The sequence below is a fragment of the Trichosurus vulpecula genome, chromosome 3 (assembly GCF_011100635.1).
Source record: "Trichosurus vulpecula isolate mTriVul1 chromosome 3, mTriVul1.pri, whole genome shotgun sequence".
NCBI lineage: Eukaryota > Metazoa > Chordata > Mammalia > Diprotodontia > Phalangeridae > Trichosurus > Trichosurus vulpecula.
The window spans coordinates 327,522,747-327,666,925 of NC_050575.1; the positions used below are offsets into that span (position 1 = coordinate 327,522,747).

At 38.8% G+C, this 144,179-nt stretch overlaps 1 protein-coding gene and 1 pseudogene across 1 annotated transcript; one reads left to right on the forward strand and one right to left on the reverse strand.

Moving 5' to 3' along the window:
• Window positions 1-908: 908 nt before the first annotated feature.
• REL (REL proto-oncogene, NF-kB subunit) lies at window positions 909-59,649 on the reverse strand. The gene is made up of 10 exons (XM_036748737.1): window positions 59,533-59,649; window positions 48,429-48,571; window positions 44,572-44,726; window positions 39,992-40,083; window positions 26,502-26,642; window positions 9,587-9,691; window positions 9,275-9,487; window positions 6,068-6,136; window positions 5,855-5,923; window positions 909-4,523 (listed from the first exon to the last, which is right to left on the reverse strand). The coding sequence occupies exons 1-10, from the start codon at window positions 59,540-59,542 to the stop codon at window positions 3,754-3,756; spliced, it is 1,767 nt and encodes a 588-aa protein (XP_036604632.1). The 5' UTR covers window positions 59,543-59,649; the 3' UTR covers window positions 909-3,753.
• On the forward strand, window positions 59,541-63,977 carry LOC118842555 (annotated as a pseudogene).
• Window positions 63,978-144,179: the final 80,202 nt, after the last annotated feature.

Consider the following 144,179-nt stretch of genomic DNA (forward strand, 5'->3'; position numbering starts at 1 on the left):
GGAAATATGCAATAAAAATTTAAAAAACAGTCATGCCCTTTGACTTAATTACATTGTTGAGAATATACCCGGAAAGAGTTTGTTTTTATGAAAGATGGGCTCAAAGATTTTTATACGAACATTATTTTAATTTCAGAAGACTGGAAAAATCTAGAATTCCTATGACAGAAGAATGGTTCAATAAATTGTGGCACATTAATATAATAGAGTTCTATAATACAGGTAAGATCAATGAGTATGAGGAATGCAAAAAAAAAAACTTGAAAGATCTTTATGAAGTGATGCAAACAAAAAAAAAGGAAACAAGTGGAAATAAGTGGAAAGGTGAATGAGAACATATGGACTTAGAGGAAGTAACTTGAAAGTTAGAGTCTTTTATATGCTGAAATGGAAGTCATGAAGAACATTTAGTTGGAATTGAAGTGTGATAATTTCTTAATATTTTGTTAAACTTGCCAAAGTCATGAGTAATTCAATGCTGAAAGATTGGAGGATGCTGGTTAATTTAATTTTCTGCTTATCTGAGGTTTGATCAGAAAAGCATTTCAAACTTTGTAAAAAAGAATCAGAAATGGCAAATACTTTAATAAGTACAAAACTAGACAATTTTTCTCCTTATTGACATATAACAGCTTTCATTTTGACTATTCTTATTCATGATCATTGATGAAAATTTAAGAGTAGAATATTGGCTTAAATATGTGCCAAATCTGTTATCTTATGATTTTTCTCTTTATTCCAAAAGCCTAAGAATAGAAAAAAGTTGATTAAGGTTTACAGTTGTATTCTCAGCAAGGGACAGTTTCCATCTGTCTATTAACATCAAAACTAGTCCTTAAAATTTCTTCCCCCGCCCCGCCCCAATTTATAGTGTATATCTAAAAAATCAGAAATTTCTAGGAAATCAATCAAAAAGCATTTATTAAGTGCCTGTATCAGGCACTCTGCTACGTGCAACAGATATAAAGACAAAAATGAGTCAGTCATGCCCTCCGGGAGCTTACATTCTAATCGAGAAACAACATGTTCACATATAAGCATAAATACAAGGCAATTTAGGGTTCAATGAGGAGGCACTTGAAGCTGTTAAGCCAGTTAAATTTTCAAATTACATAAAGGAACAAGGAATAAATTCAGTTGGTAAGAAAATACTTTTGAATCGTTGGTGGATTTGTTGCCCTTGAAGTATATGGGATTGCATTCCCACCTTAAGCCCAAGTAAGTACATAAGGGAAGCCTAAGAATGCTGGTGGAACTGGAATAATAATCTAATTAGGGACCACATAGGGCAGAGTACAGTGGTCATGAGAACTGGGGACTAAGGAAAGAACATGTCCTGCAGCTCTTGAAGGTAATTCATGCATAATAGTCTGAACAACCTGAGGCTGAAGGGAGAACGAGCCTCCAAGCTCTTCCTTCGACCTTGTCTACGGACCCTTTGGGGAAGCTGAATACGTGGAAGCTCTCTAGGGAGATCAGCACATCCTGCAATGGTAGAGATGAACCCTTCACGGGACAAGAGGGTGGTAGTAGAGCATCAGATTCCTCTCAACCAAGGAGAACAAATTATCTCCTTCAACCAAATGATTTATTAAGCCGTGGCCCCTGCAACACCAGTAAAGAGTGGGCCAATAGTTCTACCTTCCTCTTGCCTTTTGAGCCTTACATTCAAGGAAGCCTTACATAAATGTAGGCTGGTTGATCACCCTGGCATTAGAGCCAGGACATACTTTTGTACTGGAAGAAGCTCTCATAGGATAACTGGGCTGGGATTTATTAATAGGACAACTGCAAAGTACTTGATGTGACCTGGTAGGAATCTGGTGCTCTTCTAAGTTGCTTAGTCTATACTTATTTGTTTTGGAGGGGGGAAGGCAGGGCAATTGGGGTTAAATGACTTGCCCAAGGTCACACAGCTAGTAAGTGTGTCAAGTGTCTGAGGCTGGATTTGAACTCAGGTCCTCCTGACTCCAGGGCGGTGCTCCACTCACCGCACCACATAGCTGCCCCTGTTGCTTAGTCTATAAACTGGCCCTATGTAGATTATGAGATCCCTAATGGAACATTATAGTTGGGAACTATCAAAAGAAAAAACAGGACAAGACAGCTCAATAAATACTAATTGAGCTTACATGTTGTTCTATATGCCAGCATTTCTTAAATTGTTAAGAAATCAAGTCTTGAAAAAATAATCACCATTTTGGCCTATCTACTCTATTGCACTATTCATATATATGTATACACACATATATGTACATGTGAATATATATATATTCACAAAATGTATTACTGAGACTACTTGCTACAGAAGTTTCTGGGGAACTGTCCAAATCATCAATTAAATAAAGGAAATGTGATAAAACCATTACGACATTTTAGAAAAATAACTGCAAATACTCTAGCCAGTGCTACAGATGATATTTTAACTATACATTCACGTGATTTGGTCTTTCACATCAGCCTCCTTTAAGTGGTTTTGTTAGCAATTACACTGTTTAAAGTGTATTTGTGTCCTCCACCAACTAAAATGCCAATTTGGGAAGTTTCCAAAAAGCAAAAACTTAAAATTGGATACTATAAAATTCCAGGGTGCATCTCGGCCTACCATGGATGTCACTGACAATGAGATAAAGGTTTCATACTCCAAATACAAAAAACAGCTCCCAAATTACAACAGCAAAATCTGCCATATTAGAAGAGCAAAACAAAAACTGGGGTCTTTTTCTATGGGACAGTGGATTTGGTTCTGGGCTTGGCAAACATTTATTAAGCGCCTATTGTTATCATCACCTAGACATTGTGCTATGTCCTGAGGATACAATGCCAAAACTATTCTTTGTGCTCAAGGAGCTTACATTCTTCTGGTCAGTCAGTGTCAACTTCTGATTTAAGACTCACTTTGGGTGAGATGAAGTTATTTCACTTTTAATTATATAACAATCATTAACTTAATCAAATGAAAAATGGGGAGAAAAAGGATGTGGGGAAAAATAAGATGATAGGGAAGGTCTCCAAATCATTCCCAAAGGTGAGAGAAGCGATGGATAAATGCCTCTACCCTAATAGCAAATCTAATTCAGCTTCTTTGAAGGAGCAGAGAGCTGTTACAGAGACACTCAACAATTACAAAGACACAGCTTTATCCAATGAAGAGCCAGGCATGAAACAAGTGTAATTTCTTGGGAACTTGCTACCTATTCCAGGTGATCCCAATGCTCTATCTATTTTTCTTTCGGGTCCAGGCTTTATTAACAACCAGGAATTCTACACATTATACCAAAAAGCCATAGGAGACCCCTTAGGGGTCACCTACTGCCTATAATAATGCTGAAAATGTTTTTTTCAATGACATGGTCATTACAGTATCTATGTAAAATTTGCTTGAAAGCAAATCTGAATCCATTCATTAAAAAGCATAGGTATGTATAAAGTCATTACAGTAAAATGTTTCTAAAATATAGTTTGTGAGGCTTATTTGCTTGTGTACTGGAGCCTGGATATAAGCACCCTCTTCAAGTAGTTCCTTCAGTAAAACCAATGCCAAAGGTGAAACTTTGTTGTAAGGAATACTTTGGGCACTTCCATGGCAACCTCCTCTGGACAGGAGCCACCAAAGACACCAAATTCACACTATAGGAGACTTATAGCAAGGCTCCAGTGCATAAGATGAGTACAAAACAATGTTTCTTAAGATTCAAAACAGAATCTTAAACTGACTACAAATATGAATAAAGGATACAAACTCCATTTTAATTAGACAAGTTCTGCATTAAACAAGTCTAAAGTGGCTTCAAAGGAATTAAAATGATCTTCACTTTGCATATTATCATTAACATAACACTGACTGTTAGGCAAAAAACTTGGGTTGTTTGAATTAGGATTGCCTGATGATTTTGATTCACTTACTGTACTGTTCTCTAGACAACTGAAATCTACTGGCTCAAATACATCTGACTGTGAAACAAAGAGAGTAGGACTGGCGCTGGGGCCTGCTGTGGATACCCTGGTAGAAGACGGTGGATGGAGTGGCCTCCTGTAGTCTCTTGGGTTTAACCCTGAGTTATATGATGAACTTTCAAGGTTCATGCTCCCATAGTGCACATCAGTCTCCATCATGCTGTCGTTGCCAGATATTGGAATATTCATAGGACGATTCTGCAACATGCTGGTATTAACACTAAAAAGGTCAGCCTGTGACAGGGACTGAGTTCCAATTCCATTTGTACCATTGTTAAAAAGACAAGGATCAGAAGTATCTAGGCTACCTGGAACAGCTATTTCCAGGTATGACCGGCTATTTTGTGAACCAGAGGGAAGGGCCCCTGTTGAAAAGCCATTTGATGAATGTGTATTAATTGAGTTTACTGATGTAGGAAGAGTTCCTGATGGCCAGCTTGAAGAAGGATAAGGTACCATTGAAGGTAAAGTTGAAGTCGGATGTGACATTGCATTTGAACTTGACACAAGTGGTGAAGAAAAGTAAGGTGGGACTTGATGCATAGTTCCTGGAGTTCTTTGCATTTCTGTTACAGGTACAAATTAAAAAAAAAAAAAAAGATTTTTTTAAAGTAATTTTTATTTTAAAAATATTTAAAAATTAAGATTTTTTAAAGCATTTTAACATACAATTATAAATAAACCTAAAATAAAAATTCATAATATTATATTATGTAAAAAATATAATTCACATACATCAATAAACTTACGTACAAATTAGCCAAAATCGCTTCAGGTAAAACTATTCTATTAATCTTTGAATACCTTTGTTTACATTGAATTTAAACAAATGATTTTGTAAGAATATATAGTAAGTATCACCATGTGATCTCATTTAGGACATTATAAAAATCTAGCTTTTGAAGCCCCTGTGAGAAAACTAGGCATATTTCATTAGAGTGGAACCACTATTAATTAGAATCCAAATAACCAGAAATGTTTTATCAAGAGGCAGCAGGAAAAAGTGGATGAATCATGACACTTGGTGTTGAGAGGCCTAGACTTAAATTCTGCCTTAGTTGTGTGATCATGGGGTAAATCATGTGTGGGGGGGGGGGGGGGTGAGAGAGAGACAGAGAAAAGGGCCCGGGAGGGAGGGAGGGAGGGACAGAAGGAAGTTTGGATTCAGTCAAAGGGCCGCACTTGAGGACCTAGGGGGCCCCATGTGGCCTCCAGGCTGCAGGTTCCCCATCCCTGATTAGGCAGTCTTTGAATTACTGTGGCCAAAAAAATAATTATTCTCAGGCCAACTTATGCTTTATACTTAGGCAGACGAGTCCTTGGATGTCTAATAGAGCCCAGAACCAGAGTGTGATAAGACCCAGCAGATCTTGTGCCCCATTGGCATAGCTTATGAAAATACAAGATCACTTCCACACCATCATGAGGCATTAGGAGGACTTCAGGAGAGACCCAAACATAAAAGAGATTATGTTCAAAGTATTATATTTAGTAAAATATGGAAGTAAACCAATATATTTTTAAAAACTTTCAAGAAAGCTTGAAACAAAAGGGGATTTTCTGATTAAGTTTTAGTTAACCAGAAATTCAATTACAAGAACATCTTTCTCTCCAGACATTCCAGTTAATTATATATTTACTCTAAGACTTCATTTATTCTCTAGAAAATGACAGTCATGTAAATATGGAGAACAAAATCACAGTTTCAAATACTGTTTTGTTTTGTACAAACACCAACGCATTTCAATATGTCATGGCATATGTATTTTAAATTTGTGGGCAAAAGTCAAATGAGCAATTTTTTCTACATTAAGAGTGGTGGAAGCCTACAGAAAGCATACTGGTCTTTCTGATTCCCATATCTGTACAGAAGGTCAAATGCTACAGAAATAAATACCTTTTTTGATGATTCTTCCTTCTCCAGTTGTTCGGGGAGGGACAGCTTTCGGTCTTTCTGGAAAAGTAACTATAATTTTTAAAACTTCAGTTAATATCATTTTGAAATTTACATTTAAAAATCAAATGAATTTAAAATACTAAAGAAGTTTTTAAAAATCTGTCATTTAATTTTGAAAATTTGGTAAAATGTTTAAAAGTAAAAAATCCTTACCACAATTTCGCAACAGCTTCTGGAAATCTAAAGTTGTTTTTTGTTTCTTTGATTTATTTCCATATGGATCTGGTTAGGGAGGAAGGAGGGAAATGCATTAATCTCACAATTATGCTTCTACCCTCTCTAAAACAAATGAGGCTGTTTAATCATAAATATATTGAAAGTATGATTTAAATCAACGCACACAGGAAAGAGGGAAGAAAAAGGAAACAAGCATTTATTAAGCACCAGGCACTGTGCTAAGCACTCTTCAAATATCTCATTTGATTCTCTCAACAATCCTGTGAGGTAGGTGCTATCATTATCCCCATTTTACAGTTGAGGAGACTGAGGCAGATGAGGACTGAGTGATTTGCATAGCTAGTAAGTGTCTGAGGCGGGTTTTGAGCTCAGGTTTTCCTGACTCCAGGTGAAGCACTCTATCCACTGCACCACCCAGCTGCCCCTAGGAGTGACTTAATAACTACTGATGCATTAAATTACTGTCAACACAAGATTCTCTCTTAATTGTGAAACGTGTTCATTTCTTCTGTAGCATTTGTGAGGGAAAAGAAGATTTAAAGTTGATATCAGAAAAAAAAATTCACATACGGTATTCTAAAATCTGTCATTTGTAAAATCAAGAAGTTGATATCATTTGAATCTTAATGGAGTGTCAAAAGGCTCTTTCTTCATACATGCACAGAAATGTTTCTGTCAATCTGACCCAGACTTATTTGTTTCAAAGGGTTTAGAGTAAGTCTTGGTAAGAAAATGGCATGAATTACTTCCCAAAATTATTCCAACTTTTGAAAACTATGTTATGCTTTAAACGTATGAATTACTTACCAACTAATCTAAATGCAAAATGATTGCTGGGGGGTGAGGTATTTGCTAGAGAATTGAACTTAGATGAAAATATAAGCTTCCTTTTTCACATGAGAAAGTAGTTAAGTACTTTTCTCACATTAGCTAAGTAAGAAAATCTTTATCAATAAAAGGGTAAAGATAGTCATTTAATCAGTGCAAGGGAAAATAAGAATAAGATACTTTTATTAATGGTGATTAATTCATAAATGCATATATACAAAGAAACTCAAGTGAAAGAAAAAAGGATATTTTATTAAGTACTTAAAATGTTTATTCTGCTTCTCAATCAGAATTCTGTTCCCAGGGTCAATATAGAGAACTAAAGAGCTTAGGATTAATCAGCTAATTAATCAAGAAACATTAAATGTCTCTTACTCAATTAGTATGAACAAAGAATCATAAAAAACGCTATACCTGTGGCAGCAAATAACTGCTACTGATTTAATGAATGTTTATTTCAAAAAGTAAAACAATTTACAGTGATCTTACGTGCCTCACAAGGCTGGTGGGAGGATGACAGAATCCTATGTTCAGAGCAAGAAGGGACCTCAGAACTCATGTGGTCCAATCTCCTCATTTTACAAGCTCTATAAGGTTGAAGGGACTTGCCCAAAGTGGGCACTGGTGGTAGAACTGGAATTTTGAGTTCAGGTTTTCTGACTCCCAAAACCAACAGCTCTTTCCACTACACTAAGAAAATAACAGTGTATATGAAAATGTTTTTTAAAATAAAGTATTGAAATTTTATATCCAAACACATAATACAGATAAATGTCATATGCAGATAGACATGTATATGTGTGTATATCTACACATATACATGAGTACATATATATATATAAAGAACTAGCACTTTTAACTTTCTAATCAACTTTAAAAAAAAAGGAACTGCAAAAATTTGCCTTATATCTGACATTCTCAACTTAAGTAAAAATGAAAGCCATAGATTATTTTCAGCAAAACCCTTTTTAGGACCTTATTAACTCCTACTAATTCTCTTAATTCACTTCCCTGTCTTCTATTTCCACTCCCTCTGCAAATTCCCCATCCTCCATGACCTATCTGACTGGCTCAAAGGCTTTCACAATGACCTAGGTGTGACCTCCACCAGAGGTGTAACCAGGTACAGGTAATCAAGAATTCACACTAGAGAGAAATCCTTTCTATGTAATTAATGTGGGAAAGGCTGCATCTGGAGGACAAACCTTACTAGGTATCAGAGAATTTGTACTGGAGAAAAGCCCTTTACATGTAATAAATATGGAAAAGCTTGTAGCCAAAGGCCAAATCTTACTACCCTTCAGAAATCTCCTATCAGTGAGAAACCCTTTCAATGTGATGGCTCTGGGAAAGCTTTTGTTGAAAATGAAGCACTCCAAAGCTCTCACACAATTCAGACTGCTTATAATGAATGTGGGAAGATGTGTGGTGCATCGGAAAGTAAGACAGAGGACCTATGTTCCTTTCTTGACCCTGACCCTTATCTCTTTATCTCTCTGACCTTCAACAAGTCATATGGGTTCTCCCAGCCTCAGATTCATCATCTGTAAAATGGGAGGGGGTGGGGGGAAGGGTTGGATGTGATGGCCTCTAAATCTCTGATCTCCTGATCCCTGTGAACCTCAGTTTTCTCATCTGTAAAACGGAGATCATCATACATGAACCTGTAGAGCTTAGGATTATAAATGGAAATAAAAATCTCAGGATTGTTTTTAGGTTCAAACCAAATGATGTATGTCAAGTGCTTTGCAAATCTTAAAGCGCTTTACGAATCTCAGCCATTATCACCACTAAAGCATAGAATCTCATCCAACTTCCTGTTTGCTGGCCCTGTCCTGTTCTTTGCCCTCCCATGCCCCAGCTCACGGGGACTTTAATCTCCCCGTGCTTCTCCCTAGAATGCTAGTTCTACCTCCCTGTACAAGGTCAAACTCAAAGGCCATCTCTTCCATGAAGGCTTCCCCGGTTCTGCCTATTCCCTCCTCACTCCTCTCCACGGTGACCCACAGTACTCTGTGCCTCTCCTATACTCTTTCTACCTTCTAGTTGTAATTCTTTGTGCCTATGCCTACTCTTCCCACCACAGCATGGAAGCTCCCATGAGAGCAAGGCCACAGCAGCCAAGAGTACAGCCACATTTATAATGTAATATTTATAATATTTAGCAGTCACACAGTTGTAGAATGAATGATGATTTGCAAAGGAAAGTAAATAAAAAATATAATTGGCAGTACTTCCAAAAAGAAAAGTATAAACTTATGGACACATAACTGAAACCCAGATTTGAATCAATAATAAAGAAAATCATAAAACTATCTTTTATGCAATAAAACTTTTCTTGTGATAAAGTGGTACCTTTTTCATCTGGCAGATATCGAAAGTCCATGGATTCACTCACTTCCTGGTCTGAAGGTCTTCGGAGCTGCATTTTTACTGTTACCGGCTCTGTTATGGCTTTGTAAAATGGTGGAGTTCTGAATACAATGGCTACTTGGCGATGTACATCTGCCTGTGAAAAGCTCCCTTTAGCTTCCCAATCATTCAACACAAATCGAACTTCTATATCATCTAGAAAATGAGCAGAAATATTTAACGGTAGAGGATTAAAATGTAAAATGTGTACAGTTATATGAAATAAATTCAGTAAAAGAACTCAAACAGGAATACCTTTCTGAACTTTGTCACAGAGTAGGAATATCTCATCCCCTCCTCTGACACTTCCACAATTCTTATTTACACGACAAATCCTTAATTCTGCAGTATTAGGAGCTCCTAGAAATAAATAGAGAAAAAGCTGAATGAGTATTTCAACAACGTCTTCTATTATTCAAGAATAAAAGCGTGGTGAGTAATAATAATAATAATGATTGTGAACATTTACATAGCACTTATTATGCGCCAGTTGATGGGGAAAGGACCCAGACCCCTGAGAGCCGCTGAACTTTCCCACACTGGCATCTCTCCTGAGTCATCAGGCCCATCCCGGTCTACCTAGACACTCAATAATCCTTTCAACTGCCCTTTACTCCTTTCACTGTCTGCACCTGGCCCACCCTAGGCCATTTACCACTCTTAATCTCATCCACATCTTCTCACTGGCTTTTCTTATATATAAGGATCAGTCTTAGCTGATTTGTTAGGAATCTTGCCCACCTTACTGGTGTTATAATAAAACCTCGATACTTTGACTGAAAGAAGGCTTGAGTGGTCAAATTCTTTCGAGGCAGACCCCTGTACCTTTGCATTTCAGGGTCCCCAGCACCCCAAAGTGCAACACCAGGCACTGTACTAAGTGCTTCATAATTTATTATCTCATTTGATCCAAACAATTCTGAGAGGTGGGTGCTATTATCATCCCACAGATGAGGCAACTGAGGCAGACAGACATTAAGTGACTTGCCCAAGGTAATACAACTAGCCAGTGTTTGAGGCTGGATTCGAATTCAGGTTTTCTTGACTCCAGGCCCTACACTCTATCCACTACATCACCTAGCTGCCCACCAATAGGACAGTAGTTGAACATCAGATAAATAGAATCATACCTTTTAAACAATGCTAAAAGCATTAATGATTACATCTGTCTCTCCTTCCTTATATCCACTCCAACAATTCAGGGCACTCCCCTAGTTCAATAGGGCAGCAAAGCTGCCGCAATACCCTCCTAACTGGACTCCTCCAGATTCTCCCCCTTTCCAATCGCTTTCCATGCTGCCACCAGCTGCTGCTGCTTCATCCTCCTCCCTCCTCAGAGCCATCAGTACCATGCTTAGTTTCCACTCTGTGAATATCCCACCTCCCTCAGAATAAGGTGATCCCCTAAAATCTCATCACCCCTGCAGCCTGACTCTGCTTCTGCACCCTGCTGGCTCTCAGTTCCCCCCAGCTGCCTCTCCCCTCTGAGTAGAGGGTGGTGCAATAAGTTCCTCCCAAAGTGTTCTTTTACTGAGGGCTCAGAACTTTCCAGAGAACTCTCCATTTTCCATTAGTGGTTCTGCTTGATTTCCGACACAAACATCATGCGCTTGCCCCAGGTGCCCTCTGGCTCCCCCTTCCCTTTCAGCTTCCTCTTGTGTGTGGTCTTCTCCCCTTGTAAGGTAGGACTATCATTCTTTTTATAATTTGTATTGCCAGAGCTTAGCATATAGTGCCTGGCACACAGGAGTCGCTTAAAAAACATTTAATGAATTGAACTGAAAATTAACATAACTGATATTTATATACCACTTATAAGATTTTACAAAATACTTTACATATATTATTTCATTTGTTCATTGCAATAACCCTATAAGATAAGCACTATAGGTAATTTTATGCCCATTTTATGGATGATGAGACTGAGTTTTAGAGGGATTAAGTGACTTGTCCATGGTCACACAGATAATTGTCAAAAACTGATTCAAATCTAGGTCTTGTCTACCTCCTAGCTGAGTGCTTTTCCCACAATACTGCCTTATGCTAGAAGTTACCCTATTACTACATGATTCCACTATGGGAAACCCTTCAAGGTCTCCTCATTGCCTGCCCAACTATCTGACTTGGCAAGAAAGATCTAGCCAATCAAGCTTGCTTACTGTTGCCCCAAAACACCTTTGATGTTTTATTGCTGTTGTTTGTTCCATTTCTTCCACTGGGACTGCCTCCTCCCACCTCTTCATCCAGAAACTCTACTTTCCTTTGAAGCCAGGAGTTCTTTTCTGCTCCCTTAGTGGTCAGTACACTCATATGGAACCTATGCCTTATATCACTGATATCTGTATGCGCATCTCCCCTGTCAGACATAAATTCCCACAGAATGAGACCTAGTCTTGCAGAGTTTGAGGTGGTAGAGTTGGCAAATATATTTTTTGTTTAATCTTGCACAACCATTATAAGTATTCAAATATACAAGCAATAACAAGAAAGTACAAATCAAAAGCCTCGAAACAACAAAGCTATGCAAAAAAATTGTAAACTACTGTCTGTACTCCTACTTCCGGACTATTTAAAGAGAACAAAAGCTTAACCTTAACAAGATAGTAACTAAGTCATCCAATGTATGGAATGTGCTTATGTTTCATGTGGTATGTGCATAGTTAGTGAACAGACTCTGGGATTTCTTTATTCTGCAAGTCTGCCATATTTCTTCTTTAGATTGACAATTTATTATAACACAGTTATATTTATAAACCATAATTCTTTCAACCATTCCCCAACAGCTGGACATGAAGTTTGCTTCCAGGTTTTTCCAGGCTGTTACAAACAGTGCTACTAGCAATCTTCTCATACAGTTTTCATCCCCTCTAGTGCCCTCTGCAACAAACTTTTACTACTTAATAAACATTAGCTGAATGAAGGATTATTGACTATATGAATGGATGGATAGATAGATGGATGGATGAATAGAATAATGAACAGTGATTATGGTTTTAAAACTGTATTAACAGCCACAGGAAACATAGGCCCAAGTCATATTTATATTACTGGCTTCGTATTCATACTTAGAGTCAAACATATCCGATGACTTTCAATACGAGTATTTTAACATTTCACAGTCTTTTACTAGGAGAAATTTACAAAACCAGAAATAAACTGATATTGAGAGAAATGATCATATCCAAGCAAAATAGTAATTCCCCATCTATTTTGAATAGAAAACATGGACAGAGTAACTGAAGAAAATAAACATTTCTTTAAGAAGAAATAATGTTCAGGAAAAGAAGCAAAAATACAATTTAGAAAAGCTGTATATTTTATTACTTATACTTGTTACCATAAATACTGACCATTTAATCTGGCTTTAGGGGAAAACAAGTAGCAAGCTAATGAGTCATCACCTATTATGTATCTTTTTCAACTAGTTGTTAACCTGACATTATGTGTTTTGATTCCAAAAGCTAACCAAAGGATCTTATGAGTTGGAAGGGACCTTGGAAATAATGTAGTCCAGTATCTCACTCAATGCAGGAATTCCTTCGATAGCATCTCCCAGGGGCACCTCTGCTTCAACGTATCCCATTGTAGCTGTTCCAGTTGTGTCCAACTCTTTGTGACTCTATTTGGGGTTTTCTTGATGGAGATACTGGAGGGGTTTGCCATTTTCTCCTCCAGCTCATTTTACAGATGAGGAACTGAGGCCACCAGTGTTGTGACTTGCCCAGGGTCACACAGCTAGTAAGTATCCAAGAATACAGTGAGCTCATTATTTCATAAGGCATCCCATTTCATTTTTAAATTGCTGATTGTTTTAACATTATTCCCTATTGCTGAGCTGCAATTCTGCCCTGTGATTTCTATCCACCAATCCTAGTTGATATGATTATAGATCATATATTAGGTAAAAGGGATCTAGAAATAACCAAGGTCAAACCCTCAATTTACAGGTAAAGGAAACTGAGGCCCAAAGAGATTAAGTGCCCAAGGACATAACAGCTAGCAAGCAGAAGTCATAATTTAAACTCAGGTCCTCGCCCCAAATCCAGTGCCTTTTCTACTATACTGTAAGATGACAGTTACTTTCTTCCAAGAATCTTTTCATATCCACAGCCCACACAAAGTCTTCCTTATTGGTCAGAATGTCAGTAAGACAAATGAAGGATGTATCAGATGTTCTGCTGCTGCAGTGTTAAGTTTTCCTGTAAATTTTCAGAGTCTGAAGTCCTCCACATCTTATCTCTGTGTCTGTTTTGTAATGAAAGTTCAGAAAATATCCACCACATTATCCATCCAAGTAAGCAGCCTGAAGTATTCTCCCAGAAACATCACTTCCGTTACTCTCTCCTTTTATGTCGCTATTTCAATGGATTCATGATCTCAGTGTGAGTACTCCTTCCATCAAAGCGCCATGGCCCATCTATGCTTTCGTAACTGGTGAGATTCCTATCTACATCTTTCCTAACATTCCCAACAGACTCCCAATGCTCAGGAGGTTTTCCTGTTGCTGTTTTTAAACATTTAAACACTTGTGTGGACACACAGTACAATGGTCAAACTGTCCACCTATTACCTCTTCTTTTCGTTACATAACCAGTCCTCCTTTTCTAAACATACATATCTTAGATGGTGCTTTTTGTACCCCTTCTCGAATACAAGTGACATGAGATAGCCTATTTACACCCACCATGTGTCTTTTTCCATTGCCCTTTAGGTCATCTGCGACTCTGAGTTTTCTGAGACTGTGGTTTTTTATGCATTCATACAAAATCAACAGGAAAATACTGATGTTAAAAAGGGGGGAGGAGGACTTCTAGTGGTTAGCAGCTCCCCTACTCAATCCAGTCTAATGTCCACTTCCTATTCACTTCTGGGCCCACGTTTAATTACATGGCACAATATGAACAGTGAGCAGTGTGCCACAGAAGATAGAAAGCTGGCCTGGGAGTCAGGAAGACCATGGTTCAAGTCCCACCTCTGACACATACAGATTGTGGAATCCTTAACAAGTCATTTAACCTCAATGATCCCAGCAACTCTCTAAGACCCCATATTGTAGAACAGGTGCAGATCACCACAGATAGAGGAAGTTCTTCCCCAGGAGCTCTCTATACTGATGAAATCATAGTTCTCTTTATTAAAAAAATGTGTAGACAATACATATTTTTATCCACTCTGTTTTTCAAATGAGGTTTGCAAAACACTTTTTTCACAACCACCCCAGGAAGTGCACAAAAAAGAATTCAAACCCAATTCTCTTGAATATTGTTGATATAGTTTATCAAGATTTCTGGAAAGCATTTGACAAGGTCTCTTCCACTAACCTTATAGGCATGATGGAGATATGTGGGTCAGATTGGTGGGCATGGAACTATTTGGCTGGACCAAAAGAAGAGAAAAACCAATATAGTATATGCTTCTTGAGATGGTGTCAACCTAGCACATAGTAACTGTTTAACCAAAACTTGGTGAATTGCCTAGAATTGGCTAAGGTAGTCATGGTACCACTCTTCTCTGGTCAGAACATATGTTAAGAATTATGTTCAGTTTGGGATGCCATATTTTAGTAAGGATGTTAATATACCAGAAACTGACCAGAAGAAAGCAACAAGGAGTGGAGGGCCATAAGATCATACCATAAGAAGGATCAATTGAAGGAACTGGAGATCTTTAATTTAGACAAGAGAAAGCTTTTGAGGGGGCATGCTCACTATCAAGCATTTGGTGGGCTGTCACCTGGAAAAAGAATCAGACTTGTTCTTTATGTCTCCAGAGAGCAGAATTAGAACAAAAGGGTAAATATTACAAATTTTGGTTTGATGTAAGGAAAAAACTTCTTAACGATTAGAGACACTTGGAAAGAACTACAATACAAAGAGGCAGTTTTGTCTCTGCCCTCATAACTGCCTATCTTGTATCACATATAATACAAATACACTATAGTTATAACCTGACTGTGCCTTTTTAGGTATCTAGTAGAAGCTATTCTAGTAGATATTCTACTATTCTAGTAGAAGCTATTTCTGCAACTTGCAGGGATATAGTTCAGTTTCTACCACTTCATTACATAATTTGCATCAATCAATAAATGTGGGTTCCTTAAAGATAACCTTTCTGAAGTTTCTAGTAGCAATGACATAAACTGTTCTCATAAACTTCTCCATTTCTAGTAACAAATCTGCATGGCTTGAGTTATTTGTTCAAGGCTCCTTTGCTGCCATATTATCTGTTGAATTATCAATCTATCAGTCAATAGTTTTTTTTACTAAGCTCCTACTAGACGCATGTACAAAGAATGAAACATCTACTTGAAATGAGCTTATATACGAACAAGGACACAAGTATATATAAAAATATAGACGGTACAAATATAAAGTTAATAAATACATATATACACAAAAAGTAGTCAAATACAAAGCACTCTGGGAGGGAATGAAGTGGGGAGTTGGGTAGGGTGGATCAGGAAAGGCTTCATGCTAAAGAATTCATGCAGATGTTGCCCATGGAGCTGTGTTTGGTCCCACTCTTAGTTATGAGTCACTTCGAAGGATCAATCTGGAGATAAGCCACCATGGGTTATATCTCACAAATCCAGTGGCATATAACTGCTATCAGCTTTTACATTTTCTTTGGGAGGTGAGGTCCAATTCAGCTTTGACTTCAGGATGCCAGTAAATCTCTTAACATAATCAGTCACAGCCTTCTCTTTGATATTTTTATGTTGAATGTGTCACTTTATCATTACTACTAGTAATTTAAATTAAATAATAATAACTAATAATAAAACTTAAACTCCTAAGCCACGTATTCAAAGCTACAATGTACCTCCCAAGCCTTATTTACATTACTCCCCTCCACATGCTCTATATGAGAGCCAAACTAGACTATGGGCTATTTCCTAAACTCGACATGCCATCTGCATCTTCTATGTATTCAGCAAGGTGCTCCTTATGCCTGAATATACTCCCCTCATACTTTTAGCCTCTTAGAATGTTCTATCTTTATTTCGTTTGTCTTTTGTTTTTTGGAGGGGGAAAGGCAGAGCAATTAGGGTTAAGCGACAAAGCTAGCAAGTATGTCAAGTGTCTGAGGCCATATTTGAACTCAGGTCCTCCTGACTCCAGGGCTGGTGCTCTACTCACTGTGCCACCTAGCTGCCCCAGAATGTTCTATCTTTAAGTCTCAGTTCAGTTGCTATCAACTGTGTGAAGTTTAATTTGTCCTTCCCCTCCAACTGATGTCTTCTTGAGATGTTCACAAAGCCTTCTGTCCAGGTTTATGCTCTGCCCTATTCTGTATTAGATTTACATGTGTACATTTTGTATTCTGCTCTCCTACAGCAGAATGTAAGTGCCTTGAGGGCAGGGATGGTGTATTGTTTTAATCTTTGTATTCTTAGCACTAACATATGCCTTGCATATATACTAAGCGCTTGAACAGTGGTTGAATTGAAGTGACTTCAACTAGAACAATGACAAAAACACCAACTCATATGATGAGTCTTCCAGAACTTCAAAGTTATTTTGCTTAGCACATAGTAGGTGTTTAATAAATAATTGATTAATTAATTAAAGATACATTCAAGTTTTTTTTTCTTCTGGCTATATCATTTGTTCCTAAATGATCAGTGGAAAGAAATACCATTGGTAGGCTGGTGAATCTTGGGATAATTTCCATCACACTTCAGATACTCATTCTAGTATGATGACATACCTCCCTATTAGCCATGTTAGGCATAGAGATGGCCAACTCTGTCTATCAAGTAATCACCCACCATCAATAAACAATATTATGCTTGCATTTTATAGCTTGGCAAATAGTTTTTGACAATTGCAATGGCTAAAAAATTTATCATGTGGCTAAACTGAGGATGAGTTGTTCTGAATTTAGGCAGACTGGTCCTCAAACATGTAATTCTCCATGGGCCTATGTTCAACCATTTCCAAAATGGTAGAAACCTGCCAGAACTTTTACTGTGATGGCAAAGCTTTCAAGAACCCAGGATCACTTCTACTTGTGATGAGGCATCTGATTAGAATTTATATTTTGTTGAAGAATTTTTATTTTTTTGATATAAATAATAGAAGTAATGTTTATTGTTGATTGGGAGATAAAACCAATATAATTTTTAAATGACAATTTTATCTAACTAATCTATTTGTTTAATATCATCCCAATTAAATTACTAAAAAATTATTTTACTGAGTTAGAAAAAAAATTATAACAAAGAATAAAAGGTCAGGAACTTCAAAGAAATCAGGGGGAAAAAAGGATGTAAAGGATGTAGATTCAGCAGTATCAGACCTTAGACTATATTAAAAGGTGAAAGCACTGTTGAAGTATAAAAAGGATAATTTCGATTATTTTAAATTAAAATTTTCTTGTATAAATAAAATCTATGTAGCCAAGAATAGAAAGAATGCAGAAAATTGGGGGAAAAAACTCTCGTAGACAATCTCTCAGATGGGTTGAATATTGCTGTGGTATAGGAAATGATGAGCTAGCTGGTTGATTTAGAAAAATATGGAAAGCCTTGGACTTATGAAGGAAGATGCCATCTACCATCAGAGATACAGATGATAGGAGGAAATAAGCACATTATGGTCTTACATATATCTGTATGAGTGTATATGTGTATATATGTGTATGTTTATAGATGTGTGTGTGTGTATATGTATATATGCACACTTAATTGTAGCCTTCTTTGTGTGGTGGGGGGGAGGGAAGGGAAAAAATAAAGTTAGAAGGTGCACAGCAGAGAACAAAGAAAACCAACAAGGACGCAATGAAAAGCTGGGCAACTCTAAAAACTATAGAATTTTATTATATAGGTTTTCTTGAGATGGAAATTTATTGTTTTATATTGAATCCTCTCTTATAGTCTGCTGTGTGAATGGCAATGCTTTTTTTTTCCTTTTCTCATTTTGTACTTAAGTTTAAAATTTTAAAAATGTACAAAAAAAGAATTTTTACTTTTTATTTGTGGACCACAAAAGAACTAATTCTTCCTTTAACAAATTCTTATGACTCAAGAGCTATACGCTTTTTATCTGAATGTTCTGGGAAGAGTTGAGTCATCAGTTCCAAAATTACATCCTCCGCCTACTCAAGCATATAAAATTATCACTTTGCTTATTTACTTGTTTGACATAAAAGTTTAAATTTTGGTTTAGAAGAGAGAATAATCTATAGAAAATATTTGACATACAAAATTTTCACACATATCAACTCAGAAGAATATAAATCTCAAAGTCTTTTATTAATATTCTAAGAAAGATAATATCAAATTTTCACTAAATTTCATTTTATTTGAACAATACTGAATGTTATAAGCATTATGAATTTTATTTTTAGGGCCAGTAGCCATTAAAATTATGGACAGAATAATTGTTTTAAAAGCAGGTAGAATTTTCTCTTCAGGGCAAATTCAATTTCTAGCTCATCAAGAGAACTGACAGAACTAGAAATTTACTTTTCTAAAAGAGATCAATATAATCGATCACAAACACATATTCAACTTACACATGCCTCCAAAACATACAAAACTTTAAATAGTATAGGTATGATAACAGGGTCTCACTTTTTGGCACATATATAATAAACTACAAATATATTCCTTCAAAATGAACCACAAGGTGAATGCCAAAATTTGTATGTTATATTAAAGTTTCTTTTATCAAAAACTGCTTGAAATGAATGTGCCATTAGTTGAGGTTTAGTAGTCTTCTTTAATTAAAAATACTCATTAAGGTGTTATTTGTCATGCAAAATCTAATCAACTTTTTAAAGGTAGTCCCAATTTATTTCATTTTACAAAAATTATATAAACTTATTTATATGCCTGTGGATGCCATTAAGTTGTCATTGGAACCTATCTATATCAATTTTAAAAGTGGAGAGCAAAATACAGAAGTAAATTAGAATTAGAAAGCCAAAGAAAATATGAACCCTTTTGCAAATAACATACTAACATAGGGTGCTAGAAAATTTTTCTAATTCGCTGTGTACTATGCTTGTCCCATGTGAATGAAAATTTTAATAGAAATAATTGGCAATTGGCAATTTGTGTGAAGTAGTATTTTATATGGAGAATCTTCTTTGTAGAGCCATTCCCTACTAATATTTGATTCTTAATTCAACCTTTCTTGTTGCAAATAAATTCTATGTAAAACCAATGTGTGTATTAGTAGGCCTCGAATGTTGTAACCAAAAGGTACCAAATAACCCGTCTTCCTGTAACCAAAAGTTCATTTCCTACTCCTTTCTTTTCATACTAAATCAAAAACATGTGCTGACTGTCACCAGATTTACTACTTCATTTCCAACATCAAAATTATAACTGATTGTTCCTTTTTCTTCCTGTGTTAATGTGTATAAGTTCCTGTATTATTTGGTATACGATATGTAAATTTTTTAAAAACAAAAACTTATCTTTGCCATTAAATTAATCTTTCTACTTTCCACAATCTTTAGTTCAAATTCTAGTCATCAAAGGAATTTAAAAAGAACCAGGAATAATTTTTTGTAAAGGAGATCAAAACAGTTTATCGTACATACCAATTTACAAATGAAAGGAAAAAAAACTATGAAACATATATTCTTTTACAAAAGGATCTCTGCTTAGTCTACCTTTGGGGAATAACTTGAATCAAAAGCATGAAAGGGGTGACTCTGGCTGACTAAAACTCAAAATCAGTAACACAACTAAACTTGTGGTTGTAGGCAGATAACATATTTATTTATGTCATAGATGAAGTGTAATGGAGGAAGACTCTACATACCCAAAGTCACCCACATAAAAACCCAGACTAAGATAAAATAAAGCTGAACTTCCCCCACAATACGTATGTATTTCTCTTGCTTAGGAAGTGATGACATCAATTCAAATGTGTATTTAATGAAGATAAGATATTTTCATATGTTAAGTTCATAATAAACTATTTAGATTTCTTATATATTACATGCCATAATAAGAATTATATAAGATCTGAACATGGATTGTTCACTTATTTTTATTCAGTGCTTACAACTAAGTTTTAACCCAATGAAATTATCCTAAGAAATTATGGAAAAATCTCTCATTTTATTTTACTTATACAAATTCTTTTTTTAAAGCAAACCTATAAATGAATCATGTATTTTCATCATCACTGACCTACTAAATTGCTTTTGAATTCCTTAATATTGAAGTTTAAGCACAGCATGATTAGAAACTTATTAAAACAATACAAAAAACAGATTTTTTTTCTAATGTAATAGGTATGTCAAATATAAAAAAGCAAGACACAGTTGAAATCAAAATATTATTATTTCTTAACTAATGACAACATTTACTTAAGTTGGTATAGCAGGCATATCCATCTTTCAATGTCTTCAGAGGATCTAAGGGTTAAAATGATTACAGCTATGTGCAAGAGACCTTTCAAGAATATGGGCCAAGAGTGAGAGTGACAGACGAAGATATCTGGATGACAGGCATGATTTATCTCAAGTCACCTACAGATGGCTTAAACATGTCACAATGACCATGAATACTGATTCTGTCATTCTTGTAGTGCTAATATGACCTCAACATATGATCATTTTTCAGTCTAAATCCACTTCACCAATCGTCACATAGATTCAGCCTTCAAGTCACTTTCATCTCATCTACTGAAATCAAAATACAAACCCCTCTTTTTGTTTTGTAAAGCCTTTCATAATCTGGCTACAGGCTCTCTTACCATGTTTATTTCTTATTGCTCTTTTTTATGTATCTATGGTCCAATCAAAGTGCCCTACTTGCTCCTCCCTGAACACAAAATCCCAACCCCCATCACTGCCTCTATACAGGGTACCCTTCCCCTTCCCCCCATTCTAGGACTACACCACTTACCTCCCATAGGAAGCCTTATCCTGATACCCTCAGCTACCAGGATTATCCATTCTGGAAATTTCTTTGTCTCTACTTTGAACGTATTTTGCCTTAATTTTTCTATGTCTTTGTTGTCTTGCCCCTCCCCAAAGAATGTAATAGACTTGAGGACAGGGACTGTCTCATTTTTGTCTTTTTATCATCAAATCTTAGCATAGTGTCTAGGCCCCAGGTACTTAACAAATGTAGAATGAATCTTCTACTGACATCCAAGTCTGTCTCCCACCTTCTCCAATGATTTTCTCCATCAGAACCCCCTGGTGACTTCAACATTCATAATGACAATTTTTTCTAACATTCATCAACCCCCTTAACTCCCATGACATCAGCCTAAATGTCTCACAGTGGCGGTAAGCACTTGAGATACATCATCACCTGTACATCCACCTCTTCTTCAAGTTCATATATCCTGAAGATTTTCTCTCTGATTACAATCTCCTGTCCTCCCACTCCTTCCACTGTCTCTCTCCTCCTGAGCCTGCTCAGACTATTCTGCTATCATCTTCTTTCCTTAAGAGCCTTCACCTAACAGCTAACCATTTTAATATGGTCCTATTCTTCACTTTGAATCTCTTTCCCCCTTGTCCTTGTCCAACAGTGGTTGCTACCCTATTCCAATCCTAAATCATCCAACCATTTATCTTTTCTCCTTATTTCCAATCCACCAACGCTGCTGGAGGAAATCACAAAACTAAGCTGACTGGGTCCAAACAAATTTATGTGATTTAACCTCGAATAGGCACTTACTGTTACAGAACAAACCTTTTTAGATTGTTTTAGAATCCATTTAGATTTAGATGCCAGGGGCAGCTAGGTGGCACAGGGGATACAGAACTAAGTCTGAAGTCAGGAAGACCTGAGTTCATATCTGGACTCAGACACTAGGTGTATGAACCTGGGCAAGTCACTTAACCTCTGTCTACCTCAATTTCTTCAACTGTAAAATGAGGAGAATAATACCACCTACCTCCCTTATGAGAATCAAATAAGATATTTGTAAAGAACTTAGTGCAGTACCTGGCATGTAGTAAGTGCTTAATAAATGCTTATTTCTTCCTTTCATTCAATTCTTTGGGTCACCTTCCCTACAGTATGTACTCTAAACCTTGCCCTCAAGTCCCCACATCCTCTTTCTCTAAGCAAATTGCTTCTTACTTGGGCTTATTTGATATTTTCATTTCCCAGATTTCTGCCCTGGTGCCTCACTGTCCTCTTTGGTCACTCTCACCTGGCTCACTATTTTGGGGAGACTCCAACCAAGCTTCACTTTAGACCTTGCTCCCTGGTCATCTTCTTAACTCTGCCAGCAGCCTTCTTGCCATATGCATACTCTCCCCACTCTGCTATCCCCTCCAGTTCTAGTACCATACTAAAACCAACTCTCGTCATCCTTACAACAACATTTTGGACCAAAGTGGCACAGGACTCCAGCCACTACTACCTTACGTTATGTGTTCTATCCTATTAGAACATAAAGCCCTTGAGGTCAGAGATAAATGTTTATCCCCAGCACTTAGCAAAATATCTGGCACATAAGTAGCCTTCGATAAATACTTTTTCATTCATTCATTTGCATATCATCCAATGTATGTCAACAAGCATCTATCAGGTGCATACTATGTGCTCAACGCTAGGCATACAAAGAAAGTAACATCCCACCAAGATGGCTCTGGAGGAGAAAGTGAGGCTGGTGACCTTGCACAGCTCTCCCTCACTCAAATCAAAGTCAAATGCAAGTCATGTCATCATTTCCCTGATGCTATCGTCTTCTTTGAAAACAAAGGACAAACACAACAAGGCATACAAAGGTGACGAAACAGTCCCTGACTTCAAGGAACTCACATTTTAATGCGGGGGGGGGGGGACAATATACAAATGACAATATACAAACAAGATATGTTCAGGGTAAAGCCAATTTGTTGGAGGAGCCCTCAGAGGCTGCCAGTCCAGAACCTGCCTCCCAATCTCAAACTTTCTTTATGGTTCTCCTGCGTTCAAGTCTCAACTAACAAGGTGTCCCTTCTCCTCACCAAAATCAACCCCTTTCCATGCCCCCTCCCCTCTATAGCTCCTTCCCTGCTGACAATAAAGTTCAGATCTTCCCTATAAAAAGAGCAGTCTACATCCCCTGCAATCCACTAAGAGGACTCTCTCAGATTACTGCTGAAGCTGCAATCACCAATGACTTCTTAACTGCCAACACTTCTTCTTTACTCCTCTTCTGCAGCATCTGACATTGTTCCTTGCCCTCTCTCCTTTTTGAGTACTGTTTATCCTCAAACAGCTTCCTCCTGACCTTCCTCCACCTCAGGTTCCTTGTTGTTAGGTCATGTGCTCCTCCAGGGCTGCGACTTCAATGATCACCTCTAGACAGAGAACTCCTAAACTGATCCATCTTCCCCATCTTTCTCCACTGGCAGGACGTCTTTACCTGGATGTCTGGCAGGCAATCAACCCATTTACCATCAGCCCGCACTCCTCCCAACTTCCCTAACTCTGCTGATGTCACCACACTTCCCATTATACAATTTTCAAACTTGACTCCTCTGTTTCTTCCCTTCCCATCTCTCCCCAGGGCGAAGCAGTTTCCAAGTTCGATCAGCTCTCTCTCCACAACCTCCCTTGCATCTGCCCCTTCCTCTCCACCTAAGGCCACCACCTTGCCTCCAATCTCTCCCTTCTTTAATCTATGCTTCACACGTTTGCCAAAATAATATTCCTAATGCATATATCTGACCATGTTTTTATATAATTCCTCTGGATTCCATTTATATCTAGAATAAAATATGTCTTCACCCTGGATTTAAAGCTCTTCACAATCTGGCTCCAACCAGGCCTTTTCTAGCCATACTTCTTACACTATATTCTAGCTAACTGAGCTAGTTATTATTCTCCTTTCTTTCCATGAATCCAAGTGGGTTGCTGATCCTTGCCAAGAATAAACTTCTTCCACTCTTCCTGTAGAAATCAACAAATCTGATGAAATTCAACAAACATTATTAAATGCCAATGAGGTGCACGGTACTGTGTTACAGGCTAGGGAGACAAAGATAAAAAAGAAACACATAGTCCTGCCCTCAAGGAGCTCACACAATTAGAATTTAAGTAGAATCCTTCTCTTCTTTTAAGGGTTAGGTCAAGTACGGTCTCTACTATTATTCTCTTCCCAGGTAAAGTTGCTCTCCCTCCTCAAATTTTCCTAGATCACTTTCAGTCTTTCCTTTGCCCCATTATATTTTACCTTGTCTTCATAATTATTTGTGCACTTAGTACACACCCCCTACTGTAAGGCTAGGGCCATGTTGTGTTTCCATTGTGTTTGAAGCAAACCAATTAGTAGCAAATGTTTGTTAAATTGCATTGAATCTCCATTTTATTAGTACATAACTGATATTTCAATGGATCTGTGATCTCATAATGATGGTTACTTCCTCAACCACAAAGATTACAACTCATCTACACCTTCTTATCTTGTGTGTCTGATCTCTCTCCCCATAAATGCACCACAGAGGATCTACCCCAAAGGGTAGACATCACTCTCTAAGTCTATTATTGTTTCAAGGATACCAATGCAGAGCTGTCCCTCTGTTATCCTTCACTCTATAAGACCAACCCACTTCTTTTTCTGATTATCTACTTGCTGAATGAAATAATCCTTCAGGGTCATTACCAACACACTTTATTGTTTTGTACCTACATTCTAAGGACACTGACAAGCAGTGTGTCTACTATAGGTGAAGGGCAGCTAGGTGGTGCAGTGGATGGAACGCCAGGCCTGGAATCAGGAAGACCCACCCTCCTGAATTCAAATCTGGCCTTAGACACTTACTAGCTGTGTGATCCTGAGCAACTTATTTAACCCTGTTTGCCTCAGTTTCCTCATTTGTAAAATGAGCTGGAGAAGAAATGGCAAACCATTCCAGTAACTTTGCTAAAAAAAAAAAACCCAAATGTAGTCACAGAGAGTCAAACACAATTGAAAAACTACTCAACGACATTACAAGTAATGGGTCTTGAATTTATGTTATAGGAGGTTCAGTTAGAGCAAGGGTTCTTAACCTGGGATCCATGAACTTGATTGACTTGGTTTTTTAAATATACCTTTTGATAACTGCATTTCAATGCAATTAATTTCCTTTGTAATCCTATGTATTTTATTTTATGCATTTAAAAGCATTATACTGAGGAGTCCATAGGCTTATCCAGACTGCCAAAGTAGTTCATGTCATAAAAAAAGGTAACAGCCCCAGAGTTAAAGGAACTGGGGACTTTTAATCTGTAGAAGAGAAGGCTCAGGGGGAACATGATAGCTGTTTCCAAGTACCTGAAGAACAGTCAAGTGGAAGTGTGATAGATTTGTCCTGCTTAGAACAAGAGGGCAGAACGAAGAATGGCAGGTGAAAACTCCAGGTGCAAAGGTAAATAGGCTTGATCTAAGAAAAACAATCTTCGACCTAGGACTAGAAGGGACACTGATTTTTATAAATAAGAAAACCAAGACACAGAGATGGGAAGAGACTTGTCTGTGGCTTCCTAGGCACTAAGGACAAAGGGAAGAATTGGTGCCCACATCCTCTGGCTCTGGACGCAGTGAAGTGGGCTATCCAAGGGGACATGAGTCCCTCCTTACTCAGAGTTCTCCAGGAAAGGCTGGATGGTTGGATGCCAACTGTTAAGAATGTCACCAAAGGGATCATTCAACCATTGTTTAGACCAGACAGCCTCCAAGATCCCCTCCAAACTCGTTTTTTTTGGAGGGGGGAAGGCAGGGCAATTGGGGTTAAGTGACCTGTGCAAGGTCACATAGCTAGTAAGTGTGTCAAGTGTCTGAGGCCAGATTTGAACTCAGGTCCTCCTGACTCCAGGGCTGGTACTCTACTCACATAGAAAGGATCATTAAATATCATGACAGGTAATCAATGAAGATTATAGAAACTTATTTCCTAAAGAACTTCAAAACCACAACAGATCCCCGTCTGTCTGAGATGGAATAGGTAGAAATAACTGTTAGCTTCCAGAGCATCCTCAGAGTTCTTAGTAACACCAAACAATGCCCCATTTCCAGCAGATGAAGCAAAAGATGCAGCTAAAAATAATCAATTGATTTCTGCTTCCTAACCATTAATAAAAGTCTAATTTGGTGTAACACATATATCTATCCAGCATTAATTAAAATTATGAAAATTTCACTACAATTCCAAATTAAGCTTCAAGAAAACAAGCTGAGGCTATAATACAAGATAGAAAATAAGTACTTACGATTATCATAAATTGGGTTGGACACAACAGGAGGAAGAGCTGATGTTAAATTGCCATGTTCATCAAGAAGGAAAACTTGAAAACAGAGTCTTACCACATTGAGATCACAGTCTTCAATGTTGAGTAGCTGTTGTTCTGGAACTGTATAATAAAATTATTTTAAGGAGATTTAAATAATCATGAAGATTTTTTAAAAGCACATTCTTCCCTCCCGTAATTCCATCCAACTAACTTGAAAAGAGGTTAGACAAATATGTTCTTTAAAAAAGTGAATGGCACATTTTTTCTTCTATAATACACCATTTTTCTGGCCCTGACCAATTATTTATCATTCAAATATTTCTAATCATAGGCACTATGCTAGGCATTTTATAAAAGTGGAAAAACAGAAACTGAACCTTCCCCTTCTTGAAAGAACATTAGAGGAGAATAAAAAAATTGACACTGGTAATATAAATGATGCTGAACAAATGGAATGTACAGTATACTGTGATGTAATGGTAGATTTAGAATCAGGGGACTTGTGTCTGAATCTTGCTTCTTAAAACTCTATGACAACCTTGGGTGAATTACTTAAAAATTTGATAAAGTAATTCACTTTAAAGTGTTAGTAATACAATTAAAAAAAAACCCTAACTAAAAAGGTGGCAAAGCATCTTAAGATGAATCTGTGATCAGAGGACACGGGTTTAAATCCTATCTCTGACACTATGTGACCTTGGGCATATCACTTAACATATCTGGGTCTCAGCTTCCTTGTCCTTAAAATGAAGGGGTTTAGTTCTTTTTCAGTTCTAAATCTATGATCCTGTGAATAGATAATTATATTGTACGTAGAGAATTAAGAAGAAACTTAGCTGTAATACAAGATAAAAATAGCTAACATTTATATAGCGCCATCTATGTGTCTGGCACTGTGCTAAGTGCTTTACAAATATTATCTCACTTGATTCTCACAACGACCCTGGAAGGTAGGTGCTATTATCATCTCCATCTTACAGCTGAGGACACTGAGGCAAACAAAAGCCAAGTGACTGGCTTGAGGTTACATGGAACATATAAGAATTAAAAGCACTGTGTTTTGGGAGGTAATTTGCAGATATTTAAAGAAGCCATACTTAGTTTATACATATAAGGAAAACTCACCAACATTTTTAGTATAAAATTTTATGTACAAATAAAAATTAAGACAAAAAAATTTCTAGAGTCAAAAAGTTTTATGCTAACATTTTTGTAGATTTGCAGAAATAGAAAAATCTTGATAATGACTTAAATATTTATTTAATTTATATTTGAAAGAAACCCAGTTCCTATTAGAAATATATTTCTGTCCTTTTTTTTTCACCCTGTAATGGCAACCAAAGTGGGACTTTGAGCTGTTTTTTCTTTTGGAGTGCTTCTCAGCACTAAGACAATCAAGTGCCTTTAATTGAGTCATTGATTGAATCAAGAGTCTTTGATGACCTGCTTAAGTCACAAGAAAGTCTAAGTCACATGAGTTTGAGTCCCATGGTTATGACGCCCTCTGACCCTGAAGAAGCGTATATATACTCGGAGGTTAGCATTTTGCCTTGAGGGCTCACTCGTTGGAAGAGTGTTCCTGTGATTTCATCAGACAAGATTCTCTGTGTAGCTGTTAAGGAGGCCCCCCCACCCCCACTTTGAAAACCCAGATGTTGGTGCTTCTCTCTCTGGTAAGTATGTATGTATTGCTACGGACAGACAGAAGCCCTGTCTGCTGATTTGTGTCATTTGCTCTGTTTACATAATTTCTGCTTGTGTTTTTTCTGAAGTTCAGGGTGCTAACTTTTCCCCCTGAACTAAGTGAATGATATATGTATGTTTAATTAAAGAGAGATTGTAAACCCCTTAAAGTTGCTTTTCCTTTTCCTTAGAAAAGTAGGCCAAAGAATCTGTGCTAGCAGGCCTCCTGTGTGTCGGTGTTATTGGCCTTACACCTCCACAGCAGCCGCTAGCAACACTGTTTCTACATACCCTTATAGCAACCTAATATCATTTAATTACTAAAATTCTGACTTTTATATTTCTTGATCCTGAAATAAGTTCTCACACTATTCACATTCACTGTCTAGAAGAGTACTGAAACTGAAAGGATACACACAGAAATATGTTCATATATAAATCCCTAAACCTAACACTAAAAGACAAATTTCCTAGCTTTGTACATTGCAGTACTTATTAAAATAACTGGGATTTTTTTTTTTGGATTAAGGTTTTCATGGATGTGATATTCAGCAAAATAACATGTACAAATTTCTTTTATCATCCCTAACTTTTCATCAGATTTAGCACTATACTATAGTATAGTTGTCAAGACTAGCATCTGGAACATGCTGCAACATGTAGCACATCTGAACACCTAAAGGTCAAACAAGATCAATATTTGCATCATAGTGGTGTACTCTGCCCCCTCAATATGTGGCTGCCAAAATGCATATTCGTTAAAACATTTTTAACAGTGATGTAACATAATGATGTGTAGAAGATGTAAATGATTTCAAATAACTTTTAAATTAAAAATACTGAATGATAAAGATTACCTGGCATAAGATAAGATACCTGTGTAAGTGTACCTATATATGCAAAAATCACTCAAGATAATGGTATATTTGATATAAATTTATGACAATATAAACACATCTAATCTTTCCACAAAAATTAATAAATGTTAATCATCCACAGTTTATTGACTTATTCTTAAATTCGACCTCAAAATCTGAATAAAAAGTTAGATGCCCAAGACCTCTATCCCTTTTTCTACCTTTTTACTTTATAGGGGGCTTAATACTAGTTAATCATCCTAATTAGAGAGTGAAAAATTAAGTGGCTTTTGTTCTTTACAAGAAATCATGCTATGAAGCTTAGTACTTGATAACTCTTCATACTAATACTATCTTTCCAGCTCCGCTGCCCTTTTCACGTTGCTAGGCTGTAATCAAAATGTGGAAGCTTCTTTTCTTTCTACACCAAGCTGGCAGCAAGTGAACCACCAATCTCACAGCCTAGCACCATAAGTTTAATGAAGCATGACTTTTAACACTTTAACGCTTTTAGTATTCCCCTGCTCCAAAATCTTCAATGGCCACCCTCTGCACATATGACAAAGTCCAAACTCCTTATCATGGCTTTACACAATGAAATTCCAAGCTGCCTTTTTAAACTGCTTTCTCACTATTCTACAAAATTAATCAATCAACAAGCTTTTATGAGAGGCTTACTATTTGTCAGGCCTTGTACCACTAACAATACAAATGAAAATAAACTATTTCCTGCCCTCAGGGAGCTTATATTCTATGGGGGAGACTAAATGTACATAAATAGGTATAAACAGATATATAAAATACGCTGTAGGTCACCAAAGAGGAGAAGGTACTAGCAGCACAAGGTGCTAGAAAAGGGTTTCTGTAGGTGTCTTTGAGCTATCTTAAAGGAAACCAGGATCGTAAGAAGCCAAAGTGAGAAGAGGAAACATTCCAAGCATTAGAGAGGCTGCCAGTGCAAAGAAGAGAGATGGAACATCATGTGTGGAAAACAGCAAACAGGGGCAGGGATGGCTGAATTGTAGAGTTTGTAAAGGGGAGTAGTGTTTAAAGAGACTGGAAAGATAGATAGGGGCTAGATTGTGACAAGCTCTAAATGATAAACAAGAGGAGTTTATCTTTGATCCTAGAGATAACGGGGAGCCACTGGAGTATACTGAGGGAAAGAGGGATGTCATTAACCTCATGTTCAAGTCAGACTTCTTAGTGCCTGAAGCAGGTCTTAAACATTCTTGCCTATGATGCCTATGAGCTCTACTTCTCTCCACCTTTCCAAATATCATTCACATTTAAAGGACCCGTTCAAGACCACCTCCTCTGTAAGCCATTCTTGACCCCTCCCCAATCCAATGTGCTCTCTCCTTCTGTATTTCTATTGCTACCACTTTCTGTACCATTTATCACATACTGCTCTATTTTTAATTCTCAATTATGATGATCATCTCTCCAACTAAATAATACACCCCCTAAGGGTAGGATTACCTTTTTTTCTAGCTCTCATAATGAAAAATGACCTTGTATATATTTTATATACATTTAAACAAGTATGGTTGTTTTCCTAATAGACCATCACTCCTTGAGGGCAGGAGCCATTTCATTTCTGGCTTTGTATTCCCAATGCCTGGCACATGGCATTTAATAACTGTATACTGGCTGACTGCCTAGCCAAAGTGTCTTGGACATAGCAGGCATTTAATTCTATTTCTGGACCTGACCTGTGATTACACAGGTTTAAGAAACTCCCTGGTGAAGAAACTTCCTCTTCCAAAGCAGATCAGCATCTATGCTGCAACTTACAGTCTTAGAGACGTTCTCAACTAGTACTCATAAATTCACAATGCACAAAAAAATAACTTAAAGGAATATGAGGCTCCAGAGGATTATTAAATATATTTGACAGCCTTATACCAAAAAGGGACATGATTGAAGAATAGCTAGTAGAGGCTTTCAGGAAGAATTTAGTATAAACACAAAAGGCAAGTGATTTTTTGAATATGACTTAAAGGTTATATTTCTGGAAAAAGAGGGCAAAAGAGTTGTGTGGCTTAGGCAACAATATTAAGGATATTATATAACAATCCCAAGCATGAATTATTTTCAATAAATTTTTACTGATATTACTTCATCTGGCTTCCCCCCCTACAATCCTCTTTCTGCCCTGATTCTTTTATAGCCCATCATTTAAAAAACAATTTTTAAAAGAAGGAAAAAGAGGTAAAAGAGAGGAAACATTTCAGCAAAACCGATCAACACAAAATCTAACATCAGACGCAATGTTCCACCACCACCTCAGCAAAGAAGCAACAGCCGCGGGGGAAAGTGGAGAGGGGTCTTCCCATATCTCTTCTCTGGAGCCGAGCTTATTCTTCATAATTTCTCAACATTCATTTTCAATTGTTTTGTGGTTATTGTCTTTCCTATTTATATCATTGCTGTCACGGTGTATATTGTTTTCCTGGCCCTGCTTATTTTTACTTCCCCTTTTTTACTTCATGTCTTCTCTTTATTCATCATCTCTATCATTTCTTGCAGCACAGTAATAATTCTCAATCAACTGATAGACATCTACTTTGTTTCCAAAAAAGTGCTGCAATAAATATTTTTGGCATATATAGGACCTTTTTATTGTGTAAAATAACTCAAAATAATGGTATATTTGATATAAATTTATGACATAACCATAACCAATTCAATTTTTCCACAAAATTAGAGAAATATTGATGATCCACAGCTTATTGACTTACATATTAACAATAATATGAAAAAGTCAGTCAACAAACAGTTGTCAAGTTCCTACTAGGTGCCAAGCACGCGAACAAATATATCAAGCTATATACAGGAAAAATAGGAGATAATTAAGAGGAAAGGTGCTGGAATTAGGAAGAGTTGGAGAAAGTTTCCTTTAGAAGATGAGATTTTGGTTAGGACTTAAAGGAAGTCAGTAGTTGGAGTGGAGGAGGGAGAGCATTCCAGGCACAGGAGACAGAGAGATAAAATGAAATTCCCTTGAGAACTCTGTTCATATCCACTGATCACTTCTCTATCAGGGAATGGTTTTCAGTCACATATTTCTGTTAGTTGTCTGTACATCTTATGTACAAAACCCCAAGAGCTAAGCATGAATTATTTAAGAGACCATAAAGAAGAGGAAAGGAATTCTTGCCAAAAAGAAATAGTAAAACAGGTAGGTTATATAATATAAAACAGACAAGTTTAGACTAGAAGAATGTTTATGTGGGCGTATGTATATGTGTATATATCCATATCTACATAGATACATACATATAAAAATGTTATATGTGTATACACACATATGTATATGTTATATACGTACATTGGTGTATATGTGTGTAAAACTTGTTGCAACACATTAAGTTTATACAGTATAATAACAAAGTATTAAAAATTAGTTCCATAACAATATAATGGAAGTTCGGCCTCTCACACTTGGGTTTCTCTGAGCTTTCGGTTCCCTCACCTGTAAAATGTCTCACAGGTTTACATGGACAGGCTTTGTAAAACAGAGTATCGGTATAAGTTACCTCCTATGAGAAGTCTTCTCTAATAGTTATTAAGTACTTTTTAGGAGCAAGACACAATGTTAGACCCTAGGAATACAACAGTCCTTGTACCATCTGTCTACTGGGGCCATGCCACAAGCACACGGATAGGCATGATGGGAACAAAGAGGTGAGAACACTTAGAGGAAAGCTTCACAGAAAGAAGCACCCGAAGACTTCAAAGAAGTCTTGAAAGGAGGCAACAGGGGAGTTCATTCAACACATGGCCCATGACTGGCACAAATCCTGGGAGTCGGAGCTTCCGTGCTGAATTTGGGAGACTATGAGTAGTTCAATCTGACTACATCCCCAGGTTGCACAAAAATGAAATGTGAAACGAAGCTGGAAATACGACAGACAGGCCTTCACCTGTCCTGTGCAGCGGCAGCAGGGCCTGGAGTCATGAAGTCCTGAGTTCAAATTCAGATACTTCCTAGTGGAGTGACCCTGGATGAGTCTTTTAACTTCCACCTGCCTCAGTTTCCTCATCTGTAAAATGAGGACAATAACAGCACCTACCTCTCAGAGTTGTTGTAAGGATCAATGAAATATTAATTATAAAGTGTTTAACACAGTGCCTGGCACAAAGTATGAGCTGTATAAATGTTAATTATCACCATCATCATCATCATTCCAACGCCTTCATTTTATAGATGAGGTAATGGAAGCCCAGAGGAGCTCAGGGCCAAAGGTCATACAAAGAACAGGGATTCACACCCAGCACTCTTTCCACTGTACCTCTCATCTTAACCAAGAGGAAGGGCTTGTCTGGATCTTGGTCTGCAGTCAGAAGCTGTACTCCCTGGCAAGTTAAGGCCAGACCGTGAAGGACATGCCAGCACTAGGCTAAGGAGTTTGTGTTTTATTCTGCAGATCAGAGGGCAGCAACGAAGGTGGTTGCCAGGAGTCACACTGATCCCTACTCAACTCCCTCCTTGGGTAGACAGAGGGTAGGGTCCGTGATTGGTTTAACCTTCTTCAATAATTTCCAGCCTTTTAAAACTTTCACATTCTTTATTCGATAAATTTGCACTAATTTGAATGACTTAAAAGTTGTAGTTGCCACACAAGCCAAATACCACATCCCTTTTTTCTGTCAGTATTTAGTTTTCACCTATTTTGTTATCAGACCTTATAAATGTATTAAAGCAATCTATAAACTATTATGAAAGAGGAAGCGTGCATCCAGCCAATTCCTCTTAAACTATTTTTAAATTCTATTTCATACTTGATTGACAGAATATGATGTAACATTTATGTTCTCCTTTTTGAAATTAAAAGCTTAAAACATGTCTTTAGAACCCCAATAATATAGAAATTCTTTACTCACAAACAAACATGATACACATATAGTGACAGATTGTAGGAAGGAAAGAAATTAACTTTTTATAATGCACTACTATGGCAGACTTTTTGAAATTGAAAATGTAAATTTAAAACCAATGAAAATATTCCCTAGCTCTATAGACATAAACTTGTTAAAATTTTAAGAATGCTAAATATCATTAGTGTGAAACAAGTCAGATAGAAGGGGTACACTGGTACATTTGTAAGCCATTTTATAAACACTGTAAGAAAAAAAGGAAAGTTTAATTATAATTCAGTTTCTTCTTACAGACTATATATGACACTAACCTCTTGAGGATGGGAGGGAAGAAGGGGAAGGGACCCAGGGGCAGAGAGTCCAAGGGGAAAGAGAAGAAGACAATGGCCCAAGAGCAGAAGGTATGGTGTACAGACTTCCACAAAGTGACCTGGAGGCAAGATAAGGTAAGTAGTCATCTAGGGGAGGAGGGTAAAAGGGAGTGAGACAAGGACCTAGAAACAGAGTCCAAAGTTACAGTGGAAGGAAGATGAAGGTGATAGAGCAGAGGGTAAAGTGTGGAGATGACCAGGAAGTGGTGTGATTTAATAAAAGCTTGTTGATTGATATTTATGTCAATTTGGAGAGAAACTTCTGAATTAACAGTGCCAACCTGCCTAAAATTAAAGCTCTGGTTTTTTTATATGAACTGCTGAAACAATATAAACATTAACTTACTTGATCAAAGTCTAAAATGAAATTTAAAATTGACCTAATTGGTTGACTGAAATTAAGAACTGATTAGCAGCATTTTTTTCCCACAAAATCATGGAAATTTCCCTAACAAAGTAAAACAAAACAAACAAGGATGTTTTGTTTCTAGGTTCATATTCTTCAATGCTTAAAGGATCTATGATTTAATATGTATAGGTATTTCCAACAATGCAGATAGAATCACAACCCCTCTATGCTTTAGTAGAGAGATGATCTTAATGAATTGCTATGACCAAAAAAAATAATAATAACCTATGGCCAACTTGGTGATCTGCCTCTCTGAATGTAATTAGACTGGTCTAAGATAATAGGTATACCATCCACTGCCAGGACCACATTCAAATTCTTTCTGGCTTGGTAGGATGGGATGAACCCAGGGTTACCCCCACACAATAAGAACGCAAAGGAAGACTTTAGTTTAAAAATGTAAAATAAAATTACTGGCCAGCATATTGTATTCCAAACCATAAACATTCTATTTTCTCTTTTCCATAAACAAGGTTACCAAGCCATCCTGCACTGCTCTACAGCCCATTACTGGGGGAGGGAAATATAATTTAGCCCACAGCTACAACAGTAGTCTTGTGGTTTTGGTTGTTGTTTTTTTTTGTACAGGTTAATTTGGTAAGGTAAAAGGCTCTAATCTCTGGTGACCAGGCACGGGGATACAGATCACTTACCTCGCTAGACTTTTCTCCTTGTCACATGCCAAGGTGATACAATTAACTTCAAAAACTAAATTATAAAAGAAAAGGCTTATACACCCTTATGACAAAGCCACTGCCTTGCATACATGGAAAACAGAAAGACGAAACATAAGATAGAAATGTAAATTCCACAGTGTCAAAGACTATGTTAGGCCAATGTTACATATTCCTATCCCATGTGCAGTGTCAATGTGTCCTTTGAGAACTTAACAAAGAGAGGTATTAGGACAGTGAATGGAATCCAGTCACTGAATATTTACAAATATTGACTGCAAGTTGACTTTATATACTTAAGATGAAGCAACTTTCAACAATAAGACAGTATTATCATGTATGTTCATTTTCCATATACTATACTGAACAGTGGATTCTAATTAAAGTAGAGAAGGGATTTAAATCAAAGATCTCAAACACCAAACTTTAATTTTGGACCACCAAATTTGCAATCCTTAGTTATCCAGGGTATCATAACATTTTACATGAAACCCCGAGCTATGCAGCCATTATGGGTATCGATTAACAGGACCCCATTCCAAATCTAAAACAATTATGACAAGGAAAAAGTGGACTGGCCTTAACGCATGCTAGATGCCATAATTCATACAAGAATGATTGATCCTGTGGTTTTGTTTTGGGTTTTGCACAAAAGGTTTGACTCTCAGTAGGCTGGCTAATATAATGAAGCATCATTAGTCCATACAAAACAATCTATAAAGCATGAGGCTACAGCGAAAACAGAAATGCACCTGTACTTGTTTATTTCCAGACTACTATCTCTATAATACAAAATATGTATCAAATTTTTGAAAAGGATCTGCAGAATACTATTTATCTTGACCAAACTACAAAAAAATTACAGTCACTTATATGACTTTGCCAGAAAGGCTACTTGAATCTATTTGTTGAGCCGATTCAGTTTTGTCCGATTTTGCAACCCCATTTGGGGTTTTCTTGGCAAAGATACTAGAGTTGTTTGCCATTTCCTTCTCCAGCTCATTTTACAGACGAGAAACTACAGCAAATAAGGTTAAATGACTTGCCCGGTGTCACACAGCTTAGTAAGTCTCAGGTCCTCCTGACTCCAGGACCAGCGCTTTATCCACTGTGATACCAAGCTGCCCATTTATTTAAGAATATACAAACAGAAGAACCATTTCTTGTCTTACCAATTGCTATAGATATAAAGCTTCCTAATTATAGAATTTGCACTACTGATTAGAGAAATGCACTAAAACAACTCTGAGGTACCACCTCATACCCATCAGATTGGCTAATATCACAAACAAGGAAATGATAAATGTTGGAGGGGATGTGGGAAAACTGGGACACCAATACACTGTTGGTGGAGTTGTGAACTGATCCAACCATTCTGGAGGACAATCTGGAACTATGCCCAAAGGGTTCTAAAACTAGGCATACCCTTTGATCCAGCGATACCACTGCTAGGTCTATATTCCAAGGAGATTTTTTAAAAGGGCGGAAAGGACCTATTTGTATAAATATATTTATAGCAGCTCTTTTTGTGGTGGCTAAGAATTGGAAATTGAGGCGATGCTCATCATTTGGGGAATGGCTGAACAAGTTGTGGTATATGATTGTGATAGAATATTACCATTCTATAAGAAATGACAAGCAGGATGGTTTCAGAAAAACCTGGGAAGACTTACATGAACTGATGAAAAGTGAAATGAGCAGAACCAGGACAATGTTGTGCACAGTAACAGCAATAATGTACGATGAAGAACTATGAATGACCTAGCTATTCTCAGCAATACAATGATCCAAGACAATTCCAAAGGACTCATGATGAAACATGCTGTCCACCTCCAGCGAAAAAACTGATATTGTACGAATATAGACTGAAGCCATCTTTCTTTCTTTCTTTCTTCCTTTCATTCTCTATTTTTGTTTGAGTCTTCTTGTATAAAATGACTAATATGGAAATATTTTACATGATTGCACATGTATAACCTATACCAGATTGTTTGTCATCTCAGGGACAGGGGAGGGAGGGAAAAGTAGAATCTGGAGCTCAAAACTTCAAAAAACTGTAAAAAAATTGTTTTTACATGTAATTGGGGAAAAAATAAAATATTTCTTAAAAAGAGAGAAACTGAACTAATGAATGCCATCTGTGTCTTGAAGATACCAAAAACATTTTTAAAAAAACAACCTCACCTACAAGAGATATAAAATTGCTCAAATGATCAAGAAGGGAAATAAGCTCAACATGAAAATGAGTTTAAGGTTTGTTTGTGGTTCTGAAAAATTCAGAACTTTAAGATTTCAAATAAACATCTTAATCTCTTATTTTAAGTTTTATAAAAAAATCACATGATAATCTTTACCACTACCATAAAGCTCCCATCGGAATATGGAATGAAGCCAACATGGAAAAAGGTAGGCAAAACAGTGTGACTTCTCTGAGATATGATCTGTTTAATGAATTTTCCCCCAAAACTCAGTTTTTCACTTAAACTAAAACAATTATCTAAAGTGTCATCCAGTTTGAAAAACCACTCAGTGACACATCTAGATGTCTATACTACCTACACGAGGATAGTTCTGTCTTCATACTGCAATTTCAATCCTGTATATCTTGCTGTGACTGTGAGCAAATCAGTTAGCCTCTCTAGATCTCAATCTCCTTAGCTGTAAAAGGCTCATCTCAGCTCTGTGATGCTATGATTCATATTCAGAAGAAACATCCTCCCTCCCAGAAAGAAGACTGGCTTCCCATCCCAATTTGTCTCTGTCACCAGCAGTTTCCCTAGGCACTTAGGCTCAAAACACTGGAATCATCACCAACTTAGCTTTCTCCTCCATTAATCAATCAAAAATTTATTTATCATATATTATGAGCACAAAACTCTGCTAAGTATTATGAGGGATGCAAAGAATTAAGACCACTTATAATCTAGATAAGACAAATATGTGAAATTTTAAATCACAAAAATTCAACAACAATAAAAGAAAGGTTAGATGTGATTATCTGGCAAATGAGTTATATAATAAGTGCTGTGAATTCGGAGGAAGAAGAGATCGCAGTAAGTCTAGGAAAGCTTTATGGAGGAGGCAGATCTTGAGTGAAGCTTTGATAATTAATGAGAATTCCCAGGCAGGAAAACATATGGAGTGAAAGCACAATGTTTCAGAGAAGTAAATGGGGTGGAGGAGTGGTGGGGGCAGGGTGGGGGAGGGAATTGGAAGCAAGTGGTCATGGTGTTGAATACCAAGCTGAGAAAGTCACACTTTATTCTAAAGGCAGGGGGAAACCATGAGCAGAAAAGCAATATGATAAAAGTGTTGAAGAAGCTTAGAAGCTTAGTCTGGTGGCAAGGAACAGGGTATTTTGAAGGAGAGACTAAAGTACAGAAACTAGTCAGGAGGTCATCAGGTGTAAGTTTCTGAACTAGAGGGGCTCTGCGGAAGGGAGGCTGGCAGAAGACGATGTGGAGGATGAGTAACCAGGACCTAGCAAATGGTACCCCAACCACACAGGTCTCAGTATCACTTCATGCTGCCACCATTGCCCTCACCCAGACCCCCATTCCTAGATTGCTCATTACAAGGTTCTGAGAGGACTCCCTTGCCTCCAGCTTCTCCTCACTCCAGCCATTCCGCATGCTACTCCCTGACTTATTTTTGCCCAAAAACCACTTTTGTCATGCTATTTTCATAGTTAAAAATATTTCATCTTTCCTTACTTTCTACTGCACCAAATCTAAATTCATATTCTAGACTTTCAAGATCTGGTCCCTCATTACTGGCTCAAACCTTATTTTCTACTCTTCTCCAACACATTCTCTCCATTCAAAACAGAATGATCTTGTCCAGGGGTGGGGAACTTGTGGCCTCGAGGACACATGTGGCCCTCTAGGTCCTCAAGTGTGGCCCTTTGACTGAATCCAAACTTCACAGAACACATCCCCTTAATAAAAGGATTTGGTCTGTAAAACTTTGATTCAGTCAAAAGGCCACACCCAAGGACCTAGAAGGCCATATGTGGCCTCAAGGCTGCAGGTTCCCCACCCCTGACTCTTGTCACTGTAAAACACAGTGCTCATTCCTGCCTGAACTTTGTTCATGGTATTTTCCTGGCCTGGAAGGCTTACCCCACCCCCTCTTCTCTGCTATCTATCTAAATCCAACTAGTGCTTACAGGGTCACTTCAAATCTCATCTCTACCAAGAACCCCTTACCAACTAATCCAGATCTCACAAATCTACTTCTTCTATGGATTCCTATAATACTTCTGGTCAATAATATGAAATTTAACTACTGATTAAGATATCTCATATCATTTGCTATTAATTCATATGTTAGTCTTGTCTCTCCATTAAGACTGTATGCTTTTTAAGGGCACAAAGGTATGTTTCTATCCATAACAATACTCACTTTCTAAAACTTTTTCTCTGATTGTGAACCTTGGAAGTTCCAGAAAATGGTAGAGAAAATAGGGAAAAGGAATTTGGTTCATCTTACCAAAATTATTATAATACTCATACATTTCTATGAAGAATTTTGCAAAACAATGGCTGTCAGACCAATCATGTCATCAACTAGCCTTGTAAAATACACTCACCGTTGAAAGGGTTAATTTCTGCTGAAATTCGTGAAATAATAGCTTCTTTAACTTCTTTTTTCTTTACACATCGAATCCCCAAATTCTGAAAACTAGAACAGAGCAAAAAAAAGAACTATCAAGTAAACGATTTTTTAAATCACAAAAACAAGAATGATGTCCTATGACCTACTGAGCACTACTAAAATTACTCACTTTAATACTAACAGATGGCAATCCAAAAGTGACAGAAAGCAAAAGGGAAGTAATGTTAAGTTTCTAAAGTATACATTAAAAGGAAAAAGAAATAGAATGTACATTTTTACACAAGATATTTTTAATTATATTCTCACAATATGTCCATGTCAAATTTACCAACCTAGAAAACAAAGTGTAATCACTAAGATCAGAAGACTAAAAATCACAAAAAGTGACTAATAGGCACTTGCAAAGGATGTGAATAGTTGATATCATGTCACTTTAGAATGTGTGGTCCTAGACAACAGTGAAACATTATTTGTTGTACATAGTACTTCATTATCAACAACATTATTTATTATCAATATGGGAGTAACATCATTCAGAAGAATCAATGGGAAATTAAGAGATTTTGATACTTAAAATTAAAGATTTACAAAGTTTCAAAATGTCACATTTATGGAAAAGTTCTGAATAACTATCAACACTACTCATTTGCATGTGACTAGTAAAGATCACCGCCAGGGGACTCCCCCACCACCACCAGCAGTCATACATAGTCCCACATGGAAAAACCATTACATCATTAAAGTTTGGTGGATGTGAACAAGGAAGCAAAGCTCTGCTATAATAATATTACTGTTCCTTCAAATTTTATTTAGCAATTCAAGCAAGCTTTTCTTATGGGCCCTCTCAACTACCACTAATCTTTTCCTCCAAATACTCTCAGAAAACAACCCAATTCATATACACTTAGCTTTGCTTAATTTGCACCTGAAATTACTCTGAAGTTCCATTTATCTGTCTCTTTAATGAAGCTGTGTTTTCTGTAAAAGATTCCACTTTGTTGAAATTCCTGAAATAATATCACTTTTTCCTCAAGAGTATCCCTAGCTTTATCCAGAGATTCTAAGGCTGTCTTTCAAATTTTTCTACAGGAAAGGGCTCTTCAGTGAAATACTGATTTGAAAACAAAATCAAGTAATTTCTAAATATATTATTTAATTAGACTTCACCATTTTTCATATAATTTTAGACCAGTAAAGATTGTAACATCATAGGTCAGAACATATCTAGTCTGACCCCCTCTTTCAGAGATGAAGAATTGAGACTCAGAACTTAAGTAATTTGTTAAGGTCCAAATTTCTCTAACCCATCTAGTTAGTGGCAGAATTCGAATTTTGTTCTGACTTTCACTCCAGTGTTCTTTCCACTAGACTACACTGCCTCTCTATATATCCTTCGAGGTAAATACACATTCAGATTTTATGATTATCCAAAGTAAAATGATCTCATTTTCCCCCTCAAAAAATAAAGGTACACCACTAGTATTACTGACATTGAACAAGTTTTTTTTATGGGTTCACAAAAATCAGTTGAAAATCCTAAGCACTGTATTAGTAATATACATTAAAATTTTTTCTTTTTCATCTCAGGAATGGAAGAAAAAAGGCAGTCTGGTCAGCTTAGCATTCCAATAACAAATACTACAAATCCAGGAGACAGTAACGTTAAGGGGAACAGGTTTTGCTCATGACTCAGATTCTCTTTAGCTCTTTTTCCATTTGTAGCTTACCCTAAGCCAAGAAATATGGGATATGAAATGAAATGATGCCCAAACGACTACAAATCCACAAAGTATTTATAACTAATAATAAATTACAAAGTATAAACACATTATATCCTTTACGCAGATAAACAGTTGATGTGTTATGGCTAATATGTATCCAAAGCCAAAAATGACAAATTAGTAAATTTGTAAATTACAGTGCTACTTCTACTGCCAATTGTAATATTTATTTGCTTGAAAATAGTCTGCTGCCCCTTATTAGAGTCATAAATGCCCATCAGAAATATCAGTGCACATTACTTACACATCTTACTTTTATGGTCACAGAAACATATTCATGGATGGAGAAAACAAATGCCTCCCGGTAAACACAATTTCAAAGACACCAGGCCAGTTTCCTGGTCTTCTAAAAAATACCAATTTGTTTGAACAAAAAAAAATTTTACTTTGAAAGCTTTTATTCCAGTGAATATGCAAATTCTTCCACTCTATTTCCTCTTCCTCCTCTTCCCAGCCTACCCTCACAAACATTTTAAGTAATTGTTGTTATTAAACCTTATGAAGAATGGATTTCACATACTTTCCTAAGAACAGGTTCTAACTGGGAGTGGAGGGGCTGGGCAGGAGAGATGAAGGAGAAAGGAAAATGAAGATGCTAAGGACTAGAGGAAGAGGGGCGTGGAGGCGAAAGAAGAGCACGTAACTGAAAGGCTGAAGGCACCAAAGACGCTAGCTACATTCATCATTTTCAACAATGTTAGCCACAGTGAACATTTTTACAAGGCACAAACTCTCACATAAGCCCCTAACGGATTATACTTCATAAAAGGAGTACAGACAGGACTCTGATTCTTGAATTTGCTAAATGTGTTATCCTGAATGGATTTTAACTTTTAATAGGTTATTTTGATAATAATTACATAATTAGAGATTCTAAAGGGCATTAAACTAAATAATACATCTACTAACCAAAAGTCATTTAAAAAGACATTTTTCTATCAGTTAACATTTTTAGGTGTCGCATATAAATGTCTACAGTAAATACTACTCTTTCACCAATTATCTACTACAATCAGTTTAATTTTTAGTACTCTGATTTCTATAGGTGAACAATTTATTTTCAAAGGTAAATCTATGGATTATAAGAAACAAGGCTTTAAACTATGATTAACAAAATGAAAAGAATAATCTTGGAGGATTAAGGGAGAAAAATTAGAAAGGATTGGGGAGGTGAAGGAGAAGGTAAAGGGAGAAAGGGGTATGATAAGAAAAAAGGCACATTCACAAAAGAAAGCAAATAATCATTTTTGAAGTAATTAACATCTAAAAAGTATTTTAATGTTGTACAAATATTAAAAAAGAGAAAGGACAATCCGTAAGTATGAAAAGATATTCAGTGGAATATTCACTACTAGAGCTAAATACTATTTTAATACTTTTAAAGATTCATAATTTCAATGGTATTTTCATCAATGTATATCAAAATCACTTCATGCTTTGATAAACTCACTTACTGAAATTCTCTAAGCAAAAATAAAATTAAGTGATTTACTCATTATCACAAAGTCTATGCCAATGGAGTTCAAGCTGTGGCACACCACACCATAAACTGGAAAAACTTCAAGTCAAGGTTAAGTTATTTAACAACAGTTTATTTCAGTAGAAAATTTAGGATCTTAACCTAAGTTTCCAGTATAGTGTTAACTCTGCCAAGAACAGCTGTTTAAGTGGGCAAAAATTCTGTATTAAAAGAAACTGAAACTAGAATTCAATCATGATAGAAAGATGTGACTTGTTAACTGTTTCTTCAAAACTTGCAAATCTTTAAATTTTTTGCTTTAAATCTTTACCAGGGGTCCTCTGCCTCCACCAACACTAATCTCTATCCTCTATTATTCCAGTAGTTGGTCTTTCAAGATGTGCAATGGACAAAAATTTCATTATCCTGTGACCAACCTAGTAATGGGATTATGATTAAGTTGTGACATTTCACAATTTATTTAGTCCAGTTGTCATCACAGGGCCTACACTATTTTTTTAAACATATGAGAGAAATCAATGGGTAAATGGAACAAAAATATAACAAGGTAAATGACAGTTCACATCGAATACTAATCAACTTAAGGAAAAAAAGATAGCAGGTCAATTCATTTTGTAAAACTCCCATTTACATACAAAATTTTCAAGTTATATGGTCTGTTTGAAGATTCCAAAACAAATTTAAGTCTCAAGAAAGTCCTTGAAATAATCTGTAAGTATATAATCTTCTAGTTCTTCAAAATAAGTAATGTTTACAGACTTAGAAATTTAAACCTATTTCAAGGAAAGGAAAGTCAAACCAAATATCCAGGTGTAAAAACAGGTTAAACATTCCGAAAGTATGTATAATTCCTAGTAATTTTAAGATGTAACATTTTAAGTGCCAAGCAATCAATCAATAGGGGAGGGAAGAGGGAGGAGGAGAATGCAGGGCAAAGATGATCAACTGACCAAAATGTCAACACTGAGAAATCTAGTATATACTGTCAGCCACAAAAAAAGCATCTGATCATACTAATCACTACTGTTACATTCACTTCACCCCTTCCAGAAGATCTATGGTGGCTAATTCAGCTACTGCAGAAGGAAAAAGTAGTTACAATACTACGGGTGGGAAAGGAAATGATGCCTATCAGTCAACGAGCATAGTATGAAAACCTGAACCCACAGTTTAAGAAGCGCTGAAGGGGTCCCACAGAGAAGAGTTGTTTTCTAACCCTCTTCTTGCTCCTGAAGGCTCTGGTACATTGTATTTCACACAAATGCCAGCTCAAGGAAGAGAACGATCACTTACATCAGAGCTCTGCGTTCCTGACCAAACTCGGCTTCGTAGTAGCCATCTCTACAGTCTTTTCCAACTAGATCATGGGGATGTGGTTTGTATGGCTCATTTTTTGTTACCAGAGTTATTCTCACTTTTCCTTTTCCTTTCCCATAGCAATTCATTATCTGAAAAAGGGAAGAAATTTCAAGAAGTAAAATGAAACTATGCATCATGAACAGCTGATCTATTCACTAATGACCTCACCCCTCACCCCCAAATAGTTTTATTCACACACCATATTCAAACATTGCATAAATGGAATTGGATAGAGATTTCTATAATGTATTTGGTTGGAAGAATTAACCTTTTCTTAGCCTTGGGCTCTTGCTTCTAATGTCACCTGACCCATGGTTTTTTAGTTTCTTTACTTTTAAAAATGAGTAAAACAATGCACATTTAAAATTACTATTACATAAAATTAGGAGAAACTCAAATGTAAATTACAGAATAAATTATCATTGCCTAAATGTACATATAAAATAAGGCACATTGATTACAATATAGCACATTTACTGTGATACCAAAAAAATTTCTTTAACTTGTATATTTATATCACATTACAATCAATTTCAATTTAAAAAAAAACCAACTACCATTTAAACACAGCTAAAATTAATCATTCATCATCTTGGTTTGGGAAAATATTTATGATAGACTGCATTCACTGAGTGCTAAGTGTTGACCATTATTAGGATAAAGAAGTTACCAGGATGTCAAAACAAGTAAGTTTTACTAGAACTGTTTAGAGAAAATATGACTTGAATGGAGATTCAGTAACAGGGTGAAGCACAGTTTGGTGGAGGGAAGGAAAGAAGATTTTAGACCAGAGGAAATGATTCCTATTTAGAGCAGTGGCTCAAACTTTTTGGTCTCAGAACCACTTTACACTCTTAAAAATTACTGAGGACCTCTTCTTATTATTATGAAACTATTATTATGAAAATCATTTTGATCTTGCGGGCTCCCCCCAAAGAGACTTGAAGTTCCTTGGACTCTCAAGACAATACTTAGGGAACCATTGATTTAGAGGAAGGGATAGGTAAAACAGAGGAGTACAAACCGGGGTAGAACAAAGTAAGGGGCATTTAGTAATGCAAGAGGGAATCCATGGTAACCTCAAAACTGCACTTATGAATTTAACTTCAATTTGAAAAGCAATTGGAAAATACTGCAGGGACTTGATAATGGGGATGGCCTGATCCCAATGACATGAGAAGAGAGCTAGCCAAGAGGTTGTTCTAGTTATGTTCCTAAGTTCAATTATGAAGTCTTAATGCCTGTATGTAGGTGGAGGGCAAAGGATGAAAGATGTTTGGAGAGGACTGGGGGAAACAGTAACATTCCTGAGGGTAATAAGAAGTTGAAAAGAGGTAAGAACTTGGTTATTTATGGTAATGGGCTCTATTTTTAAAATACATTTTTATACTTTTTGATGGCAATATGACATCAAAGAGATGGTGAGAAATTTGAGATTAAATAAAGAACTAAATATTAGGGCTAAAAATGTCAACACGAAAATCATTAGTGAATAGCTATTAACTAAAGACAGGAAAGTAGAGCTCCCCCAAAATAAAGTAGAAAAAAATCAAAAACCCTTTGGGCATCTCCATAATGTATGGGCTAAGGAAGAAAGGGAGTCTTTGAAGGAAAAATCTGAGAGATGAAAAAAAAAAACCAGAAAAGCATAGTATCCTGATATTAAGATCAGAATATTTCAAGAACATTTCATATTTTAAAGTATTTAACTTTATTAACATTTTCCTTTTTTATATTGAGCTAGAGAACTCTGATAACCAAAACTCTAGCATTATTTTTAAAAGGGAAACCTGCCTAAAATTGGGAGAACCTGAATTCTGTGGCTTTAACAAGTTTCTCTAAGCTATATAAGCCTGAATAGAAATAGCAAGTTATTTCATTATTAAAAATGACTTGAAATGTTCAGATTTCAAGATGAAAGGTACTATGTAACTGAAAATAACAAGTTTACATCTACCTGCCAAAAAAACTTTAAGCTTTGCTGAACTTCATTTGGCATTTTATGGTAACAATCTCTCTCTTTAAAACTAGTAGAATCCTATCGTGTCATAAGAAATGCTGAAAAGGATGATTTCAGAGGAATGTGGAAAGCAGAGAGAAGGGAGTAGAATCAGAGCAATTTATACAATGACATAATAATGACAACTTCAAAACACTTAAGAGCTCTGATCACCTTAATGACCAACCATGATTCCAGGGGACCAATAATAAATGCCACTACTCACCTGACAAGAGTGAACTGATTCAAAGTACATCAGACATACATTATTAGACATGGACAATGAGAACTGATTTAGCCAAGCATACAGCTTTGTAACAAGGGGTTTTCTTTTCAACGGGAGAAACAGAGAAGGAAAGAAAATTAATGTTTGTTGGCTGCGGGAAAAAAAGATGTCCATCAACAGGGGAATGGCTAAATAAATTGTGGTGCGTGAACACAACAGAATATGACTGTCCTGTAAGAAGCTATGCTGCTAAAGAATTCTGGAAATCGTGAGAAGATTTATATAAACTAATGGAAAGTGAAGAAAACGGAACCAGAATATACACAATGACTACAACAATACAAATGAAAAGAATGGGAGCAAAAAATGCAAAGGAACACTTTGACAATAAATAAGCTTGGTCTCAGAAGAGATAGGAGGGTGCGCTTCTTTCCTTCATTTGCATAGATGGGCAACTATGAAGTTGGGACAAAGCACATAATGTCAGACTTGATCGATCTATTGGTTAGTTTTGATGAACTGTTTTTTTACCCCCTCTTTTCTACTCTGTTATAAAGGGGAGAGATATATTAGGAAGGAAAGGTGATAAAGAAATATATCAATAAAAGTTAAAAGAAAAATAGTTTGAATATTTAAAAATTGTGTTAGAAAAAAGACATCATGGTCTAGTGGTTAGAAAGCTGGCCTTGGAACCAGGAAGACCTGGGTTCAAGTTCCACCTCTCAAACAAACTGGCTACATGCTCTGGGTAAGCCATTTAACCTTTGCAGTAGTCTGGGCAATTCTTTAAGATTATAATTTTCAGAGAAGATGTCAATCTGTGTTGATAGAGAGATTTTTCTCACCTAGAAGTTCCCTAAACCAATGAAATTACAGATCTGGCTCTTATCACCTTTTGCTATATTAAGATTTTACTGTATAAAATTACCCACTTGAATAATCACTTTAAGTCAAGAATTTGATCCTTTTTCTGTTCTCGATTGGTATGAAACAAATTGAACATGTATAAAGTAATAATATTTCCAATCAGCAAGTGCAGGCATAAGGTCAGGGATAGACATTGTGGGCAGGGTAAAAAAAATGAAAGGATGTTGTTCCTCTCCCTTCTCCTGCACCTTGATTCCAGGAGAAGAGAACGGGAATCATGGCTGGGGTAGGTGCTAATATTTTTTAGCTGTAGAGAAGCTCTGAGCCCAAGGGGCAGAAGGATGCCTTCTCTCTATGCTCTACAAAAAGGGTCATAATCCACAAACTAGTTTAGTATGAATTACCTTACCATATTACATTTTTGATAAAAACAATTCATGTACTACACCATGTCATAGTCTGTCTACAAGGAAACCTTGAGAAAACATTCCTGAACATTTATTCACTTGGTATACATTATCAAAAACCAAACTCCCACTCAAAAAGAACGATATCTGATATCTTAAGCATACAGTAGCTAAAAAAGTTGCAAAAAGAAAATTATTGGTGACCATACAGAAAATGTACCTCTTGTAAAACTGTGATGCCATACTACGAAGCCCACCTGATTGTGTGAAAAAGAAAATGGTGGTCTATTACCTGTATAGATGGGTATGTTCGATTATTGTCTGTACTGTGTTCTCCTGGAATGCTCCCTGCTGACCGTCCTTCACATTTATAACGAAAACGCATGCCCCTTTGCCTGGGTTGTTCAATTATTTCTACATATGGTTCATGACCACCTAAAATTAAAACAAAAAATAGGTGAGGCTACGGTAGCGACAGCATCAGATTTTTAACAATATTTTTCAATAGACAAATGTAGATTTGTTTTCTTTACAAGTAAACTACAGAGTTGAAATTCAATAGATTGTGATATTGGGAGGGGAAAGAGTGGGGAAAGGAGGTTTGTTTTTTTTTTAAATAAAATCAAGCTTTCACACAATGGCAACCCGAGATATTTAAAAAAAAATAGATGGTAGTATCAATTTGTCCCTAGAGATCTCAAAACTTTGTGCTGTCATCAACTATGATATCACCACTTCTGAGTTTTCTAAATGAGCATCAGTGGTTCCCCCAAGATTCTCACAGGAGCGTTAAGAAGAGAGCAGTATTTGAGTGTTTTTAGTGTCAGCTCCAAAAACAAGGCAGTTACATTTGGAAATATTTTATTTAATTAGATTTATCAGTTGCTGTGAACTAATATTTTATAAAAACATACAGAGAAAATGATACCAAATTTTTCCTAGCACTTCAAATTCTTCTAGACAAATGAAGGATAGATTTGACACAAAACTTAAAATTCCACTAAAATTTTTAAGTAATATAGGAAAACTAGATATAATAAGCAGACTTAGCAAGACTTTAGGGGGAAATCAATCCACTAAGATTACAAGCCAAATGGATTTTTCAATAAGATTACTAAAAATGCTTTACTATGTTACAATGTAGGAAAAATAAATACACATACACATATACATATATATATATATGCAATTTTGTTCTTTTTTTGTATCAAACAGCTTCTTACCAAAAAAAATTGATCAAGAATACTGATTCTGCTTTAAAAGTAGGTGGCCATTTTCAAGTCTTCCCTTTAACTCTCCAAACATACTCTACCACCCTCATACTCTACCCCTGCCTCAGCCTATGAAAGTCTGAAATTTAAATATTTGAATTCAATAAGTATTAAGACTTACTATGTGCAAGGTATAATGGTATCACCAATAAACTAAAACAAAAAATAAGTAAGCACCATAAAAAGAGCACTGAATCTGAAGTCTGAGGATCTGGGTTTGATTTCAGTTGTATGTACTACCTGGATAATCTTGAGCCTTATTGGGGCTTCAGTTTCCTCAGGTATAAAATGAAGGAGGAACTGAGGACCCTTCCAGCTCTAAATATAACCCTAGGATGTGGCCCTTCCCTCAAAGAGTTTACATTCTTCTGGAAGAATAGACTATGTACACAGAGAAGGATCCTAAAGAGGGATCATGAAAGGCTTCTTCATTCCTCATAGGCTCAGGGTTGGGAACTAGTATTCTCTTTTAAGGTTTTGGCATCTGTTAAAATGCAAGGACCACTGAGAGAAACAGTAAATGACATTATTAATAGTTAGGAGAAAGAAAGGCAACATTTAATTTGCCTTAAGAATACACAGTAGTACTGTAATTTTATTAAGAAATGAACAGAATTTATGGCTAAAATGATGACTGTTACAGAGTAGAACTTTAGCTTCCTATTGTGAATTTTCATAAATTTGCATGCATTTTATTTTACTGACTGTAAGTCAGGTTTTCCTGGGCCTTATTGGTATTCTTGGTAAGGGGTTAGTGCTTCAACAGGTTATATCATTATTTATTTGTACCCCACGAGCACATGAATAAATGATTTTTAAAGACTTAACATTATGAAGAGAGGCCAAGTGGTACAGTTTTGAGACTGACAAAAAACAGCTGTGCGAAGTCACTTAACTTGGCAGTGTTCCTCCCCCCACCCAACTCTTTAAGACAATAAATTACAGCAGGAAGGAGTTTCCACATTGAGAAACCAAAGGTAAAGAAGCAAAATATCCAGAACAAAACACAATGAAACAATCTCAGCAAGCACATTTAAAGCAGTATTTCCATTTACTGAATTCAGGTAGCTTCGGGGGTGTGTGTGTGTGTGTGTGTGTGTGTGTGTGTGTGTGTGTGTGTGTGTGTGTATGTGTGTGTGTGTCTGTCTGTCTGTCTGTCTGTCTCCTGGCCCTCCAATACCCATTTCTCTCCTTGGTGGAGCTGCCTCCTCCTCCCTAACCCTCAATTTGTCTTCATACTCCCCTCTTCACATGATGAAAACTTATGGTCGAGGATAAATCTGATAAACTCATTCACAATAAGTTATAATAAGGAAACCTAACCATTTACTTTTAACCCTATCATTAGATGGGCCTTTTCCACCCAGACATCTTTAACTAGGTAGTGGGTAGGATTTATTTGACCTTTAGTCTGACCATATACATTTTGCTGATCTTATCAATGAATAAAGAAGAAAGTGGGGTTTTTTGGGGGGGGGCGGTTTATAGATTGGATCTATGATTTCATCACTGTAGGGAACTCCTGGTGTGGAAACTCCATCTGTGTAACTTGTCTATAACTTACTGTCTTAGTGAACTGCTTGGGGGCACTGAGAGGTAGTGTCACTTGCCTGTGGTCACATGGCTAGCCTGTGTCAGAGTGGGAAATTTAGAGGGCATCCAATTTGAGAGGAGCAAAAGCTTGCGCTTAATATTCCTTCAGTAGAGCAGAAGGAGGTGAGGGGAGTTCAGTTACAGGGAGCTGAAAGAGTACTGCAGCCTGCTTGTGTCCATAAAGAAATCCCTAACTTGCCATGCCCCACCCTTAATCTCCCTTCTTGGGATTTCCCCTTCTGGCTCTCCTTTACAGGAAGAAGAGCCTCTCTCCTGCCTCCTTCTACAAACAGGGCCACATTCCCCCAGCACAGGAGAAAAATTCCAGTGCCACCTTCCCCATCACTTGTGTGGGAAGTAACCTAGCCGGGTCTTCCCTAGTGGAGCAGAAAGAAATCCGAAATCACTCAAAAAATCCAGATGAAATATGTTATCCTTCCAAAATGGAGGCTTTATACCTCTCAAGGCACTGTAGTAATTTTCTCTCACTACTGAATTTGTCTGAATTACTGCTCTATTCTTTTACCACATTGAATTACTAAGTTGATTTGAGGGTACATTTCTTGGTGCCTGCTCCAGGCAGCAGTTACTCTGGGGCCAAAACTGCAGGTTTATTTTGAATTTCTCTGTGCTTTAGGTGTATCCATAAAATGAGGAAGCTGGATTAAATAATATCCAGGATCATACCTTTAACATTCAAAGGTTATCATTCTTCCTCTAATGCTGATGTCTGAGTCTGTGGAGGACATTAGAGGAACTAAACCTGTGATTAATGACTTTCTTCACTTAGATAAAAGGAAATTTAATGTTTTATATGAGACTGTCCACATTCTCATATTTTTACCTCCCACCCTTGTCCTGATTCCTTTATTTCTATTTCCCCATACGGAGATATGTTTATCTCTTTATAGAAACAAGTTTTTTTTAAATTGCCTAGATACAAATCATTGGCTATAAGAAACAAAACAGTAACATGCACCAGCTATTTCTCCAGTTAATTAAAATACTTTGTATTTTCAAAGCACTTTTCTTTCAAAGAGTGAAAAGAAGGATACTAAAATATATCCATCTGTGGAACAGAGAAAATGAATACCAACCATACGCCAGTGAATGACAGGAAAAATGAAATTTTTAACCAAGAATATTACTAGAGAATCACAGAATCTTAGAGTTGAAGGGAAAATGAGGATCCTTTAGTCTAACCTTCCCTCTTAGAAAAAAGTCAAATGCCTGGCTATGGAAAAGACTAGTTCACCTTTAATAATGGTTCTAAGTAGGACTTTTACTATTGCATTCTCCTATAAGAATTATACTACAGTTCAAGATGACACTTAAATTATAGCAAACATCATGCAAATAGGCAGATAATTAATAGGCATCATTGGCAGTGCCTTCTTCATAAACTCTGAAGAATACAATCAAAAATATTAATTTTAATTGATATTGATTTTTTAAGTATACAAAAACCCTAAACTGAAAAAAAATATGCAATATCATACTAATGAAAAATTTCCCAATTATCTACATTCATAACTTTGGAACCACTTTTGATTCCTCTATCCAATTGAATTCAATATAATATTCCAACATTCAAATCAGCCACTACTAAGTACTGTTGATTCCATCACTAAAGTATTTTTTGTAGTAACCCCCTACTCTCACTCTCCTAGTTTAAGCACTCGTGTTGAATTTAATTGCCAGGACTACTGAAACTGAGGTAGCTAGATGGCTCAGTGATAGAGCACTGGGCCTGGAGTCAGGAAACTCAAAGACTTCAAATCCAGCCTCAGACACTTAATAGCTGCATGACTGTTTGGCCTTAATACACTGGAGAAGAAAATGGCAAACTACTCCAGTATCTTTGCCAAGAAATCCCATGAACAGTATGAACAGTATGGTCCATGAGGCCACAAGGAGTTGGATATGACTGAACAACAACTGAAATAGCCTAAATAGATCTCCCTCTGTCCCATTTCCATCCCACCACAATGTATCCCACACTCTATTCCCAGACTGGTCTTGCTAATGTTCTGAGTCTGACTACCTTAAAACCAAAGAACTCCACTAATTAGACCCAAACCCATATGGTCAATCTGATTTAACAACAGCTTCCCTCCTCAGGTACTTTATACTCCAACTAAACTGTACTACTGATTTAGTGCAAAACTGAACCACTAAATGAGTCCTATGTTTTCCCGTTCTATGTTCATGCTGTCTCCTGTATCTGTAGTTCCCTTCTCATTCATCTCTACCCGTCTTCTACCAATCCTTCCATGCTCAGCTCAAATACTACCTTGTCCATGAAGTCTTCCCTAACTTCCCCTTCATCTAGTCTCATATCACTTTGCACCTCTCTCACAAATGAATCACATTCTAACTTGCACTACATACTTTACCCTGACCTGAGGACTATAAACTCTGAGAAGTGGAACACCTACTGATCTTTGCATCTCCTCCAGCACCATCCGCAGCTCACCGTATACAGGAGACGCTTACTAAATGTTTGTTGAATAAATGATTAACATTAGTAATACAGTAAGCCATATCATATGCTACCCCCAGCGCTAACTGCCCCATTAGCTATGACTGCAAACTACAATAGTGATACCCAGCACATCCGTGTTTTACAGCTTTCAAAGCACTCTCACACAAATCTACTCCCCTCACAAGACTCCTGTGTGTTCCCTCCCAGGACAGGTTTTATTTCCCCCGCCCCAGTTTAAAGATTAGGAAGCTATGGTTCAGAAATGAGTTTCTGATTTGCCCAAGGTTGTATAGTAGTAACAGTAGTAAGTAATAGTAGTAGTAGTAGTAGTAGTGGTAGTAGTAGTGGTAGTAGTAGTAGTAGTTCACCTAGAATCCACATATTCTGACTCCTAATTCACTGTTCCTTTCTCTTACTCAGAAAGAACAAGAGGTCTCTGTAAGTATTTGTTCCACCAATTTCTTCAACACTGCTCACCACTCCTTCTCATGCCTTCTCATCTTGTGCCACTATTGTTCATGTTTTACCATAAATCCTCCATAAGGGATCCACCTAGAACATTTCCTCTTATTAATTCCTCCAGTACTTGGTCAATTTGCTTATGGCAGCCAGAAAGAACTCAAGGTCATTTTCATGCTCCAATGAATCACTATAGTAGGGCTTTAGGAGAGGACTTTCTAACACACAAAAAAATCTTCCTTTATACATAAAATATAAATTAGGACTCACATAATGCAGAATTGAGGTTCTAGAATCATCAAATTTTTTTAAAAGCTAGAATTAAAAATTGTTTCAGGAACAATGCTTACTGATAAGCTAAGTAAAACAGAATCTAATCCAAGTGTAACTAATGTTAAAAGCTTTAAAAGACGAAGCGTCTTGGTAGACGTAAGACTCAATTCAGTTCCTGTACAGAACTTCGAACGTAAAGGAGAGAAAGCAGCAAAGCAGAGCTCTAGAGGATGTAGTACACCTGACTGAGAGAGGGCAGAAGAAAATACCTACGACTCAAGTGTACAGATGGAGCTTACCACCCTGCTTTCCCACTTATCCTACACATGAAATTTAGAGAATGGTGGAAAGGTAGGTTCTATTTCCCCTAAGACCTGGGAGCCAGTTTATTTCATAAAGACCAGTTGCCTCTTCTGGACATAAAAACTACCTTCCTCTCTCAGTTCCTTCTATAAATATGAAGCACATGCAATAGCATTATGCTAACTACTGAAGGACATAAAAATATAAATAATTCCTTAAGAACCTTAAAGTTTCCCACAATCTGAGAGGGATGATAAAAATAAAACAAATTAGAACATGATAAGTGGACAAATTAAAATACAATAAAGAACTACAAAGTGCTAAGAGATCAAATGAAGGAGAGAGGATAATCATATTAGGGAGGAGGGAGAAAGATCAGAGAAGACTTTATGAAAAAGATGGCTTTTAAACTGGACCTGGTAAGATTTCAACAGGTAGAATAGGACAGAGGAGGGAACTGCAAGCAGAGAGAACACTCTGAGCAAACACATGGAGTCAGGGAAATCCCTGGATAAGTTCAAGGGATGGCAAGTAATCCACTTTGACTACAATGCAGTAGATTGTTATTTCTGTATTACTCTGTACCTACAAGAAGCTATTCCTTTCCAGTGTGAGCCACCATCATCTGGAGATAAAGGACCTGGATCCAAATCCCAGCTCTGCCACTTATTAGCTATGTGACCCTGAACAAATCATTTGCCATCCTGGGCCTCCATTTCCTCAAATGTAAAACAAGAGGACAGGGCTGCACTATCAAGGCCTCTATGGTCCTCGATCTGAATCACCTTAATTCCCTTTGTTCATTCTTAGTTTCCATGTACTTTCCATACTGATCAATTTCTGAAACAATATTCCAATATGCTTTCTTCATCCCTTTCAAATTACTCTTTAAACTAACTTATGCTACGAGGAGTCTCTCCTGAGACATCCTCTCTAAGGTATCTTTGTACCTTACCTACAACCGCTTTCCACATTTCTCAGCTACAATAAGTAATCCTGTTGAAACTTTAGACTACATATGGTGTAGCAAAGTGTTTACAAAAATAATTTCCTCATGCATTTTCTATTAATATGTGACAAGAAAGAATTCCAAGAGGAAGAAAAATATTAATAAAAGAAAGGTAAGACTCCGTAGCTAGATGGAAAAAAGAAAAAAAATCATTCAGCTAATTATCAGAAAATAGCACTTCCAATATGCTTTTTTGTTCTCTACAATGAATATGAAATTACAAAAGAGCTAAATTTCTATTAGATATATTAGCTAACATAACAACAAAACAACTTACTTTCCTTGTATTTCACTGAAGTTCATAAATAAACAGGAACACTGATTGCCCAACTATATACATAGCTCAGACAGGTTTGGGAACATTTTTCTTCATACTTCCTACTCTAATTAACTGTGATGTCAACAGATTTGAAAGGAAGCTTTAAAATCCTTATTTAAGCTAGTCTAATGGAATCTAAGGGCTACACAATCCTAACCATTTGTTTTAACTATCTAGAAAAGCCTAAACTTCAGAGTAATTTGCAAATGTCATCAATTTTTCTACTTCCTCCAGAAATCTTACAAATTATGATCTATGGTATTTTTATGTTATCTGAAGCATATATATTGCTTCCATGTCAAAGTCAGTAAAAGATGAAGTATTAAAATCTGAGAAAGTAGTATTAACCACTCTGTTACTCTAATAAAATACTTTGTAAGGTTTTTTGTTATGGCAATGTTGATAGACTCCAACCACATGATAATAAACTCTAATCAATTAAGCAAAGCTTTCTGTCAACAAACTTATGATTTACCAAAGATACACAGGACAATCAAATGTTCAAATAAAGGTATAAAAGCTTTCACCAATGATAACAGCACCTACCTCCCAAGGTAGTTCTGAGGATCAAATGAGATAATAATTGTAAGGCTCTTAATAAAGTGCCTGGCACATTTGTTGTTCTTTTGTTTCAGTTGTGTCTGGCTCCTTGTGACTCCATTTGGGGTTTCCTTGGCAAAGTTACTGGAGTGGCTTGCCATTTCCTTCTCTGGCTCATTTTAAAGATGAGGAAACTGAGGCAAACAGGGTTAAGTGACTTGCCCAGGGTCCCACAGCTAGGAAGTGTGTGAGGCTAGATTTGAACTCAAGAAGATTAGTTTGACACCAGGCCCTATCAGGCCCCCATCAGGCTCTATCCACTGTGCCACCTAGCTGCATTTATTTTGTTCTCTATAGAGATCAAATCTGTATAACAAATGTTTTCTCTGGTACCTGTCAGAATCACTCTAATGAAATCTCTAATTACTGTACTGTTGATTCTGTAGGAAGGAAGGCTGAGGAGTGCTATATAAGTGTTAGCTATCATCGTGAGGGCAGCTAGAGATCGAGTGCTGGGCGTAGAGTCAGAAAGACTCATCTTCCTGAATTCAAATCTGCCCTCAGAAACTTACTAGCTGTGTGACTCTGGGCAAGTCACTTAACCTTGTTTGCCTCAGTTTCCTCATCTGCAAAATGAGCTGGAGAAGGAAATGGCAAACTTCAGTATCACTTCCAAGAAAACCCCAAAATGGGGTCGCAAAGAACTGAACACAACTGAAAACAACTGAACAACAATTATTATCATTATAAAGGCCAGAACAAGACAGCAGATTTTTCCTTTCAAACTACTGCTTCATGGATAGGAATCAAATTATAATACACTTAAAAGGACATTTTCTTTGTTCACTCATTTGTTTTTAAAACATTAGGTTACATTTAATTTTTAAAATATTTCTGTAGAAATCCTTTTCTAGTTATTATTTAGGAGAAAGAAAGAAAACCACCCTTAGTTTTGAATTCCTTTAAATCATCCTATCATAATCAGTATATTGTTACAGTAATTTTTTTATAGTAAGGAACCGTCATATCAGTCAACAGAGGTTACAAATTCACTAAGGGAACTATTTTACCATCATTTTCATAAAAATGTGGGGTGTTAAATACATTGCATACAAATGTGGTTAATTTTGTGTTGCCCATTTAAAAAGTATCACATGGTTGACAAATTCACACTTCCTGAAAAGGTTGGTTAAATTTCCAGCATGCTGCCTATTTTATTTGTGAAATACATCTTCGATATTCTTACAGATCTTTTTTTAGCTAATCAGAAATTTGACAACTAAAAGTTAGTTTTTTCAGGCTAGTCATCCAAATTGGTTTTAATATTATTAACCCAATTATATGGCATTTTAGGGTCAATGATGTGGGTAAAGGGAAAGTTTTAATATTTTAAACCATACACGTAATTCTCACACTAAAACCACAAACACAGCCGAAAGCATGTCATTTGAAACAACCTTACTTACTTCCTTTTCAACTTACAATGGCTGCAATGACATTGTTCTGTTTAAAAAGAAAAAAAAATCCTTTCTGCTTTCTACTTCCTCTTCTACACTCTAAAACAGGGGTGGGAGACCTTTTTCTATTGAAGGTTACAGACCATAAAAGTAAAAAAAAAAAAATCCTATATTTTAGTGGAGTTTAAGTGCTTGATGGGTTGTTTTTTGTTTGTTTGAGAGAGGGGACAAAGAAGTTGAAATATAAAATGTTTTAAAATTCATCAAGAAAAGTAACACATAATTTTTCAATACTTCAATTTTAATATTCAGCTGGGAAAACAAGGGGAATAGAGAGAGAACTAAAGGAAAAAAACACAGGAGAGAGACAGATACAAGAAAGTTCAATGTTTGCCAAAGCCATGAGACATAAAGTTCTGACTCATTTACTAATCTCAAAGCAATCAAATGGAGCTCACAGATGTGATGCAGACTGAAATCCATCTAATCCTGACCATCCTGAATAACTCTTCAATATCCTCTCAGAACTTCATCATGAGGGTCCCACCCATGGGAGGAAGGAAGATAAGGACTTCTTCCCTTTCTCCGGACCCTTAAAAAAGACAACTTTCTACCTTGGCAACAAAAAAAAGAAGTGAACACTGCCAGAACCGGTTATTTTAAAAATGTATTTATTTCTAAGCACGCTTTAAATTCCCATTTTTCTCCTCATTTTTAATAGAAAAACCTTAGCTTAATTTGGGGGAAAGTGGGATGTAACTATTTCATTTCATACATTTAAAAAAATGATGCTTTCTTAACACTACCATCTCATGTCTTTTCAAGGTATTACTAACAGAGACTTTAGAGCATCATGTTGTTCTTCACAATTGTTGGCATAAATGGGATCATCCTTGATCCTTTTTCTTCAGATACGGCGAATACAGACCAAAGAAGAGTCCCCCAGGGCCTGGAGATTTTCAACTCCACTTTTAAAACATAATACCATCATTCCGATGGGAAAAAAAAAGGATTTTTAATTATGAAAGCTCTGGTGCATGCTTCACCGCATCCATGCAATAGCAAAGAATCTAGAGGAAATTGCCAGACCATAGGGTGGACCCCCTGGGGAAGATTCAAGAGAGACCATGCGTGGGATGAGAAGGTCTGAACCGGCTGAGGTCTACACCAGCTGAGAAGTACCTGTCTGAGATCTCTCAAACCCACTTAAGGATCCAAGAATTATCATTACTTGGGACAACCGCTACTGACAAAAGTAACGATGACGCTTTACATTCTGGTAGCGCCTCAAGGTAGGACAAGGCTGGACAGGTAAGTAAAAGGTCCTGCCTTCCCTCGAACACTATCCCCAATCTATCGTGCATCCAGCTCGTTTGTACAGAGTTGTTTGCAGGCTGTCTCCCCCACTAGACTGTGAGCTGCTGGAGAGCCCGGGCCGGCTTTTACGGTTCTTTGCATCCCCAGCGCCTGGCATGTAATAGGCGCTTAATACTGACTGACTGCCAAATCACCTTTGTTTTCACTTCGCGCTTTCCCCCAAGGTCCCCTCCTCCTCCCCGGGTTCCGGGAGTCGCTGCTCGGGAGGTAAGGGGGAATCCCGGGTAACTCCCCCAAACTTTTGCAGCAGATCCCCTTCCCATCCCCGGGAGCCCGGACCTATCCAGGGCCGACCCCTGGGGACACTCACCGGCCGCCATGGCTCCGCTCCGCGCGCCGGGCTCCCTCGCAGCGCTCGCCGGGCAGGGCAGGGCAGGGCAGCTCAGGGCCGGGCCGGGCAGCGCGTCTCCTCTGTCAGCACTCTCCGGGGGCCAGCCTAGTCAGCCGAGTCTCAAGCAGCGAGGACCCCCTTCCTCCGGGGCCCCGCCCCCAGGTCCCGCCCCCTCCCCGCCCGCGCCGACGTCCGCGTCTGAGGCGGGCATCCTCCTCCCCCTGCAAGAGTGGGGTGGGGGCGGGGCGGAGCCGAGGGAAGGGTCGGGAGCCACGGGAAGGGAGGGGGATTTCCCGGAATATGACGCAAGGCGCTCTCCGAGGTGGCGGGTGGGGGCGTGCAGCGCGCGCTCAGTCCCCCTCCCCCGAGTACCGGCGCCCCGCCTCCTACGGCCCTAGACGCCGGTGATTGGGTACCCTTGGAGGCCGGGGGCGTGGTCTGGCAGTGAAGGCCGCGGAGGGGTGGAGCTGGGGGAGAAGAGGAGGAGGAGAGAAAACCATACTGAGCTTGTTTAAGCCCGGCGGCTCCTGAAGAAATCCCCCTCCTCCAGTTTCTTCCGCGAGTTTTTTTTTTTTTTTTAAAGAACAGGAGGGGGCGGGAGGGTGAGGTGCGCAAGAAGAGGGAGACGCACACGCACGCGCTACATTCTATACACGCTCGAGCTTGCGGTCCTGCCCCCCACACCTCGTCCCTCACCCTCCACCCAGCCCCGCACGCCCCCCGTTGTGCCCCCGGCCCCCGGATCTGGGGGTGTCTTAGCTCTGTGGGAGCGGCGGTGAGAATCGCTTAGCGAAGCCCCTTTGGGTTTCTGGTGAGACTCGCCCGCCTTCCTGGATGATAGGAGCCCGGGGTTTTCAAAATGTGGTTCCCCTTTTTCCCGCTTTCGCAAATGCAAATCACAGCCCCCGCCGCGGGCTCTTGTTCGGGTTCACCCCTTGGGGAAGCGCAGGACCCGCGTCACTATCGCATTTATTAATTTGTAGCGAATTTATTTGCATACGTAGAACGCTTTATCACCCTATTTTTACGCCCACGGAAATAACTACGTACAGTATTATTTATTATATGTAATTTATGCAACATATTGGAAGTAATTCATAATTCTGTTACGTGCAATATGTTACACATATATGCAATACATAATGTGTAATTACATGTAATTTGTGTAATATGTTTGTTAGTGGTGTCTCCCTTTTCTCCCAGTTACTCAATTTCAAAACCTTCCCTGGTTTCTACAGATATCAAATGTCTCCCTCAATTAATTTCATAGCTCTTTATATTCCTATTTTATTCTCTATTATTTGAGTAGAGAATAATAATAATAATAAAGCCCTCCTGACCAAAGAACTCAATCCTTTAGAGTCTCTCCAACTCTCTAGGACTACTGAATTGCAGGGGCCTGCTCTGTTTTGGTAGAGGAAGTTCCTCATTGGGTACTCCCCTCACAAATTAAATTAGTGGTTTGTGCATCGTCATCACCACTGATCACAGCCTTTAAGGTCTGCAAAACGATTGACATACATTATCTCATGTGATATTTACATCAACTCTGTAAGGTGTAAGATCTATGATTCCAACCTGTGCCCTTTCCAAGACCTGCACTTTTTTTTTTCTGACACCATATTTATGTACATATGCTCATAGAATAGACCTAAGGCTGGAAGGAATCTTAGGAGTCGAGACCAGTCTTAGCTGATGTGCCACATTCTGCAAGAAGACTTTCCTAGTCCTTATTCTTAGTGCCTTCCCTCTGATATTATCTCCAATTCATTTTGTATAAACCTTGTTTGTACTCAGTAGGTTTTATGTAGTCTCCCCCATTCAAGTGAGGTCCTTGAGGTCAGAGGTTGTCTTTTACCTTTCTTTGTATTTTCAACTTGTAGCACAGTGCCTAATACATAGTAGGCACTTAAGAAATGCTTGTTGACCCATTTATTTATTAAATAGATGAGGAAACAAAGGCCCAGAGAGGTAATCAATTTGCCAGTTAATAAGCCACAGGATCAGGATTCAAACTCAGGTCCTGGTAACTCCAAGTTGGGCAGAGGGTGGGGGAACCAAACTTAAGTTTTTCAGTTGTCTCTCACTTTCCCTAAAGTAGAGTAGGTGCTCCACAGGGAAAAGTTTTGCAGTTGTGATGTGCTTACTCAGGTTAGGATTGCCATTTCCCAGGAGGCCCAGTCTGCTAATGGGCACAAGTTCCCTACTAGATCAGAGAGCAGAAATGTCTCTGATAAGTTGTTGTCCGTATTCATAATTATTCCCGGTCTAGGAATTAGCACAGCCTAACTTGTATTAAAATTTAACTGTCTATATATCTTATCCCCTTCAGATTGGAAGCTCCTTGAACACAATGAGTATGTTTTATTTCTCCTTGTCTCTTCCAGATCCTACCACCATGCATTGTACTTAGTAAATGCTACTGAATGAATGAGCAAATAAAAGAAACTTCTGACTTATATTTGGTTCCTTCCTTTATCCCCACAGCCTATCATCAGTGTCTCTCCTCTCTCATCCCTCTATTCTATCCCCTCTGTATGCTCTAATTGAGACCCTAATTCCTTCTCACTAGGATTCTTGCAATAGCTGCCTAGCTGCTCACCCTGCCTTCAGTCGTTTCTCCCCTTCAATTCATCCTACACGCCCTGTTAACCTTTAAAACCCTCCTCTCCCCATTATTTATAGAGTAAAACCCAGAATCTTTAGCCTGGCATTCAAAATCCACTGCAACCAAACCCAACTATTCACCATTCCCTAAATGTGCCCAGAACTTTCCTGCCTATAAGCTGTGTATGTCTAAGTCAAATTCCCTTTGCCTGGAATGGCTTTCCCTCCACAATCACGTCCGATTCTCTGTGACCCCGTTTGAGATTTTCTTGGCAGAGATACTGGAATGGTTTGCCATTTCCTTCTCTAGCTCATTTTACAGATGAAGAAACTGAGGCAAACAGGGTTAAGTGACTTACCCAGGGTCACCCAGCTAGTAAGTGTCTGGGCCAGATTTGAACACAGGAAGAGTTTTCTGGACACCAGGCCTGGAGCTCTATCCCTTGCACCACCTAGCTGCCCTTCTCCCAGCTGCCCTTTCTCTCCACTCTGCCTGTTTAATTCCTACCCGTTCTTCAAGGCCCAGCTCAAAGGCCACCTTTTCTCATGAAACCTGCCCTAATTCCTCCAACAAAACAAATAGCTTTCCTGTATATATTCAAATATAGGACTTTTTCTAAACCTCTCTTATGAAATATATCTTTGTATGTTATTTATGTGCAATGGGGATCAAGTGCATGTACAGATCTTTTTTTATCTTGGTGTAAAGAAATGTTCATGATTATTGATGTTTGTCAAGTTCATAATACTTTAAAATCATAAAAGAAGAAAGGAATGATGTAGTTGTTTTTAAAAAGGACAGAAGAGTTCTCCCTCTACTTCCCAGCCCCATCAGAAGAAGAGAGGTAGGACTCTAACTTGTCTCCAACACCTCAGTCAGGAAGAGAGGATGAGACTGACTGGGCCAGACAGGTCCAAGCACACTCCCTGCCTCTTCAGGTATCTCTAAGGATGTCATGTGAGGAGCTGCTGAGCCAATGCCTGCTCCCCACCAAGGCTGCTGCATGGGAGGCCCCTACAGCCCCTTCTACCATGCCTCCTTAGGCCTTCGCTGGCTTTGGACTATTCCAGGACCCTGAACAGTGCAGTGCTCACTGCAATTTACGGCCACCAAGATGGTGCATGACCATGCATCCAAAGTGGACTGATTTGCAATGTGATTCCTCCTTCAAGAAATAGTGGATCAGCTGCAGGCCCTACAGCGAGCCTCAGACACACTTGACGGTCAGATGGGTGGCCCCCAGATGGATGTGCCCATGCTGAAATCAAAGGAGTCAGACTGGCCTCGGTCTGGCAGGAGGACTGGGTGCCAGGCCATGTGGAGTATATGCCTGTCTCTGAGAGCCCCATTTTGTGGAATTCTGAACACTGGGCTATGTGTGCTGCCTGACAGTCAGTGGATGGTTCAAGTGAATGGATAACAGCAGCTCCTAGACTAATTGGAGGGTAAATAGACTATAGGGCTGGAGCCCTTAACAGAGCCCACACTTTGTGATTCGCGCATTCTGGTGGTGCAGAGGCAGGTTTCAGTGACTATTGGTGCCTTGCAGGATTTCCAGTGGTGCACTCTACACTTCACAAGTGCCCAGATCAGTTGGCTTCACGTGTCAGCACAGAAGTTGCAGTATGAAGCCACTTTCATTCTGTTTGAGTCCAAGGCCTCCTCGAAAAGTCACTCACAGACAAGCTATTCCAAGACCTCCCAGAGACTTCTCATTGTCCACCTACAGACCCCAGAGATTCTAACCACCATGCTCTTTCCAACCTCATGGTGGATCATGAATTTAACCCAGTGCCAACTCCTGGTCTCAGGGTGATGGTTGCTTCAGCCTACGGCTGCCCCTTACCCCCCGGAGCCCTGCAGGACTCAACCAAGATTAGAGACTTGGCTCTGTCTGGGTCTGAAAGAGCTGGAGAGCAGGAGGAGCCCAATGTCCGGAATAGAGAGAGTTCCCAGACCATGCTGCTGCCTTTCTTCATGAAGCCCTCCTCCAAGCCACCCTGAACAACAACTTCATCTCTCCCAGCTTCCAGGCTGCTAATGGTGCTGAATTTTCTTTCTGTATAGTCAACTACCTACATAGTGGTAGGGGGATTTCTCAGTGGTAGCATGAGATAGGAGGTAGGTGTCTTGGGTTCTAGACCTGGCATGTAACCTTTGGTTGGTTACTTTCCCTTTATGGGCCTCATCTTCCCAATTTGTAAAATGGGGGGAAGGTTGGATTTGATGATCTCTAAGGTCCCCATGGCTGCTTGTTGCCTCCTTCACTGGGGTGAAGATATGGTGATTGTCCATATCTTTGCCCAAGGACTTAGAAGGGTGACTGAAGACCTTGGTGGGGACTGGATCATCTCATACCAGGCCATGGGATAATATCTTTTGGGGAGGTTAAGGTGAAGCCCTGGCTCTTGCCCTTAGGCTGCAATTAGAACTGCCCTGTTGTGTAGTGTGTGTGTGTGTATGTGTGTGTGTGTGTATGTATGTATGTATGTATGTATGTATGTGTATTTGGTGGCTGGGGAGGGAAATGAGCAAGGGTTCTGCCTGCTCTCCCTTTGGGAAAGGGATGATTGTCTAATTTACCTGTGATTTGCATATACTTTGCATGGCCACGTATCACCCACACACAGCCATGTTTAGGATAAGAGTAACTGCAGGAGTAGTAATAACACTTTGTTATGGCTTTGTGGCAGGTCGTGGCAGCACCATCTCAAAGCATTCAGAGTCAGACCATCTCTAATAAAACTGTAGGCATTTATTGAGCATTGACGCCCCTCAGAAGTGGGCTAGGTTCCAAGAGGAACCAGCAACTTAGTAAGACAACACAGGTAAATGTATAGTGTAATGATGCTAATTACACAACAGAAATTATGAATATTAAAGAGGCAGGAGGGATTTGGGAAGGGGAAGGAAGAGAAAGGAAGGGAAGAGGAGGGGAGGGGAGGGAAGAGAAGAGAATCAACAGGATTTGACAACAGATAGTGTTCAGAGGTTTGAGCAAAATCTATTATGCTTTAACTGCATACAAAAAAGTTGGGGTAGCAGTCATGATCTCAGATAAGGCTACAGTAAATATAAGCATGATAAAGCAAGGAAAGTATGCTTAAAGGTGCCAATGATAAAGAATTAATATCAATACTTAAGATACATGCACTGAAAATCATAACTAAATACTTAAAGAAAAAATTAATTGCAGGGAGGAATAGAAAATAGTACTCTAATACTGGGAAACCTAATTGTACCCCTTTCAGACATAAATAAAGCCAACCAAAAGATAAATAGGAAAGGAGTTAAGGACCTAAACAGAACCTTAGTAAAATTAGAGAAGGTAGCTGTTGTACTAGGGCATGAAGACTTCACGAAAAAGAGAGGAAAAAAGCAGCAGTACTAACTTTGCTATTTACTGATCAGAATGCAGTAAAATTAGTCAATAAAGAGCCTTTGAAGAAAGGAGGAAAATCAATTGGAAACTACTGAATTTAATCCAAAGGAACTAGTGGATTAAAGAAACAATTTGAAGTAGAAAATTTCAGCAAAGAAAATGACAATAACCTCCTCCCCAAAATGAGTTACAAATTAAAGCAGTCCTTAAGAGAAATTTTATATGTATAAAGACTTTTTTTCAACATCAAAAGTGAAAAAGAACAAATCAATGAACGGAGCATGCAACTTAAACCCTAAAACAACCACCAACAAAAAGCCCCCAATTTAGCAACAATGTAGCAATTCTAAAAATCAAAGAAATTATTAATGAAATTGAAAGCAAAAAACTTCAATTGAATTGGTAAATAAAACTAGGAGCTGTTTTTTTAAAAAATCTAATAAAATTAATAAATAGCTAATCTGATTAATAAAGAGAGGAAAACCAACTTGTTCATATCAAAAATGGAAAAGGATAATTCACAACAATTGAAGAGGAAATAAAGGAAATTATCAGAAACCCTTTTGCCCAGTTATATGCTAACGAAACTTAGAGGAAATGATGAATCCTTATAGAATATAAAATATCCAGATTGACAAAAGAAGAAACAAATTATTTAAATAATCTAAGATCAGAAAATGAATTTGAACTATAGATGAATTCTCAAAAATTCCAAGACTAGATAATTTACACGTGAATCATACATAAATTTTCAAAGAACAATTAGTCATAATATCACACAAACTCTTTCTAAATATGGTGTTTAACAAACAAAATAAAATAAAAAAGAAGTAAAGAAGTTGGCCTTGATCAGAAGAAAGGCTCCTTCTATATTAGAGATTGGAAAGAACAGTCAATGATGGGATGTAGAATAAGGGAGAATAAAGAGCTCCCAGGAATAATTTCCATTTCCTCAAAACAATATGAGGCAAGATTCTCTGATGACAGGACATGGAAAGACTTGCATGAAATGATGAAGAGTGAAGTGACCAGAACCAAGAGAAGACTGTATATAGTAACAGCAATGTTGTTTTAACAGCAACTTTGAGCAACTAAGACATATTGACTATTATGAATACACAAATCAAAAATAAAGGACATATGAAGAAAGATACTATCTGTAACCAGAAAAGGAACTAATAAGTAGAAGTATGTATAGAATAATTTTACATATATGTGTGTGTATAAGTGCATATACATATGTATATGTGTATGCACATATATGTGTATATATATATATATGTATATATATGTACACACACCTGTTTCTGTCTAATACTAGCCATCCCTAGGGCAGGAAGGGAAGGGAAGAAAAAAAGAAAAAAAAAAGAAATTTACATGATAACTTTGTTGCATATTTGGAGGGAATAGCAGGTTGTACAAGACAGGTTTGCAGTTTCATGTGCAATCATCTTTTTATTATGCTGTGTTATAGAAATGCTTGTTTTGTTCTGTGAATTAAAAATAAAATGATTTTTTAAAGAAACAAAAATAAATAAATAAATATGGTGTTGAAGCAGAGAAAGAAACCTATAAACCAATATTCCTGAGAATGTGATACAAAAATTTTAAATAAAATATTAGCAAATAGGCTACAATAGTATACACTGTAACTACTATATCAGAAATTCTAGAAAGATTATAAACTCAATGGACTGTGTATTAATACCATAAATCATTTTTAAAATATATGATTATATCAATAGTTGCTGGAAAGTCTTTTTTAAAAAATCCAACACATTTTTTTCTATTAAAAACATTAGAAAGTATAGGAGTATTGACTTTTCCTTAACATAGTAAATAGCATCTATTTAATAACAAGAGCAAACATTAAATATAACAGAGAAAAGTTTTAGAGGCCTTTCCAATAAGATCAGAGGTAAAGCAAAGATGACCATTATCACCACTACTATTTGACATAGTTCTAGAAATAAGAGCTATAGTAATAAAACAAAAAAAAAAAGAATTACAGGAAATAGGCATAGTCAGAGAAAATTTGATGGTTTATTTAGAGCACCCAAAATCAATTAAAATATTAATTGAAATCAATAATAAATAGCAAAGTTGCAGGATATAAGATAATCGGAATCATCAGAATTTTTTTAATATTACCAACAAAACCCAGCATAAAGAGATAAAAGAGAAATTCTTTTCAAAATAATTAAAGAATGCATAAAATATTTGGGTCTCTATCTGCTAAGACACATCCTATAACAATACAAAACCAAATAAAAGCACTTTATAGAAATACAGATTTAAATAATTGGAGAAATATTAATTCTTCATGGGGAGAATTAATTATGTTAAGCCAATGTAACAAAATGCCAGTGCTACCTAAATTAATTTACTTTTTCAATGTCATGGCAATCAAATTACCAGAATCAAAGAATGATTTTATAAAGCTATAAAAAAAATCAAATTCATTTGCAGGAACAAAAGGTTGAACATTTCAAGGAAAATATAAAAGACAGAAAAGAGGGAAAGGGAAGGGAGGGAGGGGGAGGGGGACGGTGGGGGGGGTGGTGGTCATGTACCAGTGCCAGATCTTAATCTATAGTACAAAGCAGTAATCATCAAAACCACTTAATACTGGTTTTAAAAAGAGAGAGAGAGAGAGAGAAAGAGAGAGAGAGATCAATTAAATAATCAGATGAGATATACAACATGCAGAAGCAAATGAATGTAGGAACATAGTGTTCAGTAGGCCACAAGACCCTAGTTACTGGGGCACTATTCAACAAAACCTTATGGGAAAGAAATCTAGTAGAAATTAGAGCATCTTGCACCTGATACCAAGACAGACTCTAAATGGGCATATGATTTGGATATGAGGTGACATCATGAGCAAATTAAGGATCAAGGAATAAATTACCTTGGAGATCTCTTAATAAGGCCAAATAAGAGATAGAGAGGATCACAGAAGAAGATGGTTAATTTTAATTATGAAGTTTTAAAATTTTTTGTACAAACAAAGCCAATACAATTAAACAGGAAATAGGCACTTGAGAAAAAGTATTTGTAGCATCATTGCCTGATAAAGATCTCATGTCCAAGCTATATAAGGGACTGATCAAAATTTTTAAGATTTTAATTTAATTTAATTTAAAAGATTGAGAGCCATTCCCCAGTAGATAAGTGGTCAAAGGCTATAGAATGATCAATTCACAAAGGAAAATATCCAAACTGTCAACAACATGAGAAGATGTTCACTAATAATTAGAGAAATGCAAATTAAAGCAAATCTGAAGTTCCACCTCACACTCAATATGTTGGCAAAGATGACAGAAGAGGATGAAAAATGTTGGATGGAGCTTCAGGAAAACAGGAACAATAATGCAGAATGAGACACATATCTTTGGATATGGCCATATTTCATGTCTTGCTTGATTATGCATATTTGTTAAGACAGTTTTTCTTTTGTTATTACTTATTGGAAAAATAATAAAATTAAATTAAAAAAAAGAAACTAAGAGTAAGAGTGTCAAAACTATTACACCAGGTTTTATCTTTATATATAATGCACCAGGTAAATCAGAGGAGATTCACAAAGCCAAAGGCAATTCTGTAATGACATACATACATATATATATATATATGTATGTATGTGTATGTATATGTATATATATATGTATGTATGTATATGTATGATGAAACTACATTTTGATCTTTATTTTATACTATTCTTTACTGAAATTGAAAATGTTATTGAAATGTGTTTTTTGCCGTTTATAAAATGTTGGTATACATGCTTTTATGTAATGCTCTTTATATACTTATACTATTTTGGTAATGTGTATTATTGTCGCATTTACATATATAGAATTTTACATGAGTGATACTTTTTCACTACGTCATGTATGTATTTCTGTGCATATATACTAAATCTTATACTCTATATACAATATGTGTTACGTTATACATTATGCTTCATGCATAATATATTACACTCTATACATAACATGTAGTATGTATACATACAAATACATAAAGGCATATAGTGAAAAAGGATCACTCGCATGTACAATTCAATATATGTAAATGCAACAATAATACATGTTACCAAACCAGATAAAAGTATATAAAGAACATTACATAAAAGCTCAGTTTCCTCATCTGTAAAATGAGTTGGAGAAGGAAGTGGCAAACCACTCCAGGATCTCTGCCAAGAAAACCCTAAATGGGGTCACGAAAAGTCAGACACAACTGAAATGACTGAACAACATTCTATATTCCATATACACTATACTCTATATGTTATGCTGTAGATACTATTATATGTACACACTTATATTGTAAATTGTGAATAAATATATACAATTGTGAATAATATACACCTATAATAATGTATATTAAATACACACATATACACATATCTATCTATCAGTCTATCTAAAATGTTATGAACAAAAATGTTAATTGTGGCTAACTCTTTAGAGTGATTATGTCATCAGCAAGCAGGAGTGAGTAGAGAACCTCACCATCTGTAAGTAACCTTCCTTTCTTTGGGACTCTTCAAGGAACAATCTCCAACACTGGCAAATACCTTTGATTATCATATGTCTCCTTGTTTCGTTCCTTGTTTGATATAAGTAAGAAGAAAGTTGGCAAATGAAGTTATTTCTGTTGTTACATTTTACAAGGAATTTTATATGATTTTTGCACAGGAGACACCTTGTTGGAGGAGAGATTTTAATGTGGAATTTTGCTCTCTGAAATCAAATACTTATTTATCGTCAATAAAAAATAAAGACAATGGAATCTTGTATACTTATACACTTTTCAGTCACTTGTATGACTATAAAGACGGTGTCTGCTATAGGAAATCATTTTTGAAAGGTTACCTCTTCCCTTCTCATACCTTTATTAAGGTTGCCCACAAGACATATGTGAATTAAAAGTTTTTCAGAGTTGAGTAGACATATATACATTGGTAGTTATAAATATTCACTCAGTCACCTTTTCATGGTAAAAATAGAGAATAAGATTATTCTAAGCCTTTGGAATCCTCTTCCCTTTTATATAACTTGACAATAGATCCCCAAATATTAAATAGCTTAGGTGGCACAGTGAAAGAATGCTAGGCCTTCAATAAGGTAGACTTGAGTTCAAGTTCAGACTCAGATACTTACTGAGTGACTCTAGCCAAGCCACTTTAACTCTGTCTACCTCAGTTTCCTTGATTGTAAAATGGAATAGTAACACCTACTTCACAGGGTTGTTGTGAAGATAAACTGAGGGTAATATGTGTAATGCATCTGGCCCATAAGAGGGACTTAATAAATTTGCTTATTATTCTTTTCAAAAAAATGTGTTGCCTCCATCATGACTCTTCTCTGTGTAAACTTTGCCTACTTTAATATAATCCAGCTGTTTTCCCCATCTTTGTCTTCTATCATGCCATTTCTGCTTCTTTGTTTGTCATTTCAGAGACCGTGACCAGAGAATACAAATCTACTTGCTCCACTTGATATAGAAAATTGTTTGTTATAAAGAGCCTTATAAATTTCCCATTTTTTTCCTTTGTGTGGTCCTTCTTCCACTTTAATCCTTAAATGCCCTGGAGATGGTTCTGCTAAATCCATTCTGTTACCAGGCTTTCTGCAAACTTGCTTTTCCCTGTTTGACTTCTTGCTAGTTTGTGATGTTACATCATTCATATTTTTCCACCAATCTTCTCCTTAAGATATCGCAAATGAATTTCTGTTCTAAATTAACATCGTCCTTTGCTGCCATGTCTGTCTGTTTGTCAAGGAGATCAGGTGTTTACTGATGGTGGTGGTTTGTGGGCTCTTTTGGTTGCCTTGTAGTACTGAGTATTTTATATCAGTTAAACTTCTTTAGAATATGGTAAATAGTCTGTGTCAATGGCCATTCTTTTATCCATTTCCTGTTCTTTTAGCACCAAAAGTGTACTTAAATAAGTTATATTTCCTCAATCATAAACCTTATTTTCTAATTTTTATTTTCTTCTAGTTTCACATCAATTTTGACCTTGGTTCTAACAAATTAGTGATCTAACTGTGTATAGCTGTTTCTGAAATGCCTGCCTGTCATGAAAGTCTCTCCACAATTTGATTGCACCCTACACTTTTCCAGATTCGTTTCATATTGCTCTTATTTACGTTTTATGCAAATTGGACTATTTTCTGTCTATCCCCTACCATACCTTGTTCTATCCTGAAATGTCCTACTTACTCTTCTTTACCTGTTGAATTCCTACCTACCCTTCAAAACACAACTCAAAAGTAATCTATGAAGCTTTCTTAGTATCCTCTGTCAGTAAAGACTTTCCCTCTTGGACCTCACATAACACCTTGAAATTTTCTAATACACTTATCACAGTATTATTATATTTTACAATTATCTCTGTATCTATCAGTCTCCCAGTGAATATAAATAGTAATTGTTTCTCTTTTGGCCAGAAATCCTGAGGGTCTTCCCTTCCAATGTTGATTTTTTTTTTATTAAAGGGGTCATTCCTTGGCTCACTTTTTAAAGAGCACTAAGCACTGAATGGGCATTGTCTCAGTCAAAGTGAGAACTTGGAAAGACCTTCGCTTAAAAAGGCTGCTGCATCCTGGGCCATCTCCAGTTGTCCTGATCTGTAGCTGGCCATTGGACTCAGATGGCTCTGGAGGAGAAAGTGACGCTGGTGACTTTGCAGCCCTGCTTCACTTAAATCCAATTCACTTGCAAGTCATGAAAACATCTTCCTGATGTCATGGTTCTCTTTGAGAATGAAGGACAAACCACAACACATACACACAGCTAGAAAGACAAAAAAGGGAGGGTTTTTGTGGAGGTAATTGGCTTTAGCAAGGAAAAGGACAACTCTTTTTCTTTTTTTTATATTCTATTTTTTTATTTAATATTTTAGTTTTCAACATTGATTTCCCCAGGATTTTGAGTTACAAATCTTCTCCCCATTTCTACCCTCCCCCCAATTCCAAGATGGCGTATATTCTGATTGCCTCATTCCCCAGTCAGCTCTCCCCTCTTTCATCCCACTCCTGCCCCATCCCCTTCCCCCTTACTTTCTTGTAGGGCAGAATAGATTTCTGTACCCCTTCCCTATATATCTTGTTTCCCAGCTGCATGCAAAAAACAAAACAAAACAAAACCCAAAACAACTTTTTTTTAAGCATGAGACCAATTCATATTTTTCTTGGAGGTTTTTGATGTAGGCTCTATGACTTTGTTGACTTCTTCTGTCTGTATGTTTTGCTCTTCTTTGTCACCAAAAATGGAATCTAGAATTTGAGTTTGAATCTGAGTTCGCGTCTGAGTTCATCTTTGCTGCTTGTTCATGTTCCCAGCCAACTGCTTGACCCTTGAGCTTTTTTGTCAGGATATGACTGCTTGTAGAGTAAAGAGTACTTTGTCCCAAGCTTAAGGGTCCAAACACTGCTGTTTTCAGAGCTACTTATATTCCACAGTCGCCCCAGGCTCTGTCACAGCAGTGCTCCTCCTCCCCCAAGAACCACCAGCCAGGACCGCAAAACAAATCCAAGCAGGGCACAGCAAGAGAATCTGCCTTTGTGCCCACAAAGTGTTCCTTGTACTTTCACTGTGATCTGCTGCTAGATTCCTCCCACCGTGTGAGCCAGGGACTTGGGAAGCCACTGATGCTGGTGCTCTGGAGGCAGCCTCAGGAGCTTCCTGCTGCTGCTATGGCCCCTGCTGCCCCCCCTCTGCCACCCCCAGGACTGGTGGCCAGACCACTCTGAAGTCCATCCCACAGTTTCCCCCTAACCTGCTCTTTTTATTTGCCATAGCTCACTGTTTCATGGCCCCAAGGCCTGTTCCTGCTGGCTGACTCAGGGTCTGGTCTGTCCCAGTGTGGCCCAAGTGGGGCAGCCCTCTGCTCTCAGCACCATGAGACAGACCCTTCACCACGACCATCCAGGCTCTCCTGGGCTGGATACCTGTTTCTCTCTGCTATTTTGTGGGTTCCACAGCTCTAGAATTTGTTCAGAGCCATTTTTTACAGGTGTTTGGAGGGATTTGGCGGGGAGCTTAAGCAAGTCCCTGCTTTCCAGCTGCCATCTTGGCTCTGCCCCGGACAACATCTTTTTCAAAGACAGCAGAGAAAGAAAAAATGAGTTAAGAAGCTGAGAAATTTTGAGGTAGTGGGACAGGAAGTTGAGGAATCTCAAAGCCATGACCTTGATCTTTTCAGCAAAGTAGGGGACAAGGTCATCTGCTATAAGAGTGAAAAAGCAGAACATGGATTGGATTGGGGCTTGAGCAGACATTGAAAGGTTTAGAATAGTTGTAGGCACTGAGATACAGAATCTACAAGAGGAAAATAAAAGGATTTTTCAGCAACACTGAACACCCAGTTGAGGTTATGTACTATACATTTATACTAAATGAAATCATCTCTACTTTTTAGACTTTCTCCACTAACTGTTGGCTTCCTGTGAATAGGATCAGAAACAAATTAGTATGAGATCAATGGCAGAAGGTAAAAAGGATGAACAGTTCTAGGAGGATAGTTATCAAATTATTGAAGTGGCCATGGGATCAAAGTAAGGAAATAGACTAGTAAGGCGATAAATGAGAGAGATAGAATATATACATATATATATGTATATGTAGCACCTAGGTTCTAGGTTCTACTTCCTAACCTTCACTCACACTGGTCCTCAAAGGGGGATGAGTTACTATTCCCTTTAGGATCCTAGAAGTAACCTTGATGGGTTGGATATGTCTAATACTGTCACTCATGAGACACCATCCAATGTCTTTTTCCCATTATCATTTAACCAGTAGGCATCTCCCTAATATCAATTAACTGACATTAATTGACTTTTACAAAGGGATGTTTACTGAGAAGGTACACCAAGATATATTAACAACATCCCACCTCAGGAGCACATACTCTCCTTTCTACGCCTCAGTCTCTGGCAAAAGTGGGCTCAAATTTAAAGCAGTTGCTATAAAACATCTCCCTCTCCATTTGGCGGGGGGGGGGGGGGGGGGATGATATAACACTTCTTTGTCCTAGGAGTCATTTGCTTCCTTGAGAGAGTTTCCATCAAGTTTATTTCTGGGTGTAGAACGGTTGATGGATTAGTTGTTCATCTAGGATGGGATAAAAACAAGGGATGGCAAGTATTTCATTTTGGATGGAATGAAGAGTTATGAATTCAAACCCAGAAAGATATGTTGGAACCAACCTATGAAGGACTTTAAATGACAGGCAAAGGAGTATATGCCATATTCAGTAGGCAACAGGGAACTACCAAAGGTTTTTAGGCATGAGTGATTTGATCACAATGTTGCCTTAAGAAGATTTCTTGGGCCACACTGGTAAGGATAAATTGGAGTAGGAAGAAACCAGAAGTAGAGAGACTAGGTAGCTATTAGAGACTAGGTATTATAACAGACCAGGTGAAAAATTACAGGGACTTGAACTAGGCATAGTTGGAGTAGAAGTTGAAAGGAGAGGTCATATCCAACAAATATTCCAGGTATAGAATTTAATTTGGAATAGACTAAATGTTGAAAACAAAGAAAAGAAAACAAAGATAACTCCAAAATTTTAAGCCTCAGTGACTAGGGGGATGGTAGTGTCATCCAAAATAAAAAAAAAAACAGACAGATGATGGTCAGATTTGGTAAGCAGGATCGAAATGGGCAGTTCGGTTTTTAATGTTGTTTGAGGTATCCACCATATAAAAAACAGTGCCTGTTTAAGGTAGCGTAAGTTTATTGATTGCAACTAGAAGATGCAATACAAAGAACACTGGTCTTGGAATCAGGGAGACTCATCTTCATGAGTTCAAATTTGACCTCAGACACTAGCTGTGTGACCTTGGGCAAGTCACTTCACCCCGTTTGCCTCAGTTCCTCATCTGTAAAATGAGCTAGAGAAGGCAATGGCAAACCACTCCAGTATTTTTGCCAAAGAAAAAACCCCAAACCCAAATGTGGTCACAAAGAGTCAGACCTGACTGAAATGACTGAACAATAACAATAACAACAAAAATTCCATAATTAGATTTCTTCCCAAAAAATAGTTAATTGAATCTCAAAGACTTCCTGTCTTCATTGTTCTTTTAAAAATTAAAATATATTCTTTATTAAAATAGTACTATTTTTATTAGTGCCGTTCATTATATTTTATAGTACTATTTTACATATTTTATAGTACTATTCATTATATTAAACTCTTTAAGTTTATAACAGAGTAAGTACTAGAAAGAGCAAGACTTAAACACATATAACTAGCCAAAAGTAATTAGTGACATCTCTGGACTACTTCTCAGAATACCATTTTTAAATTCATAAAACAAAATACATAGTGGTACAAAAGAAACCAACTGTATTGAAATAATCGTTTTAAAATTTTTTCTTAACAAAGTTTACAGATCCCCTGAAATCTGCCTATGGTCCATAAACACTAGGTTACAAACTCTTCTAAACTTTTGGTACTTTCCCAAAAGCTATCCCTGGGCAGCGCTCTTGTGTGCACTACACTTCCTTCAGTTTAGATTTCTTATTAAGTCCTAGAGGCAGCTCCCTAGAATTCTATGTTCTTTTACATTTCAAAGGAAGAATTCTCTAATTTTTCCCCCAATCTTTTCTTTTTCTGCATCTCTTCATGAATCTAATAATTGCCTTAAAGTCCCCAGAAAAAAAAGGCAGAATTTTCTTATGAATACCTCTCTTCCAATTAGGGAGTGACTATTCCTTGGGATCTACTACTAGTAACTAATTCTGCTAACAAATGTTTCAGGTTCTACTAGTGTTAATAAGCCATTGAAAGGGGTTATTTTGTTCAACTTCTGCAGTTCTTAGCATTTTAAAATTTAGTTTTGCTTGGTATGGCCCAAGTAGCTTTTGTAATTACTCATTATTGCTTGGGAGACTTCTGCAATTCACTTCTCTCATTTTAACCAAGCACAGGAAATAAAGAAGGTCATGAATGTGTGTGTGTGTGTGTGTGTGTGTGTGTGTGTGTGTGTGTGTGTGTGAGAGAGAGAGAGAGAGAGAGAGAGAGAGAGAGAGAGAGAGAGGAATTCAGATTCTAGCAATTCATTTCCTAGTTGATCAAGAACGGTTCACGAACTTCCCAACATACTGGGACACCCTTTGAAAGTGATTGAAATGTCTGTCTCTCCAGTAATGCGGAAAGAACTTAAGATGAGTATTGATAGGAATGTAGACAATTTACATAATGTTTCTCTTTTCATCTCTCTCTACATTCTGTGACCTCATCAGCTCTAATAGATTTAATTATCATCTTGATGTAAAAGATTGCAGGTCTCTATATTCAGGCCAAGTGTCTCTCTCAGTCCCAGTTTATATTACCAAGTACATGTGGAACATTTCAAACTGGATGCCCCAGAGACACCTCAAATTTAATATGTTCATGACAGAACTCATTGTTTTTCTCCTCAAACCCACTCCTCTAGTTGATGTTTCCCATTTCTGTTAGGGACACCACTGTTGCTTCAAATCTCACGGTTTCATAAATAACCCCAGTTATCTTCAAGTGGCACAGTAGATACAGCACTAGGCCTAGAGTCCAGAAGACTTGAGTTCAATACAGACCAAGTCACTTAACCTCTGTCTGCCTCAGTTTCTTCAATGCTAAAATGGGGATAATGATAGCATCTGATTTTCCCAGGGTTGTTTTGAGGACGAAATGAGATATTATTTGGAAAGTGCTTAACACAATGCCTGGCACAGAGTAGGTACCTAATAAATCCTTGTTCTCTTTTCCCTTCCCCCCTTCTCTTCCCTTACATATCCATCTGCACAACTGAAAATATCTTTCAGTTCTATGAGGCATCCTTTCAGACCTTTTGGTGTCTGTGGGGCAACCAGTTTGAAATGTTTCATATGTACTTAGTGATAGAAACTGCGACTCAGAGAGGGACTTGGTCTGGATATAGAGTCCTGCAATCATTTACATCAGGATCATAATTAAACCCACAAGAACTGATGAGGTCACAAAGAGAGTGTAGCGAGAGATAAAAAGAGAAACATTATGTAAATTGACTGTATTCCTATCGATACTCATCTTAAGTACTTTCCACATTACTGGAGAAACAACCACTTCAATCACTTTTAAAGAGTGACCCAGATCCTCCCTATATCTGGCCTGGAATATTACTATAGCCTGCTAATAGGTCTTCCTGCTTCAAAGCTCTTGCCACTCCAAGGCATCCTCCACACAACTACTAAATGGATTTTAAAAAAACATTGGATCTGACCATGCCTCTTTCCCACATGATAAATCCATTACTCCTCATTGGCTCCAGCACAAAAGATAAATATAAATTCCTCTGTTTGTCTTGAAAAGCCCTCATACCTTGGTTCTACCTGCCTTGACAGACTTCTTGTACATTACCCCTGTTTTCACATTCTATGGTTAGGCCAAACTGTCCCTCACACACAGCCCTCCATCACTCATCTCTGTCTTTGCCTTGGACTCTTCAATGTTTCAAATGTACTCTTCCTCCTTACCAACACCTCATGGAAGATCTTGTTTCTTTCAAAACACACCTCAAGGATTGCTTTCTACTTGAAGCCTTTCCTGATCTCTCTCCCAACCCTGCTAATGCTCTCCCTTCCTAATATGTATGTACACACGCATATGCGTATATGTGCATAGTACCCAATGTGTAGTGAGCATTTAAGGAATGCTTGTTGATTGATTCACTCATATAAACACCACATATCTATTAATACTTGGAAAAAGCAGGTAGACAAGTGCTACTTTAATGTCAAGTTGTATGAAGAAGTTAATAAGAAGCCTTTGATTGTCACTAATGGAGAAGAAGGTAGAGAGAATTAGTATCCGTTCCTATAGAAGGACAGAGCTGGCTTTTCATCCTTTCTGTCCTCTATTTATAATTCAACATAAACTATTGTTAAATTATATATATATATATATCATATAAATTATATATAATATATAAATTATATTATATATGTATATATGACACTGGTTCATTGCTGCATCTATATCTATAGCTACATAAGACATTGGTTCCCTGCCTTTAAGAAAATTAATATTTTTGTGGGGGGGAGGTAAGAGATGCATAGAGAATATGAGATTTAAAAAAATGAGACCAGACCTATTATTTCACTGGTAGAGGAAACTACCCTTGAGAAAAACCCTTCTACGAATGCAGAACTGCAACTGATAGTCTTAGATAGTTGCCTAAGGGCACCTGGAGATTGTCAGAGTCTGTCTCACTGTGGAGTAGTGACTAATGATCCCAAGGAGGGCTGAAACCCTGCTTGAGGGGGGAGGGCACAAACTAATCATAATAATTATTGAATATATTTGAGTGCAACTCCTGCTGAAATACCTTCACTTTTTTTCCAATGAAAGTAATGTTCAAATCAAAATTAACAAGAGTGAAACTAATAGTGAATTTTCTCCAACTGACAGTAGATGCAGCACAATGAGTATTAAAATGGTATTTCTGAATAAGGTCAAATTTGAAACCAAATTGGTATGATCTGCTATCATCACTGTCAGTTAATTTTAGCCTGATAAAGCAGCTGAGTTGTTTTGTCAGACTTTTTGTTGCACATGTTATATTAGGAAGGCAGAATTTATGATTTCAAAGAGAATCTCATATGTGCCTAAAAGGTCCGGAACCGCAGGATATAAGGAATTCCCTAGGCAGAAGGCAGGAGAACTAAAGCATGTATTTACACTCCACAATAACAAGCCCACAAACCAGCGTCCCCATTTTGATATTTTCATCAAAAGCTTCCAGGCCCAATAAGTCCGCCTTACAAGGGTAATCAGAAGGCCACAGAGAAGCGAGATGGTATAAGGCAAAATCGTATACATGCTTCCCCTCTACGGTAAGAAGATTACCCACTAGCCTCTAGTCAGCTCTGCTACCGGCAGCTCAGCTTCGGCTGTAGGTGTCTCTGGCTCCAACCGGAAAAGGAAAGGAGAATCTTCAAGCTGTCCTCTCCCCTCTTATAGAGTTTTTGACATCATCAAGCGCCGCCTGAACGACCAGGGCCAATTGGTTCTTGACTTGGCCCCTCCCCCACCGTAGACCACGTTAACACACCTCCCCTCAGCCAGTGCCATGACTCATCACACGGGAAGCTCTGGTCCTGCCCTGGAAGAGCAAGCCCCAGCGTCCAGGGAAGCTCAACGAGGCGAGCTGAGTCATTCAAAGAAAACAAAGTCCATTCTGGCTACACTCCACCCCTCACAATGTTCTAGGATGCACAATCCAATCATAATTCAAATTAAATTATATATCCTAGAACATTGTGATCCAATTATGCAGGAAAGTAAAACATATCATTCACAATAAAGCAAAACATATCATTCAGTGACATTCCCAAATATTGGTTTACGATTCAAATGTGATCCACCCCTAGATCCCAGCCAGATAATCTCTTCAATCAATCATCCCAAAATAATTATTAATAATTCAAATGTCCACCCCTAGATCTTCGTATCCATTACGTAGGATCAATAATATCATAACAATAAAACAATATAGCAAGGATAACACAAAATAAGTACACAGAACACTATCATCTTCCCCCCCTCAAACAATTGGGGCTCAAAATCTTGGGGTAAGGGGTGAAGGTCTCATTTTCCATAGCTTCTTCTTGCTGAAATTGGATGTAGAGGTGTCCCTGCCCCAAAGAGTCCAATTCCAGAGTTCAGTTCTTTAGCGAGCTGGCAGGAATTCCAAGAATGCTACGTGCTTAGGCAGTCACCGGAAACTGCAGAGTGCTTAAACCTGCAGGAGACAGAACTAGCGACAAGGTTAACTGAAACAGAGAACAAAAAGAGTAGGCAAGTATGGGCTATTATCCTTCAAAGAAAATCATCTCTAGTTTAGTTGAAATTTCAGTTATGCAGAGATCCAATATCAGAGCCAAACTCAGATGGGAAATGTTTCTTTTTAAACGGAACACAATGAGGAAACTAAGCCAAGAAGATCCCACTCTAGATGGAGACCAGGATTGTCCTCCCAGCCTTTCCCCAGATGTACAAGGGAAACCAGGAGGATCCCATCCTAGATAGACTAGGATTGTCCTCCCAGCCTTTCCCCAGATGTACAAGGGAAACCAGGAGGATCCCATCCTAGATAGACTAGGATTGTCCTCCCAGCCTTTCCCCAGATGTACAAGCTTTCATCCATTAATCACACAAAGTCACCTTCCCTCTGAGTGGCTTGTGTCAATTACCAGCATCAGCCATACCTGTGGGGTCTGTGAATCTAATATTATAGCCCTATTCACGGTAAAATATATGGTTCAGGGGTACGATTTGGTAATTATCTTCCCCTGAATAGACAACTGTTACAGTGTTGTTCTTCCCATGGGCTATGACTTCTGCAGCCTTTGGAATATCATCTGGCTTCCGTTTTACCCATACCTTAGCTCCCAACTTTATTCTATCAATGGAGCAAGCCCCTTTTGCCCCTCTAGTAGTTATTCTGGGAGGAGGGTCAGTTTTCACAAAGGGTATTTTTTCACAGGGGATAATAATCACTTGAACTATCCTATCATTCCTACCAAATTGTACAGGTTTTTCACCCAAATTCTGGAGTGTCACAACAATTTCTTTTTGATAATTCGAATCTATCACTCCAGCCAATACATGTACTCCTTGAGCTGCTAATCCTGGTTTAGGTAATATCCGTCCAAAATGATTCTTGGGGATTCTCATACATACTCCAGTAGGGGTTTTTCTTATCTCTTTCCTATTCAACCTAAAATTCTCTATACAATGTAAATCATATCCTGCCGAACCAGGTGTTCCTGGACATGGTAGGGGGACATCTTCCCTCACAGTCCAAAATTCAATATTTTGGATCTCACGTGTTTGCTGTTCTCTAATCTGCAAATTTGGGGTCATCATTCTGGCTAGAGGTGTACTCCCCCCTAAGGGCCTATTATTCAAATTACGTAAGGCAATAGACAAATTATCCTTCCAATGTAGATATGAATTATTAGAGCTTAATTTTCTCAGCTGTTCTTTCAACAATCCATTCATTCTTTCAATCAGCCCAGATGCTTGTGGGTAATATGGAATATGATATATCCATTCTATATTATTCAACACACAATATCTTTTCACTTCTTTGCCCTTTAAATGTGACCCATTGTCACTTTGAATCTGCATTGGGGTTCCATAGTATAAACTTACAATATCTAGGGTTTTACAGGTGTTTTTCTGAGTTGCATCCTTATAAGGACAAGCCACTAGGACACCTGAATAGGTGTCAACACACGTACATACATATTTACATCCTTTATCCTGGGGTAGTGGGCCAATATAATCTATCTGCCAAATTTGGGCTGGAACTTTTCCCCTTGCTATTTCTCCAGTTACTATCCTAGGAAGAGTTCGTTCTTTTTCTAATTGGCATATACAACACCCCTCTGTTATTTGTTTTAACAACGCATGAGAGATACTGATACCTCGATCTTGTGCCCATCGGTGGGTGGCCTGGACCCCTAAATGGCCGGCGGTCTGGTGCACCCATCTCGCTAAGGCTAAGTCATCAGTTGGAGTTGGAGTAGGGACAATACATTCAGTGGCAATCTTTGCTAGTCGATCCGCGTGTGCATTGTACTCACGCTCTGGTGTGGTCAGGGTTGCGTGAGCATCAACATGAAAAACTGACAAATCCGTAACAAAAGACATGTCCCATATATTTTCCCATAACTCTTTACCCCAAACTTGTTTGCCATGAATCTCCCAATTCTGATTCCTCCATATAGGCATCCAAGTAGCTAATCCATTAGCTACTGCCCATGAATCAGTAAATATATGACACTGTCCTCCCTTCTCCATTCTGATGGCCTGATGTACTGCCATCAGTTCAGCATATTGGCTACTTCTCCCTATCCCAGAACTTTCCAGAGTTCGCTTAGTACAGGGGTTATAGGCTACTGCTTTCCAATGTCTCTTCTGTCCTAAGTATTTTGCTGTCCCGTCAGTAAACCAAGCGTGTTTCTTCTGTTCTACATTTAGTCCATCATACCCATTATTCCATTTCACTAAGGATGGCACCATCTGTTGCTTAGATTCAAGGGGTTTTTCATTTCTCTTAGTGCCAATGTTCGTCACCGATTCATGTAAAGCAGAAACTCCACTTTTGCCTGCTCTGGACCGATTCTGAATATACCACTTCCATTTGATTATGCTTGCCTCTTGTGCATGTCCAATTCTGTGAGAAGCTGGGGTACTCATTACCCAAGTCATAATTGGAATTCCAGGCCTTAATATCACTTCATGACCCAGGGTTAGTTGCTCAGTTTCTACTAAAGCCCAATATGCAGCTAACAGCTGCTTCTCAAAAGGTGTATACTGCACTCCAGATGAGGGCAGTTTCCTTGACCAAAAGCCTAAAGGTACACTTCGGCTCTGTTGTCTTTGCCACAGACTCCAATTTGCATGGTCATCTTGTACAGTCACTTGTAACTCCACTGGCCCATTTTGCATAGGCCATAAATCCAGGGCTAATTGTATAGCAGCCTTTGCTTCCTCAAAAGCTCTACTTTGTTCAAGGCCCCAATCGAATTCATATTTCTTTCTGGTGACTTTATACAAGGGTTTTAAAATTTGTCCCAAATGTGGGATGTGGTGTCTCCAATAACCAAATAGCCCTATGAACTTTTGGGCCTCTTTCTTATTAGTAGGGGTGGGAAAATCCTGAATTTTTTGTCAAGCTTGTGGGAGAATTTCTCGCAGTCCTCTATTCCACTGTATCCCCAAGAATTTTACAGTTTGAGCTGGCCCTTGAACCTTTGCGGGGTTGATTTCCCATCCTTTGCTTTTCATATGGTCAATTAATAATGCTAAACTCTCCTCCACTTCTTTTATATTCTTTCCCTGTATCATGATGTCATCTATGTAATGTGTAAGCTGTACACCAGGTACCTGTAATTCATCCAAATGCTCAGCTACAATCCTGTGGCAAATAGTTGGGCTATGAATATATCCTTGTGGCAGGCGTGTAAATGTATACTGTCAGCCTTGCCAAGTAAAAGCAAACTGGTTCCATTGCTTGGGGTCTATTGGGATCGTAAAGAAGGCATTGGCCAAATCAATAACTGCATACCAAGTCCCTTCATGTTTTTGTATTCTCTCTATTAAAGTAACCGTGTCTGGAACAGCAGCATACAAGGGAGGAGTCACTTTGTTCAGCTGTCTATAATCTACTGTCATCCTCCATGTCCCATCTGACTTTCGGACTGGCCAGACAGGGTTGTTCCATTGAGTAGTTGTAGGGACTAACACTCCTGCCTCAACACATTCTCTTATAGTGTTGGCAATTTCATCTTGCCCACCTGGCACACGATATTGCCTCAAAGTAATTACTTCAGAAGGTTCGGGCAAAGTGATTGGATCCATCTTGATTCTCCCCACTAAGACTGCATTAATGCCTATTTTCCTCACAGCAAATTGGTATTTCCCTTCAGGTAAATTTAAGGTCATACCCTTCAAAATGTCTATTCCAATGATGTATTCAGGAATAGGCACAATAACCACACTATATTCTTTCTTGGGCAACTGTCCAATTTTCATCATCAATTTAACTTGTCTGGCTGATATTTCAGTCCCTCCTAGTCCTGTGATGGTAATAGGAGTTCCATGGCTGAATTTGTCTGGATTCCCATAGATAAGGGTGGCCTCGGCCCCAGTGTCTATCAATGCCCTAGTTACTGTACTTGACCCATTTTTCCAATATATGGTCAAGTTAATGTGAGGTCTGCAATCCAGCTTACGTATTTCCTTAATTTGGGCTGGGGCCTGGCCTGTTTCCTAGTATTCCCTGGCATGTGATTCACTTGGGTATGAAGGTTCACCATCTGTAGCATTTGCAGGAGCAGTTCTTATGTCCCTGTCTCTCCTGTTATCTAGTCCTTTATCTCGGTACATCCTGTACAATTCATTGGTTGGAATGCCATCTATCATTTCAAAACCTACCCCTGCTCTCAATAGAGCAGTAAACATTTCTTTTCTTGTCACTCCATTTTGGCGCCAAGTTTGCTGGCTATTCACCCTTCTCTCTCGAGGAGATCTATCCCTTCCCCAGTCTCCTAAGTCATGTAACTGTAAAATCTTATTTATCACCTCTGTAAGATGGCTCCCTAATTCCCCAAGTAACAGATTCAAAATTAGTTGTTTATAAGTAGGGGGAGCTGTCCTAATTATTAAATTCCTATGAGGAATTCCTATGGGATCATTGTAATATTTCTCTGCAGTTCCTGTCATAATAGCAGTCTTCATTACCTCCTCCTTTAGTCTCATGATACAATCTTTAAGTGAATACCAGGGTCTGTGCTCAGTGGGCCACATAGAATCATTAGTATATCTCTTATTGCATCCCGCAGCAGCTAATGCCAACAGAGTAGTCCTGCTAGCATCATCTCCTTGCTGATGATGTTCCCTAAAAGCTTGCTGAACTAGAGGATCGTGGCTGATACCTATGAATCTCATACAGTGCCTCTTATCTACTAATATTCCACCGGCCCCTTGATCACTGAGCCTTACCATCCAAGATATTAATGGTTCTCCTACTCTTTGGCTGAATCTACTCAAAATATCTGTGACCTCTTGTGGTGAGAAATCTTCCTGAAATTCCCTCGTAACTAAATTGCCACCTTGGGTTTCTGTCCTCCTCCTCTCTACAGGACGAATGCTTGTCTGAGTATTTAACCATCTCCCATTCTCTGTGCGAGGGATGTCCTGAACCCTAGTAGCATTTTCTCTCTCAGCCCCTAACATTGTCTCATTTTCCCCCCACTCGCTTCCCCTGCCACCATGGCAAGGACAAAGCAGGCAGTCAGGCTTGGTCTGGGCTGAGTTGGGATGCACTCTTGGCTTATTTGGCCTCCTGTTGCTCCTAGCCACATTAATAGAAAAGTTCTCATCTGAGTCAGTGGGTTCTTGAGCAGCAATTTGTTCTCCTGCTATCTGAGATTCCCCTTCTTGCTGTGGGGTAGGAGTGCCCCCATCTCTTTCACTTAATCTCAATCTTTCATATACTAGCCGGTAGGCTGATAACACTATCCAGCTTTGCCTAGATAGTGATGCCCCTGACTGAATCCCAACCTCTTGTAAACACCTTTCCAAATCCTTAGGATCTCCTCTCTGTAGCCTTGGTTCCCAGTTTTCACAGGGTCCGGCTTTTTTAGCCAATTCCTTTGCTAAGGAGGAATAAAATGGATCCTCCCACCCTGGGATATTCATCTCTTCCTCTGAAGTTCTTCTGCTTCTGAACAGAGATCTTATATCTAGCGATCCCATCCACCTCGTCGCCAAATATATTAGGAAGGCAGAATTTATGATTTCAAAGAGAATCTCATATGTGCCTAAAAGGTCCGGAACCGCAGGATATAAGGAATTCTCTAGGCAGAAGGCAGGAGAACTAAAGCATGTATTTACACTCCACAATAACAAGCCCACAAACCAGCGTCCCCATTTTGATATTTTCATCAAAAGCTTCCAGGCCCAATAAGTCCGCCTTACAAGGGTAATCAGAAGGCCACAGAGAAGCGAGATGGTATAAGGCAAAATCGTATACATGCTTCCCCTCTACGGTAAGAAGATTACCCACTAGCCTCCAGTCAGCTCTGCTACCGGCAGCCCAGCTTCGGCTGTAGGTGTCTCTGGCTCCAACCGGAAAAGGAAAGGAGGATCTTCAAGCTGTCCTCTCCCCTCTTATAGAGTTTTTGACATCATCAAGCGCCGCCTGAACGACCAGGGCCAATTGGTTCTTGACTTGGCCCCTCCCCCACCGTAGACCACGTTAACACACCTCCCCTCAGCCAGCGCCATGACTCATCACACAGGAAGCTCTGGTCCTGCCCCGGAAGAGCAAGCCCCAGCGTCCAGGGAAGCTCAACGAGGCGAGCTGAGTCATTCAAAGAAAACAAAGTCCATTCTGGCTACACATGTAAAGTATGTAAAATTGAAGCTAAACAATCTTTGTGTGGAAGTTTAAAGTACCACATTTCTCAACATCATTCATTTGTCCCAACGGCATCGAGAACAAATATAATTAACTGGTTCAAAAAAAAAAACAAACCAAAATCACAACTCTAAAAATAATTTGAAATAACTTAAGAACATTAATAGATAATCATTTGGAATTTTCAACAATTAAATTTAAATTTAACTATTTTTTATTTTTATTATCTCTAATTTTTTAATTAAAATTTTATTCCAAAAAATAAATCATAGTTGATTTGACTCTGTCATTCAACATGTTATCCATCCCCCAGCTCTGTGCCATCTGACAATTTGACAAGCATGTCTTCCATACCTTTACACAAGCCACTGATAAAAATGTGAAACAGAGTAGGACTGAGCAGAGATCCCTGAAATATTCCACTACAGACTTCTTTCTTGGTTGACACTGAACCATTAATAACTATTCTTTGGTTAAGCCATCCAAACATTTCTCAATCCACCTAATCTTCTTGTCATCTGGTCAGCATCTCTCCGTATTGTTAACAAGTATAGCATGAGAGGCTTTGCTAAATGCTTTGTTAAAATTCGGGTAAACTTTCTATAACTGATGGGTTCCCAAAGACTGGCTTCAATTATGAAGGCATCGCAATAATAAGTCTCCAGTGAGGAACCTCGGAACAGCTACATTCTGCTTGTTTCTAGTTCTTCACTAGAGGTTTTAAGTTCCTCTGCTGTCAGCAAATTAATAATGAACATAGGATAACAGGTTTACTAGAGGGCATGCAAAAAAACAGAAGGACTTGTCCTCAAACTCAGTTATTAAGGAATTGTTATAGCTTCCCATATCTTGAATGGCATTTTCTTTTCCTCCCCTAAAGGTTGTTACAGTCCCCAAAATTCACAACACTGACAAGGTAACAATGTCCCCATATCATGAGTTGGGTTTGAGCCCTTTGCTGAAGAGCTGAGTCTGTGTCTTGCTGCTCACTACTTCCTTAGAAGATATGCTTGTTCCTTGCTCTGGTGTTTGCTGCCTTGTTCCCAGCTTCTGACCACCACCACTGCTCTTCAGCCCTGTGGTTGTCCTGGCTTTTGCAGACTCAGGCCAGGCCTAGGAATCTTTGGCCCTTACCCAGCAGTCTTTGCCATTTTCTGTCCCTTGGTGGCTTTGTTGCTGGTAGTGCCTTCTTCTTCATCCTGTGCACGTACCAGAATTTTCTCATGCTTTTTTGATGTTATAGAAAATGCTTGAATCCTTTTGGCCATCCTCCAGTGGTATTGTGGGAGAAGACTGCTCAGACAGTTTTTCATGCACACTCACTATCTATATATATAGCATTCCCCTGATCTACTAGCTTATTAACTCTGCCAGAAGAGGAAATGAGGTTTGCATGTCAGGAGTAGTTCTTGGTGAAGCCATGTTGACTTTTTGTGATCACCATCCTTTTTATAGATAGTCACTAACTATTCTTTAAGAACGAATTTTGGAATTTTCTATTCTACTCCCTTTTTGCTGAAAATCTGAACAACATCTGCCATTCTTCATTCCTAAACACCTCCCCCATTCTCCATGATTTTTTTTTAAGTAAAATTTTGTTGACATCTTTTGTTTTCACCTAAATCTCCCTGTATATCCCTCTTCTTCCTTTGTTCCAGAGAGTCATCCCACATGAAGAAGAATTTTTTTAAAGAGAAAAAGAAAAAAAGATGAAGATAAACCATAAGGAAAATGGATTTGCACATAAAAAAGAAATCTGGAAATATATTTGATATTCCACAGATATGGACTTTTCACCTCTGCAAAGGAGGTAGGTGGAGAAGTCTTTGCATATTTCTTCTTTGAAAAGCCACACTTATTATTTTTGTGCCAATGTTTTTTAAAAAATATTTTATGGTTGTCCTTTCCATTTATACTGTTTTCATTGTGTAAATTGTTTTCGTAGCTTTGCTTGCTTCACTTTATATCAGTTCATACAAGTTTTTCCATGCTTCTCTGTTTTCATCATATTAATGATTTCTTACATATACAGCATTTTTTACATTCACATTCATATATCACAATTTGTTTAGTTATACCTCAATTGATGGGCATTTACTTTGTTTCCAATTCTTTGCTATCATAAAAAGTACTATTATAAATATTTTTGTGTATATGGGGACTTTCTTCTTACTAATGGCTTCCTAGTGATATAAACCCAGTAATATAATCTCAGGTTATAAGAGTATGGACATTTTAATCTCTTTAGTTAAATAGTTCCGAATTGCTTTCCAAGATGGTGGTTTCATTTCACAGCTTCATTAACAATGTATTGGTGTGCCTGTCATTCTAGAACCACTCTAACATTGACCATTTCTATCTTCTGTCCTTTTTGTCAATTTGCTGGGTATAAGGTCAAACTTCAGGGTTGTTTCGATTTACATTTCTTTTATTATTAGTTATTTGGGGCATTCTTTCATATGGCTGTTAATAGTTTGCATTTCTTCTTTTGAGAACTGTTTGTTCCTACCTTTCGAGCACTCATTTTAGAAAATGAATAGCTTTTGGTATATATTTCTGTTAGGTGTCTATGTATCTTAGATACCAAACCCTCATAAATTTGATACAAAGAAATTTCCCCTGACTTGACCATTTTCTTCTTATCCTAGATGCATTAATTTTGTTTGGAGAGAATCTCCATGATCTTTCAAAAATCACTAATTCAGTAATCATTTCTATCAGCTCTTTCATCAATTAAGGATGTAGGATACAGGCCAGATGACTTGAACTTATCAAGGGCAACAAGTACTCTCTTCCTTTCTCCTTGTTTACCTTGTATTTGAATTCTACATTAACCATTTTCTCTCTTTTCCAGTCCCAAGTATATTCACTACGGCAGAAAAAAACCATAAGTAAAATAAGAATTGTATAGCTCTACCTTCTCTCTTCTGTCCCATTACTGATGACTGTGGTTAGTGATGGTAGCCCTCCTTTGAGCTTCTTCTCCTCTCTAATACAGTTTTCTAAAGAAGCCCTATTTTTTTGTCCTTAAGATTACTTACTGGGGCAGCTAGGTGGTGCAGTGAGTACAGCACTGGCCCTGGAGTCAAGAGGACCTGAGTTCAAATCCAGCCTCAGACACTTGACACACTTACTAGCTGTGTGACCTGGGGCAATTGCCCTGCCTTCCCCCCTCAAAAAAAAAGTTAAAAAAAGATTACTTACTACCTTCAGTTTTAGCTCTCCTGACACTATTCTTACAAGATTAGACCGGACTTTTGTATTTATCCTCTGTTACTCAGCCTTGCTTCTCTTTTCTGTATGTGTCTTTTAAAAGTCTCTATTTGTTTGTGAGTTCCCTGAACATCCACATCAATCTCTTTAGGCTATTTCCTCTTTTTTTTCTCATTGAAATTGTTTCTCTTTCTGACTGCAGAATTTCATTTATTAAGAACTTATTATTCTTCCTAAGCTGACTTCCCTATGGAATTTTAGTCCCTGGAATCTCACCCATGCTTTCTTTCTCTGCATACCTTGATATCTTTTCTCCCAAAACTGAGGAGTATGACTATGACAAACTTTCCTTTCCTCTCTGTCACTGCTTCTAATGTAGAATAGTCACTTCCTCCCGAGGTTCCCATCCTTTCTGCTTGATAATTAATTCCTCCATGTTGGTGAAAATTAAGCCCTCAAATAACAGTGTTTTTCATTGGTTCCTCCACTTTTTTAAGGATCAAATTATCATTAAGCCCAGCAAGAGATGAGGGAACCTCTTGAGAAACATTGGGAAATAAGCTCAAATAGATAAGGCAGGATCTGGATATGTAACATATTCTTAATGTGCTAAGAAGTGAGGAGATATTATAAATGCATGATGAGTGCCGTGACATAATGAAAGTAGAAAACACAAAGTTAATTTTGGCAGCAGAGTACGGATGAATTAAAAAGAAGGAAATCAGTTAAAAGGTTTTTGCAATAGTCTAGAAACGAAGCAGTGAAGACAGTGGTCTTCAATACATGGCAGGAAGAGGGAATCTATGATGTTCTTCTAAGAGGCTGCCTTCCACTCCCCGTATTTGATGTATAAGAATACTGAGAAGCTGTGTTTGTTGGTTGAAACTCCTGGGTCTGTTATAATTTTAATCAATATGGTAGCTTTGGGAAGCAGAAAATGGCCCTGAGTTTTAAAGAGAGGAGCAGGGTTTTGTTCAAGTTTGATTAGTTTTCCACTTTTGATGTCACAGGCAAGAATGTTCCAATCAGCTAGAAAGTGACATTTCTAGCATGAAATATTCCTGGCAGATTCCAGAAGAATGAAGGGGGAGCCAGACAGGATATGGGGATGTGGCTAGGGCAGAGATGGCAGGCCAGAAAAAATCTAGATATTCCACAACCCTCAGAAAACAGAGGTTTTCCAGACTACAACAGTAATAAAGGAAAGGCAGGAGCAGAAAAAAAAAAGGCCTAAGTTTCAAACCAGCCAAGATGTGAGAAATACATGGCACAATAAAGAATATTGAAGAGAAAAAATAGATTTAGGTTCCAATGAATTGCCACTAATTCTTAGATGAATCATTGTCTTTTGAGCGTGAGAATCTCAAAAGTAAATGAGGGTTGGTGAGTGTGGTGGAGCACCAGAAGCCAGATGCTCAAATAATTCCTCTTCCCGTCTCTACCCACACACACACCCCCACCCACACACCTGCACCAGTTTTAGCGTGAAATATAGGGGGAAAGGGAGGAAATTGTGAGAGTAAATATGGCAATGATCATGAAAATCAACTCATCTATTTACATTTAAGGAACTGAAGCATGAGAATAGTGAGCGCACACACACACACAAAATTGAAATCTTAGTATGTGAAAACTCAGAAAACAGTCATTCACTCTAAAAGTTTCAAGTTAAGACTTTCTTTTTTAACCTTCCTGATTAGATCATATAGGCCCTATAGCATAGCTTTTCTTACATAATGCTGATCACGTTGAACTTTAAAAAGTGAAACTGTTCTGACATCACAGTCAATTTGGTTTTTATAACTGCATGAGTAAAATCCGATGTTCACAAATATGGGAGCCATGAATGACTAGTTGAGATATAAAATCAGCATATTTCAGAATTAGTAATATAAACATTGTCATTTTAAAAGTGATATGCTATCCTTCAAAAAAAAAGACTAGAGAAGAAACAATACCCCCCCCCAAATAAATACCAGGCTTAAAATTCCGAAAATCAAAGAAAAGGTTAGTAAAATTAGGAGCAAAAAATGAAGAATAAAGGAAGTTATTAGAAACTATTCTGTTTATTTATATGCCAATAACCTAGATGAATGGATGAATTCTTACAAAAATATAAAATGCCTGGAGAAACATAATAAGAAATAGATAATCTAAGGAACCCAATCTCAGGAGGAAAAAATTGAACAAGTCATAAATGAGCTCCCAAATGGCATGGGGGAGGGGGAGAACCCATACTCTGGATCACATGGATTTACAAGTGAATTCTATCAAATATTCAAAGAGCAATTAATTTAGGGATTACATCTACTGTTTGCAAAAATAAGAGAAGAAAGGATTCAATCAAATTCCTTCTTTAATACAATGATGTTCTTACTTCCTAAAGCAGGGGGAATCAAAAAAAAAATAGAAAGAAAGCTATAGACCAGTAATTCTTAACTTGGAGTTGATGAATTTGTCCTTTAAAAAATTTTTTTTTGATAACTGTATTTCAGCATAATTGGTTTCATTTGTAATCCTGTGTATTTTATTTTATACATTTAAAAACATTGTTCTGAAAAGGAGTCCATAGGCTACACTAGATTGACAAAGTGATCCACGACACAAGGTTTAAGAGCCCCTGTTATAAATCAATATTTCTAACAAATATTGATGCAAAAATTTTAAATAAAATATGAGCAAGAGTCTATAGCAACAAATCACAAAGATTATGTACTATGACCATTTTGGAGTTAAGCCAGAAATGAAAGGTTGGTTTAATATTAAGAAAAATGTCAACCTAATAGATCATATTGATAACAAGAACAGTACAAACCATATCAATAGATGAAAAAAAAATGAAATCTTTTGACTGTACACAGTATCCACAGCAGTTAAAAACACTAGAACACAGAGGGTGAAATGAACCTTTTCTTAGCCACTCGTATCCGTTTAAATGCCAAGAGACAGGAAAAGAGTGGTCAGATAGGAGGAGAATCAGAAGAGGGTGGTGTCCTGAAAACCTAGAGAGATGAGTATTAAAGGAGGAGAAAATGATTAACAGCATCAAAGACTGCAGAGAGCTTAAGGAGAATGAGGATTGAGAAAAGGTCAGTGGATTTGGCAACTAAGAGATCATTAGTAACTTTGGAAAAAAGCAGTTTTGGCAGAACAGTAAGGCCAGATTGTAAGGGGTTCAGAAGAAAGTGAGAGGAGGGGAAGCAGAGGCACCCAATATAGATGGCATTTTCAAGAAATTTTGCTACAAAGGACAGCAGAAATATAGGACAATGGTTAGCAGGGATGGAAGGATCAAGTGAGGGTTTTTTCAGGATAGGGGAGAATGTTTGTAGGCAGTAGGAAATGAGCCAATAGAGAGGGAGAGATTGAAAATAAGTAAAAAAGGGGGATGACAGAGGGGTCAGTCTGTTGGAAGAGTTAGGATGGAAAGGGATCACTTGAACAAGTGGAGGTGTTATCCTTGGTAAAGGGTAAGGCCACTTCATCATGTGAGACAGAGGTGAAGGAGGAGAAAATGACAGAAGGCATCTGAGTGATACAAAATGAGAAAGAAGAGGGTCCTTACAGTGAAGGACCTCAATTTTTTTCCTGTAAAATGTGAGACAAAGTTCTCAGCTTAGACAGTAGGGAAAGGGGAAGCCATGGAAGGTTTGAGGCAGAATGCAAAGGTTTGGAAGAGTTTCTGTGGCAAGTGGGACAGTGAGTTGATAAGGGAGGTTTAGTAAGATTGTTTAGCAGAAGTGAGGGCCCAGTTAGAGGTTGTGCAACATAAATTTGCAGTGGACCCAGTCAGAATGGTTGTGTGATTTTCCTTACTTTCATTCAGCAGTATTTGTGCAAAGGTTCCTCCTTAAGTCCCTCCCTAAACCCCTCCTCTAGTCACCCCAGACTACCCCTCGATCCCCCCCACAATCTTTGTGTATATAATCTCCATCTTGCCTCCATGAAGGTGCTCAGATTCAATCTAGCTCAGTAGGTTGAATCTGGCCTGCTTGTGAAAACAGGCATCACAAAGGGTGGGATTTCTTAAGACAACCCATTATGGCAAACCCTTAATAAACTTTGTCTTTTCCCTTGGCTGAGAAGGTTTGAGTCGAATTCTTTCAGCAGGACCCGGCGTGTCTGTACTTTGGGGTGTCGAGCACCCCTCAACCCTAGACCTCTTCAGTTGGTTCCCTGACCAGGAATACTGCTAATCTCAAGTTCTTCTCCAGCCAAGACTGAAGGTATGTGGGCCTCCCCCTCTCCCAATCCCCTTCTCGCTCTCCAAGCATTTTGGAGGCGCTTTTCGGGCCTGACCTCAGCAGGTCCCAGTAGGTCAGACAGCTAGAAGGCTGTCTTGTTGTACTCAGCCTGACGCTCTCAGGTGGCTATATTGGAGGCCATGGACCTAGGCACAGCTTCTGAAGCATGGAGGACATGGACAGATGCCCCATCCAGAAGCATATGCCAGATTATTTCAATTCTCTTCGCACTAGGGAATTGGGAAACTCCAGCAGGTAAGTTCTTGTGGTTTTTTTTTTTTGTTTTATTTTGTTTGTCTCTCTACACTTACTCCTAAGTTCTCCTTTACTATGGAGGAAGAGACTTCCAGCCCAAAGGCCTGAAATGGGTCAATCCTTTTCAATTCCTTTAATTCAATTCAATTTCTCTAAAGAACTTAAAAAGAACCCCACGTGTTGGTAAGCAAAATGGGCTCTTAACAGTTCGACCAAGTGCCCTTGAAGAGTTTGGCTTTTGTTTCCTCTGAGTAATTCAGGGTATTTTATTGAGTCTTACTAGGTGCTAAGCCCCAGGCCCAAACCCCTATTTGGTGCTAAGCCTATGTGGGTCTGAAGCTCCCAGGGTACCAAGGGGTGGTGCTAACTCAAGAGCCAATCATAGGAGCCTAAGTTCTGGTCATTCAGATGACGTTTGATGACGTCTGACACCCTATAAGAAGAGAAGACAGAGCCATTTGCACAGGGCTCTCACTCTTGGTGGCGTTTGGAGACTCCCGGGCAGCTGTAGCTAAGAAGCCCTCCAGCTCGTAAACCCAGATGTTGGGACTTTGTTAAACTCTGGTAACTATGTATTGGGATTTGAATCAGACAAGGTCTGTCTGTTGATGTTTGTACTTTGTTTTTGCTCTGAAGTTCAGGGTGCTGGTCTTTCCCCTTGAACTAAGTGAATGATATTTGTATGCTGAATTAAAGTAAGCTTGTCAACCCCTTAACCTTGCTTTCCTTAGTTAAGCAGATCAAAAGAACCTGTGCTTTTGCAGCGTGCTGGTTGCGTTCTTGTTGTTAGACTTATGTTGGTCTTTCACCCCCACAACAGCTGCTAGCCGGATTGTTGAAACACCCCGTCCTCAGAAAAGGTCGTAGGATGTTTGTAGCTAGAGTTGCCCCACAAAGGGGCAATGGGGGTGAACAGGACATTTTGGATGACCCCCTTCTTATGGCCCCCAGGGCTTCGGCCCCCCCCTCTTGGCAACCCCTGCTCAGGTCCAGGCCAAGGGTCTTGTTGAGATGCCTCCCTCTGTGGCCCCTTTCCCCAAAGGGACACCTACTCAGATTCTGGCCTCATGGCCTACCTCTACTGCAGGCCCTTCAATATCTATCACCATGGGCCCTACCCCCGAGGCAACCACTACTCAGGTTCCTGCCTCGGGCCTTGCCCCCACAGCAATATCTCCTCCCCCAGCCCCTCTCTCTGAGGTGGCACCCACTTGGGTCTCTGGGGTATCTTCCCCTCTGACCCCTACCCCCTCCTCAGGTATCAACTGATTTTCTCCCTCGTCAGCCTGATCCCCTGGAGTTCAGCCAGCACTGCCCAGCCCCTCCCTCACAAGAAGTGGGACTTCCTATATCCCTCCCCAAGCCTCAGTCTTCCCAACTCCTTCAAGGTTTTTTCCCCTGAGGGCAGTGCCTGCCTCACCCTGTGGAACAATCAGGGTACATGTTCCATTCTCCATTTCAGATCTCATTCAGGTTAAAGAGAAACCAGGGAGATACTCAGAAGACCCCACTAAGTTTACTGAGGGTTTTAGGGATCTGTCCCTACAATTTGAGCTTTCTTGGGGTGAATTGCACATCCTCTTCTCTATCTGTTGCACCACTGAGGAGAAGAGGAGAATCTGGGAACAAGCCCAAAAATTTGGGGATCGTTTGGCTAGTGATAAGCCCATAAAATACCCCCCAGGAACAGCTGCTGTATCCACTAGTGACCCAGGATGGAATTATCAAGAGAGTGAGGATAGAGAAAAGAGAGATCATATGGTAATTTGCCTGTTAGAAGGCCCAACAACAGCATTTCAAAAGCAGATAAATTTTCGAAAAATTAGGGAAATTACTCAGGGAGAAAAGGAAAACCCTGCCCTTTTCCAAAACTGGCTAGTAGAAGCTATTAAGAAGTATACAAATTTGGATCCCGATTCTGTTGAAGGGGCAGCAATCCTTAGCATGTATTTCATTAATCAGTCTGCCCCAGATATTAGGAGGAAACTGCAGAAATTGGCAATGGGACCCCAAACACCTCAGGCCCAATTACTGGATGTGGCCTTTGGAGTGTTTAACAATAGAGACCTGATTGCAGCAGAGGAAAGAAAATGCAGGGAAAGGGCTAGAGACAGAGAACATGCTCTATTCTTGGCTGCTGCCATGGCTAGGAAAAGACCCAAGGAGTGCCCTTCCAGGGGGCTCCCTTGGAGGAAGCCTGGCAGTGTGGGCCATGGGGAAATCTGCTTTCGATACCACAAGGAGGGTCACTGGTCCAAGGAGTGCTCCTCTAGGGCACCCCCCTGGAGGTAGCCTCCAGGATTCACGCCTCCAGGACTGGGCCCAGCATGTAACCAGGAGAGACATTGGAGGAAGGATTATCCCCAAGGTTGGAAAAGTGGTAGAGCCTCCTCCCAGAACCCTGTCCTCCAGTCTTCTGAAGACTTGGAAGGAGGGGAAAGCCTGGAGCTTGGCAGTGCTCCCACTTTCTCCACCTCTCTCGCAGAGCCCTGGGCAAAATCGAGGTTCACAGCTATGTTCTCTTGTTTTAACTAATTGCTCTGGCCCTACACACCCCTCGACCCATAGGGTCATGGGCATCAAGGATCTGTTGTTTGAACACTCATTCCTTACACTCTCCTCTGGCCCTGCCCCCTCGTTGGGAAGGGACCTGATGGTGAAATTGGGGAGCCAATTTTCTCTAGTTAAACTTCCCATCTCCCCTTTCCCTCTGCTCATCCAACCTCCCCACGTTCCCCCAGAAGTGTGGGAGACAGTCAAGCTAATTGCTTGGGATCAGAGAATTCCTGGGAAAGTTACTCATGCCACCCCAGCTCTTAGTCACCTCAGAGATTCTAATGTGTTCCCCAATCCCTGTCAATATCCAATTAAGCCTCAGGCTTGGGAAGGACTGCAACCATTAATTGAAAGATTCCTTAAGCATAAAATCCTTGTCCCTAGTCAGTCTCCTTGCAACATTCCAATCCTTCCCATAAGGAAGCCTAATGGAGAGTACTGAATGGTTCTAGATCTCAGGGCTGTTAATGAAGCTGTTATTCCTATGCATTTGCCACAACCCATATTGGGATTCCCAATGGTTTTCCACCCTGGACCTCAAAGATGCCTTTTTCTGTATATTGTTGCATGCAGACTCACAATTTATTTTTGTCTTTGAATGGATACCTCTAGGGGAATCAAGTTCATGTCAGCTAACATGTACAGTTTTGCCCCACTGGTTTCGAGATAGCCCTCATTTATTTGGCCAGACTTTGGGAAAAGATTTAAGGGATCTGGAATTAGCTGACAGTAGCTTAATTCAGTATGTGGATGAAATTCTTATTTGTAGCCTCACTTTACCCTGTTTGCCTCAGTTTCTTCATCTGTAAAATGAGCTGGAGAAGGAACTGGCAAGCCATTCTAGCATCTTTGCCAAGAAAACTCCAAATGGGGTCACAAAGAGCTGGACAAGACTAAAACGAATGAACAACGACGTTGTATGTTGTATTGCATTTTTATTTTTTGTTAAACATTACCTAATTAGATTTTAATCTGTTTGAGAGAACCACTCATTTGACACCTCTAGGTAGGGGATAGTGAGCTAGTCTTGGAGTCAAGAAAACTTGTTTCAAGTCCTGCTTCTGACATAAATTGGCTGAATAGCCATGAGCAAGTCGTTTAATCTCAAGTGTCCGACTTTCAGGCTATAAATTGCAGAACACAAGCTAACTGTTTTGATAAAGGGAGTTTTCTCCCTGCAAGTTCCCTCCACCAGTGAAATCATAGACCATGGAAAACAATCTAGCAAAACTGACAGTATGACAATGTTGTCTGCCAAGGGAGACTAGCTAATTTAAAACCCAGTCTATCTTCTTTTACTGGCCTGCATAAGGAGGCTTGAGATCTCTCTTATTTTGACTGATTATATAAAAGACACCAATATTACTGTCATTGGACACTTCGGGGTGGAGGGAAAGCCCCAAAGTCTAAGGTTTAGCTCCTTGCTGGAGAGTCGTTTTTGGTAAATACATCCCTAGAGAGATACAACAGAGGCATATTGCCAAATATCATGGTTTAATCATATGAAAAGTGTACTTAAACACCCACATTATGCCAACTAGGGAGAGAGCAGTGGGCACAATGCAGTAAAAAAATCTTTTGTGCCAGTATTTTCTAGTGCAAGAGTTGCTAACTTTTGGGTTGGTTGGATTTTTTAATTTGTTTTTGGGGTTTTTTTTGTTCAATGGAGCCATTTGACAGTCTAGTGAAGCCTCTGAACCCTTTCTCAGAATGTTTTTAAATAATAGAAGGAAGTATTAAATTTCAATTAAAGGTTAGTAAAAATAAAGATGTAATTTTTTCCCCAAGTTCCCAGACTCCCTAAAATCTATGTATGGACTCCTTGAGCATCTGTGGATACCAGTGAAGAATCACTCTTCTAGCTGTATTTATATACTTTGCTTTTGCTTGAAAGGACCTCCAATATGTGTCTTCCCCAAAGTAAAGGACCCAGATCAGGCATTTGATGATTTGTGAATAAGGGTTGTAGGCTACATTCTTAAACCAAGCAATGGATCCATTTCTATCCCAGCCAAAGTGGGATGTGACTTAACTCTTGCATATCTAAACTTCAGAGTGGGGTTACCTACCAGATGAGCCCTTCTGAAAATAATACATGCCCTCAAGGTGAACAACTACCTCTCTCTTTTATCAGTGTCTCAAGATGTTGATTCTTTATTTCCTGTGTTAAAGTGCTGTCTGTGTTCTTGCCCTGTACCACAGAACAAACCACCGACAGAAACAGATGGCAGATTCTGGATCAGTGTGGAGTAGTTTGGCAGCTTAAAAGTTTGTTAAAGCCCAACAGGGTCGTTCTTGACACTACTAGTGACCATGCAGGAAATAAAAAGCGACCAAACAGGAAGTAGGTGGAGTAGACCGTGGAGGCAGGAAATGTTCGAGTCTGGTGAAGTTTCTGCCTATCCACAGAATACATTATTAGTGCCAGGTAACACATGTGCAAAGAAGGAAAGAAAAGTTCTCAACAAAGTAAACAGATAGAGGTGCTATTATTTCTCATCATAGTAGTAATTGCCTAAGTCAAAGAATGGGCCTCTACTGCTAAGTGTTTCCTACAAAGAGAAGTTTATTTAAATTTTAGGTATTTAACCACCAGTAAGGGGGAGGAGGCGGACCCAACTAGCTATTAGAGTCATTGTACTTAATTACATGGGACAAGCAGTTTTCCAGTTAAAGGACCCTGTATCATAAAACCAATTTATCAATCAGGTCAGAAAGCACAGTTTAGGTTCTTTTTCTTGGCTTCAGAGATCTTTTACTTCAGGCATTACTTAAGTCAAACCACATGTGTATAAATTGCAATTTGTTACAATTAGTTTCTTTCTCTTTCTGCAGAAAATTGATAAATATCTCCACCTTTTCATCCTACTCCAGAGATTCTATTTATAATGAACCATAGTAAATATTTTGAGGTTTATGCCAATATGCTATAAAAAATACCTGAAGTCTCAAGTTGGAAGCCTTGAAATTTCATAAGATCATATATTTGGAGTTGGAAGGAACCGTAAGGGTCAACTGGTAGAATCTCTTCACTTTGAAGAAGCACAATCTGAAGCCCAGAAATGTTAGGCAATTTCCCCCAAGATCACACAGAAAGGGGAAGAACCAGCAAGATTCCCTTCACACCATTACTCTCTTCCTACCTCTTTAACCATTCCTTCTTTGTCTACTGATTTTTTCTCCTCCTCTTTCCCCTTCCACATGGGTGTACTACATGAACCTGCCCTTGGCCTTCTCTTCCTGTCATGATGCATGTCTCTTCCCATGGCTTCAGTGATCAGTTCTCTACAGATGATTTTCAAATCTCTTTCTCCTCAACAACTCAGCATCTCAGAGCTTCAGTCCCATATTTATAGGTGTCTATTAGAGATTTCTGCTAGGTCCTGCCAGCACCTCAAATTCAAACACATGCCAAATTGAACTCGTCACCTTCTCCTCAAAACCAGATGCTCTCCTTAGCTTTGATATTACTGTTATGACTCCATCATCCTCTCAGACACATAAGCTAGAGATCTTGGAGTCCTGGGGTTTAGATCTAGAAGGTACCTTCAAGGCCAACCGGTCCAACTCCTTCATTTTACATAGGAGGAAAACCAGACTACAGGAGGTAAAATGAGTAACCCCAAATCACATAGGTAATAATTTGAAACTAAACTTAATCCCTTGACTCCTAATCAAGAACTCCTTCCATACCATGTAGCTTAACTCTTTTCTCTCTCTTCCACCTCAATCCAAAAAGTGGTCATACCCCATGGATTCTAACTCACAGCACGTCTTGTATCTGTCTCTTCTTTTCTATTTCCACTAATATCACTTTGGTCCAGGTTCTCATTGCCTCTCGACTGGATTACTATGTTGTTGTTGTTCGGTTGTGCCCATCTCTTATCAGCCCCGTTTGAGATTTTATTGGCAAAGATACTGGAGTGGTTTGCCATTTCTTTCTCCAATTTATTTTATAGATGAGGAAACTGAGGCAGATAGGGTTAAGTGACTTGCCCAGGGTCACACAGCTAATGTCTGAGGTCAGATTTGAATTTGGGTCTTCCTGACTCCAGATCCAGCACTCTATCCATTGTGTTACCCAGCTGCCCTCTGGATTACTATAATAGTCTTTCAAGTCATCTTAGGGCTACCAGCCTCTCTCTCTCTCTCTCTCTCTCTCTCTCTCTCTCTCTCTCTCTCTCTCTCTCTCTCTCTCTCTCTCCTGTCTCTCTCCTGTCTCTCTCCTGTATCTATGTATCTCTGATCCATCCATGAATTATCTTTCTAATGTGTCTCTAAAATCAAGTCCTCCTGCTTAAAAACCTTCAGAGATTCTCCATTGTCTATTGAATGAAGTATAAATTCCCTATCCTGGCATTCAAGGTGTGCCTAAATTTGTTTCCAAACTACTTTTACAGAGTGAACAAATACTAATCCTTTTGGCCTACTCTGGTCAAACTGGATAACTAATCATCAGCCATTCTCGTTCTGTTCTTTCACATTGTTCTTAATGCCTGGAATTTCCACCTGTTTAAATCTTTTCCTTATTTCAAGGCCCAACTCAGGTACCACCTATCCTATCAAGTCTTTCTGGTTCCCTACAACTGAAAGAGGAGTATACGTTCTCATGGAGTATACATTCCAATAGGGAAGACAGCACGTAACTAGCTAATTCCTCCTGGTACTTTGTCTGGATCTCTAGGTTGTACTCATCACATTCTGCCTTCTATTGTGGTTATTTGTACACATCTTCCTTCCCCTTCCATCCCCATCCCAGACAGCTGCCTGGTGCAATGGATGGAGCACCGGGCCTTGAGTCTGGAAGATCTGAATTCAAATCCAGCCCCAAACACTTACTTGGCAAGGGAGAAATCCTTTTTTGTTTTTACTTAATTACATGCCCTAGTATTTTGCCAGCCAACCAGAAGAGAACTAAAAAGATGACTTTTTTTATTAGTGATGAACTTCATGGTTTGCTTTTCTAACCACACTATTTACCTTCCTTTGGGCTAATCCAAATTGTAAACAAAACTAAATCGAATTGCCAAAAGAGATCATCTTTTAGGTGCTAAGCTACTGCAAGAAAGAGGAGCTGACTCAAAATAGAGCAGCTTGCCTCAGAAACTAGTTCTTTCTCACCACTGGGTTTTGTTCTATCAATTGATCAATCAACCAGCATTCATTAAGTATTTACTATATGCCAGTCACTGTGCTAAGGGTAGGAGATACAAAGAAAATCCAAAAACAGTCCTTGCCTGTCAAGGAGCTTACATTCCAATGTCACTTGTTTGTGAGTAGATTCTTGGTCAGGTATAGGTTGGAGTCAATGGTATCAATGCAAATAGAAGTGGATCCTTGCTACTTCATATTGACCTAGAAAACCACAAATTAACATTAGCTATGTTGTATTGTGTTTTTATTTATTTTGTTTAAGATTTCCCAGTTATGTTTTAATCTGCTTTGGACTGTACTGGGAGTTTTGCAGTGCCTTGTAGCTATGTGCTCTGAAACCTCTGGATTACATTAACTCTGTATATTCCTTGAGCATAGAGACTGTGTTTTTGTTTGTTTTTTTTTTTGTTTGTTTGTTTGTTTTGCCTTTCTTTGTATCACCAGGATTTCGACACTTCTGGATTAGAAGATCTCTGAGGCCTTTTCCTACTCTGGGATGCTCTGAAATTCATAATTTAGCCTAAAAGTTTACTTTTCTTTCACCATGGTATAAGTAATTATATTTTCAAACCTGAAGAAATAATGTTCACTGTTCTTCAGCATACTATTGGGTAATGTGCTCTGGTCTGTATTTTTCCAATTATTTTGATATCTTTTTGTTGAATGGGGAAATAAGTTCAAGCAAAAAGTGTCGCAGTGAAATAGATTTCTTAGCATCTGACACTATAATTATAAAGCAGTTAGCCGATAACTGGAGGTTGAAATCTGCTCCATTTCCTGCTTTGTGGCAAATACAAAAATCCATTTTCAAAAGTTTATTGATGCTTTTTAAAGTCATTAGCCTGTATACTGTATTTCACACCTCCCTCCACAACTCTTCTTTACATAACAGGCCCAGATGACCTAACATAGAGGCATCCATGTGGGAAAAGACAGGAACCTCCTTCTAGGAGAAGACAGTCTGCATTTCCCTACCATGTAGGTGAGAACAGCTTCTTTCCATTGACTGCACAGCTGGAATGGGCTGAGTCTTTAAAATTACCAGACTGGGACAATCTTTCTGTTTTTCTGGTAGCATCCGAAAGGTAAAGGTCCTATTCTCCAATAGTATGGACACCATGAATTGAGCTGGGTAAGAGGAAAGATTACTTTCTCTTCTCCCCCTTTTAGGCCCTATGGCTCTAAGAGATGGGCTTGGGGTTTGGTCTGTTTTGTTTGCCCTTTTTTGGTTCTAGGTGAAGGCTGTGGGGTTCTTGGACCTAGACACGAGCCAAGGCAATCTTGAAGGCAGAGTCCCAGGCCAGATGGTGCTGCCAGCCCAGCAGAGAGGTCCTAATAAGGTAGGGTGCCAGAACTCAAGCCCAAGGTGGGCTTTGGATTTGGAAATTGGTGGAACTATAGAGAAACTGAGCTAAACTGGGGACCTAATAATCCTCCTCCCCTCTCTAGAGAATGAGGTGATGTAAGTGAGGATTATGTCCTCCAGGTGTTTGTATATTTGTTCTTGTAGTAGCTTTGAAGTAAATATTCTTTGGTAAAAACTCATCTGACTATTAAATGGTTAAATGGAACTTGGGTGTAGGGACCCCTAAAACTCAGGGGACACAATCAGTGGGGAATGGAGCCAATGGCAGATAGACAGATACTCTCCAAGCCTTGTATCTGTCTCTACATCTTGTATCTGTCTCTTCTTTTCCACTTCCACTAATATCACTTTGGTCCAGGTTCTCACTGCCTCTTGGCTGGATTACTATGTTGTTGTCCTTCAGTTGTGTCCAACTCTTATCATCCTTAAAGGTACCAGAGAATCTTAGGAGGAGGGTCGAACTGTAATATACCTGGCCTTCAGGCAGTGAGGATCAGGGGAGTCACTGTTACACTTAAACAAAAATTGCCCCTTCACCTCCTCTCATCTTCCCTGACTTTCTTCAAAATGTGACTCAAAGGCCACCATCTACAGGTCTTTCCCAATTCCTTCCCCAGCCCAGTAGCTAATGCTTTTGTCTTTCAGAGAAGTATTCATCCACTTTGTATTTATCTTGTATATATCTAGCTAGTTACATCTTTTGGAATGTATTGATTGTAGAATACATCTATTGGAATGTATACTCCTTGAGTGTTGGAGCTGTTTTTTTTTGCCTTTCTTTGCATCCCCAACACTTAGCATAATGCCTGACACACTGAAAGCACTCAATAAATGTTTATTGATGACTGGTTGTTGACTGATTAGACCAGGAGTGGGGAGGCTATGGCCTTGAGACCACATGTGGCCCTCTAAGTCCTTGGGTGTGGCCTTTTGACTATTTGACTATTAAGGGGATTTGTTCTGCGAAGTTTGTATTCAGTCAAAGGGCCACACTCAAGGACCTGGATGGAGGGCCACATGTGGCCTTGAGGCCACAGGTTCCCCACCCCTGGATTAGATAGTTAAGCAAAACTAACTCATACAATAACCTTGTCTTTCAGTATATCTATACCACATTTAGTTGTTGTGTAATCAAGAGGTAGTCCCCACATCTTGACTGAGAGAAGAGAGATAGATGTTTCATATTCTGTTCCCTAAGGTCAAAATTGGCTATTATAATGAGAGCCTGCATGCTTTTTTGTGTTATTTTCATTTACATGACTGTAATTGTGTTTACCGTTCTCTTGCTTGTATTGATAAAGATCTACCTTCAAGAGAAGGTAAAAAAGAGATGAGAAGAACATTCATGAGAAAATATGATCATTCTTGCAGTAGAGGCACTGTCCGTCTTGTTCATCCCAGACAGCATTCTATGTCCCAGCCTTTCCACTAGCCATACCTTATACCTGGAACTTACTCCCCTTCAGCTCAGTCTCATAGAATCTTTACTTCTTTTAAGACTCAGCCAAAGCATTACCTTTTACAGGAAATGTTTCCTGTTCTCTTTCAACTGTGAGTGTTCTCCATCTCTTGTACTTGTTTTGCATATACGTATATAGCACATGTGGTCTATCCCCAATAGGAGGTTCCTTGAGAACAGGAACTTCTTCCCTTTTGTCTTTGCATCTAGATTGCCCAATACACTTAATAAAAACACTTAATAAAGGCTTATTGATTGATTTATTGATCGGCTCCAAACAAACAAATTGCTTTCAGAGGGTAAAATATCAGAGACCATTCCACTAAAAGGTTTGCATTAATCTCTCCCTCCCTCCTTTTCCTTTCTCTCTCTCTCTCTCTCTCTCTCTCTCTCTCTCTCTCTCTCTCTCTCTCTCCTGCTGTCTTGCTCTCTCCTTCTTTCTTCTTTCTCCCTCTCCTATTTCTTCCTCTCCCTCTCCCTTCACTCTCTCCTACTTGGAAAAATTGGACTAGACCCTGCAAAGAACAATGTCCTTATGGTTAATGCCATGAGATTACTTTACAAATTATATAATCTCAGAGAATGTATTCAGTTTAGATATCCAACAAAGATTTTAAGTGCCTACTGTGTGCTGGGGAAGATGCAAAGTTTAAGTTAAACACATCATGGAGTTTATAGTTTAGGAGGAGGAGATAGGAGTGCAGATAACTGATACATAATCATACGTGGTCCATTAGAAAGGTATAAAATAGTGGTTTTACAAGGGCATCTGGGTGATGCAGTGAATAAAGTGCCAGCTAAATGCCAATCCAGCCTTAGATACTTACTAGCTGTGTGACCATGGACAAGTTACTTAACCCTTTTGCCTCAGTTTCCTCATTTGTAAACTGAACTGGAGAAGGAAATAGCAAATCACTCTAGTATCTTTACCAAGAAAACCACAAAAGGGGACATGAAGATTCGGATATGACTGAAAAATGACTAAACAACAACAAAACATTGATATGTGAGGTTTAAGAGGTGGTCTTTACTGATTAGCCAATCAGAAAAGACTTCAGAAAGAAGGTGGTTCTGAGTCATGCTTTAAAGAGCAGATAAGAATTCAAGGAATTCAACAGGTAAAAAGGTGGGGAGAGGCATACCCCAGGCACAAAGAAGTAGTTTGAGCAAAAGCACAGAAACTAGAAAGCCCATGGAATGTTTGGGTGGCAGAGAGCAGTTTGTTTTGGCTGGAGCATACAATTCATGGGTTAGGGGCTATATTTGTAATATATATATATATAGCCTTTGAATGAGGCCCGGTGGGAATTGAGAGGACTGGAGTGGCAAGTGGTAGGGGGAATTGAGTGAACCACACTGACTCCATATTGTGACTCAATTCAGGATCTAGCTCAGTTCCCTTTCTATTCAGTTATGTGTCTAGTCTAATTTCTGTCTTATTAAAAACAATTCAATTTTGGGTATTGTGCAAAGACTTTGTTGCATTGTTTGAACCTAGCCCTGAAAGACTGGGAAGCTAGACCAACTCTACTTGCTGAAGAACCTAGGTTATGCTGGCCAGAAACCCAGTCAGATCCAAAGATTGATGCAAGGAGTTTTTTTTTTTTCATAGTTGTATATCTCAAGCAACCCATATATCTTAATCTAAAAACTGGCCCTGCACTGATCAATCAGTTATTGTTTCCATGTTCCTTTGATTGTTCGCAGACACATGGGGGAAATGGGATGCTTCTTTTTCTGACTTCAAGGAATCGGATCTGCTCATTCTCCCCCTCCCAACTTGGAAAGTCCCTAATCTTTGCTCCAATTAGAAATCAGATTACCTAATTTTGTAAACTGCTTAATTGCTATCTTTTAATTAACTGGTCTTATTTGATTGTTTTTAATGTATAAAAGCCTGTCTCCCATATATTTGGGGTCCAGTGCCAAAGCTGAGGAAGGTCTTGATTTTTTGGGCAATTGACATGCATTGCTTAATAAATTGATATGCTCAGAAGCTCAAACCTTTGTTTACTCAGTCATTTTATCTTTCACCTGCCACAACTTAATGCCAAATTTGCATTATATTAAACTTGAAAATCAGACAGCAATCTGAGGCAAGGTGATATGGATTTGTCATTGTTGGAAATTGTTAATTATTCCTCCGCCTATACAAGATTGTCAAGACAGTCTCAACACTGGTGATCATTGTGAAGAAGGCAATAGGAAATCAACCTAAAATGTCTCAGAAGTGGTATAGAGAGTGTGAAAAAAACAGCCTGAGTAAAACATTGGCATTGTGGTCAGAGTGATGGAGGTAATGCAGAGTGGAGGCATAAGGGAGAGAGCACACGGTGTGATCATGAGTCAGTGTGCTTGGGAGTGGATTCTCATTGAAAGGGCACAGGCATGCTTGGGTGAGGATATCTGGTTAATTTGTGGGTGAGTTCTGGTGGCATTCAGATGGGATGGGTTTGCTTTTAAGGTGAGTCATGATTTGGGGAACCCAGGAGGATTGAGGAGAGGGCTGGCATACTGAGGCTGGTGCCCCCAGCCTATGCAGATTGCTGGTGAGATTGTGTGCACATAGGGTCCTGGGATCTTCCACCCAGAGTGATTATAGTACTTGGCCAACAATAAAGAAAAAACACTGGCAGATAATGTATCTGAATGGCACCACTCTGGGCCTCAATGGTGTCTGTGGGAAAAGAAAAGGAGCCCCTGGTGGGACATGCAAATGGACCTGGAGCTTGAAAAGTAATGTAATCAATGTTAGTATATGAGTCTATAATATTTCATACCAAATTTTACCCTTCAGGGAGTAATATGATGTTATAGTTTCAATGAAGACTTGTTCTTCCCTCAGGTATAGAAGGAAGGCAGAGATATGCCATCCTGGACACAGGGGAGATAGTCATAGAATCACAAAATCTCAGAGGAATCTCAGGATTTATCCAAATTAGCCTGTACCTGAATAGGAATCCTCTCTACGATATTCCTGAAAAGCAGTCATCTAGTCTCTACTTGGAGACTTCCAGTTGGGGCTTCCCAAGGCAGTTCATTCCACCTTTGGATAACTCTGGAAGTTTCTCCTTGTGTCAAGCTAAAATCTGCCTCTCTAATTTTCAGATAGTGATTTTAACCTTCTCCCTTCCACCATGCACCTCTCCAATGCTCTGTGTTATTTATTTTCAATTCTTTGGAAACTGTTGGGTTTCATGTCTCCTATCCGTTCATCATCACCAATAGAATACTAATATTAGAGAGATAGTCCTTAGTTTCTGGGTGAAGCTTGGGAGGTCATTGAAAGAGGCTAAAAGTTTTCCAAGGGCAATATATCCCACACTCTTTCTGTTTTATTCTAGGCCCAATCTACCATACATTTTATTGTCTGTCAGAAACAGTGAGGGGCTGCAGTAGATAGTGCGCTGGACCTGGAATGAGGAAAGCCACAGTTCCAATCTGGCATCAGACACTAGCTATATGACCTTGGACAAGTCATTTTGACTTTTTCTGCCTGAGTTTCCTCAACTGTAAAATAGAGATAAAAATAGGACCTACCTCCTAGGGTTGTTTTGTGGACCAAATGAGATTATATTTGTAAAGTACTTAGCATGGTACCTGACACATAGTAGGTGCTTAATAAATGTTTATTCCATTCCCCTTCCCCTGTCATCACACATATATATATATATTAATAATTAATAATTAATATATATTAATGTATATAGGTTGTCCATCCAACCCTATTTCATAATCTAGGTAACAGTCTTCATCCATTTGATTTTTTCTTTGTGAATGGTCAAGCCTAAGTTTTTTGAGTAGGTCTTCCAGAGGGGCTTTGGAATGCTTTGGGGCTTGATGCACCAGTACAATATCACCCACAGACAGGGGAGGACCTCCATATCTATAGGAAATCCCGACTTGGATTCTACACTGGCTCTCCTCCATCAGAGTAGCATATTTTGCAAACATGGGTCCCCTTGTCATTCCTCAGTTGGTGTTTGTGATCAGAAAGTCATTGAATGAGGTTATTTTTACTGTTGTGTCTTTTGAGAATTCTTGAATGGTTTCAATGTATGGATAGGAAATGCTTTGTTGGAAGAAAATCTTTAAAGTAGCATTTTGTTCTACCATAGCAAGTGCTTTTTCATAATCAACCAACAATAAGCACAATGAGATCTCATATTCCCTATACCTTTAAGTCAATTGTGCAGTGGTAAAGACTGTTTCATTGCAGTCTCCTAATATCTTCATCCATGCGGGATGCCCTTGATGCAAATGTAGATGACCTGAAGATATTTAGTAGTCGTCGATGTTTCTTCTGTTGCTTTTTGGGGGTGTTAATGAAGTCTGAGTTTTTCCCACATCTTACCTTCTTTTGCATACTCTACAATTCAATCTTTGAATATTTTCACAATTGTGTTGCCTCCAGCACTGACCTCTTACATGTACAGTTGGTCCAATCCAGCTTTTCCCCCTATCTTTCCCTTCTTTTTCTCATTTTTAAATGTTCTACAATCACATTTAGTACTATGGTGTCCAAATGCTGCGACTATCTTGATGGTGAAAGAAGTTTGTTATAAAAATCTTTTAGATCATCTAAAACTAAAAGCTAGTATCATATGCAATGGAAATACACTAGATTCTTTCCCAACAAATGTGATAGTGGAGCAAAGATGCTCACTCTGCTTGCTATTATTTGGTATTGTTCTAGAAGTGCTAACAACAGTTTCAAGGAAGAGAAAGAAATTAAAGGTATAAAAGTGGGTCATGGGGAGATAAAATAATCCTTATTTGCTGATGATGTGATGGGATACTTGGAAAATCCTAAGGAGTCAGCACAGATACCTATTGAGACAATAGTTTCTGCAAAGTTTCAGTTGCAAAATAAAACCTTATAAATCAACAGCATTTCTGTATAATAACAAAACATGAGAAGCAAAAAATAGAAAAGGAAGTGTAATTCCAAATAAGTACAAAATGCATAAACCATCCAGGGATCAGTCTACCAAAGTACACAAAAGACTTGTATGGGTTCAACTACAGTGTACTCGTTAAAGAAATAAGAACACCTTAAATAGCTGTATGAATATTTAGTCCCTGTGAGTAAGCTGTGCCAACAATAAGAAAAATGAAAATAATTCCAAAGTGAATTTATGCTTTTGATGCTATTCCAATCAAATCACCAAGGAGGTGTTTTATAGAACTTAATAAAATAAGAAAATGTACAATGACAAATTTATTTGGAAAAAGAAAAGATATGGAATATCAAGAAAAATGATGAAAAGAAATAGAGATGAAAGGGGAATAGCACTTCCAGACTCAAACTGTATTATAAAGCATCAATCATCAAAACTATCTGGTACTGGCTTAAAAAAATAGGGCAATAGATCAGTGAAATAGACAAGACAAGGGACAATCAGAACCAAAGGAACTCTATAACCCAGTCAGTGTTGGAGATGTGGAAAACAAAAATTTTTTGTGGGGGGGGGAACCTCCTTATTTTATAAAAAAAAAACTTCTGGAAAAATTGGAAAGCAATTCTAGCAGAAATTTGGCTAGGACCAACACCTTACACCATATTCCACAATACATTCTGTATGGGTACATGACCTTTTTATAAATTTTTTTTGAGGAGGGAAGCCAGGGCAATTGGGATTAAGTGACTTGCCCAAGGTCACACAGCTAGTAAGTGTGTCAAGTGTCTGAGGCTGGATTTGAACTCAGGTCCTCCTGATTCCAGGGCTGGAGCTCTACTCCCTGCACCACCTAACTGCCCCAATACATGACCTTAATATTAAAGATAAGACTATAAGAAAATTAGAAGAGGATCATATAATATACCTCTTATAGGTGTGGGTAGGAGATATATTTCTAGCTAAACAAGAGAGAGAGGTAATTACAAAAGATAAAATATATAACTTTAATTATATGAAACTGAAATACTTTAGCACAGACAATTAATGCTAATGCACCTAGGATAAGAAAGGAAGTGATCAGGTGGGGAAAATTTTGTATCACATTTCTCTGATAAGGATTTGGTATCCAAGATATATAAATATGCATAATGTATGTATTTATGTAACAATCATTTTCCAATATATAAGCATTCAAAGTAAATGAGTAAATAATTCTCAAAAGAATTGCCAAGTACTGACAATCACATGAAAGAATGGTCCAAATCACTAATAATAAAAGAAATACAAACTAAAACAACTCTGAGATCTTATCTCACACCCTGAAAATTGGCAAAGATGACAAAAAATGGCAATAGTCAATGTTGGAAGTGTTCTGGAATGATAGGCACACTAATACATCATTGGTGGAGCTATGAAATGGTATAACCATTTTGGAAAGCAAGATGGAATCATGCAAATAAAGTGACTAAGATGTCCATATCCTTTGAATCAGAGACTCCATTACTAGGTTTATACCCTGAGGAAGCCATCAATAAGAAGAAAATCCCCATGAACTCCAAATATTTATAATAACTTTTGTGATAGCAAAGAATTTTAAACAAAGTAGATGTCTATCAGTTGGTGAATACATAAACAAATTGTGGTACATGAATGTCATGGAATATTACTGTGCTGTAAGAAATGATATTGGTGATGAATACAAAGAAACATGGAAAGATCTATATGAACGGATGCAGAATGAAGTAAGCACAGCTATGACAACGATATACACAATGACTACAACAACATAAATGGAAAGGAAATAACACAAGAAAGCAAATGTAACATTATAAATATCAAGCATGACCAGAATGAAGATATATCAGCGGACACCTCTCAACCCACCCCTTAGTGAAGGTGGGACACCCACGGGTGTTACACATTGCTGTGTTTTTAGCCTTTTTCAATGTACCAATCAGTTGTGGTGATTTTTTTCTCTTAAAAATCCTATTTGTTATATGGACTGGCTCTCTGGGAGGGGGAAGGAGAAGGATACTGAAGATAACTATGTTTCTGTAAGAAACACAATATATCAATAAAAAAACCTACTTTTAAAATCTTAGTTATTTTCCATTTTTTCTTTCTATTTGTTATTCTCCTTTAATTTTATTTTTAGATGCCTTCCAGATGACTTTGCTTAGTTGGATCTCTTGTCAAACTTTCAAATTAATTTTACTCTTCTTTGCTTCTCTCTGCTTTATGAGGCAATACTTCTCATAATCATCCATCATCTTTCTTCATGGGACTTCATAATATAAATGAGTTTATATTCTAAACTAGCATTGTCTTTGGCTGCCATCTCTCTCTGCTTGGCAAGTAAATCAAGCGTGTGCTGACTTAAGCACTTTTAAGGCTTTTCTGTTCTTATTATAGCAATTGATTTACATCAGTTAAACTTCTGAATAAAATTATTATAGTAGTTGTCAGTGTCATTTCTGCTGTCCATTAGTCACTGTCATTATCAATTACTGATTTAACTAGTTCTGCATGGAATTGTTTAAATTATATGACATGTGTCCTCATTATTATTCTTTCTTTTAGATTATTCCTAACTCTGGTCTCTGACAAGTGTGTGGTAGGGTTGTGCACAGACAGCTGATTTACGGGATGACTCTAACATCAGTGAGGTCTTTTCTAAATGTTAAAATATATTTCACTTCCCATGTTACTTGGTGTTCATTTTGTCTAATACCTATTGATCTTTTTCTTAAAGAAAGTATTTAAAAGACATGACATATGCTTATATCAAAATCTACCCCTGTACTCTGATTCCCCTTCCTCTTTCTAGTGCCACAGAGATCCCAGCTCCTGGCTATGAAAGTTTACTAAGGCCTTGACAGCCAACTTGGTCACAGCCCTTAAGGAGCAAAAGCCTGTTGGGGGCTGCAAGCTAGAAACACCAGAACTATAAAGTAAACTTCCAGTGCTGGAGAAAATAGACTCTGAACTTCTTGGCCAGAAAACTGAGAATGAAAGAAATGGAATAAGTCACCAGGAAAGGACACTGTGTGTATGGGGTCCTGTGCAGCACTCCACCAAGTCTGAGGGAAAGAGCACAGCATCCAGCTGGGGCTAGTTCTGACCATCCAAAAGTCAGTTGAAGCAGACCTAGGCACAGTGGGAGGAAGCCGACACTCTTTGAGATCCAGCCCCCTAAGGAAACAGCAATTAGAGGGGAGAGAGTCAGGAAGTGATTAATAAGGAAAATAAAGAGGTGGTGGGAGAGACTGAAAAGACCAAAGATTTCAGGAAGAAGAAAACTCAAAGACCTTGAACATAATCAGATAGATCATCAGGAAAACAGTAACAATAGTAGGAAATATGGCTTCTGGATCTAGTAAATGAGTTCAGGCATCTATGAAAAAACACTGCAAAATAAAGGAAAATGATTCAGCACTTGATAAGAAAGAGGACCCTGTGGAATTTGAGAAGAACATGGAACTACAACACGTTATTCGTGAGTGGTTTCAAAGAGAAATGAGAATTATGAGAGCTGAATTTATGTCCTACAAAGTAACAATAACAAACAGAATAGAAAAACTTGTATCTGCATTGGCAAGCCTTACCAAAGAAACAAAACAGAGAACAATAAATTGGGAACACGAATAAACAAAAATAAAAGGGGACCTAGAAAAAGAGAAGCAAAAAACAATAACATTAAAAGAAAATGTGCTCACTATGCAAGCAAAACATGCTCAACTCAGGATGTGCAGAGACAACTGAAAATAAAGATCATAGGTCTCCCAGAAGAGCACAGCAGGACAAAAATCCTTAAAACCATAATAAAGGAAGTAATAGAAGAGCCTGCTTAGAACTTCTAAATATGGTAGATGAAATTCCCACTGAAAGAATGAATACATCTCCTCCAGAAAAAAAAACCCTAAAGCTGCAAAATCCAAGACATATAGTGGTTAAATTGAACAATTCAATTCAGAAACAAACTCTGCAAGACATCATGAGAAAGACCTTCAAATACAAAGGAAAAAAATTGGAAAACACAGTACTATTCCACACCCACTAGAAAAAGGAGAAGGGAATTTGTGTTGAAGAGCAATGGAGCTCAGAGTGTAGCCCAGGGTGACCTATTCTGCAAATCTGAGCTTAACCATACAGGACAAAAGATAGATGTTAAATAATAAAGAAGAGTTTGAAATATTTTTAGAATGAAAACCATAACTGAAAAGATTATTTGCCTCTTGAATACTCCAAACAACAGAAATGCAGGAGGAGTGAATAAATTCAGCAGTCAAAGACAGTAACATGGAGACCAGACAACAGAGAGACCAGCAAGAGACTTCTTTCTAAATGTTTTTCCCTTTCTATTTTTTGAGGGGGGAAGGCAGGGCAATTGGGGTTAAGTTACTTGCCCAAGGTTACACAGCTAGTAAGTGTGTCAAGTATCTGAGGCCACATTTGAACTCAGGTTCTCCTGACTTCAGGGCTGGTGTTCTGCTCACTGCAGCACCTATCTGCCCTGTGTTTTTCCCTTTCTAAAAAGGGAGGTGGCGTAAAGGCAGAAATATGGTACAGGTAACAGTGAATAGGCAGATAGAGGATATTGTGGACAGAACCTGGGAACACTCTGCCTACAGGTGAATGCTTCTTCTGTTGGACCACGCTACACAATGGAACTATATATAAGAGGGAGAGTGAGGAAAGCAGGGGGATAGAGAGAAGTGAGTGATGTTCTGGCATGAAATTAAGTGCTAGCAGTAAGGGGAAAGATGGCCTTTGTGGTCTCAGAAAGAGAAGCTCCTACAGATAAGTAGATGAAGAGGAAGGGGAAAGATTAAAAATTTGAAGGCAACAAAGGATGCTCATTTTGGAAGTGTGAGGGGGTTCTACCGATGGATGCTCCTACAAGTGAAGAGAGATAGTCAGTGAAGGGAGATGAGGACCTTGAACTTGATGAGGCCAGAGAGATTTGGTGCTGAGAGGTAGGAAATTAGAATCCCTGGGGGCAACTGGCACCCGGAGGAGTAGGGGAGCATAGACACAGGGAGGAAATTTCTAGGCAAATGTAGAAAAAGGTCAGCAAGAGAGGGTGTAGATCAGTGGTAGGCTGAATTGATCAGAGACATAGTAGAAGAGGGGCCCTACCATGGGGCAGTGTCTTCTCGGACACCTGCAATGATTGGTATTATTCTGGAAAATGAACCACGGTGGGAAAAGCCTTGCAAGGCAGTGGCAGAAAGTCCCTAGAGAGGAGAGCCTAGTGTAGATACTTTGGAAACTTCAATTGCTTGAAGAATAAAGAGAAGTGAGAGAGAATAGATGATTGTAGCGGTCATGAATCAAAGAATGAGGGTCTCTAGAGTAAACAGAAAGAGAAGATGGATGATGAAAAGAGTGAGAGAAATTCTTTTTTTTGGAAAGGGGTACAAAAAATAAAACTTAAAAACTGGGGAACAGGTCTAGCTGAAGGGGAGGAGAGGAAGGGCAAATACGAAATCAGAAAAGGGGATCAGAGGTAAGGGGAAGAAAGCCAGTGGAAATAGGACCATCTTTTTAAAAAATTAAAGCAACTAAAGGAACATAATATTGTGTTTACAGCAGAGTAGGGAACTCGAAACTGAAATGCTTTTGCACAGACAACATTAATGAATCTAGGATAAGAAAAAAATTGTATCAAATTTTTCTGATAGGGGTTTGGTATCCAAGATATATAAAAATTAATAAATACATGAGACTAATAGTCTTTCTCTAAATGATAAATGGTCAAAGGATATGAACAAACAGTTCTCAAAAGAAGAATTGCAAAGTATTCACAACCACATGAAAAAAATGCTCCAAATCCTTAACAATAATAGAAATGCAAATCCCCAAGGTTTCACCTCATACCCTGCAATTTGACAAAAACGACAAAAAATTGCAATAGTCAGTGGTGTGGAAAGATAGGTACACTCATGTATTGTTGGTAGACCTGTGTACTTGTACAACTATTTTGGAAAGCAATTTGGAATTATGCAAAGTGACTAAGATGCTCATCTCCTTGCAACCTGAGACTCTGTTACTGAGTTTATACTCCAAGGAAGCCATGAATGAGAAGTCCCCATATACTCCAAAGTATTTATAGCAGCACTTTTGGTGATAGTAAAGAACTGGAAGCAAAGTAGATGGCCAATCAATTGGGGGATGGCTAAACAAATTGTGATACATGAATGTAATAGAATATTGTGCTTTAAGCATGTCTGTGATGAGTACAAAGAAGCATGGAATGATCTGTATGAACTGATGCAGAATGAAGTAAGCAAAGCCAAAAAATATATATACATAGTGACTATAGCAGTATGAGGGAAGAAGCAATTACATACTAAAAAAAATCCAATATCAGTGTAACAAAATTATAAAGAACAAGTGAGAGACTTCAATGAAGATATATGAGAAGATTCCCTCAACCTACCTCTTCATGGAGGTGGGAGGTCCACAGGTGTTACACATGGCACATGTTTTGGGTCTTTTTCAATGTATCAAACAATTGGGCTGACTTTTCCCCTCTTTTTCCTCTCCAAAAAAATACTGTTATATGGTATGGCTTTCTGGAAGCAGGAGGGAGAGGGACACATGGGATGCTATGGTGATATAAGAAACAGAAAATGTCAACAAAAACATATTTTTAAAACATATTTATGATATAGAAACATGAAGCTTCTGTGTACGGTATAAGTCTTTAGACTTTTTCAGCGTTTCCTGATTTCCACTTTTTAATATTTCTCGTGATCCTCACCCATTCCCATCTTTGTGCTGAATCACCTAATATAAAAGTGTATGTTGATTTACTTTGGATGGTCTTCCTAAGCTCTTTATAGAATTTCTCTAACTCTTTATCCTTAGCAACCAATGGTGATACACAGGGTACATTTATTTTCATGGTGGTCTTTTTGGAAATATTTATCACGAGCATTGCAATACAAGAGGATAAAATGCTTCATGAAGTAAGTAAGCATTTATTAAGACCTACTATGTATGCCATGCACTACAGATTCAAAGATTAAAGTGAAGTAATTTTTGCCTTCAAGGAATTTATATTCTAATCAGATCTTTCTCCCTCCTTCCCTCCCTCCCTCTCTCTCTCTTAGCAAAAAAGCATTTATTAAATTATTAAGTATGTACTTTGAGCCAGGCAGTGTGCTAAGCAGTAGGGATACAAAGACAATAGTAAAACAGTTTTTGGAGGAAGAGAGAGAGAGAAATAGAGAGAGAGAGAGAGAGAGAGAGAGAGAGAGAGAGAGAGAGGGAAGAGAGCTATAAAGTGTCTGTAGTCATATTTGACCTCAGGTCTTTCTGATTGCAAGCCAATGCTCTACTAACGGAACCACTTAACTGCCTCCAAATCTCTCTCTCTCTTTTTTGATACATGCTGTAGTATCAATTATGTTGGGACGTTTTTTTTTTTTTACTGTTTTAGAATGATAAATTAATTAAGTGTCTTTGATTGAGCTTTACTAAGTGCAAAGCTCCAGGCCCAACCCCCTATCTACTAGGTGCTAAGCCTATGTGGGCTGTGTTTCAACAATCCGGCTAGCAGCTGTTGTGGAGGTGAAAGACCAACACAAGCCCAACAACAAGAATACTACCAGCACACTGCAAAAGCACAGGTTCTTTTGCTCTGCTTAGTAAGGAAAGCAAGGTTGAGGGGTTCACAAGCTTACTTTAATTCAGCATACAAATATCATTCACTTAGTTCAGGGGAAAAACCCAGCACCCTGAACTTCAGAGCAAAATACAAACAAATTACAAACATTGACAGACAGACCTTGTCTGATTCAAATCCTAATTCATAGTTACCAGAATTTAACAAAGTCCCAACATCCGGGTTTATGAGCTGGAGGGCTTCTTAGCTACAGCTGCCCTGAGTCTCCACCTCAGCACCACCACGAGTGAGAGCCCTGCGCAAATGGCTCTGTCTTCTCTTCATAAAGCATTTCAGACGTCATCAAACGTCATCTGAATGACCAGAACTTAGGCTCCTATGATTGGCTCTTGAGTTAGCACCTCCCCTTAGTACCCTGGGAACTTCACACCCACATAGGCTTAGCACCTAATAGGGGTTTGGGCCTGGGGCTTAGCACCTAGTAAGACTCAATGAATACACTGAATTACTCAAAGAAAACAAAAGCCAAACTCTTCAAGGGCACTTGGTTGAACTGAGTGCTAAGAGCCATTTTGCTTACCAACACAGGCTGAAGCCCTCAGAGTCCTAAGCGGAGTTGCTAAGACCAGAGCCAATAGTAGGAGTCTAAGTTCTGGTCTCTCAGATGACGTTTGATGATGCCTAAAGAGTGTATAAAAAGAGAGAACAGAGCTATTTCATTGGGGCTCTCACTCACTGGAAGGGTATTGATGTGGAAGCCGCTGGAGCCCTCCAGCTTTGAAGAAAACCCAGATGTTGGTGCTTCTCTTTTTGGTAGCTATGTATGTGATGTCTTGATCAGACAAAGCCTGTCTGTTGAATTGTGTTATTTGGTCTGTTGATATTTTCTATTTATAATTTCTATTTGTGTTTGCTCTGAAGTTCAGGGTGCTGGCTTTTTCCCCTGAACTAAGTGAATGATATTTGTATGTTGGATTGAAATAAGATTGTTAACCCCTTAATGTTACTTTCCTTAGTAAAGCAGATCAAAGGAATCTGTGCTGGCAGCGTTCTTGTTGTTGGGCTTGTGTTGGTCAACCACCCCCACAGCAGCTGCTAGCCAAATTGTTGCAACATATGCATACATCAATATCTATAGATATAGATGTGAGACAGAGACAGACAGAGACAGACAGACAGACAGACACACACACACACACACACACACACACAGACCATAAATCAGATACAAGGTAGCCTTGTATGGAGAGGCAGCTCAGAAAATCCTCATGCAGAAGAGGTACTTGGGATGCTTTGAAGGAAAGCAGTGATTCCAAGAAGAGAGTTGAAAAGGAAGATGTTTCTTGTTGCCTTTAGTCATCTGATAAAACCAATTCTACCAATTCCTTCCTTTTTCTCTCCATGGGAGGAGGTGAAGACGAATTCTCCTTTTATTGTCATTATTTTGCTTGAAACTAGAATGTCAAGACTGATGTGATTTAGCTCCTCCAACACTATGTCGACTGAGTCACTAGACAAGGCTCTCACATTTAGAGAGCCAAGTTAAGTTAAAGTTTGTTGACGGTGTGAAACCTCTTCCCCTTTTCTGCCACTCTCTGCCATGGTTATTGCTAAAGAGGAAGAGGGCTGCACTGAACTGAGGTACAGTTTCTACTTTCACCTTATTGATAAGAATAACATGAGGGACCTTGTCAAATACTCTGGTGAATTTCCACAAAAAAAGGTGATAGACTCAGTATAGACTGAAACATACCCACACCCACACACACACCCACACACACCCACATCCACACACCCACACACATACACCCACACCCACACACCCACACACACAGAGAACATATTAAAGTCCAAATTTGGACATTAGCCATCTCTCATGTATATGTATGTATGTATGTATATGTATGTCTGTATGCGTGCATGCATGTATGTATATATTTTGCAGGAATTTGTTTTGCCTGGCTACACGTATTGGAATGGGTTTTGTTTTTCTTGCTTTCTCACTGTGTAGGAAAGAGGGAGGTGGGAGGGATAGAATTTTCAACTAAAAATGTAATTTAAAAAACCAGCAAGTGCTTTGGTGAAATTCAGGTGTACTAGGTCCTTGGCTGCAGCCTTTTGACTGAGACCAAGTTTTGCAGAACAAATCCTTTTATTAAGAGGATTTGTTCTTTAAAGTTTGGATTCAGTCAAAGCACCACACTTAAGGACCTAGAGGGCCACACGTGGCCTCGAGGCCGCAGGTTCCCCACCCCTGTACCAGACTATCAAATTGCTAAAAAAAAAAAAAGGAAATGAGATTAGTTTGGCATAATTTGTTCTTGGTTGTTTCCCTTTCTAAATGCTCACAAACCATCCCTTCATAAATAAGCATTATTAGTTTCTAGGAATTGTAATCAAATTCAGTGAGGCCTACAGCTGTAAGAATCCAACCTGTTTCCTTGGATATTCCAACAGTAATCTCCCTCCAGATTAACATTAATCTATTAATCATTTCTCTTTGGGTTCTGTTGTTCGACTAGTTTGAATCGAACTGCAACTATCCAGCTCACATTTCTCCATCTTGTTCCAAAGGGTTTCTGTCAAATGCATTGCTGAAATCTAGGTGCGCCATGTTGATGACATTCCTCTAAATCTCCTAGTCTAGTCACTTTTCAGAATAGAAAATTAAGTTAATCTAGTGTCGCTTGCTCTTGAACCCGTTCTGCCTCTCCAACACAGTGATGTGGAAAGAGGACTGGAAAAGTGGAATCATGGGACCTAGGTTCACCACCTGATTCTGCCATTCATTTACTACCTGTCAGGAATTCATTTCTTTGGGCCTCCATGACCTTGTCTAAAGAGGAAGTGGGAGTGATGACCTCTAGAGTCCTTTCTAGCTCTTTATCCGTGATCTTATGAACTACCTGGAAGCCTCTCTATAAAATGATAGATGGCTTTGTGGTGAATAAAATGCAATAGGAGGGAAACTGAGGCATATTTCTCCAAGCAAGGTAACAGTTTGTTAACAGTGATATGCATAGCTATTAATAAAGTGGGTCAGACTAATCCCTTCAGTTAGGTTAGCAACTTGAGATCAAGAGAAAAAAAAACCTTCTTTATTGAGATGCAGGAAAGGAGGAGTCCTAGTTAGTTGGGGAATGTTATAACTGACTACAGCTGGAAAAGGTGGGTTGGCCTTCAGTTGTAGATGATCACACCCCTCTGACAATTAGGAAATGTTAATTGCTTGATGGGCCTCAATTGCCTCTAGTAATTTTGGCTAGAAAATCAGAACCACCCCAATCAGGACCACCTGGTTGGGGAAATCAAACCACCTCCAATTTTATAAGAAGAGACAAGGGCAAAAGAACTGTCCCTTGCGGAGGAGCTCAGCCTAAACTGGTTTCTGTTTAGAGGTAAACAAAACAGAGGTCCCAAGTTCAACTGTTAGCCAGCAAACGTCCAGGGGGCTAGTAGTGATCCCTCTCAGCCATACCTTTAAGCCAATTCAGACTCGGAGAGACCCTGTTTTTGAGCTTAACTGAGAAATGGGCCTTTGACAAAACGGGACTAGGGTTGATTACAGAATAGAATCAGTTATTAAATGATACAGCATCACTCTAACATCCTCAGCTTTCAATTAGTTTATTTCGGTACTCTTGTACTGAAACCCAAGACATGGTTCTTCAATAGAGCTGCCTCATACAGCCTTGCCCTCCATCGTGAATTCCGTGTTTTCGAGGGAAATCAGTTTCTCTTTCAAATTAGTTTGTCACTTCTCCTATCAGGCAAAGGGACTCTTCAGGGATTTCCCAGACGACTAAGCTTTTGTTTTTCATTCTTGTGTCAAGTCCATTGGGCACCATTGCTTATATCTAAAGACTCAGGCACCAGATAGATACACCCTTACTGTTACCAAGCTCCTACCCCAAGCATTAGGTCCATTTATTCTCCTTATGTATTTTTTTTTCTTTTGCCAAGTAGAGATAACTGGGAGTTCATAACTTTTCCTTTCAGATATAACATCTATTAGGGAATGTCATAACTGTTCCGAGAACTGTAATCCCTCCATGGTGATCCAATATGCGTTCAGTCTTCCAAACTGGGAGCTTCTCCTGTGTTTTCTTAACCCTTGCTCTTCTCATGTTCCTACAAATCAAGGCTCACCTTAGGTCAGAAGCTGGGGAGCCTGTGGCCTCTAGGCTACATGTGGCCCTCTAGGTCCTCAAGTGTGGCCTTCGAAGTTTGGATTCAGTCAAAGGGCTACACTTGAAGACTTAGAGGGCCACATGTGGCCTAGAGGCCACAGGCTCCCCACCTCTGCCTTAGGCCAAACCTTTAGAAATTCTTGCCCTGAGTGACTCTCAAACATCTGCATCTGACACCTCAGGGATTTGTGCCTTATTAAGCTCCCCACCACCGCACCCTCCCCCCCAAATACATGCACTCTCTCATCATTACATCACCCTCCCTGACTCATAGTATCAATCATTCAGAACATGGCATTCACTTTTACTCCACATTCTATTCTCTGTGTAACATGTATGCACTCTCCTCAGAAGCTCTTGCAAATCCTTTCATCCCTCTTCAAACCTCCCATGGTTCCCCTCTCCCTACCCTCTCAGCAGAGAACCTTACCTCACATTTTACAGAAAAAAAAAGCCTAATTCCATTCACCATGGGCTCCCTCTTCTCCCCTTTTCCTCATCTCTTATCACTCAGGTGCCTTCTGCCATATTCTCCTCCTTCACCCCTGTCTCACATGATGAAATGGCCTTACTCCTTACCAAGGCTAACCCCTCTACCTGCTCAAGTGATCCCATTCCATCTCCTCTCTTCCAACAGATGGCCCCCGTGTGAGCTCCATTCTTTCATTTATTTTCAGTCTCTCCCCCTGTCTTGCTAGCTCATTTCCTACTGCCTACAATCACACCCATGTCTCCCCTATCTTAAAAAAAACCAAACAAACCTCACTTGATCCTTCCCTCTGTTTTCTCTCCTCTCACTCTCTTCTTTCTTTTTTTCCTCTTTTGAGGGGGGAAGGCCGGGCAATTGGGGCTAAGTGACTTATGCAAGGTCACACAGCTAGCGTGTCAAGTGTCTGAGGCCAGATTTAAACTCAGGTCCTCCTGATTCTGGGGCCAGTGCCATACTCATTGCACCATGTAGCTGCTCCCTCTCACTGTCTTCTCAACCCCTTACAATCTGGCTTCTGACCTTATCATTCCACTGAAACTGCTCTCTCCAGTTTTATTAATTATCTCAAATCTGGCCTCAGACACTTACTAGCTGTGTGACCTTGGCCGAGTCACTTAACCCTGTTTGCCTCGGTTTTCTCATCTGTAAAGTGAGCTGGAGAAGGAAATAGAAAACTACTCTAGTATCTCTGCCAAGAAAAAACCCCGAATGGAATCACAAAGAGTTGGACAGGACTGAAATGACTGAATGACAAAATAGGCAAATCCAAGGCCTTTTCTCAATCCTCCTTGACTTCTCTACAGCCTTTGACACTGCTGATCACTCCCTCCATCTTCGTATGCTCCCCTCTCTAGGATTCCAGGACACCACCCCACTGTTTCTCCTTCCCATCTGACCAATTCTTCTCTGTCTTCTTGCTGGTCTTCTTACAGATCACGCCCTCTAACTGTAAGTGTCCCTGGGGGTTATGTCCTCATGCATGTTTTGTAGATTTACCGAGTGTGCTATTATTACCTTTGCCCATTCTAGAGGGTGGGGCTGGGCCAGCCAACACTGAAGCTAATATCTTCTCAGCCCAGAGGTATGAGAAAATCCACAGAAGGAAAAGTCTTACCTTTCAAGGAGCCAGAAACAAGCCTCGGGTCTCATGGCACATAGAGTTACTAGTATTTAGTTTGAAATACCAAGCCAACACCAGGGGCCGGAATAAGGGCTCAGTCTGATTACTAGGAAAGTAGATTAGTAATGAGTCAGCAACAACTTCCAAAGGGAAAGCAGGAAAACAGTTCAAAAAAATCAGACTCAAGTTCAAAGAAGCCAGATGCACCAACAGGTTTGAGCTTGAACCTCACACACCATTTGTCACACTTGTGGGCAGCGAAGGGATGTTGCCCCTGGCAGACATGTGGGATGAAATGTCAATAGCTCTGCCCTGCCCTGCCAATCTTGCTAATGGAAGCTCCGAGGGTTAGTGATTTGTATGGACTACAATTGGTACGATAGGAATGGAAAAGAATTGCAGAGGATCTCCTCACTTTAAATAAAATCAGATGCTAGAGTCACAGCTCAGAACAAGTCTAAGGAGTTCATCAGACAGTTTTACTCTAAGCCTGAGGACTTCTACTGGCTGATTTTTGTGGTTTAAATGAGGAGAATAAGAGAGACTTTCGGGCTGTGTACTTAAGAGAGAAACTTGTCTCATCTGCTTCTCTCCCATACGGAGAAGAGTGCTGGCATCCTCTTAGACACTGGTCTGTGATAACAGCCCTGCCCTCCTTGTTTTCTTGAAGGAGTTTCAGTGCTCCTAGTCACTTCTAGCAATTCCAGTTTAGGAAAAGCTATGTTTCAACGGGAGCCGACATCACTATACTTTAGATGCCCGATGAACAAAGATTAAGGATGACCTCCAGAGACGCGGCTGTGTTACTGCCTAACTATGTGGTCTCATGCAAAGTGATTGACTCAGTCTCCTTATCCTTAAAATGGGGATATAATACATGCCTGACATAGATCATGAGATTACAGGCATACCTTGTTTTATTGTGCTTCCTTTATTGTGCTTCACAGGTGTTGCTTTTTTTTTTTAAACAAACTGAAGGTATGTGGCAACCCTAGGTCAAGCAAATCTATTGACACTGTTTTTCCAACAGTGTGTGCTCACATCATGTCTCTGTGTCGCATTTTTGGTCATTTTCACAATATTTCAAACTTTATCATCATATTTATAATGGTGAACTGTGATCAGTGATCTTTGATGTAACTATTGTAATTGTTTTGGGGTGCCATGAACAGAGCCCTTATTAGATGGCAAATTTAATCGATAAATGTTTTGTGTTCTGACTGCTCCACCTATCTGCTGTTCCCCATCTCTCTCCCTCTCCTTGGGACACAAAGATACTGAAATCAGGCCAGTTAATAACCCTACAATGGCCTCTAAGTGTTCAAGTGAGAGGAAGAGACTATGGATAAGGCAAATTTCATTGCTGTCTTATTTTAAGAAATTGTCATTCCAGTCTTCAGCACTTCAGGGGTGGTCCCCAATCAGTCAACAGCCATCAGCAATGGGTCAAGACCCTCTACCAGCAAAAAGATTATAACTTGCTGAAGGTCCAAAAGATGGTTAGCATTTTTTAGCAATGAAATTTTTTATTTTTTTATTTTTAAAATTAAGTTGTATATATCGTTGGTTTTTTTCAAGGCATAATACAATCGCACACTTAATTGACTACAGTATAGTGTAAACATTTCACATGCACTGGGAAACTAAAAAAGTTGTTTGACTCACTTTATTGTGATATTTGCTTTATTGTGGTATTCTGGAATCAAACCCACAATGTCTCCGAGGTATGCCTATATTATGACGTTCAAATGAAAGAACAGGTATTTTGACTTCGACTAATATATAAAAAAGATACATAACAGTTTTGATATTATAATAATTACAAGCAGACATTTACTTTCTGTAAAAGGTCTAAATGAAAGATCAAATAAAGCTAAAAACATAACAAGTCAATATCTATCTTTTAGCTCTTTTTTGGGGGGGGTGGGGGAAGGCAGGGCAATTAGGGTTAAGTGACTTGCCTAAGGTCACACAGCTAGTAAGTGTGTCAAGTGTCTGAGGCTGCATTTGAACTCCGATCCTCCTGACTCCAGGGGCAGTGCTCTACTCACTGCGCCACCTAGTTCCCCCTCAATATCTATCTTTTAAAAATTCCCGTAACTAATGTGATAATAATGGCTGGCAATTATGTAGTACTTTAAGGCTTGCAAAGTGCTTTACAGACATAATCTCATTTTTGTCCTCACAACAACCCTGGCTGGTAGGTGCTATTACTATCTCCATCTTACAGGTGAGGAAACAGGCTGACAGAGGTTAAGTGACTTGCCCAGGGTCACACAGATAGTAAGTGTCTAAGGCTGGATTTGAACTCAGCTCTTCCTGACTCGAGATCCAGTACTCCATCTACCTAACTGCTTAACAGTAATGGTAACAACAAAATGCAGCAAAGCAAAACAAAAAAACCCAATATCTATAGCAATAAAATCAGTATTTTGGTTTCGATCTATAATTGATCTTAGGTAATGCAAATGTGAGAATTTACTATTATTTGGAGCTTTGGATCTCTGTTATCTAAAGATGAAAGATGGACAATGAGCCGGGTTGTAAAAAGAAAGGGCAAACACTGCCCACCCTCCCCCACTCTTAGTTGCCTAAGGCTTTTGAAAAGGGAAGTAAAGGACAAATGACATTAAAAATTTCAGGGAAACTAAGTTCAGTTCAGCAGAAACTCTGATTCAAATGAGAATGGAAACATTACTGAAACATATAATAGAAAAACAAGAGGCATTTATAGTATCTGCTATGTGTCAGGCATTTTCCTCATGTCGTTTCATTTGGTCTTCACAACAACCCTGGGAGGCAGGATCTGTCATTAGGCTCATTTTACAATTGAGGAAACTGAAGTAAACAGAGGTTAAGTGACTTGTCCGAGGCTAGACGGCTAATAAATGTGTGAAGCCGGATTTAAACTTAGCTCTATCCTGACTTCAGGTCCAGCACTCAATCCACTGAGCTACCTGCAAATTCGATGCAATAAAGAATCGCTAAGTGCTTGGTCCATGGAGAGCCTTTGAAATATCTTTAAGACTCTGTGATTTTTACTTTGCATTTATTTTATACACATTTCATATTTATTTACCCATGTACATACATGTTGCTTCCTATTGATAGAATGTGGTCCTTGAAGGAAAGCATTGATTTGTTTTGGTTTGGTTTTCGGCATCCTCGGTATCTAGCACAGAACCTGATGCACAGGACTCAGTTAATAAGTGGTTGTTGAATGAAAACCAAAAGAAACTGTGTTGGGGTGTGTATGTGTGTGTGTAGTTGCTCCTTCCACTGACCCTTCCACTTATCTCTAGTAATAAATGGAACAAGAAGAATCAAACAGGCTTCTAGGGAGGTGGAGTATATGGTTTGCAGATGATAGATCGCAGGTGAAAAGTTAGGGTCCTGCTGAGAATGAGAGCGACATGAACGAAGGAATTGAAAAGCATTTATCAAGCACTTACTATGTACTTGGCATATTGTTAAGCGCTGGATGCAAATACAAGCAAGCGAGACAATCCCTGTCCTCAGGAAGCTTATGTTCTCATGGTAGAAGGCAACATATAAAGGGGATGATGGTGACAGGGGTTGAGGGGAGTGGGGCCAGAGGTGGGGGATGGTAAACATGGGGCTATATGGTCTGGAAATGGTGGCTAAACAGCTTGTTTTTGGCCAAAACAAGGTGAAAACTCACCCATCAGAGCCCCAAATTCCTGGGGTGGAGTCCAGGTCCAAGTTCCCAAAGGAGGATGATGAGGACAGTCAGAGTGTAAGTGGCATGTTTTGGGAGAAAAGAATGACTGAGAGAGAGAGACAGAGAGAGAATGAGAGAGACAGAGCGAGAGACAGAGAGACAGAGAGATACAAAGACAGACAGAGACAGAGACAGAGACAGAGACAGAGACAGAGGGATTCACATATAGATTCCTGGGCAGATTGAGAAGCCTCAGGTTTAGCTGTCTGAAAGTTTATGGATGACTTTGGGCATGGATTTCTGCTCAGTGGCTAACCTCCTGGTGATTACCTTATCTGAACTTCACTAGGTTCAAACTACAGATATGCAGTCTGTCACATGCCCCTCTCTTTCCATCCTGGCAGGGCTTACCAGAGCTAGTGCCAAACTGACACAGGGAAAATGTACAACTTGGTCACAGATGTTGACCATCTAGTACAGCAAGTCCATTTTCCAAATGAGGAGACTGAGGCACAAGTCAGTGAAGGAACTGTCACCTAGACAGTAAGTGTCAAAGAAGGAACTTAAACTCACACGCTTCTTTTGGCAAAAACTCAGGTCCAATTCCCTATTCTTTTGATTAAAAAAAATAGTATAAAAAGAGTATGTTGCATGTAGAGTAGTTCATGGGAGAGGAAACCAGAAAAGAACATTTTATTCAGTTATTTACAGGAGAAAGTGCTATACCCATCCCCATGTGCAGGGTTAGTCATCATGCCATTGTGGGAAAAGGGCAGAAGTCATATATATAACTCTTTTCAGTTCAACAAACATTTATGTGTTGGGCACAAAGTAAAACATGTGAAACAGTCCTTGCTCTTGGAGAAGCTTACATCCTACCAAAGGAATACAACATATCAATTAATCCACAAATATTTATTAAAAAACTCACTATGTTCCAGGCCCCATGCACTACCATTGGAGATATAGGTACCAAGGATAAAACACGGAAAAGTAAAAGCTAGGTAATTTGAGTGGGAGCTACAACTAAGCTGGAGGCTAGGAGGGTGGTCAGAGAAGGCTTTGTGTAGGAAGACAGGGCTCCTCCACGAAGAGCAGAGAGAGCAGTGTGAAATTCAGGGAACTACAGGTAGGTCCAGTTTGGTTAGAATGTACTTGTGTGAAGGGGAGTGAGATGAAATAAATCTGAAAAGGTAGGGTAGGAGCCAGATTGGGAAGAGCATTAATTGCCAGGCAGAGATGTCTGTGCATCATCTTAATGACAACAGGGAGACTCTGAAGATTTTGGAGCAGGGGAGAGTCATGGTCAGACTTGTGCTTTAGGAAACAAATTGGCAGATGTGCAAGAGCTTCATTCAGTCAGTTAAATATAAAACACACACACATAAGGAATTTATTTGTAAGGTAAAACGGGTCAGATTTGCTGCACATAGATACACAACCCGCAGTCAGAGAAGTATCATTCTGAAGTTATTGGTTATACTTGTAGTAGAGATTCAGGGGAATATGGATTGGACTACATGGTCATTGAGCTCCCTTCCAACTCTGAGACTCTGGTTTGAGAAGACTATCTAATCAAAACTTTCCTTTATAAAATGATAAACTGAGGCCAAGAGGGGTCTAGTAACTTCCCAGAGTCACACAACTAATTAATAGAAGAATCAGAGGTAAAACTTATTTTTAAAATTTATTTATTTTTAGTTTACAACATTCCATTCCACAAGCTTCTGAGTTTTAAATTTTCTTCCCTTCCCTCCCCATCCCCCTCCCCAAGATGGCATGCAATCTGATATATGCTCTACATATACTTTCATATTAAACATATTTTTACATTAGTCATGCTGTAAAGAAGAATTATAACCAATGGAAAGAAACACAAGAAAGAATAAACAAAACAAAGCAAAGCAAAAGAAAAAAGAGAGGAAATAGTTTGCTTCCATCTGCATTCAGACTCCGTAATTCTTTCTCTGGATGTGGATAGCATTTTCCATCATGAGCCTTTTGGAGTTGTCTTAGAACCTTGCATTGCTGAGAAGAGCCAAGTCTATCAAAATCAGTCATCGAACATATGTGACTGTAACTGTGTACAATATTCTCCTGGTTCTGCTCCCCTCACTGAGCATCAGTTCATACAAGTCTTCCCAGGTTTTTCTGAAGTCTGCCTGCTCATCATTTCTTAGAGCACAATGTAATACCAATTAAGTTGGGACTATTTTTTTTTTTTACTGTTTTAGAATGATAAAATTAATTGTCTTTGATTGAGCCTTACTAGGTGCAAAGCCTCAGGCCCAAACCCCTATCTATTAGGTGTTAAGCCTATGTGGGCGTGAAGCCCTCAGGGTCTTAAGGGGAGTTGCTAAGATCAGACGCAATAGTAGGAGCCTAAGTTCTGGTCTCTCAGATGATGTTTGATGATGGCTAAAGAGTGTATAAAAAGAGAGAACAGAGCTATTTTCCAGAGGCTCTCACTCCTGGAGGCGAGGGGCTCTGGGCAGCCGCTCTAAGAGCCTCCCGGCTCACCCAGATGTTGACGGTTGCTTGGTAACTATGAATTGTATCTGGTCTGTTTATAACGTGTGTCTGTAATTTGTTTGTATTTGCTCTGAAGTTCAGGGTGCTGGCTTTTCCCCCTGAACTAAGTGAATGATATTTGTATGTTGGTTCGAAATAAGATTGTTAACCCCCTAACGCTACTTTCCTTAGTAAAATAGATCAAAAGAACCTGTGCTGGCAGCATCTTTGTTGTTGGGCTTGTGTGGGTCTTTTGCCCTCACAGCAGCTGCTAGCCAAATTGTTGCAACACACAATAGTATTCTATTACATTCATAAGCCACAACTTGTTCAGCCATTCCCCAACTGATGGACAACCCCTCAATTTCAAATTCTTTGCCACCACAAAAAGAGCTACTATAAATATTTTTGTACATGTGGGTCCTTTTTCTATTTGTATGATCTCTTTGGGATACAGCCTTAGAAGTGGTATTGCTGGGTCAAAGGGTATGCATATTTTTACGGTCCTTTAGGCGTAAGAACTTATGTATTTTATAAATTAAGTGCTTCTTAGGGCTGTATTTTCTCAACCATCCATTCCAATCCAAATGAAACTACAAATTGTAAAGTCATTTTTCAAGGACACCTCCACTAGCCTCAAGTCACAGATTACAATTCCTTTTCTTCCCTAACTCTTAGGTCCTTTCAGGGGTATCTAGGGAAGACTAGAGCCTCTGCTAGCCCCTTCGCATCCCTTCCCCTCCCTTCTCCTCCCTTCCCCTCTCCTCCCCTTCCCTTCCCTTCTTTCCCCTCCCTCCCCTCCCTTCTCCTTCCCTTCCTTCTCCCCACCCCCCTCACCCCCCCTCAGAGCTGCTTTTTACCTTTGGTGTCCACCTAATCCATCCAATTCTTACCTATGGCTCCAAAAAGCTGTAGCAAGCACAGTGGCTACACCCTAGTAGACTCTTTAGGCAGATGAACTAAACCAGGTTGAAAGTAACCAAGGGGCCTCAAACCCTTCAATGAATTAGGGGGATGTCTAGCCCAAGTGTGTGAAGACTTCCCTAGGTGGAATGGGCGAATGAGAAAAATTTGTTGCAACTGCCATGAGGGCAGCTGAAGTAGGCACTGTGCAGCGCTTAGAGCTTGGTTAGACATTAAGGACACCAAGGTCATCCAGTGCACCCTAGGCCATTGCCAGTCATCTTGACCTTTTACCCCTGGACTTTGATGACTCAGGAAGAGAGAATGAGGCTGATGACTTTGTGCAACTCTGTCTCACTGAAATCCAATATGTGCATGAGTCAAAATACCCCACCCATAATATTTTACCATTTTTACCTACTTCAAAGTCTTGTGGCAATGGGCAAGCCATGAAGTTGCAAGTGTGGATTCACAGGAAGCTGTAGGCCAGAGGGTCATCTTTTCACTGGCAGGAAGCAACTGTGGGATTTGGAAGCCCCCCCACCCCCGGCTATCTGAGCAGTCTTTTTGAAGGACTACACTGCTCACCTCCTAGAATGAGAAAGAGGCTAGAAAAGGTGCCCTAAAAGTTGCCTGCTTCACCCAACACTGGCCTGCAGCAGGTGGGGATCCTATAGTCCAATAGTCCTATAGTCAAAATATAAAAAATATGTACAAATTTTTTTTTCAAAGATGATTCCATTCACCATTGGTACATGGAATATGCTAACACTTATGGGCAGCATGAAATCCAGTAGACATGAAAGACAAACAGCTCTTGTTGCTGGAAAACTCAGCACATCCAAAGAGTAGCCCTGAGTGGAACAAGGCTGGCAAATGAAGGTCAACTTGCCAAAGTCAGACATAGATACACATTTTTCTGGAGTGGCTGCAGTGATGGGGAGTGCTGTGAAGTTGGTGTAGGTTTTGCAATTAAAATTAATCCAGTCAACAAGCTTGTATGCCTCCCAAAAGGAGTGAACAACAGGCTCACGACAATGCGATTGCCACTTGCAAGAAAGAGCTATGCCACCATCATCGATGCATATACTCATGCTATGATGAACCCTGATGAGGTCAAAGAAAATTTTCACATGACTGTTAGGGAAGTGTTTTGCATAATGATTCATGTGTGGCCTATGTTGAATTGTGTGCCTTCTCAAGGAGGGTGGGTGGGGAAGGAAGAAGGGAAAGAATTTGGAACTCAAAGTTCTAAAAACAAATGTTCAAAAAAAGAAGTTGTTTTTACATGCAACTGGGAAATAAGATATACAGGCAATGGGGTAAGGAAATCTATCTTGCCCTACAAGAAAGCAAGGGGAAAGGGGATGGGGTGGGGGGAGTGGGGTGACAGAAGGGAGGGCAGACTGGGGAAAGGGGCAATCAAAATATATGCCATCTTGGGTGGGGGGAGGGTAAAAATGGGTAGAAAATTTGTAACTCAAAATCTCATGGAAATCAATGTTGAAAACTAAAAACATTAAATAATAAAAGAAAAAAGAAAATTTTTATAAATCCCTGAAGACCCTCATCATCAATGTGCCAAAAGAGAGCAAGTTTATAATTCTGGGTGACTTTAATGCCAGAATAGGCACAGGCTATCAAACATTGGCATTGAATAGATTATGTCATCGTAAGGAGAAGAGACAGATGTGAGAGTATCAAAGGCAATGTGTGCCGCAGAGTCCTGGACTCATCGTAGACTTATCTTCTCCGAGCTAAATATTCTCCTTCAACAAAAGCAGTAGCTCCAAGGCAAGACGGCAACCAGAAAACTCAGTGTCAAGATTAGAGTGCTTCTCCATGCGTGAACTTGAAGGGAAAGCTGAGCCAACACACAGCGGCAGCCCCGGAGCAGAGAAGAAGTGGTTGGCTTTCAGAGATTCAGCGCAGGGCACTGCATTTGCTCATCTGTGCCAGAACACTCACAAACATCAATATTGGCTTGAAGGAAATGATGGGGAAATTCAGAATCTGCTAAATGGAAAAACAAGAGCTTCACATGGTTTACCAGCAGAATAGTTCATCTGTCTTTAAGAAGGCAGCATTTAACTCCATCAAAAGTAAAGTACAAGACATGTAACCTATATCAGATTGTTGACCATCTCAGGAAGGGGGAGGGAGGGATAAAATTTGCATTCAAAACTTTTTTTAATGAAATGTTAAAAATTGTTTTCACATCTATTTGGGGAAAAGCAAAATCTTTTTTTTAAAAAGTAAAGTATAAGGGAAGCTTAGAGAGATGTCAGATTCTTGGCTTAGTAAGAAGGCAGATGAAATTCAGTTTTATGCTGAGAGTAACAATCTAAAGTGCTTTTATGATACCCTGAAGACTATTTAGGGAACTTAACTACTCAGCACTGATGGAGCCACATTGATTAGTGATAAAGACATGAGCCTGGAGAGATGGGCTGAACACTTCCATAGCATTCTTAACATATTGTCATCAACCACTGCTGAAATCACTGAGCATATACCTCAGGTTGAAGCCAATCCCTCTCTAGCCAGACTTATAACTGAAGAAGATGTCTCATGTGGCAAAGCCCCTGCTGCTGATTCTATGATTCTATTCCAGCTGAGATTTACAAGGCAGGGGGTCCACTGCTCATACAAAAGTTGACTGAAATCTTTCTGGTTATATGGCAAGAGGAGATTATCCCACGGGAGTTCAAGGATACCTCTCCATTGTCCATCTCTGTAAATGAAAAGGAAATAGGTTGTCTTATGAAAATCATGGGCTTGGGGGGAGGGTCTCTCTGTTAGTCATTGTCAGCAAGATTCTTTCCAGAGTCCTCCTTAACAGGCTGATCCCTTCACCTGGAAGATGGTCATCTACCTGCCAGCCAGTGTGGCTTCAGAAAGGGCCAAGGAATGGTCAATATTGTGTTTGCTGCCCAACAACTCCAGGAGAAATGTCAGGTAGAACAGAGGTCCGTACATACGTTTATTGATCTGAACAAGGCCTTTGATACCATTAGTCACAAAGGCTTGTGGAAGATCATGACAAAATTTGGTTTCACGATGCCATGCTTGTGCAGGTTCTAGATAATAGATGATGCTCTTGCACTGTCTCAATCACCAATGCAGTGGAGCACATCTGTCCACTTGCTCCCATGCTTTATAGCACAGTGTTTTCAGTATGCTATCAGACACCTTCAACAAGGACAAAAATGGCACGAAGATCAGGCACCACACTGACCATAAATTTCTTAGCTTTAAAAGGCAACGAAGCAAGACTGAAGTGGAGGGAGAGTCGGTACTCCACTTTTTGTTGGGAGATGATTGTGCACTCAATGCAGCCTCTGAGGCTGAGATGCAACAGAGTATGGATTGATTTTCTGAAGCTTGTGTGACAACCACCACCAAGAAAACAGAGGTTTTCCATCAGCCATCACTGTACCATCCATGGAACAATCAGTTATATCAAATGGAGAAATTTTGAATGCTGTGGATGTTTGCTTTCCTTGGCAATATACTTTTCAGGGATGTCCACATAGATGATGAGGTTGATGCATGCCTTGCCAGAACTAGTTCAGTGTTTGGGAGGCTCTGGAGGAAAGTGTGGGAGAGAAGAGGTAGACAGAGAGAAGACTGCCTACCAAACTGAAGGTCTACAGAATGGTTGTTTACATGTCGTCTAGAAAGAAATCGGTGAATTAGAGCCAGAGGGTTGCTAGAAGCCCTTTACTTGCCTATGGTTTAATGGTGCATAAAAATATTTTTTCAAAGATTTGAGAAACTGTCAATTAGGATGGCATTTCTTGAAGTTTGGGGATGGATTTTTTTTTGCGTTTTGTAGGCAGAATTTGAAAAAATTATATCTATTCTTTAAGAAATTTGACTTTGTGGGGCAGCTAGGTGGAGCACTGGTCCTGGAGTCAGGAGGATCTGAGTTCAAATCCAGCCTCAGATACTTGAAACTTACTAGCTGTGTGACCTTGGACAAGTCACTTAACCCCAATTGCCCTGCCTACCCCCCTCCAAAAAAAAACCACAAAAACAAACAACAACAACAAAGAAAAAGAAATTTGACTTTGTTTCCTTAAATCATAAATTTTACTTTACAAAGTCTTAAATTTTAAAATAATTATATATAATTCTTATATAATTAATATAATTAATAAGGTATTCATTAAATCCAGATGGAGATGACAGAAATATTTTATTCTCAGAATTTCCCATTTACTTTTAATTTCAATGATTTAAGTTTTACTACTTTAAAATAATGAGTAATTTAACTGTTCTCCACAATGAGTAAGTATTAATCATTAGACAAATCAGGCCAGCTAGTGTTTCCCATTCATTCCTTTTAAAATTTCAGTGAATATAATTTTGTTTTAAGTTTAATTATGTGTATCCTGATGTGAATAAATGTGCTACTTGTGGGTGATAAACGCATTTTATTTGGGGGTGGGGAGGAAGATAGTGAAAGGGTTGTCCTAGATCAGAGGTTCTTAATCTGGGGCCTGTGAACTTATTTTTTAAAAAATATTTTGATAACTATATTTTAATAATAATAGCCTATTATATATATACATATACACACATATATACAATATAGCACCTTAAAATTTGTGAAGCACTTTACAAATATTACGTCAATTGATCCTCACAACAACCCTGAAAGGGTTGGTGCTATTGTTATCCCTTTTTCACAAATGATGAAACTGAGGCAAACAGAAGTTAAGTGACTTGCTCAGGGTCACACAGCTAGTGAGTGTCTGAGGCAGATTTGAACTCGGATTTTCCTGATTCCATGTCTAGCATCACTGGTGTTCTCCCCCTTCCTCTCTTTTCCTTCTATCTTCTTTTTTTTTTCTCCCCTTCTCCCCTCCCCCCATTATAATTGGCATTTAATTTTATGCACTTAAAAACATGATTGAGAAGGGGCAGAAATGAGAACTCCTTCCCTGATTGTGGAAGGCTCCTTTGAAGTTCATCTGTTCTCAGATAGTTTGATCAGTCAATCAAACGGCAAGCATTTATTAAATATCTCCTAGCTCCCAGTCACTGCTGCCCTGGGAATACAAACAGAAAAGTTAAAAAGTCACTGCTTTCAAAGATGCTTCCACTCTTATGGCTGTGGCTTTCAGGGAGCTCTCTTTCCTTTCTCTGAATTTCCATGGCATGTTCTGTCTGTACCGCCCATGTAGTATTCATCATGTACTGTACTTATCATATAATATTGTTATTAACCTTCCCTAAGCATGTGCCCTATCTCCAGAACTAGATTGTAAGCCCAGCTCCCGAAAGGCAGAGGGTATGATGTCTTACACATAATAGAGCCCTCACTAAATGCCACTGTTGTTGATAACCACGTTGAGGCTAATGACCTGTTCATTGGAACCAGACAAGACAAACAACTGTGGGAGCCCAGGGTATGACTGAAGCAGGACTCCCAGGGAAATTCCTTTGGGTTGGAACCTTACTGAGAATGACAGAATGGACTAATAGGCCCTTCTGAATACTATTGCCAAATTTGGAGCCCAGATTACCTAATGGAAATACCCTACTTAGCCAGGGACTGAACAGCTTAGATCACCAGCTTCATGTCTAAATGTCATCCACTCTTCATTGTAACTGAGGCCCCAAGAAGATGAAACATCTGACTGCATGTTGTGGGAATCCAATTCCTTTTTTCCCTTCCTGTTCAGCCACTGCTTGGCTTAAAAAAAAAAAAAAACCAACTTAAAAAAGCCCCAAATAAAATTCTTGGTACTGTTATCCTACTAATACATTGATACTATATACATGAAGTGAATCCTAGATACAATGTTTACTCTTAAAGTACCCTGAAAAAAATGACTCTATAAATAATTGCTTAATTGAATAGAGGAACATCAGCTTTTAATAACCTTTAAGCACCCTGTCATTTCTTAGCAAAGATCTCAGTGAGAATGGTTTACTTCATTCTCATACATGTCTTCTAGAAACCATGGAGGAATTTCCCTAGTTGTGTTTGTAGGGATTCAAAACACACTTTCTTCAAAATGATGTGAATTTCTTTTTAATGGTGATGTGTGCAGCCCCATGAAAAAAAAAGAAGTATACTAAGGGATACAGTACTTTAATATTCTGTTTAAAATCTTTTAAATGGCAAAAGAACATCTCCCGATCCCAGGAGACACCTACCTACCTAGCCAGGGCACCGATCCAAGGCTTGATTATGGATAGGAAAAAAGCTTTGGATTTGGGGTCAATGACCCTAAGTTCAACACTTCCTAACAATTGGCCTTGGGAAAATCACTCAGTCTCCCTGGGCCTCAGTTTCTTTATCTGTAAAATGAAGGAATTGCACTACATGACTCTCATGGTCCCCTTTAGCTTTAGATCTATGATCCAGTAACTAAAGGTGGTGTAGAAGAGGTGTTTGTATTTTGGGGGGGAGGGTAGCCTCAGTCTTTAAGATCAAAAAAGAAGGAATATCTTTTGATGTCACAATTTCAGGCACCACAACAAGGATTTTGTGTGTGAAGAGATATTTGAGGGCCAAGGAATCCCTGCCCAAAGATCTTTAGGTTATGTTATGTGGCTACCAACTGTATAACGCTAGGAGGTGGGCTGTCCCCTTGTACTCTGAGGAATTAAAACTGTTCCCCTAACCTTTTACTTCTAGGAATGGCCTAGCCACCCAAGAGACTAGAATAATATATTAGGGGGCTAGGTAGTTTTTGTGTTTTAAAAAAACACTTATTAGGTACATGAAAAACCTTTAAGATGATTTGATTAGCATTCAATAGTCTATTCTTAGCCAGGTTTTGTCTCATTCAGCGGCTCTGATTCAATAGTTAGGGACTCCCCATTGCAGTTAAGAGTTTCACGTCCTTTAAGGAGGAAGAAATAAAATGTTTTATGATTGAAATCTTGCAAGTGAAGCCTTCAAGGTCGTGAAATGGGTGGTTCCTTCATACAAACTGGGGAGATAAAAATAAAGTTTTTCTGCGACCATTTTTTTTTCTCATGGGCAGATTACCTGACTTTTGAAGTACAAAATGAAAGGGGACACCGGTGAACAGATTCAGTTCAGTTCGATTCAGTAACCATTTATTAAGCCCCTACTATGTGCCTGGCACTGTGGTGGGAATACAAAAACAGAACAAAAAACAGTCTCAGTGATCAAGGAGCTTACATAATAATAATAATAATAATAATAGCTAATTTTTATATAGCAATTTAAAGTTTGCAAAGTGTTTTACACGTGTCTCGTTTAATCCTCACAAGAGTCCTGAGGGGAGGGGCATAGGTACTATTATTATTCCCTGAGGAAACTGAGACTGAGTTAAGTAATTTGCCCAAGGGTCACATGGTCCCAAAGTCTGAAGTAGAAGTTTGAACTTAGGTCCTCCTGACTCTCTAACTCTATCCACGATGCCACCTTGGCATGCTTTCTACGACATGTGCACAGAGAAGATACCTAAATGGTACAAATAAATGCAGTGCAACTGTGTGTGTGTGTGTGTGTGTGTGTGTGTGTGACAGAAGCATGAATGCTTAGGAGAAGCAGAAAACATTTCATGTAGGAGGTGGCCCCTCAGCTGAGGTTTGAAAGGGAATTCAAGAGGTGGTGAGGAGGGAGGACATATCAGGCATAGGTCAAAACACGGAGATTGTCGTGAGTGGAGAAGAGAAAGAAGCCCAATTTGATAGCAAGGTACCGTGTGAGTGTGGCTAATGTGAAATCAGGCTACAAAGATAGGTGGGAACCAGACTGGGAAGGGCTTTAAATGGTCTTTTCCTCGGACCATTAACGTCAAACTAACTTAGCTTCCTAGGGTACAGGTGTATGAATGGACATGTGGACTCATGTACACATATACAAATACCCACATGGACCCACACAAATATATACACAATGTGTGTGTGTGTGACCAGTTCTGTCCTGAGTTTTTCAAGGTCATCTCCCTTTCTTCTTCTTTTTCTACGTAACTTCTCCAAAGAGAAAGGTGGGGTTGTAAGAACTTCTCTGTTACTGAGGGTGACCTATAATTATCATGCCAACCTATTGCAACAAGTGCCTGTGATAAGCCACTTATTCATGCCATGCCTTCTTATCTCACTCCAATTATTCACTTCAGGGCTTGGAGTGATGGCAGTTTAGGGAAGAGAGAGAAGAATGGCCCAGCATTTCTGATTTGAGAACTAGGGTGGGGCTTATACCTTCCAGCCCTAATCTCCAGCTGCCCAGGATCCCATTGGGGCTCAGCGGGAGGAGGCACCAGTGGGAAACCTTGAAGAGCGAGTTTTATAGTGCTTACCTCGTTCTGGCTGGACATAGACTCCAACCAATCTCAGGCTCTGAGGGAGAGAACCCAGCATTCCCAGTCCCCTCTGACCCTCAGTCCCACTCCATCATTTCCAGTGTTGGTGAGGTGAGCCAGATCTCCCACTGTTATGAGGAGGAGACATTTACCAAAGTTATCAGGCCTTATCACCTAAGGTTCTCTAGGCCTTATCTTTTACTCTAGAGCCATATCCTTCAGACCCTTAGCACTGCTCTTAAAATGTCTTGGTCTTTCCATCTTTCCTGTAACTAAGCCCTCAGTGTATGTATATGTATGTGTTTGGTCTCCCCTAATTAGTTAGCTAGGTGACACATCGGATAGGGTCTTTGCCCTGGAGTCAGGAAGACCTGAGTTCAAATCTGGCTTCAAACATGAACTCTGTGATCCTGGGTAAGTGACTTACCCTATGTTTGCTTCAGGGTTCTCAACTATAAAATGGGGGGGATAATAACAGCCCCTAACACTCAGGGTTTTTATGAGGAAAAATGAGATAATATTTGTTAGAGCAGCAAATGTCTCACTTTTTGTTGGTTATATAGCAAGCACTTAATAAATGCTTTTCATTCATTCGTTCATTCATTCATTCATTATCACCCTGCCCCTCTCCCTCACTGGAAAGTACCCAAACTGCTGAACAGACCCACAATGGGAAGAAGGACATGAGATTTTAATGCCATCCTCCAGGCTTGGCTTTCTCACCTTCTCTCCTTTGCCTTTGAGAGAGATTTTTTGTTTGCCACGTATCCAGATGCAGCAGAAGCAGGCAACCCCATCACCATTCTCAAATGGATCTGCGGTCTCATCAGTTAGGGAGTTCATTCCCATGATGCCCATCACAACCCATAGATGCCTGCCCATTCTGTCTGACTTCTGTCCATTTTCTCCCCAAATTTCAGTCCAAGTAGTTCCCTCAATGTGCTGAATATTTTCTTTGCTTTCCCCCATCTTTACTAGGGTACTGGTAGATCACTCTGGCCAATTCTCTTCCAGTCAAACAGGTCTTTGATAATGTCCTTTATTCCGGTTTTTCTCTGGAATTCCTTAGTAATCATACATTGCAGTCTGCTCACACACCCAACATGGACATTTCCATCACCTTCTGGGTGTTACTCCTCTATAATCCTTCAAAGGCAGTGGTATTCCAGGCCTTACTATCATATAGCAACACCAGTAAAATGTTTGTGCTGGAAAAAATGGGCTTTTGCTTTCATGCAAGCTTGGGGGTCAGTAAATTAACTTTCTCAAAAGCAATTTATTGCATTCTCCTTTTCAACTCTGGACCTCACTCAAAGTCAGTCTCTACTGTCTGTTTCATACATACACATACACATATACATACACATACACACACACATACACACACACTGTTGGACAAGTTCTATAGGGTATGCATGTTGCTTATATATGTATATATATATGTGCATATATATATATACATATATATATCTGTATCTGTCTGTCATTTATCTGTCTGTCTGTCTTCTACTTGGTCTTTCCTGTGTGGATGGACAGGCCTTTGAGTAATGATAGATCTTTTCCAGAAGGCTCTATAATGTTTTATGGAAGAGCTTGAAACAATCAACACAATGTCATGTGTAAACAAGCTCATTTGGAAAGTGGCGTCAAAGTCAAACAGAAGCAGGGTCACTACATTTACATAAGGATCCCTGCCCACAACATATTGATTTAGAAAACCACACAGTAACATTATCTATGTTCTGATGTATTTTTTTTTATTTTGTTAAATATATCCCACTTACATTTTAATCTGGTTTGATAATATTCAGGAGTGTTGCAGGCTGCTATTGGGCCCCAGGTCAAATGTTTGATACCTCGTTATCTACAGGGGATTTCTCCTCAGCCAGGAATAAATGAATATTCAGTGTGCATCAAAGAGTCTTAGTGTAGTTTTAAGTTTTAATAACTTCATAAATATAAATATTACCAACTTACAGAACAACATCTGAAAGGTTAACTATTTAAAATTTTAAAATATTGATAGCCTTCTTATTTAAAGTCAGTATTACCAGTGTTTTCTTGTGCTATATATTGCTCTAGTCTAGTTTTGAACTTTGTGAAAACTTTGCTCAGCTGCTCCTCAGTGACTGAAAGGATGGCATTTGTAATCCTAGCCATAGGATCATCCAAATAATGAGGTTTTGATGCATCCGTGACAGTTTTGATGGGCGCCTACAAAAATCTAATGGAGGTAGATCAGGTGGCCAAGGTAGCCAAGCAAAAGGACCTCCTTTGCTGATCCACTGTGAGAAGGTGTTATCCAGAAACTGCCAAATATGCAATAATACATATGCCCCATGTTGTTAAAATCAAAATTAAAAATTTATTACTTGAGATTCATAAAACTAAACAGGTATTAGAGAATTTAAATAATTAAACTTTAAAATGATATTTTTTGTAAGTTTGTAGTATTTGTACTTCTGAAATTATTAAAGCTTAAAACTGCACTATGGTTCTTGGGACACACTGAATCTATATGCACATACATGTAGAGATGTACACATACATGCATACACACATATGTACATATACATGTATATTTTATTTACATATATTTGTCATATAGTAAACTAATGAGAGACAGCATAGCGTAGCATATAAAATACCTGGCCTCGGAGTCAGGAAGACCTGATCAGGTTCAAGTTCTGATTCGGACACATCCTGATTGTGCACCCTTCAGCAAGTGAACTAATTTCTTAGTGCTCTAGGCCACTTTCTAAGACTCTGAGTTGTAGAAAAGGTGCTAGTTCTTCATTCAGGAGTTTTCTATACCGATTAAATTACCAGCCCAGTCCCTATCCTTATTTGAAGTATATACACTGACTTGGCTAATTGCTTTTTGACCTGTGAATACAGGGGAGAGGGTCATTTGGATCATGAGAGAAAAATCCAGACATGGGGTAAAGACGGAGTCATAGATTCTCCTCCTTTTAAAAATTAATTTGGTTCCATAATAGATCATCCTCGGTCTAAATTGAGAGCAGTCCAGCAGGGGTTTTAGCTTAGTATAGTGACATTGTAAAGAAGGTAGAACTCAAGCTAATGTACCCTGCTCTGTCACCACAGTATCCCAAATATTTCATGATATATACACCATGTATAACATCGGTGTCGCATTACACATGATCATTTCAGGTCAGGAGGACTCTGTGTTGTTTTTTGACCACTCCTTGAATTTATTCTTTGTTTGTTTTTTACTCTTTTCTGAATTATTCTAAGTCCATGAAGAAAATTCAAAGGCAAAGTAGATTCTTCCTAGGGTAGGGGTGGGGAACCTGAAGCCTTAAGGCCACATGCCTTGTAGGTCCTTAAGTGCAGCCTTTTGACTGAATCCAAATTTTAGAAATTTTAGAAATTTGGATTCAGTCAAAAGGCTGCACTTAAGGACCTAGAAGACTACATGTGGCCTCAATGCCGCAGGTTCCCCACCCCAACCCTACCCCTACCTTAGAAAGAATCTGCTTTGCCTTTGAACTCTGTAAAACTTGGATTCAGTCAAAAGGATACACTTAAGGACCTAGAAGGCCACATGTGGCCTTAAGGCTGCAGGTTCCCTGCCCCTGTCCTAGGGTATACCAGAATGGTTCTGCCTTTACTGCCTTAGTTCCCTGCAACAGTGGTGTCAAACACAAACACAAACAAAGGCCACTGCATCGTAGTAGATAAGGATCCCTGGGGACTGCATATTGATTTAGAAAAAACATCTATTTTCTTTTTACATTAATACATCAACGTGCTAAAATCAGATAGGAATGACTTTTTCATCTGGTCCAGCTGTGCTCGGGAGAATTGTGGTCTACGTATTTGATACCTCTGCCCTACAAGACAGGTCATTGATATGGTTGAGTATTCTTTCCCATGTTGGCTCTAATTCAAGTCAAATCAGTGGTGTTAGCATAGGTGGGTTGAGCCTGGCGCTTTGGGGAAGAACATGACTGAGCCTCAGCGACCTGGTGGCGCCTCTGTGACATGATGGAAATATTGAGGTTGCTTTTATCACCCTCCGTCATGTTACACAAAATACACTGATAAAGTCTTGTTTATTCCAAATCCTTGCTGAGAATGGATTGTTTAATAAACTTCCTTTATTAAACTACTTTATAGGTAATTCATCATCATGAACATTGAGGAATACTATTTATGTGTTCATTTCTGGGTTTGGCTATGGAAAGAGGCTGTTCCTATGACTTAAAAGGGAACCATAACTTTTCTTTAAAAAAAACAAAACAAAACTAGAGGAAGTCTAGTACAATGTTGGGTGGGTTCTCGATGGAGGATTTATGACAAGAGTTACTTAGAAGGAGAGGACTGGAGGGATTGGGAGAGAATACTTATATTGATGGGTTGCTTGCAGTTAACAAAATATCCACATGGTACCTGTCACAGAGGACCTGTGTTTGAATCATGGGGGCCCCTCAAGAACTACAGTCTGGTAGAAAAGAGAACTTTTATTGATAATGGATAAGCTCCTATTTTCAGGAGCTGGAAATCATAAGTAGAGGCAGCTAGGTGGCATAGTGGATAGAGTGTTGGATCTGGTGTCGGGAAGATCTGAGTTTAAATCTCAAATCCTTCCTAGCTGTGTGACCCTGAGCAAGTCACTTAACTCCAGCCTCAGTTTCCTCAACTGTAAAATGGAGAGTGGGCTAATAATAAGCACTTACCTCTCAGGGTTGTTGTGAGGATCAAATGAGATAATATTTATAAAGTGCTTAGCACAATGCTTGACACATACTAGGTGCTTAACAAACACTTGTTGCCCTCCTCCCCACAAAAAAAAAACCCAAACCAGCCTTTTGTAGGGAAAACTTTTAGCTCGCTGGCTCAATTCAGATGGAGGCTGAGTTTAAAGTGTCTAAATAAGGAAGCTCCTTTTACTCAGACCACTCAGAGGTTTGCAACCTAAATAGCCAAATAGTTTTCTACAGTTATAGTTAAGGGAGTTAATCTGCCTAGGTTCAGCTCACTACCAGGCTTGGGGTCAGACAGAAGTTACTACTATAACTGGAACCAAGACACTTTGCTCACCTTCTTGTATAAATTGTCTTCTTGTATAAATTTTTCTGTAAATTCCCAATCTCTAATACGGGCAGGGTCAACTATATCATGCTAAGAGTCTGAGCCAAAATAAAATGTAATTCAGAAATTTTCCCCAAAATAAATAAACGTAAAATGAAACATCGATAATATTACGTTTTAAAACTAAAGTCACTGCAGCTCAAAGTATGATTTAGTGGTCATCATTTCTATTCGAGTTTGTACCACTGTCCTCTGCCACGTAGCAACAAAATTCTGTCCTTGACTTTATTCTGCATCTTGAGCAAGTGTTATATTTGGGTCTGAATATTTGCCATGTTGACTAGAAAGTTTATAGTTGTATGGTTTTGGTTTGGAATTAAAATAACAGCTCCTATTTACATGTTACTTTATAGTCTACAAAGTATTTTCTGTATAACTTGGTAAAGTTGGTAAAACCCATGGCTCAGAATCTGAAGATCTGGGTTCATGAGGACTATGTTCCATCTTAGGATATAAAGAGAGTACATACCAAGTTTTTGCTACACTCAGTTTTTGCTACACATGGAAGAAGGGTTGTATCTTAATGGGACAGGTTGTTTTTTCTCTGTTCTGGGAAAGGTTGG

What these genes read in the sequence shown, in the direction of transcription:
- REL (XM_036748737.1), bottom strand. An exon ending in CAACCCAATTTATGATAATC is followed by an intron (nt 9,692 to 26,501) that starts GTAAGTACTTAT and finishes ATTTATTTCTAG; the next exon opens with GAGCTCCTAATACTGCAGAA. An exon ending in GAAGCTGTTGCGAAATTGTG is followed by an intron (nt 5,924 to 6,067) that starts GTAAGGATTTTT and finishes TAAAAATTATAG; the next exon opens with TTACTTTTCCAGAAAGACCG.